Source organism: Argiope bruennichi, chromosome 3 (genome assembly GCF_947563725.1).
Source record: "Argiope bruennichi chromosome 3, qqArgBrue1.1, whole genome shotgun sequence".
Lineage (NCBI taxonomy): Eukaryota > Metazoa > Arthropoda > Arachnida > Araneae > Araneidae > Argiope > Argiope bruennichi.
The window spans coordinates 52,328,230-52,472,408 of record NC_079153.1 but is presented as its reverse complement, the minus strand read 5'-3'; the positions used below and the strand labels follow the sequence as shown (position 1 = coordinate 52,472,408).

The 144,179-nt window shown below is 27.8% G+C and overlaps 2 protein-coding genes across 5 annotated transcripts; one reads left to right on the top strand and one right to left on the bottom strand.

The window, feature by feature from the left end:
• Positions 1–36,640: 36,640 nt before the first annotated feature.
• Positions 36,641–73,519, top strand: LOC129963470 (uncharacterized). 2 transcript variants are annotated; one of them, XM_056077869.1, is made up of 14 exons: positions 36,641–36,860; positions 46,410–46,518; positions 60,024–60,293; positions 61,189–61,455; positions 62,536–62,648; positions 63,231–63,459; positions 65,008–65,202; positions 65,878–66,053; positions 67,066–67,199; positions 68,280–68,419; positions 69,726–69,807; positions 70,626–70,770; positions 70,857–71,022; positions 72,751–73,519. In XM_056077869.1, exons 2-14 carry the CDS (start codon positions 46,455–46,457, stop codon positions 72,909–72,911), a joined length of 2,142 nt encoding a protein of 713 aa, XP_055933844.1. In that variant the 5' UTR covers positions 36,641–36,860; positions 46,410–46,454; the 3' UTR covers positions 72,912–73,519. The 2 variants fall into 2 exon arrangements, with proteins under 2 accessions (XP_055933844.1, XP_055933843.1); XM_056077868.1 differs by having other exon boundaries at positions 68,259–68,419.
• Positions 73,520–77,800: 4,281 nt separating this feature from the next.
• On the bottom strand, positions 77,801–125,915 carry LOC129963184 (rab GTPase-activating protein 1-like). 3 transcript variants are annotated; one of them, XM_056077345.1, is made up of 26 exons: positions 125,831–125,915; positions 125,621–125,743; positions 100,118–100,385; positions 99,266–99,425; positions 97,884–98,082; positions 96,466–96,655; positions 95,435–95,605; positions 93,789–93,907; positions 93,625–93,691; positions 93,189–93,297; positions 91,592–91,758; positions 90,902–91,070; positions 89,573–89,817; positions 88,330–88,443; positions 88,157–88,231; positions 87,944–88,069; positions 86,287–86,430; positions 85,870–85,911; positions 85,557–85,685; positions 85,217–85,303; positions 84,298–84,408; positions 83,053–83,157; positions 80,887–80,970; positions 80,338–80,409; positions 79,085–79,282; positions 77,801–78,270 (listed from the first exon to the last, which is right to left on the bottom strand). In XM_056077345.1, the coding sequence occupies exons 3-26, from the start codon at positions 100,319–100,321 to the stop codon at positions 78,139–78,141; spliced, it is 3,219 nt and encodes a 1,072-aa protein (XP_055933320.1). In that variant the 5' UTR covers positions 100,322–100,385; positions 125,621–125,743; positions 125,831–125,915; the 3' UTR covers positions 77,801–78,138. The 3 variants fall into 3 exon arrangements, with proteins under 3 accessions (XP_055933320.1, XP_055933321.1, XP_055933322.1); XM_056077346.1 differs by lacking the exons at positions 125,621–125,743; positions 125,831–125,915 and adding an exon at positions 111,635–111,829; XM_056077347.1 differs by lacking the exons at positions 125,621–125,743; positions 125,831–125,915 and adding an exon at positions 111,447–111,559.
• Between the last annotated feature and the right edge of the window lie 18,264 nt (positions 125,916–144,179).

Sequence of the window (144,179 nt, the reverse complement as noted above, 5' to 3'; positions counted from 1 at the left end):
GCATGAATGCTTTCTCAAACAAAAAAAAGTAACCCTGAGGACACTCCGCTGTAACAGATTGGAAGTATTGTTATACGCTTTATACTATTCAATCCTCGGGCTCTGTGCTAAACTTTACTCAGTAGATTTGATCGATCAGCAGTGAAATACGTGTAACTCTGTCAGTAAAGGAGCATTATAAATGAAATTGAATTTAACAGCTACAAGGTTTTTATGCAAACTATTTTTCGGAAAATTTATTCTAGATAATGGAAAAGCAGCATTTATTAAGAGTAATGGGAAAAAACATGTTTGATCTGGATACATTCATTGTTGCTTATTCCTAACACTTTAGAGTTAATTTTGCTTGTGAAATTCTGTTGACAAACTTGGAAACTTTGCTTATCGGTTACGCATTGTACTTGGCTACTACTTGCATACTAACAATTATTTTTTAAATATGAATGCACATAGAATTCTAAAATATGATTCTATTTAGAAAATAATAATTCTTTAATTTATTGCTAAATTTTTAAAAATTATAATTTTTCTATACATAATGAATCAATAAACATGCTTTCATCAACAACGGTAGAAAATCTGAGTTATTTTAACGTTCTAATAATTTTTATTAGCCTAGTTGCTTAAAGTAAACTCCCACATTAAGGTATAATCAATTTATACAAAATCACTTTCTCTATAGTTGTGCAATTATCGAAATATTAAAGCACAATTAAGCAAGGTTTTTAATTTCTCTTATAAACAGAACGAACTGTTTGTTTATTCCAAATTTCCAGCTAAAAATTTTGAGAAGAAAATCATAATTGTTTTTTTATAACTATTCTACTTTGACAAGTATATAGTCCATACGATTTTGATCCTCTAGATAGCTCCAGAATCATGAAATAATCATAAAAATATATGTGTTGAATATTGCTATCAATACATATATTTGATATGAAAGAACTGGAGGTAGAATTATTCAGTAATTTTATATTAGAAGTCGTGGACGAAGTGTTTAAACGCCACAAGTGTCGCTGTCAGTGTAATTAATTGGTTATTGTTAATAACAACGTAGTTAATATCAATAATAATAGACTATTATTAATACTAGCTAGATTATTTACTTTATCTGTATCATATGTTAATATCTAGTAGCAAATAGGAACTTAATAATATTCACGGAAATCTATTGTATCCAAGAGGCATCATTGAAAAAGAACAATTTTGTCTAATGAACATATTCGTTTGGTTCAATTTAGAGTAATCCAAATATAATGTTTTCTAATGAATCCAGATTCACCAATGAGAATTGAATAAGGTGATTAAAAGATAAAATATTATCGTCAAGTGTGACTTGGGGCATTTTCCATCATACGTTTAATAGAGAATTCATTGCAACCTCCAGCATTTCTATGGAAATTATCCTTATGGTCCAAGAAAAGTGGAGTGAAAGGTTGTTGCTTCACATCTTTGACTTACTGTAGTGATATTACAGAGGTCTTTTATAGACATTCTTTGGCTTGGAGCAGTCACTTCTTTCTGTTTTCTTGTGTAAATTTGGCACACAGTTTCAACATCTAAACTTTAGATATGTATCAAATTTGAAACTAATTCCCTCAAGGGGTTAATCATCTGTCTGTTTGTACTTTCACAAGCGTATAAACACGATAATTCTAAAACACAGCAACTTAAAAATATCGAATTTTATAAGTGATTTTTGTGAATACAAATGTAGCTGTCTTTCAATGTTTGGTTTTAACCGATCTGAAAAAAAATGGCATCCAAAATACACAATCAATTTTCTTCTACTTATGAATTGATAATATCTCAGAAATTAATTGCCAAAGACCGCACTAAAAATTATTTCGTAACTATAGTTTGCCAATGTCATGAGATTAATACTGCAAAAATACGTTTAATACGGAATACGCGAAAAACATTTCAGTTAAAAGAGTTTTTAAAAGAATCTCCTGGTTTCATTTCATTTCTACCCATGAATCAAATTGCGTATGTATTTAAAAAGGATACCAAACTGAAAAGTATTAGATATTGAAAGCTTGATATGAATTCTATATTTCTTGGATTCATACCTCACAAAGAATTCCTTTGTTGTGATGGGCAGACATAAAAAAATCAACCTCTTCGAATCTGACAAGAAATGTGAAATTGTTGCGAATGAGGCAAAATTCAAGAAGCTTTCATCAATAATTCAAGAGAAAGCAATTGTAAACGACACAAAATAAACATTATTACCGAGAAAGTCACAGTTTTGGAACGACTGCCTGTTCGAAGTTTGGAAGTTTGGTAACAATTTAAATTACTAAAAAAAAATGTTTTTTTTCCTTGCAGAATGTGTGTGTTTTTAAATGAATTTTTTTTTTTTTTTTGCTAAAAAAATGCACAATTCTTCTATTAAAATATTATTCGTTTCCATTTTTTATACCGATATTTATTATAAATTATTCTTTTTACGTTCTCGTGAATGTAGAATAGAGAAAGTACAGTAATCGTCAAAAAATTTGTACTCGAGAGGTTTTGACTAATCTCCACGTTTTAGATATCCTTGATTTTGAAAAACACATTTTTGGAAAGTTTCCGTCTGTCTGTGACAAAGATAATTCAAAAATGCTCTAAAATAATCGGATGAAATTTGGTATACATTCTTCACACCAAATTTGTTAATTTCTATCAAATTTTCAGTAAAATCTGTTCAGAGGAAGTTTTCTTGTTCGGTTATTTGAATAAATTTTAACACTATAATTACAAAACGAAGAGATCTAGATGAATAAAATTCGGTATGCAGATTTAACATCTAAAGTGTAGATAGCTGCTAATTTTTGAGTCAAATCGAAACGAAATTTGGGAAAAGCGTTCTAAAACAGAAATTCTATTTTCGGATTTTATTAACCGTATGCCAGTGATTAATCACCAAAGAACTCGCCAAGGATGACACGATAGTTTCGTAAAAATGCTAAATTCACTCCAAAAGTTAATATATATGGTAAGTATTGTATTCCAGTGCCATGTAAGGTGTTCTCTGGAAGGACAAATTTTATTAGAGTATATGTGACAGAATTTTGGAATGACCACTCCCACTGGTTTCGAAATTTCTTCTTGGAATTTGATATCAAGAATTGAAAGATATTTGACATAAAAAACGAAGAATAACTTTGACATAAAGAATCAAAGGATATTTAAAATCCAGAATGAAGAATCATTTCAGAACATTTTGATCTCATCATCACTTGGACAGAGGCCTTTTCAATCTTTATTTCCTAAGAATCATCAAGAAATCGACTAATGTATATTTTTGATTATATCCTCAGAGTCACAAATTTGCTTAATAATTTTCAATTTTGTTTAAGATCGATAATGGCTATTTTTTAAATTAAATTCGTATTGTTCATTAAAAATCTAAATGAAAATAATGGTCTTAAATGGTCCTACTGCCAGTTTTACTTTCGTCATAAGATAAAATAGACACTCGATGATTATAGGAAAAGGTTTTAAAATTTTATATTTCACCAGAAATCAGTTATAATTTTACATATAAATGCTTATACATTTTCCTACTCTTATATTATTCATTAAGCACAGTTTGCTTATAGAACCCGATAGCGAATATTTATTAATCTGATAGAATATTTTACTACAACTCTGCATATTTACATTTTGATTATTTTATATATTAGTCTAGAATTATGAATCAAATGTAAAAAAAAATTAATACTATTATTCAAAACCCAGAGCGAAATTTTACGATAAGATAAAATCATTATTAAGATATGTTTTATGATATTTCAAGTGACTGATTATTCTAAATAAAACTTATTTCTTGAATACATTCACGAAAATTCAGATACTATCAGGCACCATAGTCCATGATAAATAAGGTAAGATAATCATTTGATTCGTGCTCCTCACCATTTACTATTGTTAGCCATTTTATCTAAACTAATTGTTAGCCATTGTATTGTTAACCATTTTATCTAAACTAATGTTCGTTGCATAGAAAACACTCGTCACATCCATTCTCTAAATATAAATAAACGAAGTTTAGCATGCAAATGAAGCACGATCATTACTCATTGAATATTAGCAATTAAGAGTGAAGACGAGTAAATATACCCTCTCGTTGGATGTAAGTACAGAGATAAAGAAATACATAAAATCTATTTATTTTATTTACATAAGGGGACAAGTATTATTAAAATCTTGACTGTATATGTCACAAATAAATATTTTAGTGCTCGTCATATTACAATTAGTGTAACTTAACGGTTTCTTAGTTTAATTTTTTTCCCGATCAATTTCATAAGCATCTTAAAAATACCAAGTCAGAAAATTACAGTCTATTTCATTCGAAATCGTAAACATTTCGCTTTTTAGAACTTACAAAAAGTCCAACGATTAATTTCGAGGGTTTTTTTTGTGTGTGTGTGTGTGTGTGATTTGACATTTACCGGGTCAAGCGCCTCTTAGCATTCAACATTACCAATCCAAAAGGACCATAGGTTATAAACACCTAAAACATCACCTAAAAATTGCCGATATAATTGTTTCTTACTTTCATCATCTTTAAAAACTATTTAAAGATTGTAAAAAAAAAACTAACTTTTTTAATATATACTCGAAGTAACTAAGACTTCTTTCAACGATGTCTACACTTTAACATACGTTATTTTTACTTCCCTAGCGATAAATCAATAAAAAATGAAAACCATTGCCAATCGAAGTCCCAACCATCTTGTCGAAATTTTGAAATGCTATGGATGATAGAGCTTGTGAATCTTGGCGTAAACTGCAAACGCCGAATAAAACCCGTGTATGAAACATCTTAGCATCTTAAGTGTAATAGCGCTTGGCGTTCTTGTAATCTAAAAATCGCCAAGTAAACTCAGGCGCTGTAAAAATAAACAATATGTTGCATATAGGGGGTTTCTGTTCTAAATGTGACTCAATAACTAATTTCTAAATCATTTGAAATAGACATATATCCTTACTTGGAAAAATGCTTTAAATGGTAATATGTTTGAATCAATAAATAGGATGCTAATTAAATAATGAAACATAAATTTTTAAAGCATTTCTCCAGTTCTATTAGTTATATTTAATTAATATTTTTGACATTAATTTTTTTAATCCACTCTTCTACAAATGAAACTGGCGCCTGAATATTGCTAATTTGCATGATTTTAGATCACTTGATTAGTCACTTCATGCAAATTCGATCCGTTGATTGACAGATCCTATTATCAGGAGCCCATTTAGAAACACAATTATAATTATTGAGTCGATAAATAGAAATTTATCGATAGAGAATAATTAAATATAAATTATTCATATTTTTTTCCATTAGGATGTCTGCCTCTAAAAGTTTAAAAATTATATACTACAGAGATTAGAATTGATATTCTGAATATTGAACTTCATGGATTCTGAGAAAGGAACTGAAAAAAGAAAAAAGAATTGCAAGAATATGAAGTAAAACGAAACAAAAAAAAATCATACTAGCCATTGGAAATATTAATTTTGCGTTTCGATGACTCTATAAATAAAAGCATTACAAAAGCCTCTACATTCTAGCATGAAGATTCTGTGCATTTCTCTGTCATTGTGCAAGAAACAACTGAAGAAGATCTTATTCTCATTAGATTGTTAACGTTGGTGTCATCACCAATGTTTAAATGAAAAATAGCACAGAATTTTGTTTTTACCAATCATGTATGTGTTCTAGAAACGTAATATAACACTACTCCATGCTTTTCCAGTTATAACCCGTAAAGATATTTACACTATGTCCTGGACATAAATCAGAAGAAAAATTATACTTTCTTCGGGAGGGAGATTATCTGTCTTTGTCCTCGCCAAACTTCCTATTTTCTGTGTAATCGTTTAACACACGAAATTTCCTGTCCACAGTTTAACTCTCAGCGACTCAAAGAAAAGTCACTAAAATATATCACAAACACTTCAAGCATAAAATTAAAAGCGAGACACTTTGATAATATATCTCCCTAGGTGTTTTGGAAAATGAAACACGCTTAAATACTTCTATATATACCTTATTAAAATTTTATTTTGATTTAAAAATGTTCCGTTTTTGATATCTCATAATAAATTACAATTCTGCCTAAATCCCCATCTAATTTTAATTAATTATAAAATGAAACAAACTTTTTAGTAAATATTAAGTGATTACTTAATGTATAACTTTTCGTGATTAAATGACGCAGGAGAAGTTTAATATTGTAAATATTTCTTTTCCGTAAATATTGGTTTGTATTTTTTTACATTACTACCCTATTTTATTAGATTTGATTGTTAAAATTTGATTGGGTACTTACCGGTTGTACCGACGATCAAAAAGCAACAAGAAAAAATTTCGCTAATTTGGTTATTTCAATCGTTAAACTATTTAGCATGTGATTTGATATTTATATTTATGCAATTGAATATATTTTTATTATTTGGCGAAATTTTTTGGTACTTTTTGATCGCCGTTAAAACCAAATTGTACCGTTGTAAATATGTATTTTCTATAAGTATTGTTTTTTTTTATGTTACTATCCTGTTTTATAAGACACGATTGTTAAATTTGATCGAATTTAATTTCATCTTGCATTATGATTCATAATAGCCTTTTTGAAATTTAAATAACATATGAGTTTTGGCGCACTATAATCCAAAAATGAACCACTCTAAGATGTAATAATTTGATGTCGTTTATTTTACCAGAACAATGTCTACTGAATAGTATCTTGACATTTCCAGATCCAATATTCATGATAATCACACATTGAGTTGATTCCACCAAAAAGAAAACTGAATTCGAAGATTCTTGTAAAAGAAAATATTTGCTCATAAAGAAAACTAAAAAAGATAGAAAAACTAGCCTTATATGATACACAAAACTACATTCCTCATTTAACTTTTTCGAATTTTTCTCGGAAAAGTTGGAGGGAGAGATAGGTATTCTTCTAAAATTCCCCTTATATTTAAATAATTTAATTGGAAACATGCTTAAGTGGTTGCTTTTCATATCAGAAGATGGATTAGTTCATGTATATAGAATAATCGAGATTTCAAAATAATTATGTAGTTTACCATAAATGAAAATTTAAGGATATATATTCCCCATTCTCGCTACGTATTCAGCCCTCTCTTTTGATGATGTAATTTTTAAGTAATACAATAGAAGCCATAATTTTAGAAGATAAGTAAATTCCGAACAAAATAGACTCCCATTTTAAGTGTCCATCAACAAGTCTTCTAACAAACAACAGCCAGTGAACTTGAAATACGTTTCATGGCATTGAGGAGGAAAAAACGAAGTTAGTTTATTACTTCCGTCAACCTTCATGTTTCTCAAGATTGAAGATGTGTGATTTATTCTTCCAAAAGTGCGACTAATTCAGTCATTGTCAAATAGCATCTTCGCATGGGCAATTTCTAGCCATGTGAGAAATAGAAATGAAATTGGTTTGAAGTGGGAAAAAAAGCATACAAAAATTCATTTCTTAGAATCAATATTTATCGTAGTGCATAGGGGTAACCGGAAACCTAGCAATTGCTTTTCATCTAAAATGTCATTCTATTATATCATGAACGAAATTCAAAAAAACAGTTGTAAGAAATCGTCGATGACAGAATTTTAAAAAAAGTAATAATCGTGGACACTTTAAATGTCAAACTTTTTTTCACTGTATGATCATTTGGACAGGTGAAGATGTGTTTGAATATGTGACTTTAAGAATTAATCTGCGAATTGCTCATTGCCAACTACAAATTAATGAGGTCGTATTATTTAGAAACTGAAAAATAGAAACTTGCTGTAAAAAATCTGAACAACTTTTTTTTCTTCGAAAAAGTATTATTTTTTATTGTCGCAAAAAATTGCATCATAATAAATGTAAAATCCTCCTAATCATTTAAGGAATTTTTCAGTTCTACATTTATTTATTTTTATTCGCATTGAAAATAATGAAATAGACATTTAAAATATTTTTCTTTTTAACAGAAATTGTCATTTGGTATGTTTGGAAGTTCAGAATATTTTTAATATGTTCGATTAAACATTATAGATATGGTTTGAGAAAAGAAGAAAAGCAAGGCAGAAAACTACCATTCTCGAAATATTAAATTGAAAATACTTTATCTCAGCTTTTAAGAGGGTAAATTTGACATTTTTTTATTCAATTCACTGTAGTCTATTTTTACTCTCAATTGTAAGGTATCCCAATCCTATATATATGTGCGTGTGTGCATGTGTGTGTGTGCGCATGTGTAATGTTCTTATTGTTGTCGTGTCTAAGGAAATGCAAAAAGTGAGGAAAGAAAGTCTCAGATATTGTCAAACATCCGGAGGACCACTGCTGCCAGCTTTGGCGCCTCATGACTGTAAAGAATCTCTTGAAGTGGATCCATCAGCGGTAATCAGCCAAACTTTAAGATATCTGCGGTAATAGATGGGCACACGAAGATCCATAGATAGAGGTTTGCCATTGTCTCAGAGATGTTGGAATTCTACCTGTTGGTCCGCGGGAAGTATCTTATTTCCCACCTACCAACTACTTTTTCTGTTTTTGGAATCGATTCGAATCATTGAGCTTTCATGGCTTCAATAAAGAAACCTTAAGCATTGGACTACGGACTATTTCCTTAAAATTACGTAGAATACAAACCATTAAGAAAATCCACGTTTGATTCATCAATGTTATACACACACGCACACACACACACACACACATATATATATATATATGTGTGTGTGTGTGTGTGTGTGTGTGTGTGTGTGTGTGTGTGTGTGTGTGTGTGTGTGTGTGTGTGTGTAATGATATTTTAACTCTAATTTCAATTTAATGAATTTCCAAGATTTTATCTTAATTTATCCCATAGTAACTTCATTCTAAAATATTCTCGTATTTCGTGATCCAATTCCACTTTCTCTACTTAATTCAAGAGAGCTTTGTAAAATTGCTGAATCGGCTAAAAGCCTAATTTTCCCACACTCCGCGTGAAGTGCTAGAAAAATGTCCAATAAGCACCTTTTTTAAAAGATCCCCGTGTTTCCTCTGCCTTGTCAATGCGTGTAGTAAAAATCCCTATCGAAATCTTAATAATATATTAGCACTGTAAAGAAATATTTTCCCTATCAAAATCTCAGGTTATATAAGAGCAGGGATAAAATGTTCGAGAGCCTTTTCCTCATTCCTCTCTGTATCGTTCTGTGTTGTGTGTGTGCTCATTGCTTGTACATAATGCCTGCTTCAAAATGAAATAAAACGACGGCACGAAATCGAAAGTCTTTTCACTGTCTTCAAAACTGCATCCTGCTTCGCATAAAATAAGGCTGACATATATATATTCTTCGTGGATTATTTTTTTCTTATCTAAGATTGCTTAACTTACAATAAATATTTCTATAATTATACTTATATTTCAATTTTTTTCGTTAATTTTAAACAGGAAGGTTTAAATTATTCCTTTTATTATTATAAAGTCCAGGGAATTATTCATTTCGAATCTCTGTTAAGTCAAGAAAAATTAAAACGCAAAAGAATTGTCTTCATTGAATAATTCATCACAATCAAATGAAAAGTGAAATCAATGGTTTCACATGTAATATGTTTGATCTTTTTTTTTCTGAAGATTCTGTAATTACCGTATCAGCTTTAGTCTATTGGAAGAAAAAAAAATTACTTTTTCTTGAAACATTCAAACAGAAATGCTCCCCTGTTTATTACATTCTTTTATTATCCAAAACGACTCAACCATACCACAAAAATAAATTAAATTTACACAATAGACTTGAAAAGGAATCAATGTTGGGCAAACTTTGGAAAAGAAATCAGAAAACCAATTTTCAGCATCGCTACTATCTTTATCCACAAAAAAACAGCACTATCATATCGAAATCATTTCCTAAAAACTTGTCCCCAGTTCACTCTAATTTGTTCTTTGCACGCTTCCAGTATTACCCAAAGAAAAAAAATGCCTTCGTCTATTGAGACGTGTCCAAAGCAATTTCAGTGAAGAGCGACCTCTTCCAAGTTCAGGTCCGCCCTTATAATACTAGAGGGACAAGCAGCAGCCCTTCATTGAACATTGTCTCCATGGACACAATAAAGAAGACAAGTTTCATTGCGATGGTCGAGGTTATCAACTTCCCTTGAAACAATGGGGGAGGAAATGGGTGGAAGAAAGTTTTCCTTTCCGAGGTGTGATTTCACCTTAAAATCGAACTTTTACCTTTTGGGTTCGAAAGTGAGTAAGATGTAGTCTTATGAGAACAATGACATTTTTTCTTGCTTGTTTGTGATGAGGAAGCTTGAATTGTTGTTGAGGTGAAGTGTAAGGCTACAGTTTGGGTAGTATGTCGTGATTTATATAGACCCAGATGTGATTGAAATGAATAAATTACTAGTGTGGGAGTTTGTTTCTAATAAATTAGATAACGGAAGTGGGAATAAATTTGAATTAACCCATTGTTTTATGTGGATTCAAAGATTAAATAAAATAATAGCATATGATAATATATATCAAAGAATATCAAAACTAATTAAAGCATAGTAATGTGTTTATAGCTACAAATTTTAACTCTCTCTCTCTCTCATATATATATATATATATATATATATATATATATATATATATATATATATATATATATATATATATATATATATATATATATATATATATATATATATATATATATATATATATATATATATATATATATATATATATTACGTTATTAATTATTGCTACACGCACTTTATAAAATTTGATATTCTTATTTGATATGATATTCTTAAAACTAAGAATATCATGTTTTAAAAAGATTGACTCTGTATAAAATAGTTCATAATTTTACTTAATTGGTTTGCTGTTAATTCACGCCACATCTGCATTCATTGTGCCTTATTAAAGTATGAAATTAATTTTTTTTAAACTGAAATCAAAATTGGGAAAAACGAAAAGGAACTTTCTATACGCAAAATGTGAAAACGATAATCAAATATTTTGACAAAAATGTCTCATAGATATAACGGACATTGACGTCCTTTTGCACGACCAATTTTTCTTGAGCAGTTTGTTTTACAGATGAAATTTTATTTGTTTCTCAAATAATAATAATGATTTGGTTTGGATTACAGCGAAGAGAAGACGGAAATTAAGAAAATCATCTATGATTTACTGGTACCAGGGGGGGAGGGGCACCTCGTAATTGAAGATGAGAAGCTTCCGGCATGGCGGTTGGTTCTCGCCACCCTTGTGGGTACACGAAAAAATGGGGGTCTGGCTCCTCCCATCGATGACGGGACATACTTCCCAAGGGAAGGGTTGTACCGTTAGGACTTAACCCTTAGAACTCCACCATAGTTCTTGCCAGTGTTGCTGTCGCGGCGGTCAAGTCATTCAAGTTTCTCCGTGTGCCTTCCCGCGGGTCGGAGTAGTCAGTTTATGATACTGCTTTTAGAATCACTGTATATAATAAATTTAGAAAGGTATGGTTTAGAAGGGTATGTTGCAATTTTCAGAAGGCTTAAATATATTGCATAAAGTTCGGATGAAATCTTGAAGTGAAATTAATGAACTTATTATAAATATTAAATAATAAAAAATTATTAGAAAAATATGACAACAATTTAAAAAATATTCGAAAATTGAATTCCAGTCGATTCATAGGCTGTCTTTCGCTATCAAAGCTCCTAAATCTACATTCTTTGATATTTTCAAACAGTAAAAGCAATTTAAAATGCATATCTTCAACTTTCGTGAAAAAAATGCATATCCTCTACTTTTGTGAAAAACGAGGCTTTAATTTCCTACATACGCAAATTGAGACATTAAAAAGTTAGGTATCAGTTGCTAATTACAGCTAATTACATACTAATTAAGACAGATCGCTAACTAATTATCTTTGCAATATATACTTCTGTAGCACATAGCAATACATTTTGTTAGGGCTTTTTAGTAACTGGCTGCAATATGTTGTGGAAGTTTCTGCATTCTTGGGCCAATATAATTTATCATTAAGGACGACACCACGTATTTAATAGGAAAATTTAAGAAAACAGGGTAGAAAAATTTTAAATCGTGGCAATTTATTTTACCATGTAACATTACCAACCCACTGATGCGTATTTCGAAGCCCTGTCCGTCATTTTTTAATCGAAATAATCACAGGCAAAGTCATTAACTGTAGATTGATCATTTCCGTTTTGCCTGTTTAGGAAACAGATTAATTGCTGTTTTTAGAATTCCAAAATTTCTTAAATCTCAATCACAGAAAGTTCTTATTCCCCCCTCCCCTATTCAAGTGCGAAACACTAAGATGTTCTATTTATTATATTTTCTAATTTAACTCGACTTATTTCATGTTTGTAAAGGTGAAATGTTTTGTTATCGATTTTAAAGGTACTTCTTATTGTAGGAGAGATATTAAATTTTGTACAATTGTGTATTGACGATGATAATATAGAAAACGCAATCATACAAAAATTTAAGTAGATACTTCAAAATTTGAGTTCCCAGTTAATCCATAAAATGTAACTAAATTTTTGTTTCTTTCCATTTCTAAATTTTAGATGCAGTTCATCTTCAGGCTTTTTAATATTTATGTTTTAACTCGGAACACCACTTTCAATTTCGTAATCAGTTTATTTTGCACAACACAAAACAGAAAATTTGATGAGGCTATTTACAGATAGATGATAGAAACGTATCAGAGTATTTACGGATGAAGTAGACTGAAATTGATCAAATGATCCGTACATCACAGAGATGAAAATAACGTAACGTAAAAGTTCCTTTCTTAAAGCAAACACAACATATTCTACTTAAATTAGTAAACTTGATTGCCAGATACCAAGCTGGAATAAGATGCAGCACAAATTCTAAAAGGAAAAATAAACAGGAAATATGAAACTTATTAGGAATGGCAACAAGTAATCTCCTTTGTCGATTAGCTGATTCGCTTAATCACCGCTCTCAAAAATTTAAATTAAATACTTTCTGTAGCTTGTCCTCTTAATAGGTTCTTCAGCAAAATATTTTTGAGCTTCCAATTTTGATAGTCATATAATTTATACTATTATAGAAGCCTAAGTGGTTCTGTTCATTGCATGTACTCTATAAAATTTGAACTTTAAATTGAAGGGGAAGTAATTAAACTTCAATTATGCTGGGTTTATACTTAGCCAGTTATAAGAAGGCCAGTAGCCAGCGCTGAAAAATGTTGTCCCGAAGAGACAACAATATACCGCTGTATTCTATTTTTTCCTTATTGCACATGCGTTTGCAGAATTTGGCGGGGGTTTTTTGGCGTGAAAAAAAATTGATCACTTATAGATTAATTCCGACATTTTTGTTGCAAAGTTGTGTGTGTGTGTTTTCATTTTATTTGCCTTCTTTTTCTATAGTTTACCAAATTTAGATGTATTGATCTTTTTTTTTTTTTTAATATTATCATGTTTCTTTGCGTAAATATCTATCATTTTAATACGATACACGGTGAAAAAGTGAAATGTAGGGACGCCAAAACGACAATTTGTAGTCACGCATGGAATGCCTAAAACTATCTTATGAAATTACGACAAGCATAAATCTGTCCCTTTCTACGCATGTGCTGCCTACTGGCTGTCTTGTAACTGGCCGAGTGTAAACCCGGCATTAAAATAAAAAAAATTTTTGCTAAAACCAAATATGTTATTTAAAAATATGAATACAGAAAATAGAATCGTTCAGTATTGAATTCTTATGCGCACTAAATATTTTTTAGTATGCAATTTCTCAAAGAAGTATTCAATAAAAATTTATCTGATTCATCATAAATTTCAATTTTAGTTGTACTTTCAAAAGGATTAAAATGATGTAAATAATTTTTTTTTGTTTCAATCAATAAATGTTGAAATTTTATAACACTCATTAGTCCTCAAGAATCATATTCAATGAAATATTCTTCACATTCCAACTTTTAAATAAATAAATAAAAACGTTTCTAATTTCTGGGGCCAATTGTGACAGAGTTATAAAGTCAATTTTATAATTTTAGGCCAATCAGCCTTGGGGAAGCTTCAGGCCTGATTAGCATATCTTCTTTGGAATAAAGAGGCCCAAAATCGAGAATTTTTCTAAGAGAGTAATATTCAATTTTTCATAACTCACAATGTTTTTAAAAGCTTCATTATTTTTGTTACGAGCGCCTTTGGCTAAAAACTAGTTTTAGCTTTAATCATACTAGAGCTGTAACTTGCTTTTAGAACTCTAAAGTCAGAATTAATTGCGCGCGAAACCAATGTATGTTTTTGTATATGACAACTATACAAAGCAAGCAACTAACTATATATATAGCATGTAAATAGAATTGTAGATTGGAGAGGGAGAATAAAATGGAGTCGGATTAACAACAAGTGGATTATTTCATATTACGAACCCACATGTTTGAATCTTATTAGCGGAGAAACGACTGAATGAAATGAAATTCAGGTAGAGTTTCAACAATTTTAGTATTTTCATATGTGAGACTTTTTGTTATTACATGTGCACATGGAAAAAATGTGATATATTTCTTAAATATGGCAGATCATCTTGATAATTTTTGCTGCAGTAATAAAATATTACTTAAAAACTGTCTAATTTTGTAGATATTCTGATTTTATTATAGAACTAATAACTTTTTAAAAGAATATAAATATAACCTGTATCATTTTAGTATTAAAATTCAGTATTTTAATTAAAATACTTTCATTTGCAGTATTAAACTGCTGGACAATTATTTTATTAATTTACATATTTATGTTGCATAACATCATGAACTAACACAAAGCAGAGAGTATATTTATGGTAATATTGATAATAATGTAGAATTAATATAAGTAAAACGATCAAGAAAATGTCATTTTTTAAATTTAAATGCATCCACCAAAAACGTAATGTATGTTTCTTTTATATTTTCTTTGGTAATCTCTATTTCTATTTAGATATGCTGGCAATGCAGTCAAATTTCTTTTACTTTGCTATAAAAGTATAAATTAAATTCAGCTTTTAATTTTGAATTTCAAGATATTTATGATCTTAACATTTTGGCTACTAACTACATAGACGTTCTTCTCACATTTTAAAATTATTTCCGTACTGGACCGGCTCATCAAATAAATAATAACTAACGGTTTCATAGCTTTTGTTGCTCTAAGAATTTGAGATTTGTTATGCGACATTTCCAAAGTTTCTTAATTTTATATTTCCATTTTTCTTTGTAAGAACTATGTTGATTTTGATTTATACAAATTAAAAACATTTCAATTTAATAAGATCATTCTTTTTTGTTTATTCTTAAAAATAAGTGTGGATTATTTATTTATTTATTTTGCGTTGAAGTGTGGCTTACAAATCAGTAGCCATAGAAAATTTCACATTCAAATATTTTGATTTTTTAAAAAAATGTTTTGCATTGTGTGTGTGTTTTTTGCTTTAATTTTTTATACACGAGATTATAAAACCAAATCTCTTGAAGGTGAGCCGGATTCAAATTTCTATCATTTTATTTATCATGGTCTTTTTAATAAAAAGCTGATAAATAAAAATTAAATTAAAATCAGTGAATAATTTTGGAAATTGGGGATGCGAAAGAGAAATTGGCGAAATTTACATTAAGAGCCCCTTTATGGTATAACTGTTACTGCTATGGGACAATATTTATTCGAAAATCATTGTAATGTATCCCAGCAGTGGAAAAAGGAGATATGTTTATATTTCATAATTTATCAATTAGCGCTGCTTATCTTTCCGCATTTCTTTGTTTACTGAATTTTTTTTTCTTCTGTATGTATGTGCTTGCTAGTTTTGATTTATTAATAAGCACTCGACCTTTTTCCCTATAAATATTCTTTAGGTATTGTACGTATATGAAAATGCTTTAATAACAATTAATAATAATCAAATTTAATGAATAACAAAATATTATTTTTTGGAACCATTTTGTTCCGGCCTTTGCTTTGAGAAAAAAATTTATCGCAATGAATGTTTTTTTTTCCTAAGTTATCTTCTTCATTCTTATAGCGAATGAAGTGAAAAACTTTAAAAAATAATCTACTGTTAAAGGGACCGTCAATTTAAATGCATCTTTAGGCGCAATAAATTCTATAGAGACTGTAAAAGTCTATTGCCTGCGTCTATCATCTATAACAAATATGATCACAAACTGGAAGAGATTCACACACATATAATTTCTGATCACTAAATTGTGTGTTAGGTTTTTCCAATTTTAGATTAAGATAAGTCGCCGTAGAATATATATATATATATATATATATATATATATATATATATATATATATATATATATATATATATATATATATACTAATACAAAGTACAAATGTTTAATAATGAAATATAAAAATATATTGCCAAAGAATAATATGTTATTTTGGGAAATGAGCCTAAATTGCACAAAAGAATTTTTAAAAAGTAAAGATTAATCAAATCAATATGAATATAATAAGCAAATATTGATAGAAATCAATAGACAAGAAAGAATTTAAAATATCAAATACAAGTAGTAAGAATTGAATTTCATTTAATCTGATTTAGTAAAATACTGAATAAAATTGAATTTTTCAATTATAAGAAAGCTTTAAAAATTATTAAATTTTAGCTATGCTTTGAATTAAAGTATGTTTGTTAAAAAATATATAAAGATAGATCGAATAACCTTCAATTATGAAGATTGTATGTGCTTTAGAATTTATTTCATGATTTACTTAAGATATCAGAGGATTATTCAATAAAAAAGTTCAATGCACTAAAATAAAAAATAAAAAATTTTAACGTCAAGTAAAGAGAGCAATAATACAACAATGTTTAAAACTGAACAAGCTTTAGAAAGTTTTCGTCATTGCTTAACTATGAAATTGAACATTAGCTTCAATTGATGCATTCAATCAAAAACTTCATTAAATGCATCTTTAAACAAAAACACTATTCAATATAAAGTAATTTTTTAAATAAAAAAAATCATTTAATATACCATGCTTTTAAAACGGATTAAAAAGTATAAAATAATTTCTCCTGGCCTCATACAGATTGTCCTGAAAATTTGTAGTTGTGAATTTTAAAAATTCCCCCCAATTAAATAACTGCAATTTTTTTCCAGTTCGTGCTACAGAGGTGTGCATTCTGTGTTGCATCACAGGGCGCCGAATCTATAGGGGTTTGCTTATATATGACACTGAATTCTATATATTCCGAAAAGCGTTATGAGAAACGTTAGAATAGTTGTAGAAGTTGTAGAATAAACGTTGAAGGATAGCATAAATGACACTGATTTTGTATTTATTTTATTTTGAATTTGCGGACTTCATTGTCTTACAAGTTAAAACAGAATGCCATCTACCCTTTTTAGCTCCATACGATTTTTTTTTAATTTTCTACTGCATTTTGAATATGAATTAGATGGCTCTATTTAAAATGAAACAAATGTAACAACATATGATTTAAACAAAGAAGAGTCTATCACAATAATTTCGCACAGGACATAGGGTACTTTAAAGTTGGTCCTAATTAGATGCATTGGCTTCTGTTTTTCTTTCTATCGTCGTTTTATACAGTAGGTCTCAAAATTCAGTATATACCAATCACTTTTCTTTAAGGTATAAAATTTTAATATAACCTTATCATTTAAACTTAATATTTCCAGAAATGTTAAAGTGTACATTAAAAACTATATTGGGGTCAAAATCAAATATAAAGTTTTCAAAATATTTTAATTATACAATTTTAATAATATAGTTAAATTTACATTTCAAGAAACACACAAAATCGAGTATAAATTTAAAGAATTTTTCAGTCAATCAAAGCTTTTTTTTAGTTGAAATTTTTCTTTAAAGCATTCTATAATTGCACTCGAAGTATATAAACGTAATAATATTTTTTTTACAAATGCAATTATTTTTTCACCATAAAAACTTTGTAAAGAATTCTAGGAGAGAAATACTGAGAATGTTGGTTGTTTTGTTATCAAATGGCAAATTTCTTGGGAAATTGCTTCATTGATTGAGAAAAGTCATAGTTGTGTCCAAAACATACTGCAGAAGTATCATAGAACTGGATGTATGACCAATATTCCAGAAAGATGATGTAAAGAGATTTTGAGCATTACAGTAAAGAGGAAAATTATACGTTCTGGAAAAAAAATTTCAAAGTAGAGTGCCCTAAACCTTGCATCCTCGATATTTTCAACAATTGTAAAAAAAATAAGTTGAAATGTAAGATGCGTTCTTCATAATGAAAAATTCGAACTTCAACACTAAAACCACTCATAAGTTGCATCAATAGAGAAAGAGACTCTGTTTTGCAAAGGAATATATTCCAAAGTCGTAATCATTCTCGAACAATGATATTTTCTCTGATGAAAGCAAATTTAATCTATAAGCTAGTGATAGACGATATAAAGTTTGGAGGAAAATTGAAAAAGAACTTAATCCTAAGAATATAATAAGGACGATTAAGTATGGGGGTGGATCCATCCTCATTTGGTGTTGTGAAATGGAATGAGAGAAGTTGTTTCCATTGCTGGCACTAATATATCTTGGCATTTTAAAAAATAACTTTAAAAAAATGCCGATAAATTTGAATTTGATCCAAAATGTATCTTTCACCAAGACAACGATCCTAAACATACTGCTAGAATTATAAAATTCTATTTGTTGTGTACCAAAACAATATCAACAGCTATACACCCCAATCTCCAGACTTAAAATGCTATAGAAAATTTATAGTCTTACTCGGAGGAATTCTTCCATGAACGTAAAGTGACAAGTAAAGAGGATCTCAAGAAAGTCATTTATGGAACATTGGGCTAAAATTGCAGTTGAAACAACCAAAAAAACCGGTCATATCATGCCCAAATGATTACAAGTTATGTAAATATTAATTTGCTTATTGCAACAAAATTAATGAAATTGTATATTTATTTTTGTGACATTCTTTTTTCCACTAAGTGTTATATTTTTATATAAAAGTAAATTTTGTTGCATAGTTTTTTTTCTTCACGTGTTAAATGGGAATGAGCACGAATATTATTAGAAAAAATATACAATTTCCTTAAAGCAAAATTTAGCCAGTTAAGTAAAAACATAATTTATATATTCAAGTGTATACGCAATTTTAGGATCTATTGTATACAGAGTGATCAAGAAATAACAGGATGTGCTCGGAGCCCTGTAGCATGTTATGTACTGGACGAAATATAACAAAATTTGGCCACCATACACATTAATGTATGCGGTTTTAAATTATCAAAAAAAAAAATAGTACCAAACACCGCTGATAGGGGAAATCCTGGCGCTGTGATCGAAAACTTTATTATGTAATTTGCTTATATGGGTACTTTGTGACATGACATCGAAGATAAAAGGAAGGGTTGCGGGAATTTAAGTCATTCTTGAAGAATTCGCCCATCGATTGCGTTGTCATTACGTGAACGCGCATTATCAGTCTAGCTGTTTTAGCAGCGGGAAAAAAATGCCAGTGCTGCTCTTCGTGAATACTGGTGGTTAAAACAGTTACCTAGAGGACCGATGACTATAACTAACTTGCGAAGAATGGCTGCAAGAGTTGAAGCAACATGAATTCTTGGTGTGCAACCAGGCCGAGGACGTAAAGATATCAAGCAGGAACAAGTTGAAGAAGTTGTAACAGCCGTTATGGATTAGGCGAGAGTTAATAAGCAGGGTACCAGCAATGCACGTTCAATATAACGATAAACAGATATCCTGCAGATTCTCAACGGTGCAGATATTGCGTAAGATCCTGAAATTTTATCTGCGTAAGATAACGCCCATTAATTGATGACACTGATCTGAATCTTGGCAATTTTTGGTTGTGGGGCGGTTTTGGTTCACTTGAAAGGCGTTGTGTATCAAGAAGATATTCTTGACATTCTTACTTTAAAAGATCAAATAACGTTTAACGTCAACGAATAAATGCCAATATGATGCGAGACACCGTCGAAAACCTCGTGTACCGCATGCAGTTATTGGATCAACAAGTTGGTGGTTACTTTGTATTGTAAGTTGCTATAATAAACGTTTTTCATTGGTATTTGGTGTGCTGCTATTTACTTTTTCCATTGGCAGTTATGCATTATTTTTTCTTCATACATTAAGCGCTTGCAACACCAGGATTTTCTCTATCGGTGTTTTTTGGTACTAATTTTTTTTCTTGATAAATCGAAACCGCATACTTTAATGTGTGTGATGGCCAAATTTTGTTATATTTCGTCCAGTACATAACACGCTAACAGGGCTCTGGACATTTCCTGTTATTTCTTGATCACCCTGTATATTTTGAAAGGAAAAAAAACTATCAAGATTCATTAATTAATTGAAAAGTTTTCATTAAACTTATAAATAAAGTATTTAGATATATCATTTATTTCGGCGCAGAAAATTTTCAACATTCAGTCGTATTAGGAGAATTTTAAAAGAATTATTTCCCTCAAAGCAGATAGATCATTACGCATGCCCCTGGTGCCTAAACCTCGAACCAAGCGGCAATCATAGAGATGAAATAACAATGAGCAACCACAATAAACAAGCAGCATTTCCAACGGTATTCAAACAATATGCGATGCACTTGAATGGTTAGAAACCTTTCGGTTTTAAATCAGTTCAATTTCTTACTCGATGCATTAATTACTTTCGCTTAGTTGAAAGACTAAAGTAAAAGTAATTGAATATCAGGTGAACTTTACGAGAGTTAACTGATGCTAATTACTCGAAAGTTAACGGTGTATAGTCTGTTTAAATAATGGAAAGTTCAAATTCAAGATTGTTTTTAATAACAATCTTCAAAAATGTATACAGAGTAAAAAAGTGCTATACCTGTTTCAAAGTTTTATAGTGATCAGCATCTATGCTCTAATTAATAAACTTAAAATAGTTATTAGGAGAAAATAATAATAATTTCAACAGAACAAAAGCATTTGCAAAAAAAAAAAAAAAACTATATGTTTAAGAATTGATTGTTGGGAACATTTATTTTTCAGACTGCAATTATTTTTTTTAATTTTTATTTTAGTTACAAAATAGAAATTTACTTTTCCCAATAAACTTAGAAGCATACCATAGTTATATAAATAGTTTTTGCACTTCAAGATCTGTAAATTTAATTTGTTTTTATTAGTAATTTTCCATCTTTCGCAGCGTTTGTAAAGGTTATTAAATGTGAACAATCTATAGTCACAGAAACTTAAAAATAACACTATGAATGGCTGCTGACAGTAGCTAGTGCTTTTAATATAATTCATATATTCTCACCGAAAATATAGGAGTATTTTAATTTTAATTAAATTTTTAAAGCATGACTTGATGAGTGTATTTGAGTGATTGTTCAACCAGTGGGAGTGGTCTTCGAGAAACTGTCTTGCATATTCTGTAATAAAAGTCTCATTACCCTTCTCCTGAACAAAATTGTAGATCTTGAGAAAAACCACGAATGTCTTACAGAGCATTATCAAACAATAATTACGAAATATAAATCTTTGACGTGAATTTAGCATTTTTACTAGCATTGTTGTAAGAATATATATTGGACATCTTCTTTCTGGCCGATTGAAATCAAAATTTTAAATGGAAGTACAGATGTAAAAACATGATTACGCATCTAATTTCACTTATTCAAATCGTTTCGTTTATTATTTTCAAATGCAGAAAGTACAGACCGACATATGCTCAACTCTGACAGATTTGGTTCAAAATTTATAAGAATCTACATTTTAGATGCTAAATTTGTGTACAAATGTTATATAGCCCTTTAAATTATGCATTTACCGAGTTTACTTGTATGCGAACAGCCAGACAAACGAACTTCCTCTAAATGGATTTCCATCAAAATTTCATTCAAATCTATACATTTTGGAGAAGAAACCATATATCAAATTTCATCCGTCTAGCTCAAAGCGTTTTTGAATTATGGTATTCACAGATAGACAGAAATAGTTCCAAAAATGTTTATTTATGTAGAACCCAGTGAGGTCTGAAAGTAGGAAATTCGTCGAAGCTTCGATTCTATATTTTTTGCAGAGTACAAAACTTTATACTTTGTTCAATAGAAAGTAAATAGAAATTCATAATAAATTATACCAAATATTATTTGCTTTTTATTATTTTTATACAATTTATTATTTTTACGTAATTTTTATAATAATCATTAAGAAAGATTGTCTGGAATGACATGATTTTGAACATATCTGCTCTATGTCTTTTTAAAGTGTAATCGTTTTTATTATTTTCTATCCTATTCTAAACGTTCTTGAATGTCATTTTCTCATCCATAATGTCTAAACATTTTCTTATTAAACGCTTATTATTGCTCTTGAAATACATCCAGCATTGATGTTAATAAAAATTTATTATTTCAGATTAAACTCTTATGCATAAAACACTTTTATTTTCTGAATATCTGTGCGATTTATTTCAAAATAAATTTAAAGTCGAGAAAATTATTCTGACATACTTTTTTGGAAAATTGAAATTGAATTGCAGTGAACTGTTCAAATCCTATAACTTTAAGCGAGCAATTCTTGTATATATATATATATATATATATATATATATATATATATAATATAACTTTATTTCGTGTATTTCGGAAATGGCTCTAACGATTTGAATCAAATTTTGTATTTAGATAAGGTTTTGCTTTTTAAGTTTATCTATATAGGTGTCTTTCCTGAAAAAACGTGATTTTACAACAGCAAACATGTTTTTATAATTAAATCCTAACATGCGGCTATACATGATCTGCTTGCGCCTGTCAGAGTTGAGTAGTGGTTAGGGCTTTCCATGCATAGGAAGAGAATCCGCGTCTACAAGAAGAAGATTCGATCCCGCTTCTGAAATTCAGTCAGATTTCGCTGATAACTTTTAACGAGCCATAGAACAAGGATTTCATTTACAATTTTTCAAAAAAAAATTTTAGTGGAGCTTGGTTTTTCAGGTATGAACTGTAAAACAAATACTGTAATATAAAGTATTGTTTCGAATAATATGTTAAACTAAGTAACAGCATGGATTTGGTAACCGCATAAAAGTTATATCGTAATGTTTTAGCAGTTATTTTTGATACAAACAACTTAAACTTTTTTTTCTTTTACATTTGAAGCATTTTTTTTTTCCATTTGGAAGGATAAGCCTACTTCTGACAACTTAAGAATTAACCTTTGGATCATGGTTAAAGTGGACACCATGCTTAAAATATTAGTGATCCTTAAACCCGTAATCATTTTTGACATTTAATGATAAAATAACTTTTATTGGAAAAGATGAAGCACTGCTTGATAAAACCACACCTGAATTTGTAATCGGAAGGGAAAAACACCTTCCCTATTCCTGACAACCAAAAAGCAGCCATTCTAATTTATTTTATTGCGCAGTTAGATATCCCTGAAAACTTAAAATTTCTGTTCTCAATCTTGTTCATTCCGTATATTTTTCAGGATATTCAAAAAATAACTTTGACCGATTAGATGAACACAAGATGATAATGAATACAATGTTTTATTGTTAGTTGAAGCGCAAGCTTTGATACAAACTTAAACATATTTTTCCCTTAGCATATTTTTTCATAGCAATGAATCATTTATTTTATCCTTATATCAAAGAGGGATATTAATCAAGGTTATTATTAATGTGGAACGACTTTTTTCAGATCATTGTCGTTCTGGGACATCTTGTTAAATAGGAAAACCTTAAAATTGCAAAAATATTTGAATATCATTTGAGAATAAGTCTTGGCTTTAAGAGAGGATACGCACCGGAAGGACAAACAGTGACAAAAGAGTACTATCAACAAGTTCTACGCAGACTTAGAGAAGCAGCTCGGCGCTTAAGACCAAACATCTAGATGACGAAAAATTGGTTATTGTATCATGACAATGTCCCGGCTCATTCGTAAAACCTGATCCAGACTTTATTGGTGAACCACGGAATTCAAGTTGTCTCTCAACTTTAATATTTTCCAGATATGGCTCCTAGCGACTTCTGGTTGTTTCCGAAATTGAAAATGCCGCTAAAAGGATCCCGTTTTGAAAGTAAAGAATGCAGAACACGACAACAGTGATGACCGCTATTCCAAAAAAAGTCTTCTGGACGTGCTTTCGGCCGTGGAAGGATCGGTGGGTTAAGTGTGTGAAGGCTCAAGGGGCATACTTTGAAGATGATTAGGATCCCAATTACGTCACGTAAGTAATGTATTTTTCCTGGCCAAAGGTCAGATACTTTTTAGATAGCACTCGTATTTCTCAGCTTAATAGGTAATAGCATTGCAGTCTCATTTGGTGTGCAAATCAATATTTTTTTCTGAGCATCGACTACTTAAAATATACTTTTTGCACAGTTTTTCCTGCCCGCATTGTTTCGTGTCAAATTTTTAAATTGTCTCTTTTTTGCTTTTTGGTAAATCACAACCCTGAAAACATAAAGACTTCTTTTTCAAAATATGCGATCTGATAGCCTTTTTCTGGACTTAAAAGTCTGCATCGCAATTTCAATGATAAAAGAGCTTCAAATAACATTTAAAGGTGTACTGATTTCCATTCCTTTTCTACTACTTTTCAGAGAATTTGCGCTTAGAAAAAGATCGTTTAGAAAAAAAATCACAGTAGTTCATAGGTGAAATGGAAAGAACTTTACAAGAATAATTTGGAAACGTACGTATTCATTACATGAGTCAGTTTTCATTTTTAGTGGTATTTTTCGAAGCTTGATTTATAGGTATGTCTTGATGAAATTTAATTCTATGAAATTCATTGGGTTAAAGAAATAAAATTTCTTCTGTAAATACAAAACTTAAAAATTTCTCCTGATAGTATGCTCTATTAACACTTTTTTTCTTTTGTCTCCTGTTCTAATTTTTAATTTTCCATTAAAGAGCAACCCTACAAAATAAAAAATACCTTATTTAAATGTTCTTTGCATTGATGGAACCAGTTTATACATTCCTGCCCTTCATTTTCGTTTGTAAATAGACCTGTTTTTAATGCAGTGATTTAGGCAAACCCATGATTCATCAAGGATCCCAATATATTTTTATTTATCCCCTATTAAAGGATCTTGACGCAGAATTCTGCAAACTGTTCTGCCTTCAACTACATATTTTGAGCAAAAGTAAGTGAATATTATGTCTTTTAGCTTCATAAAGTTGTAAATTTTAGTATATTCATTTATTGTTACTGCAGATGCATTCAACGATGTCAAAATTAATGCTTAACAATTCGTCCCTTTTAGATTAATAATGTTGTTTATTTTGCACTTAGAAATTTTAATAGCACGATTTCCAAAGATTTTAAAACATGAAATAAGAATATTTCATTTTGGAAAACTCAAACACATATCCCTCTGTCTACAGTTAGCTTATATATGACATTTTAAAAGAAGAATAAATTTCAAAGTAGCAAACGATATTTTTTATTTCAAATAATAAACTGATGCCAGAAATTTTTATTCCAAAACATTTACTTTCCTGAAGTTCTTTATCGAAGTTGTATTAAAAATATGCAAGTATCTTCTGTTGTTCTTTGTAATAAAATATTTATTTTTATTATATCCCTGTCGAACTTTGGGCTTTTCTTTTCCAGTCTAAAAGTGAGTTAGATATTTTATTGAGTTGTTGAAATTAAATTCTCGTTGAGTTGTGCAAAATAGTGCAGACAGTTTATTGATGTGAATTTAAAAGCAATGCCCATTTGAAGGCAATATTTCATATCAATATTTTTCAATATATTCATATAAATATATTTTTTGTTCATCATTTCTGGTATTTTATATAAAAGTATTATTAGATTTGGTGGGTTTAAAAAGATATACAGTGGCTCAAAAAATTGAGAGTACACCTTACGTTTACTTGATAAATCCGACTTTCAATTTAAATAACACATTAACGGGAAGTGCAAACTCGTTTTTATTTTCACACATAACAAATGGTTTCATTTAGAGTAAAAATAAAGAAAAATCAACGAAAAATTTCTAAATTGAAAAGTTTCAGAAGCATTTTAAATAAACATACGCAGAATTTTGCCTCAAAAAATTGAGAATACACCAATGAAATTTCTGTAATATCACGCATAGAAACAAAGTGTCACTATTAAATTGCATGTCTTTTGGCTCTTATAATGGCCTCTAAACGTCATGGTACCGATTCGACCCCTTTTTGGTGGTATCTGAGGATATTTTATCCCATTCTTCTTGCACCACTTGTTTTAAATGGGTTTTGTTTCTAATTTTGTATTTTTTTAACCACTTTTTCGAGTATCCCCCACGAATATTCAATGGATTGATGTCAGGGTACTGTGGTGGTGTGTGTAACTGTTGTTTACAATGAAAAAGGCATCATACTTTGACGTTACGTGCATTTTGTTTGGGGTCGCTGTCCTGCTGGAAAATGGAATTTCCATCTAAACTCAAATTTTTAACATTTTCCTTTAGATTACTGCTACCATATGGTTCATCCAACTTGTTGCAGAAACTTTTCAAATCATAGGCAGAAGTGAAAGCGCTGAAATTGTGCGAAATGCCATTAGACAAGCTAGATATAAAAGTAGTTTGTAAATATAGTAGTTTGCAAAAATTCATCCATTGATGACCAATAACCTTTGGAAGAAATCTATATTTAGTAATGAAAGAAACCTCAACATTTTTGGCAGTGACAACCATCTTACTGTATGAAGAAAGCCCAATACTGCTTTGGATCCAAAAAGGTACGTTCTACAGTTCAACATGATGGTGACTCCGTGATGATTTAAGGTTACATGGCTTCATCCGGGGTACTAAATTTAATTTTTATAGATGGAATTATAAATGATACGGTTTACTTGGATATACTTCGCAGCAATCTAAAAGAAAGTGCTAAAAATTTGGGTTTAGATGGAAATTTCATTTTCCAGTAAGACAACGACCCCAAACAGAATACACGTAACTTCAAAATATGGTGTCTTTTTCTTTGTAAATAGCAGTTACACACACCACCACAGTACCTCGACATCAATGCCATTGAATATTTGTGGGCCATACCCGAAAAAGGGGTTCAAAAACACAAAATTAGAAACAAAACCCATTTTAAACAAGTGGTGTAAGAAGAATGGAGTAAAATATCTTCAAATACCTCCGAAAATTGGTCAAATCGGTACCATGACGTTTAGAGGCCATTATAAGAGCCAAAAGACATGCAATTTAATAGTGACAATTTATTTCTATGCGTGATATTGCAAAAATTTCATTGGTGTATTCTCAATTTTTTGAGGCAAAATTCTGCGTATGTTTATTTAAAAGGCTTCTGAAAATTTTCAATTTAGAAATTTTTCGTTGATTTTTCTTTACTTTTACTCTAAATGAAACCATTTGTTATGTGTGAAAATAAAATCATGTTTGCACTTCCCGGTAATGTATTATTTATGTTGGAAGTCGGATTTATGAAGTAAAAGTAAGGTGTACTCTCAATTTTTTGAGCCACTGTATATGCACATTATTTGATACATATAATTCAGCATTATAAAGCATTTACTCTTAAGACTTACTAATAGTCAGCGCAAATGCAATGTTTTGCTGGAATGCTCTTCAGGTGTTTCGAAAAAGTGTTTTGTTTAATTTTGCTCAGGTATATTAATATTCCGTTTGAAGTAATTCAAGGTCTAGATTGGATGAAATAACTCGTGTTATGGCAACATTTTTACTAGAATGAATTAACTGACTATTGGTAGTATATTTAAGGGGATGTATATGGAATTTTTCTACATAATTAATTAAATCGTTTCACATTTAAAATTCTAGATTTAATTGTTATATTTTGCCTATTAGTGAAATAAATTGAGAAAATAGTGGTAGCAGCATGTTTCTCCTAAATTAGGTCAAGTTCTCGTAGATGAGGTTAAATTTATATACATTATCTTTATAACACAAATATTAAAGTCTTACACATTCATTCAGTTACAATGTACAATATTTTAATTTTCTTAGATTTAATTTGAAGTTAATTATTTTAAAGTAAATTGAGTATGGTATCACAGAAATCAGGAAAAATATTTCATCTACTAAAACCTTATTATTTTATAGATTTTTTATTAGTTGAGAAAATGGAATTTTGACAACAGCAATTATAGAAGAACTTTTATCATAGTTTTAGGTTAATAATTATTTTTAGGCATTTTTTTCATTCTTTTATTTTCCAAGAACTCTTATCAGTTTAATTTGTTAGGCTATAAATAAACATTATGTTCAGAAATGCTCTCCCACGGTTTTCTGGAACACTCACACAATCTGGTGCTTTTTGTATAAAACTTAGAAATACAGCTAAATGAAATCCAGTAAGTATTTTTAGTTATTCTCTTCGCTGGATTATTTTTAAAATTTAGCAAGTATTTAAATGTTTGATATCAAGACCACATTTCATTTGTCCAGCTTATTGAGTTTTTTTCGTATAGACAGACTAGCAGATTGTTAAGTCTTTGACAAATTTAATCTAAAAGTTTCTGGAAATTTAAAGAAAGATATCCCAGATTATATCTGGCTAGGCTGTTGCGTTTTTAGGTAATCATCTTAACAAATTAATGAAACACTTATATTACAAGAATATTCATTCTTGTAATGAATATTCTTTGGCATGAACAGCAGAATGCAGAGAGCCGGTCCTGTACCTGGGATAATCTGCTGGTATGCTGACTGGCCAAGTTAGCTTAGAGTCTCCGTTGGGATTTATAATCTCTAACCAATCAATGGAGAAAAGCATTTCTTCCACTTGCCCGGTCTCCTCACGTAATATTAAGGTGTACGTACACACTAGAAGATTTTTTTTTTAATTTTAACTTTAAAAATCCAGTTTTTTCACAGTAGGTCATTAATATATGTTTAAACCCATTTCAAGGAGAAAAAACCATATTACACTCATTATTAATTAATTAAATAACATTTAAGGAGCTAATTAGCATATTTTTTTAAACATGTTATCTTAAATTGTAATTTGTATAGACACGCAATTCTAGTTGGAAATTATGCCTAATATTAGTCTTCATGTTGTCTGCCTCAAACAAATTATAAAAATATATAGTTTTTTTTAACAATATTTTCATCAACGATGAATAGAAAAAGCGAGATTTTTTCTGTCATTTTAACTTTTAAATAGCTATTAAAAATTTATTTCTATAAATATAACTTTGATTGAAGCACAAAACATTCGCTATTTCATACAGATTATTTTGATATATAAATAATTGTATTTGGTTAATTTCTTGTAGAGTTATGATTGTTTGAATGAAGCAACATAATGGGAAAATGTCATTCTTCATAAAATGAGTTTAAAAATCACCGAAACTAGAGTTTTTAGTGAAAGTACCTGAAGAAAAATAATTATAAATTGAGAAATATCCCGAATATTGACAACACCTTGGTATCGTTTGAAACCTAAAAAAATCAAAAAACATTTTGAAGCAATAAAAAAATATTCGATATTTTGAACGATTTTCGAAGTTTCAAGTGTGTACGTACACCTTAAGAAAAGCAGTCAAATAACTAACTACCTGTTGCAATTATTATCAATATAATAAGAATGAAAGTGGGAAAAAATGTATTCTGAAATATTAAAGTATTCTGAAAAAAAAGTATATAAGTGAATTCTGATGACGTTTGTCAAGGATAAAAATGAATATAAGAAAAAAAAATTATGTCTTATCTGGGTCATTAGGCCACCTGTAGGTGGGGACCTAGGAGATTTTACCTTTTATTATTATTATTTATTTATTGCATCGACGAACCCATCACGAGGCCCTAACAGATGGAGATTCCTTAAAATCCTAAGGTCAACAGTTACCAAAGGAAGAACACTATATGCTTTGACATAAAACGTAACGAGATAAATGATAATAATTATCTCGTACATTATCTCGTAACGAGATAAATGATAAGACAGCCATACTATATACAAAAGTGCTATCACTATAATTAATAGTTAATTAACATCTGATACCATGCCATTTGAAGACAAATAAAGCTTTTATTCGAGGACTGACTTTCATGCTGCCCAGAGTGAATGGTTAAAATAACTAAGGATTTTACTTAATTTATTCCAGTTCATTGTGTCAATAATGATCAACATTTAAAGCAACTTTCTTCCGATATTTAATAACTGTTTTAGAAATTTTTACAATACTGTTTAGAAATTTTTACAATAACTGTTTTAGAAATTTCAAAAACAAATTAATTAGTTTTTGAAATTAACTTATTTTTCTATTTCAATCACATTTAATATTACAGATGGCAATATTAAAAAGGACTAAATTTACTTGATTGTAGAAAGCTATACCATTATATATATCCGAAATATTTACCAAAGTCTGCAATCATTTGTTTCTTTAATGTAATAAATGTAAGATGATTTTTCGAATAAATTAATTCCAGTTTTACCTCACATCTTGGTAGATCTTACTAACAACCCTTGTTCAATTTAATCTAAGATAATTTATTCTATCGAAATTTTCCTATCAATTCGACTTTTCTTAATCGCCTGTACACGCTTAATTTTTGAGACGCTCTTTACTGTACAATTCTGCCAAAATCGAGTTTAAAAAAAAACGATGGTAATTTTTAAACTCTGAATAAAACTCTTCTTTTTAACGCAAATTAATCTTTTAAGAGAAAGATTATAAAAAAAGAATAACAGAAAGATTTCTTTTTTAATAAAAATTGATAATTAATCGTATTAATAATTTTTTACCATTTTCACGCAGTCCGTGACCCAGCAGATAAGTGCTACGCTGCATAAGCATCAAGTTCTAGAATCGATTTTCGCATTTGAACTTTATTTTTGTCCCCCCCTACGTTATTATAAAAACAAATATATCATTGTAATACAAATTATTTACAATAAATAATTAATTTCGGTCAAAACATCAACTAATTATTTTCATAATCTCAGTCCTAAAAATGGGTCTTTGTTAATAAAGTGAAATATGCAGAAAATATTATTCCTGAATTTTGTATGCTCGATTTTTTTCTGAATTATTTGCAAAGTGTGTTTCACTCATTGCTATAATTGGAGTCCTAATCATGGGTCGCACAAGCTATGAAAATGAAGCGTATCGATGAGGAAATGAATATCTAATACAGAATAAATTATTCCGAACAACTCACATCAGCCTTTTCATCCCTAAAAACATATCTCTTGATTTGTACATATCAGTACATGCCAAATCATTCTGAATATTATCACTTCACCGAATGACCTAGGTTATAAACTATTATTTCACATTCTTTAATAACAGTCGTGTATTCCTAAATACATTTCGTGTCAAAATACATCGCGCGTTATTCGCGATGCTGACGTGCGAATTCTCGTCAGCGCTGTTTTAAGCACGTCAATCTTTTAAACAGCATTTTATTCAGCTGACAATGAACCTTTTGTTTGGCAGATCATGGGAATCGGAGTTAATCGTACTCTGACTGTGTGACTTGAAACGCTTTTGGGAAAAAAGTCATTCGTTTAAAGGAATGAAAGTTAAAAACTAAATTGCTAAAACTACAGAAGTTAAAAATAAATTTTAGCTTATATTGTACAGAAAATTCCATTCTATTGATTTTCTTCTTCTTTCCCTCCAATTGTATCTTTAATCATCTGAGTAAATGGAGTTGATCGTTTGAAAGAAATTTATATTTCTGTTAGAAAAATTCGTTTTATTTTCATTTAATATTTTTTTTTACAATGTAATGAAATTGGCATTTGTAACATCTCTAGCTTGCTATTTTACATCAGAATGCATTATTTAAAAACTATTCTTCAAATATTTTTTTATTTTCAAAAAAGAATTTTTTCCTGGATGTATGAAGAATGAATTTGAAAAGGAAAAGTTTTATTTTTTAAAAGTGGATTTACTTTTATCAATTAACGAAATCACCTAATAACTTTAATAAATTTTGTAGCGGAATAAAAATTATTTTTGCGTGATAATATTATAGTTAAAAACGCAAAAACTTGCTTCATTTTTAATTAACTAAAATTTTGAGGGAAAATTTATGCTACTGTTCCAAGTAGCATATTTTTGTCCTCCAATATATATATTTTTTTATCAAATTTGATAATTTTGATCAAAACATTTGTACTACAGACCACAAATTATTCTCTCTCATAATTTATAATATTTTATAAGCACAGACACAATTTCATTTTCATTATTAGGTGCTATTTACAAACTGTAACGAAAAAAACCAGATAGAAATGCTTTCAAGGGAATACTTTATTATGGTAAAAAGTATGAAATATAATTAAATACAATTAAAGTACGCTCAATTTCAAATTCTAAAGTTTAGCTGCAAACTTACCAAAATATTTATGCAGCGCTAATGGGTGTTTTGTCTGCAAGAATCATTATTTTTACGGTTTTATTTTGTCTATTTTTTAGTAAATAAAAATTGCATTTCCTTTTATAGTTCCAGTTTAAAAAGACATTTCTATATTTTTTGTTCTTTAATTTTACTTATTTTATTTTATACTTTTTTAATAGAATATTAATGTGAGAAGTCATTGCTCCGACAAAAAACACATGGATCAATCAAAACAGTAAAATATTTTTATAATCAATAATTTCATAAAAAAAATAACTATTGACTATTTTTGTGAAGAATAATCCAATGAACTTTTAGGTACATAAATGTAACAAGTACATATTATTAAGTCATAATTGCATGTTTAAGGCCCCTTACTAATAAATAAAAATCGCTGAAAAGTTTTTCGTTTTGACATGAGGAAATTTTTGCATTTCAACGGAATTCGCATATCCGCTGTTATCATATTGCGAATAACCGGCAGTTCATTTTGCTCAATACTGTACATAAAATAGCTTCCTCAAACCATCACTGCCATTCGAAAGGATTTTTGAAGAACTTTGGCAAAATGTGGAACTTTTAAGGCAGGGATTCACTGTCTGCTGAAAGAATTCAATTAAGAATATGATCTTATCAATGACTTTAATTAGATTCAATAAAAAGTTTATCAATAATAATAATTTGATTTTTAATTAAATTTAAAAAACACATTACGGATACTTACTGAAAACTGCCCAAATATAAAACAGACTATTTATGGTATAGATTATTTATTATACTATTTTTATGAGTTATGGTAGAACGCGATAAGCAAAATATTTGGACTGAGACATGCACTAATTAGTCTTACTGTTAATTGTCCTGATCATGTTCGTTGGCAACTTTCGATGATTCTAGCACGAATCACTTCATTAATTTAAATAAAACTTCACTACATGATCTAACGCTACACTACTAAAAACGTTTCTAATTTCAATTAAAGAAAGTATATATATCTTTATAAAACTTCTTTTTACTATTCAGTATGAAACATAAAGGAATTTTATTTATGTTGGTTTTTTTTTTCTTTTCAATGATTGTGATATTTCATTCCTTTTTATTCTATTATTATCCATATTTATTCCATTAAATTAAGGTATCGAATTTTTAAAACAGAGATTTGCATCTGAAACTTACATACCAGATAATATCCTAAATACTATTTTAAAGTAAAAAATAATAAAGATTATCATCCAGTTTAAAATTTTATATTACCAATAACTGATTATAGTTTGATGAAAATTTATTTTGAAATGTTTATTTTTTTTTAAATATGCTGTTGAATTGGATTTATAATATTTTTTTCTTTTTTTTTCATTTTTAAAATTAAAATCAAAAGCTCTCATTTTCTAGCATTTTCTTATTTTTTTTTAACATTCTTGATATATTTTCTAAAATTTAACATCAAATTAATTTTATTTGAACCTTTTTGATTCATTGAGCGTTGTGCAAGAAAAATCTAGGTAATCATTCGTTAGTAATTGTCAAAATATTTTCTTCGAACAAATCGGCGTTATTTTCTTTTTTGCAATGTGTCTTCTAGTTCTACTTTATGATTTTATATACTGCGGTATTTAGGCAATTTTATTATTACACGCATAAATTTATAATTATTGAATCTTATATCATCTTATTGAATCTTATAACATAAACATCTTATTTCTTTTATATCTACTGTAGATTCTCAATTACCCTGTTTAATATGGCGGTTTGACTACAATTTATTGTTCGGCAGAATAATAATTAAAAAAATTAGAAAGGCCGGAGTTTTATAAATGCTCACTTCCTACCCCCTACTAACCGGAGTGCCCCCCCCCTTTATGGCCGCGGTGGCCTGGTGGTAAGGTCTTGTCTTCTGAACCGGTGAGTTTCAGATTTGGGACCCGATTCCACCAAAGAATCGTCATATAAGAGGGTCTGGTACAAGTTAATTCCATCCTATCCAAACGTCCTCCCACTGGTGTGGTGGGGAAGTTTGGAGGGGGATTGCTAAATCAAATGTCGCTCTCGTCATCTGACAGCGGTTCAAAATTACGAGGTCCGTCCCAGCTCTAATTTTGCCGTAGTGTAGTTAAATACCTCTAGTGTTGCTTTAAAACGGGACATTAATATAATTAAACTAAATTAATCCTATCCCACCATATCACCTAACACTTTTTCAATTTCAAAACAATCTCCCTGTCATATTTTCAGCCCTTTTTGTACAAGCAGTTCATTATAAATGGTTCTCATGAACTACATGTTTTTAAATTTTATAATATAAGGAAGAAATCCAAGAAAAAAATATTGTATGCATTTTAAAATTAATTTAATAATGTGTAACTATTCTAGAAAGAATCATCTGTACAGCACAGTATCACTGGTGTAGTAACCGGAGTGCAAGGAGAGGTATATACTTTCTTCTGGTTCCAATCTTTAGGGCGTTATAAAAACAAAACATTAGTGCGTTTCAATAACTCTTTTTAAAAAATCAGGGGGCGAAAATATTATACCATGAAGCGAGGAGCCATTTTCTTCTATTATGTCACTAAAGATGATCTTTGTGGAACATATGAAAAAAAAATCATATATTCCAAACACATCCTACCTTCATTAAAGCTACTGTGCAATATGATAAATAAGAGTATATTTTTTTAAATAAAATAAGAGTAAAATGTAGACTTAAGACTCAAAAAAAATTTTACTAAAACATATAAATAATGCTCACACTAATTTCAAATTATCCCTAAACTATACCCGATAGTTCAAAGATCAGTTAATCTTGAACTGAACAGTCATCTATTGTATTTTAATTATTCTAAGTGTTGAAAAAAATAAAATTTATCGAATTGTTGAAGCTATTAATGAAATTTGAGATTGGATCGAATCGGAAGAAGGTTTAAGTTTCAGGTCTAGCTTATGTCGAATGTTGTTAAGAATTGTCGAAAATAAATATTACATTTCAATGACTTTTTAAATAAATCAGGGAGGGAAAATATTATATCATGCACTGGGAGGGGGGGTCATTTATTTGAATTATGTCACTAAAGACGATACACGAGGAACGGATGAAAAATTTATATTATATTCCGGACACAACTTACCTTCAATAAAGCTACTTCACAATATGAAAACGTATTTTTAAAAATAAATAAAACACTAAAAAAAATGTAGACTTAAAACTAAAAAAAAAAATTACTAAAACTTATAAATAATGCTTTAATTAATTACAAACTATTCCTTAACTAAATCGGATAGTTTGAAGGCGAGTTAATCGTGAATGGGATAGTCGTCTATTGTATTTAAATCTTTCTTATATCGGAAAAATAAAATTTATCACATTGTTGGAACTATTTTTGAAATTTGAGATTGGATCGAATTGAAAGTAGGTTCAGATTAATCTAAATACGAAGTTTATCTCATGATCAATGATTTTGAGAATTGTCGAAAATAAATATTATGTTTCAATTACTTTGTTAATACGTTTTAATAACTTTTTTTTAAAACTCAGGGGGTGAATATAATATACCATGAACAGGGGGAGGGACATTTTCTTGCACCATGTCACTATAGATGATCTTTGTGGAAAGGATGAAAAAAAGAATACTATTCTGGACACAACTTACCCTAATTATGCTGCTACATAATATGATTACGTATATTTTTAAAATAAATAAAATACTAGAGTAAAACGTAAATTTAAGACTCCAAAAAATTACTAAAATATATAAAGAATGCTTACACTCATTTCAAATGATCCCTTAACTTTACCGGGTAGTTGAAAAGCCAGTTTGTCATGAGCCGGGTAGTCATCTATTGTATTTAAATTTTTTTCTATATGGAGAAATAATAAAATTGATTGGATTGTTAAAATTTGAGATTAGATTGATTTGAAAGTAGGTTTTAGATTCATATCAATCCTTACTATGAAGTCTACCTCATGTCGAATTCTGTTGAGAATTGTCGAAAAGAAATATAGCATCACAGTTTTGAAAACTCCCATTTCCACATCTGTATAGCAGACAAACTAACCACCCCAATGAGAAACCACCTTGCCCCTGCGTGTACGCTTTCTTCCTAGAGCTCGCTGGGTGTCGGCAGGCGGTCACGCTGCCGTGAGGGCAAATAGAGCGCCAAGTGAACCGGTACACCCGATATGCCATCCTCGGCACAAGGGGATGGAAGATGCACCGCTCATTTCACGCTTGGTCCGCTCCCCCTATAAAAGGCACTGAGTCCTCCTCTCGACTCCTTACTCACTTCCTTCAACCCGCTCGGTCAAGTTCAAGATCCAACTCCGCATCTTCTCCCTTCGAGGACTTTGAGCGGCAGTCTCTGCAAAGAGACTGAATTTTGTGTACCGAAGAAGTGCTCTTCTCTCTGTGAAACCATTCTTGGACTTATAAATACCTTTATTGATTTTGGACTTTGATATTTGCTTTATTCCAAGAGGCAAAACTGCCACCGTGGGCTTGCTATTTGAAGGTGAGATGCGTTTTATACTTTTGCTTAATGTATGATGCATTGGTTCTTGAATACTCTCTAAAAGGTATTGAACACTTTTCGCTTGGAATTTTTTTTTCATTCTAAAAAAGGATACGGAATGCTCTTTTTTGTTGGAAGTATTGCCATCAAGCTATAAATCTTTATGGAAAGAGAGATGAAATAAGAATAAAATTTAGCTGAATAATTTATGAGAAAAAATTTTTATCGTGTCCTTGGTTTGAAAGATTTCTCGGTGAAGTGCATGAATCTTTTCGATTCTTAAAGCAGACATGTTTAATTTTCAAAAGTATATAAAAAATGCTCTTTTAAAAAGTTATTTTTGGTACTAAAAGAAAAATATATATATATACAAACTTATAAATAAGAGTAGTTATTTCTTGCTTATAGTCTTGTAAAAAAAATTATAAATGGAGATTTTTTTAATTATCACTAGAATTACAATATTATCCATATAGTTTCCATTAATCGAGGACAAAATTATAGAATGATTCGAGAATAAAATTTAAGATTCGAGGATGGATCAAATCCTAATTTGAGACTGAGATTTGAGAACATAAATTCGAGAATAAAATTTAAAAAAAAATCAATTTAAAAATATTTTTTAAAAAACACTTGTTTATAACTGAAAATGATGATGAAAAATAATTAAAAATTATTCACCAAAAGAGCTTAAGTATCTCGCTTAATTGAATTATTTTATGTTCACAATTATTTTACTGACAGAACTTAACAAATTCTTTGATATTAGCCTTATTCTATTTTTATAGAACTCTTCTACTACAAGCCTTATTCTATTTTTATAGAACTCTACTACTTCCAAATAATACTACACAAACAAAAACTACTGTTTAAAATATTATTTTAGATCCAAGATATGATGAATTTCATCCATAATATAATCTTTCCGACATCTTCTTAATTTCTGCAAATTTTTGTACTTTAATGTAAAAGTAAAACTGGCAGCAAATGTATAAATTTCGTAATGTGAATATTTAATTAATAACTCCCGCGATTCACATCATACTTTCTTTTCATCTGCAACTTCCTAATTGTTCCAAACTTTTCTATTTTAATGAATTTTTAGTATCTTTGTTTAAAAAAAGCTCTTGAGAGAAGTTTTTTTTAATATTGAATTATGCAAAATTTCTATTAATTAGCATGCAATTTATAAAATTGGAACTATAGAACTGTCGATAGATTGTTACAGATATAATCTTTTTTACCGTCGCAGTTTAATCTGTTGATGTAATATAATCTGTTATAAACTTTATATCATAAATAAGATTTTATATTGTAGCGGTTATATTTCGGTGATTTTTTTCGTATCTATGAATGGTCTACTTCAACAAAAATGCATTTCATACATTTTATTACCATTGAATTACTACTAATTATACCGATTTCTGTCTTTACAACTGAAATTTTAATAGATGTGTATTAATGGTACCTTGAAATATAAAAATAGAAACTTAATTCAAACTTTTTTTTGAAATTTTTCAGTCGTAAGTTAGAACAGTATGGAATTTATTATTGGAAGAATAAAGACAAATGCTATTTTATGTCATAGCAAAAAGAAATCTCATTAATGCGTAAAAAGTCAAAATAAATGTTAAAACATAGAATAGAAGACAAAATAATATTGAAAATCTAATCTATGGTATAACTTATTTTTTTAAAAATCTATTATTCGTTGGCCATTTTCTGAAAAAATATACATCTAAAGAAAATTCCTCTTTTTCTTTGATTATCTTATAAAATGAAATACATAAATATTGATATGTATGTCTTTGTGTTGTTATGCAATATTAAATGGGCAAAATAATCAACACAAACTTCAAAGCTATCTAATATTGAGTCTCTGATCACTTGTTTTGTGAGAATAATTTTTTCAAGAAAAGTACGAATAAGTAAAAAAAAAAAAAAATACCATATGTAAGAAAAAAAATATTTTTTTTTAATATTTTGGGAATTTATTTTGAAATTTTCGAAATATCACAAGCTTAAAAAATTCAAACCAGCCTCAGTATGTTATTATACATTATTTTCAATGTTATATAATAGAATGGAAAATTTATATTAAAAAGTACTTCAAAATTTTTATTTCAGAGAATTTTTTTCTTGTTTTATAAATATATTTTTTTTCAATCCATCTTTACTAATTCATTTTTCTTAAAAAGTTAGTAGGTAAAAATTCATGCTTAATTTTTAATTTTGTTGTAAAAATAGATTTTATTTCCTTTTTAATATCTTTAATTATTAATAATTGAAAATGATTAGAAATTTTGTATTTTTTATTATTAATGCTGGAATTGTGAAAAATAGTATTTATATATTTTTTTGTATCTAAAATTATGCAAAAGTATTGATAAATAATCGATTTATGTGCATTAATGTAAAAATTAATTTTATTAATTTTAAATGCTTGAAAAGGTCATCGTATGTCCTTTTTCATGCAAAATTCTCTTCACAAACAATTTTAAAATTTTATTCTTCCTACTTTGTGGTAAAAAAAGATATATTATATATGTATATTATAAATTGTATAAATATTATAAATGTATAAACTTCTTGTATATTTATATATGGAATTTGAAATATATATGTATATTATAAATTGAATTTGAAAATTTTACATAATATTGTCGTAAATATAGTATAGCTATACGTATTTAATTATAAAATGTAAAAGATGAATTCTAGTAGACATTTTAGTATTAAATCATATAAATATTAATTTATCCATAATTTTTTTTAAATGTAGAGAAAAACTATTAGAAATATATTAAATAAAAACTAACTAGATATCTAACTTTATAGTGAACAAATTCATACAACAAACAAAGTACTTTATTATAATTTTTTTATAAAATTTGAATTGATGGATAATTAATACATTCACTAAAAAATTAATTTTGTCATGGAAAAAAAGATGATAATTGAATTAAAATATTTTCCTAAATAAAATTTTCCTCGCGTTTAATTTGTTTCTATAAATTATACCTGCCAAGCGCACTTAGTTCCGAACAAAAGGTCACCACCTTCAAAATCCCTGAACTGTGCAACAGGAAAAAAAATATTAAATACTCAACAGTAGTTTATTTCCGTATTTCGCTGTTCCTTTAATCTTCGATGAAGCTTGAATTAAAAAATAAGATATCCCGAAAGCAATACTACACTCGCGTTTAATGGCATGCTCAATCAAGCCTAAATTAAAAAAAATACCTGAGGCATATTTATTTATATCACAAATTAGTTCCTAGTAAAACAACCTTAAATTTATTAATGGAAAGAACGATACTTTCATGTTATTTTAATTCTCGCTGCATAAACAATTTTTAAACAAATTTGCTACTTATATTACCCTATCTAATAGCACTTCCGTTAACTAATAGTTAGTAGCTTAAGTTAATTTTTATTCTTAAGAAAACTGTTATTACAGTTATAGTAACAAGTTAGGAACAGAATGAACAAATTTGTAGCCGCTCTTGTAATACTAACTATATTGATTATGATGACATCAGTGACAGTGCCCTCTGATGCCCTGTGGTGCAATGACTCAGTTCAGATTTAGCAATGGCGTGTGTTGCATTCTTTAATCCATGCTTTTACGTATACATATATCTGAAAATTATTCTAAATTGTTATACGTAAATTGTCTATGTGTAACGTAACCTATAAAAAAATAATTGTTACACTAATTTGGACAATTTACGGAGACCATTAACGGTCCCACGAATTTAGTTTTTATTATCTTGAATATGAACCTCAAAACATAAATTTGAAAAACAACTACTTTCTTAAAATACAGGGAAAATTTCAAATGCTGCATGTCTTGTAAGCAGGTTCGTTAAAATAATGGCTTTCTTAATATTATTTCTAAATTAAAATTTCAAAACAAAAACAGCAGAGATTCAATAAAGTAGACTATCTTATTTTTTGAGATTTTAAAATCTACACATTTCAGAAACTAGACAATTAACATTTGCAAACACCCGATAGATAAAATTACTATTTTCAAATTCTGATAAAACTTTAAAGAACCGATTTTTAAAACATTCCAGTTGGTTTAGAAATGAAGCATGCAAACTTCTACTAAAAAGCTGACCACCCTTTCTATTACTGTTCTATTCTTACATTCGACATCTCCTTTTTTGGTGAGGATGTGATGTCATTAAGAATCGAATCTAGAATGACACGATTTTCTAATCACCTTATTGGTATTTTTATACATTTTTAATAATTTGGCATGCTTGATGAGATTTGACACAAAAATGAAGTTTTATATCGATTTTTCCTCCGATTCTGGTAGTAATAGAATTCTGAAATTTTGTACACTTATATATTCTTGATGATAATACGCTATTTTTACATTTTCAGAACTTAATTACCAGTTATTTCTTAATTCAATTTATTTTGATTTCAAACATTTGATGCTTCTTAATAGTTAGAGAAAAAAATGAATTCAAAAACATAAAATTATTTTTAATACAGAGTTAAAAATTTAAAGTTTTAAACATAATTAAAGTTTAAAAATTAGAATTAAAAAAATCAAACTAAAGGACATCCATATTATTTCTATACCAAACAGTTAAAACCATAACTCATAATTCTAGCATCTCTACACAATATCACTCGTTTCCTAAGTTGCAAACAAATGGACCGAATTCTACCAATTATACGTCATTGGATTATGCTATCATGTTAAAGAACATCCGAGAAGATAAGAGCCATTAAACACCGTTCGGTCACGTCATCCTTTGTGGTGTCCTTCCTTCAGACAAAGGGAGAAAGGAGAGGTCCTTTGCTTCCGGAAGGAAGAGTCTCGCATTGTGACTTCGGTCGAATGGCATTGCACCTATTGACCCATTACGACAAACGAACGAGTTGGTTTTGGCCTACAGACTCGGAAAATGCTATTTACGATCCACTTATTTTAGTCCACTCACACACTTTTGGACGATCTCTTGTCTTTTTTTAGCTTTTTATGGCTCTTTAAAGCGCAAACTGTTTAGTGCTGCCCCATAGAGTACTCATTGAGCTTTGGAATTCTTCGTCCGTGTTAAGTTTGGACATCTGTTGCCTACTCATATGATAAGTAAAGTAATTGGAACAGTTAACTGTAACCTTTAGGCAACCCATTCTAGACTTCCCATCGAAAAAAATTTATAAAATGATAAATACTTTTGTGAATCGGTTGTGAGAAAAGCTAGTGAATATTTTAGTCATTAATCGTAGTCATATGTCTTCTGATTGAGTGTAAGGTCATCCTTTGTGAATTCACGCCCTTTAAAAGACTATTATCTTCCTTATTTTTAACTGTTTAAATGACCGATTGTTTAGTGCTGCACATAGAGTATTCATAGAGTTTTGGAATTCCTGAGAGAAAATCGGTTGTTAGAAAAGCGAGTGAATGTATTTTTCACTCGCCAATACATTCACTCAAGGTATTAATCAGTGTAATATATGTTCTGATTGAGTGTAAAGTCATTTTTGTCAAAATACAAGCTTTTAAAATGTCATCTTTTGATCTTTTTTTTAAAAACTATTAAGGCTCTTTAAAAGATGGATTGATTAGGGTTATCTTATAGAGTGATCAATTAGCTTTGGAATTCCTGGATTATGATAAGTTTGGACATTTGCTGCCTACCCAGATACACAGTAATTGGAGCAGTCAACTGCATTTCTTATGCAAGCTTTTCATCAAAAAATCATAAAAAGAAATATACTTTTTTTGTGAATCGGTTGTAAGGAAAGCGAATGAATATTTTAGCCATTAATCGGAATTATACATCTTCTCATTGAGTGTAAGGTTATTTTTTTGTCAATTCACACCCTTTAAAAGATGATTATCTTTTGGTCTTTGTTTTTAACTGTTACGGTTCTTTAAATGGCAAATTGATTATTGCTTCCCCATAGAATGATCACCGAGTTTTGGAATTCCTGGACGTGTTTTGACATTTGTTGACTACTCAGATACAAAGTAATCGAAGCAGTCAATGGTATCCATTATGCAGGTCATTCTAGACTTTCCATCGAAAAAAATCCAAAAAGGATAAATATCTTTTTTTGAATTGGTTTCGAGAAAAACGAGTGAATATATTGTCCATTAATTGGAGTCATACATCTTCTGATTGAGTGTAAAGTCATTTTTATCAAATCACACGCTTTTAAAAAATTATCTTTGATTATCTTAAAGGATAGATTGATTAGTGTTGTCTTATAGAGTGATCAATTAGCTTTAGAATTCCTGGACCATGTAAAGTGTATACATTCTTTAAGTACACAGAAAATATACAAATTTATTTGAGCAGTCACCTGTATCTCTTAGGCAGGCTATTCTAGACTTTTTTAAAAATCATAAAAGGATAAATACTTTTTGTAAATCTGCTGCATGAAAAGCTAAGGAATGTATTGATCATTTATCAGTGCTAAATATCTTCTGATCGAATGAAAGGTTCATTTTCATTCACCTATACACATCCCCCGTCTTTTTCTTTTTAAAAAACTGTTACGGTTCTTTAAAGATTAAATTGATTAATGTTGCCTCATAAAATGATCAATGAACTTTGGAATTATTGAACCGTGTTAAGCTTGGACATTCTTTAAATATACAAAAAATATATAAAGTAATTATAATTGTATATATTCATTGTATCTCTTAGGCAAGCCATTCTAGATTTTTTTTTCCACCATAAAAATTATAAAAGAATGAATATACTTTTGCAAATTGTCTGTGTAAAAGCAAACATATTGATTCGCCATTTTGTCAGTTAAAAATATTTTCTAATCTAATTTAAGATTATTCTATATTTAGGATTAATCTAAAACATCCATAATATATATAATTCTAAACCATTTCAGAAAAAACTCGGAAAAAATTAATTTATAACCTTGTTTAACTTACAGCTGTGATTTATTCCAAATTGAACTGTTAGAAATTCTTTACCTCTAACTAATTGAAGTAAATCAAACATTTTCAAGTGCCAGATCTGATTCCTGGCAACAAATGGAGGAAAAACAATGAAATACTATCTCAATAAAACCAAATTACATGTAAAAAAAGAGATATTTTGTCATCGACTTTTACGTTTTTAAAATTCTAACAATTTTATGGTTCTATATAAAAAAAAATTTCTTTTATTATTTAAAAAATTATCTCTCTATGTATTTTAAAACCATAACTTGAAGGAAGCAAAATTTGGAAATTATTTAATTCTTATACCTTAACACCAAACCTCTCCTCCATCTTAGCTTATGTGATTTATATCCGGTTTGGTCGAGATGAAGTTGAACTTTTAAAAAATTAAGCTAAGTGACATATAAATGCAAAGATAAAAATGACATACTGTTTGAAGTTCAATAATGGTATGAAAAGTACATATTTATATGAGAATGAAACGTATGAGACTGTACTATATTTTAAGCAAAAGGAATAAACATTTAGTTAAATTTAAAATGTAGGGATAAGAGAGAAGGGATAATCCATTAAATTATCTGTGAATAACTAAAGTGGAGGTTTAAATATGCAGAATATATGAAATAAAAGATCAATAAAACGTGTTGCACAGCGTGTGATCTTGGACAACAAAACAGCATTTTATACATATATATAAATCTGAAAATAAAATTAAAAAAAAGAAATATGCCCAAGAACAAGATATAAAATATAAAAATACATTAAATAGTATTTCGGTATAATGAATTAAAGAAAGAAAGTAAAACAATTGATTGTATATGAAATTCAAGCGCCTTAGAAATATAAATCGCTTATAAAGTTAAATACAAAAGAAATAAAAAGCAAGCTTGTATTAATTATCAAATTTCAGTTAAAGTTAGATTAATTATTGAGCAATTATCCAAATAGAAAATAAACGTTGAACTGAAATATGTAAATAAAAAAACATTTTTAGATATAAAATGTAAAAAAAGAGAAGGCCTTTGTTTATATTAAATGCACGATATCATACAATGTCGAAAATACAAATACGAAATTTTAAAAAAAAAAATTCTTATTCTTAGAAGATTATATTGAAATTCAAAACAATCAGGAACTAATTATTCGTATCGTAACGAATATCAATTAGATACTGTTGAATTTAAATGGTGCTGTCTTTTGAATTATTATACTATGCAAATTAAAAACAACCGGAAACTCTGAGTTAATATTCATTCTGAATATAAAATTATAGATATGATATGATATGATAACTCAACTCACTACCAGTTTCAACTTAAATTCTTAGAAATAAGACTATTAGAGATTCATACTAATTTTACTCTACTTTTGTAAACTCATCTCCCCCCCCCCCACATTGAATCATAAGAAACTTCGTCAACCAGATCGATTGACCCAAGGTTATGCACTGCAGCTTATCGATACAGAACATCGGTATTGGATTTTTTTTTTAAAGTTTGATTTTCAAGAAAAACTAAAATTCAATGAAACAAGATATTTATTCAAGAGAAGGTGAGGTAATTTAGGTTATGAAAGCATTAACAAAAAAGTGGAAATGTATAAATAACGCCTTAGTTATTCTAGCGTTACGTACTTAACGACATCTGTTATCTTCATTTAAGGTCAATGTTAAAAAAAATCAATGAAAACACGTTGGATGTTCATTTTTATAATTTTTAAAATGATTTTCCCTATTGGATTGGGTTTAATATAAGATAATAATTCTGTTTATTAATTATTAAAAGCTATAATAACTTATATGAATTAAACATTCGTATCTAATTAAACATTCATGCCTAAATTAAACATTCATATTGATTAGATTTGCAGACGATGTTTATTCTCTTAAGAATACATTTTTAATTCTTTAAGAATAAATTTTGGGAATTAAACATTCTTATATTTAATTCCTCAAAATCTCTGGACAACATAAGACTTTCACGCCTTTATGATTCAAAATCAAATGGAGAGAAAATAAAAAAAAAAGATAATAATACTGTCAACTTAAAAGTGTTCGATAGTTATTACATTTAGATGCTTATAAGTAGTAAATTATATTTTAAATACATTTGCAAGAAAATCTAAATTGTTTTTTTATATAAAGATAAATTCATATTTCAATGGTATCTTGCTTTTTCATGAAAACTCTAATATCAAATATATTTTTTCTTCCTCAATAAAAATTTAATAATTCATGATAATATTTATCAACTTTTTTCCTTTCTGAAATTATTGCAGAAATGTAACAGATATTCTTCCTAGAAAATATGCAATTGTTTCTTTAGACTTATTTCCTTTTATAAAGAAACTTGGGGTTTTTTTTCGTCGACTTGCTCACTTTACCTCATTTACTGCGAAATATTTACATATTTCTATAGTTTTATCTTGGTTGAAAAAAAAATGCATTGCCTGCTGAAACTTAAAATACTAATTTTTGAATGATTTTTAAAAGAGGGAAATCTACTGAACAATTATAATATTATTCATGGATATTGAAGTATATCATTATTTTATATTTATGTATACAGGTATTTTATAAACATTTAAACATTAAAAAAAAAATTTCCTTCCAGAAATTTTTTACCCGCTATACCATCGCATCTAGTCACTGTTGAAGAATGGGAAGTTTCAGACCTCTACTGATATGTTTGGCTTTATATCTAGCTGCAAATCTTTGCCAAGGTAAGTTCCTTCTTTCCTCATTCTTTAAAAACACCATTATTATTCTCTCTTAGTCCTACACCGGCTCTTGCACTGGCACTTAAAAAATATTTAATCTGTACTTTTCCATCTTTCTACGATAAAAAAAAACTCGCATTCAATAACATTTTACGTGAAATTTATGCATGATTGGCTGATGGTAAAGAGTAAGAAAGTAGAGCCTCATCAGATAAGTAAGAAAACCTTGACTTTGACAATAAAGCTCCACCTTTTCTAGAAGCAATTGGCGAGCTTCAACAATAGAAGGCCGAAGGTACTATTCTTACAGTATCTGATTGAGTTGGCGGTTTTAAACAGGCACCGTTATGGCTGGCTTAAAAAATAACGAATAAGCAACCGTCTTCACACAAAGTGCAAATTATCCAGGTCATACACTTATCTTCCCTATTTCCAATTTAAATTTTTAGATTTTTGATAAAGTCGGACGTCGCATAAACATAACATGCCTCTTTTTGCCTTAACGGATCGCCTCTGTGCTTTCAGTACCGTAGTTAATTGAGATGAACTCGAATCGGTAACGGAAATGTTCTGTTGGTAATGACCAGAAACAATGGGGGAGTGTCGGTTATTATTACTATGAACCTGTGCAGACGAACTTTAGATTCTGTTGGGAGAGTTCTTTGTCTCGTTCCAATGATTCTCGATTTTTGGTTTATGAGTTAGCGATTGTAAATTGGCGAAGGAAAGGAATTTTTATTTTTTATTTTTTTTATGACTCAAGGTCACGGTGACTATCCCTTTGTGACCTAAAATTAAAAGTTTCGCCCTTGTATTGTTTCACTTCTTCTCTTCCTTTTATTATTAACCTATCAAAAATCCTTCTCTAGATATAACGACGATAATAAAATTAAACAAAATTTATTTGCCTAACGGTCAACTATAAAAATTTTTGTAGGGAATAATGTTATAAAGCTTTTTAAGCTCATATTATCAAATAAATTTTTATTTTTCTTCGTGATATTGTTTTAATTGCATCGTTAGGTTTTTGACGAATGAATGCTAAATAATACAATTACTTAAAATAAAATAACTATATGTCATAAATTATCTATATGAGAAATAAGGGAATTAATTTACAGAAAAAAATGCAAAAAATGTTCTAAATAGAAATTATTTTTCGGAAAGTTAAAATCAAAATATATAAATTAATTATATTACTTTTAAAAGTGAATAAGAAATTAATCATAATTCAAAAATTATAATATTCTATACAAATTGCAATTTTGTTTAAAAAAAAATGGAATGGAATTTTTTGCTTTTTAAGAAGTTAGAGTTGCTGAAATTTCTATTTGGTATTCTGATGGGCTGAGATATAAATTTTCTTGATTCAATTTGTACATTTATCTGCAAAATAATGCGGTAATTTTGTCAAATTATACCCCTTTACTTATGACAATTTATCCGATATTCATATTTAAAGATGCCAGAACATTCATTCAGCCTTCAGATTGGGCTGCCAAAATGTTCTATTACATGCCTAAAAGTAAATACGCCTCGATTTTATGCTTTTATTTACAAAAGGGGATATGTTCTATCTTCGATGTAAGTATTATATTCCGACGCTTTTGTAAATAAACCTATTTACTTCAATAACCCCAGTAGCACGCTTATATTATACAATATTATACAATATTCGCAATATTTTATAATATTGTTGAATATTTAATAATATAATAAAATATCTTACAATATTACTTAACATTATGGGCTCCCTGCGAAATAAATCCAAATTCTTTGAAATTTCCTCTATGAAATTGCAAGCAACATTATAAAGAATTAAAATAAAAAAATTAAAATCTTTAACTTCTTTGCATTTATATTAAACTTTGAAAACTATCATTAAAGAAAAGTAACTTAAACTTTCCAAACCAATTTCCTCACAAATTTCTGTCCGCCTTCTAAATGTGTATCAAAAATACACCGAAAATAATTCTTCCAGTCACACTGTCGGTTCGAACACTACTATTAGCTATGGAAAATTTATGATCTTTTACTTTTTCAGGCAAGCAATTTGCTTTGATAAGCGGTTGTAATAGTGAGGGAGGCAGGATTTCTTTCTCTTCATTTGGAGATAATGGACCTCTGGCCTACTACTGGAGCGTTTAGTTCTGCAGAGGTCATTTCCTGTTAAATTCTACGGTACCATCAAATGAATGGAACACCTTCGTAGGCGGTAATTCTACGATGCAGAACCGTTGACATCCAAGGTTACTGTAAATTACTAGACGGTTTTCTATTGGGATGGCATGTTTGCAGTACAATTTCGGGTTGCAAGAGGAAGGGAACTTTACTTTACTTTCGATGTTATTACTAATAATTATCTTAGAGGTGATATTCGCTTTGTAAAACGAAACACAATTGTGAACATTATTTTTGTTCTTGATTTCGGAAGTATTAAATGTATTTCTTTTAACGGTCTTGCCTGCTGAATTTTAGCGGGTTTAATAACGACTTCAGATAAGCAAAAAGTAAAAACTTAAACAATAATATTTTTTAATGTATTTTGCTGTATTTTTTTAATTTCCGTTCAATTTAGTTATTTTAAATAGTATTTATCGCATTTTTTTAGTATCTGGAAACTGAAAATCCTTTTTGTCTATCTTTTTTAATATTCAGACTTATTATAAACTTATATAACTATAACATATCGACTTAATATAACTATCCTTTATTATTTTAAATAACTTCTTTTGGCAACTATCATTTGTTTATACAATGAGTTCCATAAGAAACAGAAAGGATTTTTTTAAACAAAACATTTTTTAGTAATAATTTTTTTTAAATATTAGTGGTTTCTTTGTTTTTTTAGTAAATCATATGAATTTATTTTTTATGAGAAATTCTTCCTTATAATTAATTTAACGATTATCTAGTAATAATAATAATCTAATAATTAAAAATTCAAATGAAAGACTTTTTTTCAAAAAACCAACTGAAACCTGAAACTAACAAAACTGATGTCTAAAGGGAAAAATTAATTCCTTAATATAATTTACTAACTCACACACCCTCAGGAAAAACAATATTTTTGGTTGCTTATCGAAATAAATCTCCTAGAATTAAATGCTGCTTGTCTGAAGAAAACATATTTCTTATGTTTAAAATATATAATAAATAAAAAAAATAAAAAAATGCTGCTAATGTCTGAATAAACAATATTTAGATTTCTTTTTTCAAAACAGAATATAAACTCTACTAAAATAATAAATTTCAACTGAATAAACAATAACATTAAGCTGAAAACGTAGTCGTATATTTATTTACGTTTTTTTTTTTCTTCTATCCTAACGGAAAATAATTACAGTTTGTAGATAGTTATATGTCTGAAAATATTTTCGAACAAAAATAATAATTTCGATAACGCAGTTTTAAAAGGTTAAACATCGCATTATATAAAAAATAAACTACGATTATTACATCCAAGTCATTAAAATTTCTTTAAAATATATAGTTATTTGTTTTCAAATATCTTCTTTGCGGTCTAGAGACTTTACTACAAGGTATAGCTGAAAAACCTGAATGTTAAATCTTTTACGCCAAATTGTAATCGTTTGCAAATCTGTCTAATCTCCTCTGATGCCAGATAAAAATGTCGCTTTACCGCGATATTCTCTACGCTTGCGGATTTCCGCGTGTTGTTGTTTGTAATATTCTGTCATTACACAATTTTTTTTTCTTCTTTTTTAATGGAAGCAGCTAGAACATTTGCTTTCTGTTTAGGAAGAAATGATTACTATAACAATTGTTTCTCTCTTCTTTTTTTCACGGTCTTGCTTTCTTTTAACAGCATAATAAAAAAAAGCTCGTTTAGATTTTTTTTTTAAACTGCCTTTTTCTTTTCTTTCTTTTAAAAGGGGGATTTATAATAATTTTTAAAAAGTTGTGAAGATAAATCTGGTTTTCAATAAAACTAAGTAGCGGGTTAAAATTAGTTCTAATAACGGACAAAAAAGAAAACTTTTTGAAATTACATTGATTTGAAAACAAGCCATAATGAACTCGATTTGTTTGAATAAAATTATTTATTCCATGGATGAAATCAGATTTTTAATCCTCTAATGAAAGAACTTGTAATCGTTTTTCTTTATTTTTTATAAAAATTTATGAGCTGGTTTTTAAGGTCAACGAACTGGCAGTAGACACAATAGGGAAAATATAAAGGTAAATTTCGATACGGTGATTTCAAATTCATTAAATGACTTTGAAAAAGGCATCACCTTATAGACTGGAATACTAGTAATTATCTCATATAACTCTAGCATAATAATAGTTTTAAAGTTTCTTTGATTAGGTGGAGCGATGTATTTTAATGCTGATAATTTTATACCCAACAATGCACAATGTAAGCGTTCATATGTTACAAAACATTTGTATACATATAAAATGCTAATGTACATGGCATAGAAATTCTTATTATATATTGTCGAATGGCAACATTCGAATGTAAACAAATCACCATATTAAAGTTTCTGACTGCTTCTTTGAGCAATTTTGTTACTGCACTTAATAAAATGTTTTGCATAACTAATCAATAAAACCGTAAAATGTTATTGGAAATGTTAGGAGGAGAACTTCCAATCAGTCAGAGAAAAGAAAATATAATTGAACCAAACTGCTAGAAATAGGCTTCAAACAGAAGGTATAATGAGAAAATAAGTTGATGCTAATATCTTCCTAAACTATTATATCACAAAAAATTGATTTTTGCATTATCTTAAAATTAAAATCTTTTTTATGGTATTAATTTCAATTTCGAATTTTTTTAAAAAATTTCCATTTATCTTTTTTAGAAATTTTATTTGATACACAACATGTAATAATGTTTTGAAGTTATGAAGAAATTCAAACTCGTCCATCAAAACATTCAATTGTATATTTTTTCCAGGGTTAAAATTAAAATTTAAAAAAAATATTTTCTTTGAATATTAACTTCCAAATAGTATTCTTCCTTCTTCTTTTATTTCTTTGCGTATATACTTTTTAATATGCACGTGCGGTAAATTTGAAACAAATTTATTTAATAAAATTCATGCTTTTCAGTCTCTTCAAATAACAAGTGAAATTTTTAAAAAATGCATTTCATTTGAACAATTTAACAATAATCTGAGTGAACAAACCACTTGGCAAGGTAGCTAGTTTCTTTATATTCGATCATTTGACATATGCAACCATTAAAGAATAAATAAGATTGTCGCTGAAAATTTTAATTTACTAAAATTGGTGATTTGATAAGTATTTATGCATAATGATAGCTTCGAACAACATAAAAAAAAACATCGCATTATTTGACATTGTTATTAGATAGCAGATTTATGAAATTAATTCTTCTTAGAGCATTTTCTTTCATGGCTTTACATTCGAGTCCAAGGACATTTCACACACTTATAGAAAAATAGCAGAAGCCTGTAACGAATCAGTTTGTTGTAAATGTGAAATTGAATGTGATTGCGTGATTTTATGTGATTCCGTTTGTGAATTATTCTGTTTATATGCATGTCAAAGTACAGACAGTCAAATGATCAATAATTGGACAGACCTGGTTCAAAATTTTATAAATATCTTGTTTTAGGTACCAAATTTGGATACGAAATTTTACATATCCAGCTTTTTATATTTAGCAGTTATATTGTTCTCCGCTCGAACAGGTAGACAAATAAAATTCCTGCTTATGGAGTTCCTTCATAATTTGGCAGAAATCCGCAAATTTGGTGTAAAAGCCTCATATCAAATTCCATCCATCTTGACCAAATCTTTTTTTGAGTTACCGGATTCACAATAAAACAGGCAGATAGCCATAATGCCCAAAAGGAGTTTTTTTTGGATTCAGGATGAACTAAAATGTTTAGATTTATCAAAATCTCGGGTTTTAAATTTTTAGGGATTCCAATTTTTTCTCTATACTTCATATACGAACAAGTAAAAAATGACAACAGTATGTGATTCCAACGATATCAGATAGAACGAGATAGATTATATGACGTTCAACTATAGAGCTTCGCATAGGTCATACTCATTTTACTCACAAACATTTACTTCATTCAGTCACAGCTCCAATTTGTACAAAATGTAATGCTATAATTTCAGTTCGGCATATACTATGTGAATGCCCTAAATACCGCTTTCTAAGAGCAAAATATTTCGGCAGTGATTATCCAAATTTGACAGATATAATTGGCGAACCTTTCCATATTAATGTATTTTCATTTTTACTTGACATTAATTTCATGCATAATATCTAAAATTCTATTTTCACCTTGTTATTTTAACTTTACATCCCTTTACTGAAATGAGTTTATTTTTTTGAATTTTAAGTTAATTCGAGTTTGGCACAGCTTGGCCAGTATTGGCCCTTGCGCCATAAAAAAACAATCAAATCAACTATAGAATCTTTGACGCAAGGAAATAAGAAAATCGCAGTTTCCTTTGATACTTTAAAAGACTTTCTTCGCCTTGTGGATGTCCTCATTGCAAAATTTTTATATCTAATAATCATACTGAGATTTTGCATTTCAAAAAGCCTTCTATGAAAATTTTCAAAAATGAGAACGATATATCCTTGCAGTATACGATCATTTCATAGAGTTCTATGATCGATTTTGTGATGAAAATCTGAAAACACACCATACCCATAATGATAGTCGCACCCGCATCATTAGATTCGTCTATCAAGGAAACACGTAGTATTGAAAAACGTGACCTTTTTCGAGGTCTCTGAGGATCTTCTTCAGTTAGGCATGGCTTCACGAACACCGATTAACATTTCATAGCTTTTGTTTCACACCATTGACTTTACACGATCGCAAAAAAGCTCCAATATCTGCCGGTTCAATGCCCACACAACATTAGCGGAATGGAGCCCTTGAAATTTACAGGAAACAATTGCTTTTGTTGGAATCAGTTCCTGATCGTAAGCCCGAGCATATCGTGAAATGATGGTTATTGGGGGCCATTGTTTCGGCTTATTCTAATCTGAATGTTTTGGTGAAATGATAATTATCTTTTTTGTATCGTTTATTATAATTTGTGAGGAAGTAGTCTTCCTAGTGTACAATTTTAGAGTCTCGGGAGGAAAGAGAAGTAGCAGTTTCACTGGAAATCATATCATATATCACATTTCTATTTCTTCAATTGTATATTGCATGAAAATGCTCGTTTAGTCTGAAACATAGCGATGTTTTCTTCTTCATCCAAACGACATTAAAATCATAGAGTTTTTTTGCAATCTACAATTTTTCATTCATTTTTCCTACACACAAATGAATGAAAAATTCTATATAAAAACAGATAGAGGAAATGGATTTTCAAGGCTCAATTTTTTCCCCTGAAAGTAATATATAATATTTGCTATTCTAAAAAAATAATCATAATTTTAATGAATGTCGTATGAAATCGTAACTTTTTTTCATTTGCCTTTGATACAAGACAGTGAGATCGTAAAATAATTTTATTTCATTTTGATACTTATATTGTCTATGAATAAAGCATAAAATAATATTGTATCGAAAATTCTTGGCAATCCTAAAATTTTAAAAATAATAATTTTTAAGGATAACTTTACATGAGAAATAAACTTCCGTTATGACTGTAACTATATCATAAAAAAAACTCAACATTATATCGTAAAGAAACTTACATTTAAAATGATGCAAAAAATATTCATAATCAGCGATTGTGTTATCACTTCTCTTATTTTAATAATTGGGCACTTTCGGTGTGAATGATAAAATCGAGTGAAGAAAATTTTAATGAAGAAAATCGAGTTGAAGTTCTCCACTTTACCACTTGGCTTCAAAATTTGAAATAAATTTGCAATTTTTGTGTTGAGACAAGATATAAAATGTAATTTTTTTAAAGTTTGTTTCGTATTATTTTCTGATATAATAAATATATAAGGAGGAAGTTTTTATAAAAAAATATATATATAAAGCGAAAAAAATATTTTTTTAAATATTTAAAGAGAAAGTTTTTTGAAATACATAAAAATAAAGTTTTTTTTTCTTTGAAATATATATATAAAGTTTTTTTTAGAAACATATAGAGCAAATTTTTTTCTTGAAGGATATAAAGAGAAAGTTTTTTTTTTAATATACAAAGAGAAAAAAATATATAAGAGAAAGTTTTTTTTTTTTCTACTTCGTCAAAAATTCAAACTTGAGATTTTCCAAGTTTCAGACGTCTCCGAATTCAAAAGGCACGTTTTTGAAATTACATCTGTCTGCCTGTCTGCCAACATGATAGTTAAAAAATACTTTGATATAAATTGGTGAAATTTGGCTTGTGATGATGACACCAAATTTGTAGGTTTTGAATGAAATTCATTCACAGGAAATCTGACTGTCTGGCTGTTCGAGTAACAATACCCACGTAACTATAAAACGCAAACAATTTACAGATAAAACTTCGTACCTTTCCTTCCCTTTAGATTTAGCATCTAAAGGGAAGGTTTATATCAAATTTTAAACCAAATTCATCAAGGGGTTGACTGTCTTTTAGTCTTGCTTTCCCATATATGCAAACGTTATTACTCAAAAACGCAGGGATTTAGATAAATCAAATTTGATAAACAGATTTAATATATAAAGATTAAGTCATTTTAAAATTTTGAACCAAATCTGCTAAAGTCTGCAGTCTAGCAGTCTGTACTCACGCCTACATACTCAAGACTCAACGACTTGGGTAAATGAAATTAGGTACACAGTTTTAATATCTAAAATGTGTATCCATATAAAATTGTGAATCGAATCCGTCGAAGAGTTGACCATCTGTCGATCTGTATTTTCGTATGCATTTAATTGCAATAACTCAAAATTGAAACTTTTAAACAAATGAAATCTAATTCGCGATTTTTTCATTAAAATGGTAGTTGTATATCAAATTTTGATTTCAATAAATTAATAAAACAACATCTCAATGCATACTGGCTAGATGCATACAAAAAGCTCATATATGGACCTGTGAAAATGAAATTTTGAGCATTAGTGGCGCACGCTCTAGGTCCACAGGATTTACGGGAAGAAAGAGGAGTAGCACTTCTAATAGACAGATAATAAGTAGTAAACTTTTGGTGAGGTAACAATTTTTGATTTAATTATCTCGTTCAAAAACATTTGGATAGAACGACCGACAAACATTCACCTAGTTCATAGATTTCATCATCAATTTAATACATGTTTGCAATTCTGAAGACAAAATAATACGCTAAATTCTATTTTTTGGCTCCTTACATTTTTAAGTTATCGTGTTCACGTACAGTTGGATGAACAGATTGACAGACTTTTCATTGACAGATTTTGTTCAAAATTTGAAAATACCATTTATCAGATTTCATTCTTTTAGCTCATATTCCGTTTGTTATCGTATTCACAGATATGCAAACAATTCCGTTCATCTGTTTTTAGGATTCGGTATGATCTGATATGTGAAAAATGGATCAAAAGTTGAATTGTGAAGATTACCATTTTTTCTCTTAGTAAAATTTTGTATACAAGAAAATAACGATTAGTTACCATTCTTAAAATAATTCGTTTAGAACATCAGATTTCTTATCGTATTCACAGATATGCAAACAATTCCGTTCACCTGTTTTTAGGATTCAGTGCGATCTGATATGTGAAAAATGGATCAAAAGTTGAATTGTGAAGATTACCATTTTTTCTCTTAGTAAAATTTTGTATACAAGAAAATAACGATTAGTTACCATTCTTAAAATATTTCGTTTAGAACATCAGATTACTTACACATACGTATTTAAGAGATAGTGGATTAATAAGTTATTTATTTTCCACGATTTATCCTTATTATTTATATACTATTCTTAATAAGGATAGATAAGCAAATTAAACAAGAATATGCAAAATAAAATGATAATAAGTGAAATTTTTTTAAAAATATATTTTATTAAAATATTAAACCATTTTATTTTCTAATAGTAAGAGCTATTTTCACGGCCAATTTAGAAGGATTTACTTAAATTTTATATGAACTATTCTCACATGTATAAATATAAATTCTTTATAAAACATTTCAAATCCCACTTTACAGTTTGAAATTATAATTTTTCGTTTGTTTCTGAAGCGTTGCGCTCATTTTTCTGACATAAAAAGGAATTATTTAAATTAGAAAGATGAGTAAGAGGATGAAAGAAGAGATTAGTTAAGACAATGAAATACTCTTAAAATATTTTATTCAACCAAAGAATTCTTGATCTTCCGTAAGTTTCATTATTAAAAATAAACATTTATCGAATCATAAATTAACTGATTTTACTGATAGGACTAATTTTAAATTGATTTTCAAGGATGCAATGAGTCATCATCAACTTTGTAGGAAGTTAAGAAGTTAACTTTTCGCATACTAGTTCTTTTTTCTCTACGTAATATTCACAGAATATCGAATATTTTCTTTCAGGTGAAACACAAAACTTGCAAAATATACTTGCATATTTTATCCAAAAGAATTATATCTTTCATAACGACTCAGTACTGTCCATTAAGCTCACATGTTATACATTAACTGTGCCACACCAATTTAATTTTAGAATCCATCACACATTTTATAAAATCAGAAAAAAAGAATAGAAATGTCATACGCCCTCACGAGAAACGAAACTGTTTTAAAATTATTCTGTTGCAAGCCTTCTACCACTATGGCACTCTCGAATCCCCTTTCTGAAAAATTAAAACCGTATTTTTAGATGATAAATGTGTTTAGTTAAAAGGATTAAAATAACATTCATAAAATATGGAGATGAAAATCTATAAATAATTTTAATTCTTTTTCTTTGATAAATTTTAATTTAGAATTTATTGTCAAAATAAGTTTCATCTACATCAATTGCTTAAATCAGGAGTTAAGAAAAGCACTTCTTGTTGAAATTTTCAATTCAAAATTTATTTTCTAAATTCATCCGATTTCAAAATTTTGAATAATTTTAATTGCGTTGTAATAAAAGTTAATATACTTCATTTTTTACTTTAGAACTTGGATATTGCAATCTGCAATAAAACCAAACATCGTCTTAAATATTCCAAATCTCAAGAACACAAACTTCAAACCTCTTTCAATATATTCTGTTATCTTTTAATTTCGCATAGAGCTGTTGCTCCGGATTTTTCTCACAGAAATACAAAAGCAGTTAAATTCAAAATGTCCATCATTTTCAAACTCTTGCATTTGGGTTGCGACCCATAGCTGAAATATAGATGGCCTATAACTCTGTATTAATTGAGCCTCAAAGCTTTATGCAGGAAATTTTCAACCTTAGGAGCTTTAGCATCACATCAATAAGAGCATAACACAGTTAGTTCTTCATGAACTTGTGGTAATTTTTGAATCCGCCATCCAGCACATACTTAAGTATTTTTACAACAGGAAACTAGTGACCGAAACATTGCCTGCAGAATTATTAAATCTCATAAGTCGGAATACATCAGCGATAATCAGCCAACATATCCCGTTGTTTCTAATCTCGTACAGGACTGATGCCAGAACATTTTCTCACAGAAATGGGATTACAGACTAAGATGCTCTATTGATAATCATCATAAAATGCCTTTTTCACACGTGCTGCAAAAAGGTTACGTTTTGTAGCAACCGCTACAATAGCTATTAAGGTTTATGCTCTTTTAATACTTCGTGGATTTTTGCCTGCTGGCGTTCTTTCCGACACAGTGGGTGAGCAGCGAACACGTGTCTGGGATGTTCCCACTACAAAATGTAACAGGTGGCTGGAAGGCATCGAGATAGCCTTTAGATCGTAATGACTTTATTTCAAGCGAAAGATACGTCCACTCGTCTGATTATTGTTATTCAATGCGTAACCTTTAACAGCATCGTTGAAGGGAGAGAGATTTCTGACATTTGAATGTAGTTCATAGTTTCAAAACCGATCTTTGATATCAGTGGCGGTTTCTTGTGTTTACTGACCTGTTCAGATGATTATAGAGTCATTTTTCCCAGATGCGGACAAATAAATTTCATAAGTAGGTATATTCTAGCGCTTTCCTATTAAAATATGTGTAAGAAGAATGTGAACTGATGCGTTGGTTAAACTTTTAATTATAAAATCAAATAGTTCTCTTAAATTCAGTTTTGATCACCTTGACGTACATTTTTAGCAGTAGAAAGTATGGAAGACTTTCTGTGATTGAAAATTCGATTTAATAATTCGATTTAGCAATATTAAAAAATTATGAATTTCGGAAATTCTGTTGTATTTTAGAAAACTCTAAAACAAACTCATATCTTAATTGATAAAATTTAAATTATTTGCATATTTCGATAACTAAATCATAACTAAATTGAAAAAACTTGAATTCGATGAAGATTTCTTTTTATAATACAGTTATTCAACCTATCGCAATAAAATCTATAAAGCAGACCTAAAAGATTGAAATGGTTCAATTAAATGAATTCAATTTTACTTTGGTCTGTTTCTCACGTTTAAAGGTTTGACCAATGTCCTGATAAAACAAAACCTTTTTCTCCAAAATCTTAATACTGCGTAAACATCTAAGAAAGAAAGATGATAAAACCAATTTAATCAAATGTTTTATTTTAGAAATGTTAAATTGCTTCCGATTGAATAACTTTAAAAAAAAACGATAGATCTACATTGAAAAGAAATTTGTAATTCGTAAATTCTGCGAACAATTTTGTCATTTATGTTTTTATGTTCGTGGAATTTTAAGACAGATCAAAATCAATCAAATTTGTAACTAAATAAAGACCAATTATAACTCTCTGAATGTTATAAAACCTAAATAACTTTTGTCTAACGTACATTGTATTTAAAATTTTGACTGCAATGTTATAATTGTGCATAAACTAACAGATATTTAATGAAAGTAATTTTTAAAAAATAAACTTTTATTAATGCACAAAAATTATTTTTAATTCACTTATTTCTTACTTTGAAAGTTTTAATATAATAAACGGTATCAAAAATGTTCTGAAATCCAGAAATCATTTTTTTTTGTCAAATTCACAACCAGCTGAAGTATCTATTTAAATACATCTATTGGCTTATTATTAAGTTCTGAAATATTAAAATAGTTTATTGCCATCAAGAACACACAAATGTTCAAATTTTTAAAATTCCAGTACATCAAGAAGTGAGGGAAAAATCGAATACGAAATTTTATAAATGTGAAATAGGTCAAGTTAATTTAAAAAGTGCAAACGAATTCATGTTAATAAGAAAACTAAATATTATCTACCATTTAAAAACTCTTACCATTAAATATTTTGTAATAATATTTTGCTTAATCTTAAATTTTATATATAATATGTTTGCCCTTGTTCTTTCATTTCAAATCAGATTATTCACCTATTAAATATAGTTCAAAACTCATTACACTCAAGTCAAGCAAACTGATGTTCCCAGTTTTTTTAACACTAAAAACTTTTTACCGATTATTGTTCAAATAGTAGATGTCGTTTAAATTGACATTCCTTTCACTTCACAGGCAAAGTGACGTTTGAGAAGTTGACGAATCAAGACTATTCCGGCACTGTGTATTATACTGTATGGAACGTATCTCTGTATGAATGTCTGGGCTGGTGCAGGGATGAATCGGAATGTGCTGCTGCCGCCTTCAGTTTTGTCGTCAATCCACTGACACCCAACCAAGAGACCACCTGCCAACTTCAGAACGAGACTCAGGCCAATAGGCCAACAGCCATGTCTCAAAGAAGCGTCAACACGTATTTTATGGTGAAGTTGCATTTACGTACAGGTAAGCATGAACAGCAAAGTTTTAAATTTGGCTTCCAAAATTCATGATTAATATGTTCATATATTAAGTCAGATAATTTTCTTTTACAATAAGAATAATAGTAAATATTTAGTCACTAGTTTGTTGCAAGGTAGGTATTTTCAAATTAGAAAGGACGTGAAGTTTTTTAAAATTTTATTTTCGTTTAAATTTAAATATTTTATTGAAAGAATCAAAAATTTCATGTAGCTGTTTTCATAGTACCTTTAATCGTACATAATTTTAGCAGACTTGGCCCATACCCAATAGCATAGATGCTTTATATCCCCCAGTATTGTCTAATATTCAAAATATTGCATGATATCGTGGAGATATCCCTATGAGCACAAAATACTGAAAAATATAGTCGCAATACCTCAAGATATTTTTTGGCAATCAGAATATAGAACAATATTATGAAAATATCGTATATCTTGTGCTAACAGGGAATCATAAAATATCTTGTTCTAATAAAAATAAATAAATTGAAAACTTGACCATGTATTATCATCAAGTTTTTAACACAAACATAAAAATAGTTGATGGAATGACCAATGGATGCTGAATATTTTCATGAAAACATCCATTCACTTGAAGCTGATTTTTATTCACTCTATTTGAATAGTTAATCAAAGGCAATTAAATGAAAAGCAGAAAACTTCTTATAAATTCCTATCTTTAAAATCGAACATTGTCGAAAAGATTATAGCGCTTTGCTTTTAAATTGTTTACATATTATTGTAAAGTTTCTGATCACTTCTATATGAAATGCTCGAAATCAAAGTTAGACACCTGTAGAGTGTTTATTATTTTCTTTTAAGTTCCCTTATTGAATCAACAAACATTTCTTGACTGTTTCTCTGTTTGCGTATTGCAGACAGCGTCTGCAACCGGCTGTGGTCGTTCGAGCGTGTTCCCAACCAGAGCTTGCGAGGCCTCGAGAATGCCATCATCTTCACTTCCAACAAAGAGGCCTGCCTATCGGCCTGCCTGGCTGAGGTCAGATTCGTTTGCAGATCGGTCGAGTTCAATTACGTCACTAAGGAATGCAGGCTCAGCGAATTTGACAGGAGGTCTCCAGGGGTGTATGTCCACATGGTGGAGTCACAAGGCGTGGATTATTTCGAGAACGCCTGTTTGCAACGTAAGTCAGTCCACCTTCTTTGTTTTCACAGGGATTCACACAGAGACATGAGTCAAATAATACTTAAGATCATGTATGTAAAATATCATGTTTGTCTTTTATTTTAAACCAACATTAATAAGTTTTTTCTTTAAAAAACGCTTTAAAACACAAAAATGTGATCAAATTCAATAAACGGTATTTGAAAAAAAGGGAATAGGAGTATGAATATAAGTATTGGTATCAGACGCATCTTTTAATAATTTTTTCGTGTAAAAAAATGATACGGAAAATGAACTTAATTTTCTTTATTCATTACAATAATTTATCTGTGAAATATCTTCAAAAGAAAGAATTAGAATAAAAGCAATTTTCTTATAGCTGTATTCTTTTATTTTTATTTTATTGCCATTAAGTTATTAAATTCGGAATAATTCAAATATATAAATATCTGCATTTAAACAAGATCTTCTCAGATTTATTCACTTAAATTCCATACCAATTATAAAAAAAGGGAAACTGGCAACATTATTTAAAATATGTATAGGAACAAGACTCTTTATAACTTCATTGTGTGGTAGATGAAAATAATAAACGAGTTTCAAGAACAGTTATTTAATTATTTTCTAAATTCCACATTTCACAAGACAAAACAAACACGAACACGAAAAACATACGACTCTCACTAAAATACAATCTAATAATGATCGCAAGAAGGATCACGGGAAATATACCTTGATGTTAATAAAGGGACGCCATCTGTTGCATCAAAAGGGAAGGTAGTAAATGTAACCGCTACAACTAATATTTTATCAATGCAAATTCTTTCTTTATTTTTTTTAAATCTAGCGGTTTCTCAAATGTTTCTTAAATTCTGTATCAAAATATATTCACAGAATTATATGTAGCAAATTTTCTATAAATTCTAATACAAAATTCAAATACAGGTTGAACACAAATACGTATATTAGTATAAAATAGTTCATGCAAATTCGAATTAACTCTTTAATATTCTCCAAGTCTGATTGCTATAAAATTACTCCATAAAAAGAATTACATTATAATTTCCCCAATAATTTAATTATTTTTATTGCCTTTCAGCTGATAAGGTATGCCGTGGGCCAAAGAATTATGGATATGCACCAGTAAATTTACCTCAAACATCACTCACGTATTACATTGACCTGAACTACTATCTGGATAAACAAATTCTGGTATGATTTTTATTGCCATTTTTTATTACTGTTGTGCATGACACTTGATCAATAATAAATTTTTTCAAAACAATTTAAAACAAAAACAAAATTAATTCAATTCAATTCAATTTCAAAACAATTTAAAACAAACAAATTTTCAAACAATTCTTGAAGAGTACCAGTTTAGCTGGACTTAAAGAATCGTTAAAGAACGATTCTTTTTTAACGTGACCCACAATTTTTGCAATGTATTTTTCGTGAAATGATAATAATACGATATATTTAAATAAGGAGTTTACATTTGATAGTTCTCTGAATTTTCTGAAGAGCATATTTTTCAAACAAATTAACAACTTTTGCCTCATCATTTAATATAAATTTACAAACCTTAATTTGGGGATAGTATTTTTGTTCAAAGGCAAAGAGATTTTAGGAATATTAGATTATAAATTGCTCAGAAATTAATTTAATTTTCTACTAACTCTTAGTTTCGTATTACATTTTTTTTTGAAAGTGTAAATTGTAAGATGCTGCAGTAAACATAATATGTATTGAAATTCATATTTAATACGGAGTATTCACATCCCACCCTTCCAACAGGTTAACACCCGCCAAGAATGCCTTCAACAGTGCTCCCTGGAGCGAGAATTCGTCTGCCGTTCAGTACTGTTTCGTGCGGAACCGAGAACGAAGAAAGCCATCTGCAAACTGTTCCATCTCGACCACATCATGTTTCCTGACGGTGCAGAAACTTTTGCAACGCCCAACCCGTTCCCTCTTTTAGACACTGGAGACAGCACAGGAGTGTATCTGGAAGCTATCTGCGCAAGTAAGATAAATTATTCAAGAGATACACTTTCCGATTTTATTAATCAGTCATTCAGTTTTAAAAACAGCCGCAGATAAGATGTTTTTTAAGGAAAATATAGAATGATTAAAATGTGGGGAAAGGCAACGACAGCATTAATATTAAAATATATTTATTATGATTACAGGGACAAAACATTACTGAACCAATATAAAAAGATAAATTGTGAGCGTCTCACAGTCGAACTCTCTTCTGCCAATTTAGGCACGAAATCATCATGTGATCAATGACGCAACATGATGCCATACAGAATATGAGAACTATTAGCAGCTCCCACATTAATTAAAATATTCCAGCTCAAAGCACTGTCAAGAAAAAAGAAGAAATTTTAAAGAAGTAGTCTTAAGATACATCGCATAAAAATGGCAATGGTTTTTGTGACATAACTTTTTAACTTGTTTGTTTTTCATGGAACTAATATACAAGTTGTTATACTAAATAAAAATGGAGGGAATTAATTTGTTTAAATGCAAACTTTTTTCAACTGGCAGCTGTAACAGTGAAGAAATGTTACAATTTGTGATAAAATTCGATTAGCATAACATTTTACCTAAATGCGATTTCTTTAAAGTTAAAAAAAGCAGAAACCTAAAAAAGTTAAAGAGACGAAATTGCATATGAAATCTCAGCTTCTTCAATCTAATAACAATCTATTTATAAAGAATTCAATTTATAATCATTCATATTTTTTGAGGTTTATATCTAATCAATTACGCAAAATAAATGAGTTTTTAAAGATAAACTTTGTATCCAACAAATAAATATTCAACGAAACAAAATAATAGCAGAGATTCATTTCTCAAATTTCAGAAGATGGAAATATGTTCAAAAAGAATAATAAAAATAAAATCAGAAAAATCATTATAAGAATTCTGGAGAGGGCGAAATTGAGAAAAATCATATTAATAGAAATGTGCTTTAAAAAACGAGGCAGCACATATTTATAAAAAAAAATTATCACAAATCAATTTATCAAATTTGTATCGATTTTATGAAAATAAAATTTAAGTTGCGCACTTTAATAAAATAATTAATTGTTAAAACTACGCATAAGAAGAACTGCAGTTGCCATATGAAAGTGTAGAAATATTCCTTAGAGAAATGGAGTGCATCTATGTCATTAAATAGTAGATATCGAAGTAAAAGTTTTTAAAAAACTAATTTAAGCAATGATTTTTTGTTAAATATTTATCCTGATATTTAAAGACTTTTATCAAATGTCATAAATTTCTATTTCAAACAAATTCTACTTCGGTTCTATAAATTTACTTTTAAAAAAAGGTAGATTTTAAAATTGAGTAAGATCTAATATTGCAGAAAAATGACAACAAAATAAGTTTTATAATTTAATTCTATAGAATTTAATTTAAATAGTTTTAATATTTTTAAATCACTTAAAGTATTTAGTATATAAGAATTAAAAGAACATTTACATTGTTTGATTCATGAGTTTTAAATATTGATTTATTATTTGAAGCCCTTAAAAAATAAATTACCATTGTATTGCAGATGACACTTCAAAGCGCAATAAGCCTTCTAAGGGTAACATCAATTTAAGCATGAACCAACAGCAACAACAGCAACAGCAGCAGCAACAACAACAACAACAGTCAGCTCAGTCTCAGTCTCAGTCTCCGACAACAGTACCTTTCTTCCCCAACACACAAGATCCTTCCTGCGATGTTTACGGAGTCTGCTATGATGGTAAGGCATACATATGTAAAATCTTTGAATGTACTAGCATATATGTCTAAGATTATATTTCAGAACCTAACCAAACTTTTAAAAAATGGAAAAGAATCGAGAAACTTCCAGAAATTTCATGATATTTTATTACCATAATTTAGAATTTTCGACTTTTTATTTGTAGAAACCTATATTTTTAAAATTTTAAAATATGTGGAAAATATTAATGTTTTATAATTTGTGTAAAAAGTAAATTTAATGTTCCGCTTTCACATTTCAAAAGAATTAAACTTTATTTTATACGTATTTTTACCTAGTATAACGATGTTTAAATGAAAATTCACACTGAAATTGTTACTGATAATAATCAACTAAATTTAATAAATGTCTTATAACAAAAATTATACTTTTAACATTTTAAATTTGGTTCTATTGAAAAAATAAATAATAATAGTGAAGAACTTAGCAGTCTTAAAAATAAACAGATTATGTTGGAATAGAACGAATCAAAACTTTAAAAAAATAATAATAATAATTGAAACCATTTTTTAATTATTGCTTATTAACTTCTGTTTTTCAATAAAATGGTTATCCATGTATTGTTATATGCCATGTACAGTTTAAAAAAGCCATGGTCAAAATGCTCTTTAAGCACATTACTTTTTAATACACTTGGGTGAATCTTTCTTGCAGTTTCCATCCAATGTACTGATTCCAAAATCATCGTTTACGTGAAGACCAATCGCCACTTCCATGGTCGTATCTACGCCTTGGGAAGAAGTGAAACTTGCCATGCCAACGTTCTCAATAGCAACCAGTTCAGACTGGATCTTTCATTGAGTGGCCAGGATTGCAACACACAGTCTATGGTTAGTTTTATTATTATTAACATAAGAAGCATAATATCGAAGTAAATCAAATTAATTATTGCATTATAGAAGATAATGCAATTTATTTCTACAGTATTTTTCGTGTTAATATCGTTTGCAGATTTTTTTTTTTTACAATAATGGTTTTTGAAAAATTATATAGCTTAATACTTTAGCAGTTTGTATACTAAGCACTTCTAAAATATTTTTATATTTATCTAAAAGTCTTTTAACAAATTTTAAAAATTTCACATTAGAATAAAACCGCATATTGAATTCTTATATAAGAATGATTTGTTTAAAACTTTTCAATGATTCTGATTTGTAGAAGCTACTATTTAATCAATTATAGCGATATTTGCTAGATATATATAGTTCAAATTTTATTCGAGTTAAATTGTAAAAAGAGTTTTAAAAATTATTCTACTCATAAACAGTGATAATAATTAAATCATTCAAGTCATTTAGAGTGCTAACAATTAAAAGAAATTACGAATTACATTATGACATCATATTATAATTAGTAATAAATATACGAATTTTTGTTATAAATGTATGCATAAATCAAGCAAAATTTTCGCTGATGAATGCTGTTGAAAAAATTATACTTACAATTAAGAAGGTTTTGAGTTTTAATAGGCACGTCATTTAGTGTTAAGACATTTACTAAAAATTAAAATATTTATGTAATATACTCGGATTTTTTTAGAAAACAAATAAAAACACTTTAAATTGATTCCTAATTTGTGTGTGTGCTTTTTAAATCCATCTTCATTAACTTAATAAAAATGAATATTTTTTTACAGGTATTGATATTACGATAATGATTTCTAATAAATTCTATAAGATTTTGTCATTCATAAAAAAAAATCGTTAATTCATGCAAGCTGAATCTCATGCTATTTTAAAGAAATGAAACTAAAATATAATTTAATGCATTATTTTTGCTATGAATATATTTAGGTCCATAGAAAAAATGTACAGTCATTATATTCTATATTTTCCTCTTCAGGGTGGAGTGTACACCAATACTGTAGTCCTTCAACACCATAATGTAGTGATGACTCGAACCGACAAAGTATACAATGTTCGATGTACTTACGAAGTAACTTCTAGAAATATCTCTTTTGGAATGATGCCTATTAGGTGAGAAGTAATGAAATGTTTATAAAATGTTCAGTTATAAAAGTTGCTAATATATTATCTTCTTGTATATAAAAATATTATTTATAACAAATTATCTTTTAAAATAATTTCTCAGTTGTTTTTTTTTAATCCGCACATAAAAATAAATGTAATTTATTTAAAAAATATAATTATAACAAGAGTTTACTTTTTTAATATTTTTGTTCAAATTATTTTACTAAAATATTAAATAACATTTAAAAAAATCGAGATTCAAATGCATTGATACGGAAAATAAATACCTAAATGATTTAATATATCAATAAAAAAATTGCTACAAAATAACACTAACAAAAAAAATCGTGCATCAAGTACTTGCTTACATGCAATACATAATAAAACTCAAGACAATGAAGGAATGCTTAACTCTTTTGATTTCATGAAACAAAAAATGGATTTCATTTTATTTTGTTTCTATGGAAACGAATTTAAATATGCTTAACGATAAAAATAGCGACACGGATGTCACCATTTTTAGAAGAAACGTATCGAAAACGCGTTACTCCTGAAAATGACATGTACATACTTGCAAATAGATTGATCAGAAAACACATAATTCATATACAATAGAGAAAAACAATATCTTTCTTTAAGGTGGCATGCTTTTCCCGGTATCCCTTACTTCTATTGCGCTCACGTGTTTTATTTTGTTTTATTTCATAATTTTTAGCAAGCATCTCCAAATGAAACCTCACTATTTGTATTATTATGATTACGTCTATATTTAAACTGGATTAATAATATTGTAGAAAACAAGGTAATTTTAATGAATCTGCTGTGAGACTACATGATTGTATCATCATTTCGAATGTATTTCATCTTTTAAGCAACTGCTCCAACATGATAAAATCTAAGACGGTGCGCTGTAGACCACAACAGTAATAAAAGCCATTCCTTCCAATATGCTGTAAATATTTATCATTGAATCAGATATTATGCTGTCCCACATTTTTTAAAAATATTTTTTTCTATACGAATCAATTCACATTCGACCAAAACAAATGCATGAATGCCTTAAAGTCCCTTCATGATTCTTGCCAGGGATCCGGATACCATGCAAGTCACCGCATCCCCCGAAGCACCCCTACCGAAGATCGTCATCCTCGGCATCGAAGGAAGAGAAGCCAACACCGTCAGGATTGGAGACAAACTCACCTTCAGAATAGAAATTCCAGAAGGAAGTAAGACGAAATTCTTATTCATTGCTTCTTGGGCACAAAAATCGTATAGGGAAGTGAGAAATTTTCATATGAAGTAGACATGTTTGATATTGGAATACTAGAACTTCATCGTTTTGTTGCACAACCAAAGTCACTGAAAAATAACTAAATTAAGATTAAAGTAAAGCTATTATCGTTCGTATTCGATGATTGATACATTTACAAAGAATTGCATTTAGAATTACTAATTATCTCTTATGGGAATGTTATGTCCTAGCGTTCAAATGAATGTTGAACAAAGTAGTCATACTAGGAGAATAACTTCTTTGTTCTTGATTGTATGTAACAAACTGAAGCCATCTAGCTAACAGAATTGCATAAAAGTTGCTGTATAAAGTTTAATTTTGCAGCACGCTGCTTTTTCAAAGGTTTTGTATTTTGACAAGTCATCAAAAAATGCAGTAAGAAAAAATTTGCAATTTAATAATTTTAAGGGAAATGCAAATTTTTTCTGCTTTTTAGATTTATTATTATACCTATAACATTCTGTGATTATTGTTTAATTTGAAAAAAAAAGTCGACATTGAAGTTTAAATGAATTTTGACTCTAATTATGAAATTTTCAAAATTGCTATATAATAAATATATTTGCTCCGAAATCTTTGGTAAACAAGATAAATTTTGAAACAGTTTGATTATCATGAGTCCTTGAATCTTGGACTTGGCTGGATATGCGACACCAAGTGGGATAAAATTACACATTGAGATAAAAATAATAAGCTAAGAATTAAAAGCAAAAGTTATTTATCAGTTTCAAAAAAAAAAAAGTCATCTGTTGACATCCACTTTAATGTGCTCCTTGAATGAGTCGACAATATGATAACCCAAACAAACAGCGAAACAGTTCTTCTATCAATCGTATTGTTGATTTCTTTACTAATTTTTTACCCTGTTAAGTTGCGACCCGTTATTTTGGCGAGTTGGCATTATTGGCATTCATGGCAATGTGAAGAAGCACATTAAAGTAGATTTCAGTCACATTACCTCCTTATTATTAATTATTGCTTGCATTTCTCATATAGCTTAAAGCTATAGCTCACACTATAATTCCTATGAAAAATTAAAGCGACATAAAAGAGTATCGATAATATTGTTGTTCGTTAGTAAATATAATAAATTAACAAAAGCATCTAAGGATAAAAAAGTTAATATACAATAAAAGAATTTATACAAATGTGATAATAAACATTAAATGTAATATTTCCAATAGTCTTTTAATATTATAGATGTCACATATGGTGGTTAATGTATTTCATTTTTTTCACAGCTCCTTACGGAATCTTCGCTCGAAGTTGCGTCGCCATGGCCAAAGATGCAAGAAGTGTTTTCGAGGTTATTGACGACAGAGGGTAACGACTCTTTGTTCAAAGATTATTAAGCACTCGTTCTTTAAAATACAAATTATTTTACAAATACAAGCTTGTAAATAACAACAAGTAATGATATTTTTTTCGACTGATGGTTTTCGGAAAAATTCATTAAATAAGAATTATGTCCTTTTAGATGCATAGTTTCCATTTACTAAAGCACACTTTTAGTGACCTGAATTTCTTTAGTTTAATTATAAAAAGAATTCTATTAAGCTGTCTGATACATGGATGGTATTGAAAAATTTAACTCATTTACTCGGAATAAAGGAATAATTCTACACAAATGCTATAAATTAATTAAAAATTAAATTTTTGAATTCAATTGAGAAAGGAACGTTAATCGGGAAAAAAGGACAGATAATAATTTTCCATGAGATTCAGAAAACATAGAGATAACTAATATTTAAATGATTAAATAAAAGCAGAAAATTTAAAATAATTGCTTAAATTGATATGTCTTGACATAAACATTTCAAAAACACAATGAAAAATGTTCAATGTAGCATTGAAATATTTTTCAAAAACGGAGGTATTAAAATAGAAAATACTACTAGTTAAAAGAAATATTGTTTTAATTTTTTCAAACATTTCATAATTTAAATAAATATTTAAAAAAAAATAATGAATAAATTATGTATTTCGGGAACAAATATTTTTAAAATAAATAATGAGATTTTTTATTAATTTGTATTCCGGCTTTATAGCAGGTTTATCTGCAATTACTTAAAGCGAGCGTAATATAGTTCTATAATTAATTGTATTCCTTTTATAAGCTGCATTCACACATTTCATTCCAGCTGTCCAGTCGATGCCAACATCTTCCCCCGTTTTCGTGAAATCGGTAGCTCTCTGGAAAGCAGCTACGAAGCTTTCCGTTTCACAGAATCCTACGGAGTGATATTTCAGTGCAACGTCAAGTACTGCATAGGAAAATGCGAACCTGTAAGTCACATAATGAAAAAAGTTATATTCCTCTTTAAAGAGGTTGGTCTGAAAAGTAACTGAAATCGATGTTATTATTTATTCAGGTGAACTGCGGTATCGGCATGGAGAAAACTAGCTCCTGGGGTCGTAAGAGGAGATCGCAACCCATCGAGAAAGAAGATAGCGAGATGACACTCAGTCACGAAATATTGGTACTTGACTTCGGCGACGAGTCTGTCAGTTCCATGAGAGACGTGAACTCTGTCAACGGTAATTGTTTGTTTTAATTAAATATCTTGTATGAATACCTCATTATCATTCATAAACAAATTATTCAGATGAAATCTCCTTCAGATGAACCTAATTATAATCACTATTTAGGAGTAATCACTATTTGAGAATAGCTCCTGATATTTTTGGAATAAAAAGAGCTGCGTCATGATAATGTAATATAATTGAATACAAAGTACCGTTATGTACTTAATTCAAATTCGCATATAATAATGAAGCTTGGGAAATTATATTTCTAGTTATTCGAAGCAAGATGATTGAAATTATTACTCTAAGCAAGAAACCACTGGTGATTTTTGCTTTTCACAGAAATTTCATACTTGTGAATTAACAGCAGGCCAATGATCAATCACCATAAAAAAAATTACCGGCGATTTCGGGATGAATGTTCACCAACAGCTTGCAATAAATCCTAACGTTCGCCGGTACATGTAAGAACGAAAATGTCCACAATGCCAGGAGAAACTTAGGTCGATACCAATTTCATCTTGACTTTAAAAAAATGAAAATAAAAGCAAAAAAAATTATTTGGATATATTTATATTAATATAAACTAAATCATTTTTAAAAATTCTGGATAATTCTTAAATAGTTTTAAGTTTTAGAACGAATTAGTATTCAATAAAATCAATTCGAAATATTTTTTAATTAAAATCAAATTCATTAAAATTTTATTCAAAATATTTAATTAATTTATGAAGGAATTTATAAGAATGTTCCAAGTAAATGTCATAAAAAAGGGCTCAAGAGCTTGAACATGATCTTTCCAATACCTTTCTACAAAATTTTTAAAATTTCCAAATGGATTACTCAGAAAATTATTCTTTAGATGCAGAAACCCTTACTTATATTTTGTACTTCATCTAGAACTTTTTCCTTTAATGAAAAGCAAATTGACATATAATAAATGTTTTTTTTTTTTTTTTGTTTTTTTTTTTTTTGTAAAGGTATAAACATAAAATCAAATGATTAAAATATCCAATATAGCCAAATTGAACCTTATTACACAAAAACTGAAATATTGTGTTTCTCCTTAGATTAAGAATTTGTGTAGCAGTTATTTTATTCGGAATTAAATAAAAGTTTCATGATGATGTCGTGTCCGCGTTACCACGGAAAGGGGGTGCAATAGCTTCTGAGGATAAAGACCACCCGAGGGCAGAAGTCTGAATTCTAGCTCATATGAAGATGAAACTCGCACATTCGCTTGCACAACCCCTTTTTACAGGGGGGGGGGCACATTCACACACCTCACAAATAGAACACAGATGAAGAACAACCATGCCCGAACAGGGATTCGAACCCGGGACGTCCAGATCACGGGGAAGTTTCATCTAAACTAAATTATATGGAAGCGATCTCGAAGCAAAATTTTGTGATGTATTTCTTTTCTCAAAACATTACAGAAGAAATTTAGTGCTCAAATACTAATGTTTTTAAAATTAATTATTGCATTACAAGTAGCCCATCCTGCAACAGATTCGTAGCTTCATGTTAACATGGCAAGTTGCATTCATTAAAATGATGTCAATTTCCCAAGTACATACAGCTTCAAGAGAATATTTTGCAATAATTAAAAAGTGGGGAGGGGTAATTTTTGATCTTTAGTAATTTTTTTTTCTTTTTTTCATTTCTTTCAGAATATTATCCAGAATAGCATTAAAATAAATACAATACAATGAATTTCCCTTCCTTTTATTTTTTCAGAAAGTACACACTACAAAGAATCCGTTCTGATGATGGATACCTGCGCTTCCAAGACATCACTAATGGCTCTTAGTGTGACAAGTGCACTGCTCCTAGTTTTCTACATTTGCACAGTGGCCTACTTCGTGGCGCAGAGGAGGGTCACTAAAGAATTCCGATAAACTACAGAGTCTTTCAATTTAGTATTAATTAGAACCTAGGCAAAGACACAAAAAAACTGGCTCCTTTTTTTTCTATCCTGTACAACATTCATGGCCAATCCTTTGATGCTGATACGTGCAACAGCAGGTCATACACATAAAATTGTTTTTAAATTATTTTATACGAAACCAAAGCATATTTCTTGTGATATATAATACGTTAATTTTTTATTTTTTCTATCCATGGATTACTTTTATAATTCGAAAAATTTAAGGTAACTAATGAATATGAAAAAAAAATATCTATTTCATATATTTATACATTATTTTCAACTTTTAGGCCGTTATTCACATTCAGCATATTCAAAGGCATTTGTCATTATATTTATTACATCATCAGCTTTCATATTTCATATTTATTTATTTATTCTTGTGAATGTTTTGTGTTTCTGTGTAATTTGTATTTGATGTGCAATTTTTTCTGACTGAGGGTATGGAGTGGAGGTTCAATGGTTCCTCAATGCATATATCTGTACATATTGTACCAGATACTTTTTTATATCACAAAACTTGGTATTTTTTCATAAATTATTTATATTTTTTGTAAATAAATGAAAAATAAAAATGGCAATTTGTACCCAAGTTTTTTTTTAAATTATTTTTTATTTTATCAACAAAAATTTTCTAAATTGCAAGATCCATGCCACATACATAATTTATTTCTTCAGTACAATAACAAATTTATCGCAAGTTAAAGAATTTTTGATGCTGATATAATAATTAAAATCTTAGTAATAATCAATATAAAAGATTTATGAAAACATTTTTTTTTTCTTATGCAATAGCTAATGCGTTAAACATTTTTTAGTGAAGTCAAGGAGTTTAATCTTGAAAAAAGAGTTTAAGTTCGTGTACAACATGAAGGCTTGTAATAATGAATAGTACTGATTAACTACATTTAATATAGTAGTTAATTCGTTAAACATTTCAATTTCTTTCAATTATTTCTTATAAGGATAGGAATAAAAATGTTCCAAAGCAATATATTTTATCAAATGTAGATAAAAAAATTAGCATCCTGCTTTTACAGTGCACATGCATTTTTTTTACCATGCAAAAAGAAAAGATAAATGAAGCTGTATATGATAGATTGTAATTAAAATAATTAATTGAAATATATCATTACTAATAATTGTGAACTAATAACTGTGTAAATCCAAACAATTTTAAAAAGCATTTCATATTTTAGATTTCAAAAATAATAATGATTAAAAATTGAAAGAGTGACAAAAGAGTGCTAATTCAGTTGGATAGTTACTTCTCATTTTAGAGCAATGAATTGAGCATGATTTAAATCCGATCTGCTACAAATTTATTAAATTAACATCTTTTATATTAACCAATTAACTGCTTTTAATGAGTATACTTGTCATGGAAAAATACAACATTTTGCATTGATGAGTTTATTTGTTAAGAGTAATAAACAGGGACAATTTGCAGTTTGAATTACGATTTTAGTAAAACCTCAAACATATTCGTAAATTGAAAGATGTTTAAAATATTCTGAGGCCAAGTCGAAATCAAAGGAACAAATGAAAGATTATTAATAATTATCATAAAAAAAACCTGCATATAATATGAATTGTTTTCTTAAATATTCTGCTGTATTGTGTTAGTCACCCCAGAAGCAATTAAGCAACCATAAATTGTTTGAGACTATTCAATAAATGGCAGCCTGGTGATAAAATCCGGGATGAGGATTCTTTTAAACATGTTTTCAAGAGGTGGCATTTTTTATGGTTCATATGCAAAAAATGTATGTTTAAGTAAATAAATAAATGTTATTATTAAAATAAAAAAATAAAAGTCATTTCATTACAACATAATTTCATACTACGAAAACTCTGTATTTGACAAATATATTCATCATCGCTTAATTTTTGCGACATAATTTAGATATGCATTTTCCGAAGAAATTGATACAGTTAACTGATTAATAAATTTATTCTTTTAAAAATACAAAACTATATGTTTTAACTATTTTCCTTCCATGAAAAAATTTTTCTTCCATCAAAAATTAGCCACTCTAGTGTAAAATATAAAAGTAATAGAATTTACATTGTACATATATTAATTTTATTACTAGATAATTTTATGAAATCCTATCCATTGCACCTTATGAAAAATAAATATTATTTGAATTAGTTGAAAAACCTGAACTCTTTATTTTTCTAATAGGTCTTACTTATAAGACAAAAAAATCTATTTGTAATTTAAAAAAATTTTTTTTAATTCTAATACCTAGTGATAGCAAAAGTTTTTAGATAAAGTTTATAAAATTCTAATAAATCCACAATTTTTGAATCTTAAATCTAATAATCATATATATATATACATTGATAAAAATTTCAGGAAAGATTTATTATTTGTTTATTGCAATGTTATGTTTGTTCATTACATATTTAATCTGTCACAAAATTTAAAAATTTATCTCAAAAAATTAATAACATGACTTATTTCACATTTCCCAAAATATACGAAATAGCATAAAAAAATCCTGTAGTTTTGAACTATGATCAAATTGCAGAAAAATGGGTTGCTAGTGAAAAGATAAACAAATACTGGCATCCATTTTGCTTTATTTAAGACAGCAATCTTGAAATAGTATTTGAGCCTTGATAGCTTTCGTGGTTAAAAGTTTAAAAGTGTATAATTAAAAACTCGTTGTTACTTTTACTTTTCTCCTTCGTTTCCTCTTCTCGTTGTTACGTTTCTCCTTCACAATTTTATAAAAATATATTTAAACAAAGAGCTCTTCAAATAAAAGCGGTTTGTTTTATTTTCAATCAATATATCATATTATATATCATTTTTAAGAAATAAAAATAGTTTAAAAAGATATTTAAAACTTAGCAGCATCAAACAGATGTTATACTGATTTTTCAAAAATGCTCAAGCTTTCATCACAATTGTATGTTTCATTCATTTTATTATCTTTATTTCTATATGGCTTTCAAGCTACAGTCATAAAGTCATAAGAAATGCAAAATCATTTTAATTTGTTAAATTCTATTTTTCAAAATAGTTTAATTTTCCTGTAGTTATCAGTCAAAACATTTTTCTTCTGGATTTGATTTATAATTATTTCTTAATTATTAGTTAGATAAATCTAGAAGTCACACAGGTGCTGTTTTAGATATGTCTAGTAAATTTATAATGTGATCAAATAAAACGTGAACTTCAAACCTAAATTTCCCAAACCATGAAAAACAGATGCCCTTCTAGTCCTTATATTAGGCTCATGTTTAAAGCAGATTACTGATGGAATTCAGTCACAAAACCACAATCCTTTGGTTGTGAATTCATTGTAATCAGAGTGAAGATATATTTCATCATTTGGTAAGTTACATAAATAAGAAACTATATGAAGTTTTTATTCTAATTGCCTAAATGTTCAAATCATATCAATATTCAAGCATTTCAGCAGCTTTTATTACGTTTTATGTTTTTCTCTCTGAATGCGAGGATCATTAGTTAAACTTTCATTAGTTATTCATTAGTTAAACTTCTTTATTTTGAAATAAAATAACTATTAAATAGATTCTTTAAATAATTCTCATGAAACCATTCCTTTTAAGAACAATTTTAATGGATTTCATACAAAATAAAAGACAAATGTCATTTGCTTACCTATTTTTCTCAGAAAATTCATCATTATGGAGGTGAAAAGAATTACATATTGCCACTTTCTCAAATAAATACTAAGCAAATATTCATTTTTTGAAAATATTTAACAAATATTTTCTTTTTTAAGTAGGGCTAGTAAAACTTTAAAAATAGAATAAGTTACGTTTTTCTTCCTTTCATGATTTCAAGTGGATATTCGAAACAGCAAGAAAGAAGTTTTCTTTTTATTTCAAATATTCATATTCCTCATCTTTTAGACAATGACTTAAAACTTAATTTTGTGTTTAAAATAAGCCAGTTTTGGATGAATTTATGTTAATGGGAGTCAACTACTAACTAAAAATTTTTTTCAAATATATAATTTTCATGAAAAATAGCAGAAAAATACTAATGCTTAGTTTTAAAAACAACTCTTTATAACATTGTAAGTAATCTATTGAACAATAAAGTAAGGTTACTTCCATTGCACAAAGTTAATTTTTAACACTTGGGTACATCTTACAAAGGTAAAGTCCACATTGAATAGTAATTGATTCTGAAATACATGACTATGTCTATTTATTCTGCCTTTTGAATAAAATTAAATTTATTTTTAAGGTGTATGAATCTTTAAGGATGCATGCTTTGAAACAAATTTCATTCATTTAAAATTTCAGTATCAGACATGAAATAAGCTAAGAACAAAAAAGTTAAACTTCATAAAATAATGAATAGTGCCAAACATAAAAACCAACAAGGAAAATAAGTATGACTAACTTACCAACAAGGTAATAAGTATAAATATAAATAAGAATGTATACAAAAAGTACTTGTAATATTTAAAATATTGTAAAAATATTACATAAAAATGAATTAAAAAAATTAAAAGAATAATAAAATTCGATTTAAAAAATGATGAAATTCCTGTTTCTGCAGAAATAAATGTGCCATATCTACACTATTTATTCTTCAAGAATCAGCCTCTATGCAATTATTTTATGATAATCAATTCTTAAATTAATGAGTCAATATTCAGAGCCACTTAATATGTTTATCAGAATAATGAGCATAATAAAAGATTAAATTATTAATAATTTAAATCAATTGTTATGTTCTCACAACAGAATTATTGGATACAAAATATATATGTCCTATGACTAAGAATCAATTCTATTGTAAGACAACTGAAATTTTTTAAATGAAAGGTCAAGAATACATTTTTGTAAATAAAACAAACAAATAAATATGTCAATGGATTTTCATTTATTTGCTTTCGAGTGAGTACAAAAGCTATGGTTATGGAAATTTACAAACCTCATTGTAGTTATAATTGATTAAAATGTGTTTACACGATATACACAATATACTTACATAAATAATGAACAAATATGTATATTTATATATATATCCATAAAACTGTACAAAGTTTTTTTACATAGATGTAGAAGAAACTTAGTGCTGGAATTTAACTTTTTTCTGACTACAAAAGCAATAAAAAAAGTAAATATCAGTGGTCCCTAAAGTGAAACTACACTATTTATAGGGAAAGGAACCTTCAGTTACTTCTATAACCTTGAACACTTCAACTGGAATCCTTCGAGCCAGGATTATCTTTCTTGGTAGCATCGCGAATAGAGGAGAATGTTTTCTGGAACCATGTGTTTTTAGACATCTGTAATTCATTCACAGCTGCATTCAGTTGATGGGTAAGATCCTAGAAGACAAATAATTGTGGATAAAAAAAATTAAGTATTTGTCAGTAGACACAATTAACAGCATGCGATTCGCACATGATTTGATATATATATATATATATATATATATATATGCACTTGAAATATTTTTATAATTTGTTGATTTTTTGGGGGGCACTTTTAATTCGCAATTAAAATTGACAACTACCAAAAATTTTATGTTTTGGATGCGTTCGTGGATTGAATGAATATTAGCAAAGACTGCACAAACAAAAATTTATTTATTGTAGTTATTTGTAAAAAACTTATATAGTTAATAGAGCAAAAATAATTCAGTCTACAACAGACTACAACAATTCAAATTAGTTCATCTTTAGAGCAGAGAAAAAACTCAAGCTATTATGCGACAATTCACCTGAGATTCTCAGTGAAATGCAGCAGCTTCATAGCAATCAAAACACTGATTATAGCATGCCATATTTATTCCGTGAAACCACAACAGCAACTATACTATCAGCGACTGTAAACTTTTGTATACTCTCGGACAATTCAAGAATTTTGAGAAAAGAGAAAAAATTTCGTTACACCGAGTCACTTAAAATATTGTCAGGTTGTATCGCAAAATCACCAAAAATGTGACCAAATTTGGCTCCAAAATTTCAATTAAAAAAATTCGTAACATTATACATCATAATAACAATTTGCAATTGAAAACAAATAACAGATTAAAAGAAATCGGCAAAAAAAAAAAACATTCATGCACAAATTAAACCAGATATTTAGAAATTCAATAAAAATATTAACAGGGGTATTATAAGGATATGTATAACTTACTTGATTTTTACATTCAGATTCAACAAGAGCCAACTTTGTTCGGGCGAGCTCCAATTCTAGTTCTCTAGCTTGGGATTCTGCCGCATTGGCATCAGTGTTTGTATTTGAGAGAGATTCCAAATGAGATTTACTGTTTGCAAGATTAGGAATAATAGTGTCCATATACTTGGAGCAGTAGTCACATGCTGAAGTTCTAGTCTGAAATTATGAAGATAAAAAAATTTTTAACAAATGTTAAAGCTATTTAAAAAAATTTCTAAAACAAGTAATATGACTAGAAAAAATAATTAAAAAAATTATTAAAGATTAACATATGCACTATACCATGTCCAAAAATATTTCATTCATAGTAAGACTACGAAAATAAAAAAAGTGAATAAAAATTTCAACTGAAAAATATCAGAAAATATTTTATGAATCTTCCATATCTATTCTTTTGCAATATGAATCCCTTAGCATATGTAACAAATTCATATAGTAAAAGAGGCAAGATTCAAATAGTACTTTGATTATTTTAATATGCTTTTACAAGAAAGAAAAGATATTGAAAAAAAAAAAACAGTTCTTCCTTAATACTTATCCTATTTCTATACCTAATCTAATATTTGTTTTTCACTCAATGTCATCACTTGTAGTAAGAAAGGCAATGAATACACTTTCATAGACTTTTTACTAATAAGCCTTAACTGAAAAAAAAAAGAAAAGAATTTTACATCATATTTTCACACTAACGATAATCACAGTGGTTTGGCATATGATCTCTCTTGTCACTATGTCATGATGTCATGACTAGAAAAATTGAATTTTTTAGAAAATTAGTAGCTTTAAGTTAATATATGTGCTTTATCTCATCCAAATTTAATAAGTTCATAGTTTGATGTGAATAAAGAGTATCTTCTAATTTGCTGAGCAATGTCACACAACTTTAGATGACTACTAATACTTAATTCCCCATATTCATTTCAAATTAAATTATTAAAATTGATTGCATCATAGCATGTAATCACTCTGATGAAAATGCTTTTTATCATTTTTGTAAAGAAATGCAAAATTTAATTAACTACATTTCCATAGTAAAATAGGCAAATATAAAAAAAAAGCTTTTTTAAAAAAAATGAAAAAAATATATATTACAATTACAGTAATAAAATAATTACATCGCAAACTTCGGTAAGAATGAAAGCAAATATTCAAAAATTCAATAAATAATTGAATTCAAAATAACGAATTTTTTCAAATATAAAACAAAATACCTTTATTAGCTCTAGAACTTGTTTGGAAGCTAACTGCTCTTTCTCTAATCTGCAATTCAGTTGCTTGCAAATCTATAGAATTGAAAACAAGAACAAAAAAAGTTTATCCTTTGCAAGAAAAAGAAGTAAAAAAAAATTTTTAACAATTATATAAACTTTTTTTGAGTGTGTGTGTGTGAGAGAGAGAGAGAGAAAGAGGGAAGGGCTTCGTATTACAAATAATCTGAATACAAAACATGAATAAAGTAACAAATTGTCTTTTTTTAAATTAGAAATTTTTATTTACTGTAAACACAATGCATAAATGTTGTAGCATTTCAACCTTCTAAATTTAGAGAATAACCTTTTAAAAGAATTGTAAAAACTTTAAAATGAACTCTTAATATGCCGCCAATGGTTATTTAATGACATGCAACTGTGAAAATCTTCACAATTACGTTTGCTTATTTTTGTAAATTATTGATAATCATGGTGATTTATAAAGTAGTAAAACTATATATGCTAAAATGGCATAAAACTTAAGATATAAAGAAATCATGCACATAATACCTGTTTATACTGAGAAATGATGGTTTCATTTTTAAGATTTTCAGCTTCTGACCTCTGTAATTCTCTTCTGCACATTTCTTTTAACTTTAGAAAAGAAAAATAAATAAATGAACAGTAATAGGATATAAAATCAATTAAGCATGAATAGTATTTCATAAACAAATAATAAAATAAATACTAAAAAAATTTCAAATTTTTACATCCTCTAAATATAGATAAACAACTGAATATCCGACATTCAACTTGCTTATTAATATTTCTTCATTATTTTTAATTCAGTAAGAGCAAGTTAATTTGACATGCATTCTTTTTAGTTTCTTATTCTTCATATCAATCATTTTTTTATCTTATTTTATCTCATTCTATTTTTATGCTTTCAAATCTGCTTTTCAGCTAAAGATTCTGCTGATATGTTGCTAGTGTTTATCTTCTTATTCAAATTTAAAAACAAAACAGGAGGTCATTTCGAAAATTTAAATACACAGAGCTGCATTCTGATCTTCAATTATTTTTAGAGCATTTATTATACGAGTTACATTATAATCTTTCACACAATAAATTTTTCGATTAAATTCATTATTCATGCAATATATAAATTTATTATTCATTTATGATAAAGTCAATGAACGAACTAAAGTAACCAAAATTTATCAGATTCAATTTATTGCAAGAAAGAATATCTAAGTGATTAATAACAAGATTTGCTTCACAATTTAATAACAAAATAACAAGAATAAATCAATCCTTAGGATTCTCATTTGGAGATCAATAGCCATAAATATATTGAGAAAAATACATAAATTTTAAAAACAAAAACTAATGAAAACTGCTGAAGTTAAACTGTATATTAGATTACATCATAGTCCTAAAACAAGTAAAAATATATTTAGCCAAATGTTTTGAAAAATTCTTCAGACCTACAACAGTACTTTCAATACATTTTTTATACTTGTCCCAGTAGTTCCTAGCTCTATGAAAAGCCTTCATGACATCTTAGATCATATCTTTCCATAAGTTAACACATATCAACTCATAACTTTCATTACAAATCTAAGATAAATTCTAACAACTAATCCAGAGGTTAATTTTAAAAAGAGGTAAATTCTGAACGTTCCACTGACCCTCACTGAAGTTAGAAATGTCACTGATAAGCATTTTCCCATTTTAAAGAATTTGAAACTGTTTCTCACAACAGTAAACTTTTATTTAAATCACATACATTTCAAATTTTTTTTAAATATAAATTCAATTAAATAAGGAAGTGCAAAATTCCATGAATCAATCAAATGAGAAAAATTAATATGCATGAAGTTTCTAAAATTAAAGTACAAATTTTAAGAAAAGGGCCGACATATAGAGTGTCATTTTGACAACAGAGCATGGGATTGCAAACACAGAGCATCACTGCTATCAGAAATTCTTTATCAAATAATTGCAGGACAATAATATAAAATATTTTGTCTATATACAAATCTCTAATAATCATACTATCCAAGAAAACAAATTTACTTTCAAGAATAATGAGAACTGAAGTTGCAATTATAGCAACAAATTTTTAAAACATTTTATCTTTTTTTTTTATTGAAATGCAATTTTCACTTTTAATATATATAACATTACAGTGTCACTTGAAGCATGAAAAGGCCAGTGCTAGGCAGAAATTAAGAAAAAAGTGAAAACAACTAGTAAGTAGTACATACTTACAGAAAAATAAGTTATTTATTACATTTCATCAATCTCCCTCCCATATTTAAAATATCCTCAGTTAAAAAAGTGGGTATCATATATCAATAAAACTTTTTTTAACAATCACAGACAAGGGGCATTCATGTAGCAGCCTACATTTTCAATTGCAACCTTATGCTCTATTATAAATATGACATGATTCGGTATGCTTGTTCCTTATTCCTATGATTTTAGGAACAATTTTCATACATCTGCTAACTCAAAGCAAAGTTATAAAAAATAAAGATACAATTTGTTTGTAATGGCGATAAAAAAAAGCCAAGAAAATTGTTTGCCAAAATTTAAAAATATAATAAAGTATCAAGTTATATAATCACATGCTATATAGATTGACAACTGAAACCGAAAAACTGGCGGAATTTTTCTTCATCCTTTTTGGTCGCCGTTGTAAACCAACAAGCACCAAAAAGTTTTACAAACCTGGGAAACTTCTAAAGAAAGTCTTTTCTTTTCTTCTTCCAGTTCATTTATAGTAATGGTAGCTGCCTGCAATTCCTTTGCTTGAGATTCAACTTTTTCTTCCGACTAAAAATATACATAACATGATAAATTATAAGTTGATTAAGAATAATAATGACATGAAAACCACTACTATATTAAAAAGGCAATTATATCAGTAGTAGTAATGAAAGAATAAACCTCCACCAATAGAATGTGCTTCCAGAAATTTCTAACTAAAATCAAAAGTCAGACTGCTGTTTCAGATGTACCCAGAAAGTAATGATACTTCAGGCAGAAAAATCTCCAAAAACCACAAACTGAAAAGATGAGAGCCTATTTTTTTTTAAATTTTAGTGTTAGTACCTTAAGGATGAAAACAGGATGACTTTCTCTGGAATACATAATCCGGCTGATTGCCACCGAGAATTTTTCTCTCTTTGCAGTAACCCATGTGGTTTTCTAATTGAGAGCAGAATTAAGTTGAAGAATGTTGATATTTTCACTCAAAGAAATATTAATATAATGCCCTAAGCCTATGTGATTTGGAATTGAATATTTAATTCACTCTAACTATTATTTATAAGTGAAGCACTATTTATATGCAGGTAAAGCTTTAAGAAAATATTAGCTTTAGTATGTTAAATATAAAGAAGCTGCACGCAATAAAAATAAAGCAAGAACAATAGTCACATGTAAATGAATAACAAAGCATTGCTTCAAGATTTTTTTTATTTATTTATTTGAATTAAAAACTGGGAATTTCCAAATAATATTCTCTTCTACTAGAATATTTTCTTAAAAATATAATTTTATTTAACTCCAAAATTTCTCACAAAAGAAAAAAAAACTTTATTTATTAATAATAATAAAATGCTAGCAACTAAGTAAATGTTTCATTATGAAAAATTAAAGATAATAAAAATAACACCAGATAAATATAAAAATTAACAATTTGCTGACAACAATATATAAATGAATAGTAATAAATAAATGTATAAGAAGACTTGACAAATTAATACATATTTTGTCCAACAATTATGCTTTAATCCAATTTTCACTATTAAAATCATTATTTATAATATTAGTTAATTTCTCTTCTCTTTTCACATTTTCTTCATCTTAAAAGAGTCTAAATCTGTATTTCATTTCATATTGTATATCAATTGCTGTTGATCAAAAAAAAGAGAAGAAAAATAAAACTGAACAGGCAAGGAAAATACTTACTTTGATTAGCTCATTTCGAAGTTGCAGTTTAATATTAATGAGATCATGTGCAAGATCATCATTTTCTCTATCCAACTGCAAATTAGTCTCCAAAAGTTTTTTATTTTCTTTCTGAAAAGCAATTCCTTTTATAATAATGTACTATCAAATTATTTGCTAAATAATAATCATACCAAAAAATATTTTTACTGATAACGACTTTGAAAAAATTAAATTATGGAGCGGAAATATTACACAGAAAAATGTGAATGAATGAAATGCAAATACTTACAAATGGATACTGATTTAGTAATTTATAAAAGGCATCAATAAAAATTTTAGTAAATTTGTCTTTTAACATACATTGTTTCTTATCAAATCTCTATACAAATACAATTTCTTATCTGTAATCAATCATTCATCAAAAAAAAAAAGCAAGAAAAATAAATATTTATTGCAAAAGCTTCATTATTTATTTTTAACTTTGGTATCTTTCTGACAAGGCTTGGGACTTTTCTGTATTAAATAATATTACATTTTGGTGATAAATTATTTCATCACATAACAAATCGGATATTTTAACAGAAAGTATTAGTAAAAATGTGCAAAAAATATATTTATTGTAGAATTACCTTAAAATGCATTGCATTTAAAGCATTGCATTGCAGAATTATTTTAAACTGTTAATCAAATTATTATAGATCAAACTGCTTAAGCTAACCTAAACTTAGCCAAGTGTTTTAGTAATAACTATTATTATTAATCAAACTAATATTGCTTCAGTAAAAAAATTGTTGGAATATAAAAAATTTGATTTCCTTTGATTTTCTTAAAAATTGCATGAAATAACTTTAAAATAAAAATGGGAAATTCCAATGCAGTTTTTTTAGATAATTTCAATTATGCGAATGATTATAAAATAATTATGGCTTTATTTTACCTGAAGCGTTTTTATTGGATCTTCTTGAAGCTGTTCTTGTGCTTTAAAGATTGCATATTCTTTCTCATACTTCTTTAGTTTCTTAACCTAAAACACAAACAATTAAAATAAATTGACATATTTTAAAATATGATAGTTAAATATAAGGCACTAGCAACTCATCATTTTCATAAATAAAAATGTATGAACATATTACTTATATTAACACAAAATTAAGGAGATATCCAATAGCATAATAATGGTAATTGATACATTTTCTTCCACATTAAAAATCTTTTAAAAATACTGTTAAAACAATTTTGGATAAAACTTATTAGAATACAAATAAAAAAATGCTTACTTTTATTTTGATAGCACTCTGAATCAAAAGCTTTGCAGATTCTTCACTTCGATACTTTTTGGGCAAAGAGACCCTAAAATGCTTTAATACACCCTCAAAATCTAAAGCTAATAATTCCTTCTGTGACATCTAAAATATAAATAAAAGCATTGATAAATTTCCATATTCATGTATAAAATGCAACCACTGAATGAAAAAGAATAATAAACATAAAATAAGAATCAGCAAATATAGCAAAAGATTTTTTTTTTTATTCATAAGTAATTGATAAATACTGAAAATGAAACCTGCCATTAAAAAGCAAAGAACTTACCATCAATAAAGCTATTGCAACTTGAAAAATAACATCCATACCCTAAAGAGAAAAGAAAAAAAAAATGTATTAAAAATACTTATGAATGTTCTCAAACTAAAAATGCTTTTAAAATTTATATACACCAGAAAGCTTAATTAGACATAATAGCCAAAGATGCATTTCATTTCCTTTTAAAAATTGCAAAATTAATTATTATTTTGATTAATTACTAGTTATTTTAAATTAAGTTATTCCTTTTATGTTGCATTAGAAATGTAAAAAAAAAGGGATAAAAAAGCATGTGTTTCGTTTTAAAATAACTGAAATGATAACAGAATATATGAATAATGATAACAGAAAATATGAAATTAATTTTTTAATCTAATTATTTAAAATAAAATTTCACATATAATTTATAATCAATTGTGCACTAACATCTAGCAGAAACAAATCGATGATATAAAAAACAGTAATGAGAGGGAACTTTGCTGTAAAAAGGGTCAAGAACCACTGAGATGCAAACATATGAACTTCAATTCCAAGATCATCAAAATGAGAAACCAGTCCAGGCATCTGGTCCTGCAAAATTAAAATTTTACATTAATTACTCATTAAATCAAAAATATTCTTCACTTTATTTATTATTTTTAATATAATTCATTTTTAATATTATACTTTATTTATTAATATTATTCACTTTATCCATTTAATTTTTCATTTTCCTACTTCCAAGTCAATTTTTGTAACATCAGGAATCAGATAAAATATATAATCAGAAAAAGCTTTTATGGACATATAATTTTTCTGCAAAAAACATGTATATAAGTATTACAAATTTGATTCAATATACTTGGGAAACTTCAATAAATGAATCAGATGCATACATAATAATGATAATATAGAATAAATTAATAATTAGTGTCAATAATACTGATAATTGATGTTTTTTTCTCTAAATAATGTTGAATTTAATAACTATGCAAACAGTACAGATACTAATACTCCAAATTAATACATAAGGATTATCCAGCTAAGAATCCAAAGTTTAAGAAGCCCTAATGCAAATGTGTAAAATTTATAAGCTGAAAAATCGATAAACTGAGCTGAAGATTTTCTTTGTTTAAAAAAATAACAATTTTCAACATATCTTTATATATCTATAATTTTTCTCAAAATTAGGAATAAAAATGTTTAACATTTTAATAATTAATTTTTTATATGACTAAATGCAAAAAGATGGCTTTTATACTAGTTCTGATTTAGAAAGATATGACAATTAAAATACATTAGATAAAAATTAGGATTCAGGACTACCTACAGCAATATTTAACATCCTTAACAAATGCAATGTTTATTCTATTTAATAAATTTTTTCAAAAGTAATACTACAAAAAATCTACTACCATGAATATTTTCAAAATAATTCACAACATAATATAAAAGCAATACCAATTTCAGTTTAATTATATATAAAATTAAACCAGTTTTTCACAATATATCATGCCATGCCAGTATAAGGGATGGGACTCCATTTCATTATGTATATATATTAGTCCATTCTTTCAAGAGCATGCTTCATTCAAATCTTCTCAATGAAATTCTCATTTCTTCTTATATTACATCCAAATTCTTGTACTCCACATTTTAAATCAAGAAAATGGTCGGAAGCAAATTATAAATAATTGGTTATCCACCATGCCTAATTAGAATTGGACAACCAAAATAAAAGTCTGGTTAGAATTGGAAGGCTTGCATAGTGTCATGCAAATCCTATTTCAGGTATTAAAAAAAAATTATTATTGATTAGAGAGTCATCACTCCATTAATGAGGCATTGAGTGATTGTGAACATTCATCTTAAGATTTAATTCTAAACATTTTTTACACATATTGTGCACAGGAAGTAAAAAGATTATCCGTTTAATTGTCAGAAAATTAATTTTATAAAGAATAAAATATTTTGACAGTTGTATCCTAAATTCGGTACTAATTACATGGTTCAAATAATTAAAATACAATTTTTAATAATTAATATATATAAAATTTTCTTATTTTAATGATAAAGAACATTGGTTTTGTTATGAATAACTTACCTCCATTAATTTTCGAAGTTGAAAAAATTTTAAATGCAATTCTTCGAAAGCATTTCTAAACATGTCTCGAATATGATAATCAAACATGATTTTCATTAAAACACCAAAAGCTTCTTCTTCTGGCATCTAAAATAATATGTGAAAATTTATTTTCATAGTAATATCAAAATGCAATAATCAAAATCAATAGATTTAAAAATTTTATTTACTTACATGTAATAAAAGAGCTGCAACAAGAAAAGATAATCCTTGGCAATAACCAATTTCAGGATCATACAATGAATATGCCTTTAAAAAATTATAGAAAATTACTTTAAAGTATTCTCATATTTAATAAATAATTTGATGATAATTACTACAATAAATATTTCTTAAAAAAGCTTTACCTTGCATATCTTAAAAAGAGATTCTTGACCAGTACCATTTCTCTCATTAAAGAGTTCATTAGCAGGAAATGTTCTGTAGATATCTCTTTGGATAATACTTTCATAAGTGCTATCCTGTGAGAAAAACATTTTTTAAGTAAATGTGAAACAAATTTATTATAAGAATTATATTGAAACAATTACATCAACAAATATTTAATAAATTTGATTCCACTATGTAAAAAAATACATAACTTTAACAAAAAGAAAAGGAATGAACAGCATAAAATTTTAAAATTAAAACCCAAAGTGTTTACTGGTAAAATTCAGTTTAAAAAATAAAACTTCAGTATTACCCTACTTTTATGTTTCTGTTGTTAATGTCGTTTTTTTTCTTTCTTTGTATCTTTTTAGAATTCCTACATTCACACTGCATTGTATCAATTTAGACTTATGCTTATGAAATTTTATGTTTCTTTCCACTTATGCCATACTAAGAAATACAATGGTATAATAACCAACCAGAAAAGCTTTGAATAAGCATGGGTTTCTGTGCAGAGATGGTGCAGCGAACACATTTCAATAATACTTTTATGAAATCATAATATTGCTTCCTGTGCAGTTATTTTCATTTCAAGAAAAGAGTTTTATAGACATCTCTACTGAATGCCAGGTCAATTAATAGGTCAATTCGGCAAAAAAAATAAATGATACAGAATATCCCAAAATTTTGGCACAATCATAATTAGGATCAAGAATACAATATCATATTAGAAATTTCTTTGCCCTGTCATGGAAACAGTAAAAAAAAAGTTAAATAAAAAAAAAACCAAGAAGTTGGTTGAGTTCAAGAAAGCAGTAGAGCAGAGTCCCTAATGCTTTCTTAATGCTTTTTGAAGTTGCTGTTGCTTAATAACAACTTTCTGCTGTTTACTGCAAGTACTTTTCTTGTGTGCATTTCAGCTGTATTTTGCTACTGTATTCATGGAAAAGAAAGCATTTCATACTTCACTGCTGAACTTTTCATAGTATGTTCCTATGAGTTGTACTGTACTACCATTTACACTATAATTCCTGTTTTCATTTAAAAAGTGTAAAAGTGGGAAAACTGTATATGTTTATAAAATTATTTTTATAGAATATGTATCTGACTTTTAGAATAAATTGTAAGTAGTTTCTGAAATAAATAACTAGTGAATTAAAGGCATATAAAATAATGAAGTACACTCGAGAATATATCTGGCTGCATCTAAACATTACTTACCTTATTTACGAGAGACTTATAAGTCTCAATAATTTCCTTTTGGTCATGACAACCAGCAAGTAGTTGCCAAACTTCTCCACGTAAAGCTTCTGGAATCCCCCTTCGCACAAGACTAGTTAAATGTTTAGGTCTTTGTGTTAGATTTTGTCTCCACTTTAAAAGAACAGCTGACCAACCTTCAAGTTGAGTTTCTGTACAATCTTTGCTAACTTCACCAGTCCCACTTAAAAGAGGCTCATCATTATCTAAAATAAAAAAATATTTTTAATAAATTAAAACATTATTGCTATTTATAATGAGAAGCAATTATGTTTCGTGCATTTTATTGTCTTTCTAAATAAATTTCAATAATTTAAAAAAAATTAATATGAAAATTCCATGCCTAACACTTAAAAACAATCACCTATTTTTACGACTGACATTTTATTTTTGAATTCATAAAATATTTTTTTCTCCCCTATTTTCCCCCATTCTTTTACTAATAATGTTTTTAATAACAATGCTTCATCTTTTAAAATTGATTATAATCTTTTTTTAATATCTTTTCAATTTACCTTTTACTATTTATGACATCTTAGTTGAAAATTCACTTTTATAATCCCATATTCTCCCTTAATAAAGACGTCATTTCAAACTATAATTATGGTAAAACAAAATGCTGAATGATATTTTAAATCAAGGTTCTTTTCAGAATATAACTTAAAATATTTAGATAGATGATAGATCTAACGATGAGCTGTGTTAAAGATTATGGCAAATAAGAAAAACTATATTAAGGCATTTGTTTTAAAATATAACATTAATTTTAATTCAAATTAAAATCTGTCAAAATTTAAATTTTTAATTAAAATCTGTTCATGGAATAAAACTAAAAACAATTAGGCATTGAAAAGGATATATGAATGATTACAATTAAATACCATGCAATATACAATGCATTAAATACCATAATTTACTTCAAAATTGCAAGTAGGTTGAAATGCACTTTTCTGCAATTAAAAATGATAAATCAACAAATGGTGGAATTTAAATATTATATACTTAAGGCATTCAAGGCTAAACAATTGGTTAAACCAGGTCTTACATTTAAAATGTCCTTATTAAAACAACAATTATAAGAAAGTGGAAGTTCTGAGAAAAATAAATATTAATAGATAAGCCTTGAGTGACCAATCCTTGAAAGGTTTCAAATGGCATGATATCTGCAGTTTAGATTTAAAAAAATATTTAGAAATTCATTGATGAGTTGAATGGATAAAAACTATCTCATGGATGAATAATAAATGAAATTAAATATGAAATTAAAAATACAGAATTAAACTTTGTTACCTGACACAGAGTCAGGATCATCAGGACTAGATGGTGTTGGCACATTGGTAGATTTTGAAGCTGTATTTGAAAAATCAAGATTCATAGAAGCTTTTTTATTTTGTAGTTTGGTCGAGCTTGTAACACCAACAACTTGCAAAGTGTAATCACCAGTCATGTCTAAATCAATCTAAACAATTTAAAGGCAACATTACTTCCTAATGTTATGGCCATTGTTCTTCTACATAAGCACATCTTGAAATGACACAAGAAGCATGCAAACTTTGCAGATATTTTTAATTAAACAGACTAAAAATTGCAATCCAGACAAAATGATAACTATCTTTCAAAAACATGCAAAATAGGCATTTTTTATACTCTATTTTGTAATATAATTAATTCCTGATAAAATTATTTAATGGGAAAATTTATTATAAATATAAAATTATAATTATAAAAATAATTTTAATAATATAACTATAACAAAAACTTTAATAACTCAAAAAAGTAGGAAAAAAAACTATTTCATTTCAACTAAATAATCTACTAAATAAATCAACTAATAATCTACTAAATAAATCAACTAATAATCTAAAAACTAAAATTAAACTAAATAAAACTTCAGTGAAAATTATTGCATATACAAAAATACTATATATTACTTTTTCTTATATAGTTTTGGAGCAAAAAAAAAAAAAAAATTATACTGACCTCTCTAACTCTTAAATAAAACTGTTCATATAATGTCCTTTTAGAAAAATACCAAAATCGTTCAGTCGGTGGGAATATCTTGGCTTTAGTTTCAATCACAAACCTCACAGGTTCTTGGATACCACTAATCACAAGATCAGCAGCAACAGTCATGTAGACACGAGTATCTGAAATAAAGAGTGATCAGAGAAAAGAATAAATCAGATTAGATGAATATAAATTATTTTATAATTTAGAGGATATGGAAATAAACTTTTAATTAAGAAATGCTTTCAACTTTAATAATTAGGCATTAAGAAACAATAATAAATGTAAAAATAAAATAAAAAATTACAAATTTTTATTATTTTATTTGACTGTTTAAATCTTCCAAATATTTTAAAACAGCTCTCATATTTTTGATAAATTTACAAATAAGAAAGAAATGAAATTTAAGTCAAAACATAAGCAGAACAAAAACTAAGCCTTGTCTCAAGAGAAAAAAAAATTAAATAACTTCTTTGTAATACATTTTTAATATTTAAAAAGGAAAAAAAAAAAGTTAAGTTCTACTCTAATCATTGATTGGAAATAGTTTAACACCTGGAATAATTTACAAGATAGATATATCAATCTAAAAAATACTTCTGTTGAAGCCAAAAGATTAAAATATGTATTTTCATCCTTCAAGATTAGAGAAAACTTATAAAAGCAATGTTATTTTGTAGAAAAAGAAGAAAATTTCTGAGCTTTCTTAATTTTCCTAATAAATGAGTCATTTACATTTTTCATGAAACATAAATTATAATTTAGGTACATTTATTATTCGTAGTTATTATTACAAATTAAGAGTTTCGATAAAAAGGTACTTTTTTTTTTCAACTGCATTATATAAGCACTTGAAAATAAATATGAATGCATGAAAGTGCATATACATTCATATAAATAAGCACTTTCCTAAAAAATGGTTCTTCAACAAGTATAGTCACTAAATAAAATCTATGAATAGGTATATAATTTTTTAAAATATTGCAGATCTTATTTTGCCACCAAAATTTTTCTTATAATAATTTTTTTATTTATTATAAGAAAAATATTTTTAAAAGATAATTTCTCAGCAATTTAGCTTTAAAAAAGTATTATAAATTTTCTTGAACGCATCCATGATGATATATACAAATAAATAGTTAATTTTTTACAAAGTGGTTATTTGAGACATGGTTCTTATTTAACTATTGTAACACAGTGCCTTAAGTTTCTTTGAAAATATTTGAAAATAACCTATCAAGTATAAATTCAAAATATCAAACATTTATAATATTAAGACTAACATTACTTTTAAAAAATATTTTCACCTTTAACATTAACTCACAGTATACTTTAAATCCTTTTGGCTTAAAATCCTTCTGAAATTAATATAAATAAATTCTGATATTTCTCATAAAGAAGAAAATTATATCTTGTTTTAAGATTTAATTAGAATTCTAAGAAAATATTCCATTGAAAGAGCACTTCAGAAACAATAATTAAAATGATAGATCTCATATTAAATTGACAATCTTGGATGCAATCCAAGAAGATTAATTTTAGATTAAAAATTCATGAATTGCTTGCTTACCTTTTGGGGTCTCTTTATTTAAAATTTCAAAAGCAGGTTCATTTGGATCCCATAGTCCTGTAATGACATAAGGAACTTTTTCTCCAGCTGCTGGCTTAGTGAAGGACATCTATGAAATATTCAACAACAACACAATTGATGTAAGCAATTGCAAAGAATAAAATTTATTTTTAAAAAACCTCTCAATTGCAAATTCACTTAAATTATAAAAAAATATTTCATAATATAATGAAATTCATATTAAAATATTTTATGTGATATCTGTAACAAATGGAAAATAAAGTAAATATTGAAATAAAAACTGAAGTGATAATATTTCAAAGAGTATTTAAAACAGTAACAGTAATGAATGGAGAAAAGAATAAAAATGAAACTTTAAATTAATAATACTTTAATGCATGATTTAAATTTATTATAAATTGGAGTTAGAACTCACCATTTCAATCAACTGCATATCACTATTTCGTATATTTCTACCAGGTGATATGAGAAGTCCAAAACATCTGTAAACAAACATTCGATACAATTTAAATGCTTTTATATAATAAATCATACAGTAAAAAAAAATTGTTTAAATATTAAAAATTGCAATAAACTTACCTGTCAATAATAAGTTCTTTATTATCAGAAATTTGTTGTACTGTCAAAACTACGCTTTTTTCTAATTTGCAGCGCAATTTAAAATAATCTTTATCTTTGGGACAAGAAGCATATCCTCCCTACATAGGAAAAAGAAAAGCTTGAGAGTTAACACTATAAAAGATTCATCTATTTTTAGCAATATTTTCAGAATTATGTTTCTAGAAGTTATACTTTACTTTGAAAGGAATTTAAATCAATATCAACTGAAAATTTATTATATATGTGTATGTTTATATAAATATAGCAATTCTCATACATAGATCAGCATTCAATGTATAAAATTATAATTATGATTATTAAGAGTTCAATATTATGAAAATATACTAACTGCAATTTAATCCTCTAAATCGAAAATGGTACATATATATTAATGTGTACAAGTATAATATGCACATCACTATGTTATTTAGTGTTATCAACTTTTCAACTTCTGATCAAATTAAAATAAAAATTCGGCACACTTTATATTGAAATTTTTAAAAAAAAATCCTTCACATATAAATGAAATCCTCCACCACTTAAAAAAAACACTCTTAAATTAACATGTACAATCAATTTTTTTGACAATTCAAATGTTGATACAAAATGAAGGTGAGTAAAAGGCAAAATTGAAGAATGTTTAATTGTTAAAGAATGTTCTTAAGATAATAAAATGAAATTAAGGTTTTCAAATTTTTTTCCATATTTACCTGCAGCTTAAAATAAATGAAATAAAAATATAATAAGATATTTTAATGTAAACTAAATCAAATTATAAAATTTCTTTTTAAAAGTTCATATCATTTTATCTAAAATAAATTAGTGATTAAACATACTTCTGATTCAGTTATAAGTTTTACATTTTGACTCTCAAAATTGGTTAATGTATTTTGTAAGTGTTATAATTTATACATAAGTTTTGTACTTTTTTTTTTTTGTATACAAAAAAAATATTGCACTTTAAGTACAAGTAGAGTTAAATCACTTCATGAACATTCAAACATATTTAGAATGAGAAATTATTTCTCAACCAATTGTAGATTATGCACTACACTAAAGCATATTTTTTAGCAAAACAATAATAAACAACAATCCAATTCCATCATACAGGATATTCAATCCAAAATATATATTGTGAAAGACCTTGAATAATAACTATAATATATGAGGAAAATTTTGGAATCTGAAACAAGCTGTCATATTCATTTTTTCTTAAGTATTTATAAATCTTATTTTTTATCTAGTTAATTAGTCATCATCATTATTATTTCCTACATAAGAAAAAAACGCTTGAGCCTTCTTAACATTAATACCTGGTCACTGCTTGAATTAATGTATGCATTAAACAATTCTTTATCACTACAAATGAAAAAATCTTTATTTCAATTCAATTATTAAAAGAGTAAACAGCAGATATAACTTTTATATTACAATTAAGATAATTTTTTAAAAGATTTAATGATGCTTGGGTAAGGAATTTTTACCAAATTTAAAATATTTTTTATAATATCAAATATTTTATATGAATCGGTAACTTTTTTTTTTTTTTTGCGATATTTGCCACAAATATTCTTATATTGTCATAAAATGTTGAGAAAAAGCCCTTTATCAAATCTGAAACTAACCTTTGTATCATCTTCTCTGAATTCTAAAGTTCCTTCAAAGACATAAGTTATTATATTTTTGTTTATATATTCTGGGTTACTTTTCTCCATACCATATGAATCAGATTTTGGTAATGGCAGTCTAGGCACCTTTTTCATTGCAGTTGCAAAACACTGCATGATTTTAGGAACCTGGGGAAAGAATAAAAAAGTAAACATTTATATAAATCACACAAAACAATTCTTTTCAATACTTAGAAATATAAATTTCAAAAGCAGAACTAAATTTCTCGTAAAACATAGAAGTACACAAAAATAATCTAAATTTTAAATAGTAAACAAAGAAAAAAAAGCATGTTTTTGAAAACTGACAACTCAATAAAACTTGCTGTGATATTTTGATTCCCATGAAATTAAACAATTCTATTATAGAATCCAACTGTTTAGAAATTTAAATTAATTGGAATTCATCTGGTGTTTCATCTCAACATTTTTTTCACTTGTTACTTAGATCTTTAGTTTTTCAATATGTACAAAAAAAAATTTTTTTTTTTTTTTTTTTTTTTTTGGCAATACTAAGAATAGCAAAATATTTTGTTATATTTACAATCTTTTTCAAATAATTCTTTATTTATTAGAATAACACTTTAGATATTTTAAACATCTTCAATAGATACATGTTTTATAAGAGAAATGTTAGTAGAAAATGTCATGAAAGACTGTGGAAATTGCCATGCTGTGCAACTATTCAATAAATTATATATAAAATCCCACAAAATAGATCTACAAAGGAATTTTTTAATCCAAAAACTTCACATGTAATTTTTATAAGAAATTATATTTAACAGACAGCAAAGAATCTAAGTGACCAGAATTCTTTATGATATTACCTACATAATAGATAAAAGTAAATATATATATTCACACAAATCTGAAAATTTTAAATAAAATTTAAAAGATTTTAAATAAAATTTAAAAGATTCAGATTATATGCAAGTCACACTGAATGTGAGAAATCAAAAATAATACCGATATTTAAAATGTTAACTTACTGCCTCTGGAATTTCACAACGGAATACATGACATTGGAAGATGGTTGAATCTGGTATTGTGCCTTGACTGCATTTATGGACCAGAGTTAAACAACTGGCATCCTTTGAGCCAGGCTCTCCAGACATATGCGCAACAATCTGAGAAATGGGGAAACTTGCGATTTCGTTTGAAGAGCTAGGCTCATATAGTCTAAAATTATAAAATTTGAAAATCATTTTTTAAAGTAGTAGTTATTGTAATAAATAAATTTAATAAATATTGAGCACTGCATAATATTGGATAAATTGCAATTAATGCTTAAAAAATAGTTGCAATATTTTTAAAAAGTGATAATCAATAAAAAAAAAAAGTATATTTAAACACATTCGTTTCACTAAATACAATTTTTCAAAATATATTCTAGTGATGAGATTTTTACAATATAAATATTATTCTAGATTTACATTATTTATCTATTATTCATCTGATTTAATTACACTTTCAATTGATTCTCTTCAAATAAGTAAATAAATAATAATTTAGCTACAATAACCATAAAAGAAGAATTTTATTTTTTTAAATTTAATATTTGTATCAACATTAAAAAATAAGTAAATAATAAAAAATGAATAAAAGTGGAATATTTTAAATAAGGTATAAAATAAAATTACTTAGAAAACAAACTTTTTACATATTCATTATTATCAATTTGACACTTGTTGCCATATGAACATTTTTTCCCCATATTTAGAACCAAGGTTAATAATGATCACCACTGTTATTACAATAAAAAAGCTAAAGTCATATGGTCTATTCATTTAGAAATTGACAAGTAAGTGATCTGACAATTATACATGATACATAAGAGAAACTAAAATTCTGGTTATTAAACACATTATAAAAAGGGCAATGAATATACATTTAATGTTCTCTTTTCCTTTTTTTTTTTTCAATTTAATATAAGTGAAGTTAATATATTTCTTATGACTTATTTAAAATAATATAGAACTTCCAAATTTATTAAACAACTGCATTTGCAATCCCACATTTCTACAACAATAACAATGTCCAGAGGTTAAACTTTTGATATCAAGAACTCTATCAGCTCATCACATATTGGTATCAAAAATAAAAAATAAATAAATAATGCATTATATAAAAGTTATATAATGCATTTCAACGCATTATATAACTTTATATAATTCATGCATCAAAATCAATGCATAATATAAAATTTTAAAATAATGTCAAAATACTGAAACAGATAATTCTTTCTTATTTAAAAAAAAAAAAAAAAAAAAACTGAAGATTAACATCTCAACAGCTTATTCTTCCCTACTTTTAACCTATAATATACTGATATTTATATTTAAAACATGGTTAAAAATGTAATAATAATGCAATAAGTTTCCTATATTAAAAGAAAAGTATTACTTACATAATGTAACCTTCTGAATTCACGGGTAAAGAAAGAGATATATGCAGAGCTTTAGCTGATTGTTCATTTAAAACAGACATATTTTTATGTATATCCACTTCATTTCGTGGATCACTGATAACTGCACTGCCCAAATAAATGATTCGGTCAAACACCGTATATTCTCCATCAGCAAGGCTGATAGATATTGACATTAAATCTGAAAACAAAACAATATTATAACTTCTTTTTTACATTTTTATGCCAAAAATATTTATAAAAATTATAATTTTACATAAAAAATAATGACACATAGTAATAATGTTTAAAGCTAGCTTCCTTTAATTTGGCTTCATTTAATATAGCTTCAATATATTTTTAAATGGCAAAAAATAAATAAAATATAATAAATATTACAACAAATTTACAGAGAATTTAAGAACATCTAAGAAGTAGCAGAGCAGGAATATGCCTATTAAATGTTTATAAACAACATAGAAAACTTAATGGTCTAGATAAGCCTTGACCATTTCCTCTTGCAATTTTATCATCTCAAGTAAGATTACTTCCCTTTTAGCTGAAAAAAAAAACTCCACACATAGTTTCTTCCAATGAGCACCAATGACTTTCACATTGACAGATCATATTTAACAAGCAAAAGTGAAAATTAAGTTTATTGAAATTAGAGATTTTTTTTTAATGATAAGTATTAAATCAGCAATAGACAAAAAATAGATTGTGATTCATTTTATTTTCATACTGATCAGTCCTGCTATTTGATTTTAATTTGTAATTACAATTCTGTGTGCGTGTGTGCGCACACATACGAAAACATTTTCACTACACTGCATTACTGAATATATTTATATTCTACAGAAATTATGAAGCAAGGATCATTCAAACTGAAAATACTGGAAGATGCAATTACATCCTTCTCAATGTAAAGAGAACTATCTATTGCTAAGGACTTTCCAATAAAATTTTTTTGGATAACCCATGGAAGTTAAGGAATCAAAACCACTGGTGAAATCGATTATTTAAAAAAAAAAAAAAAAAAAGCATGCCTACAGAGTAATTATTGTTTTTCCAATTCATTAATTAACTATTAAGCATAATTAATATAGAGAAGAAAATTTGTGTAGATGAACAAATATTTTAAATAGCGACTAAAAAGAAACCCGCCTTAGAAAATGGCAATGGTAATAATGCAGGCTAAATTATAACATACTGTCTTTTTATTTTATTTTTCATTTTAAAATCAGTATCAACATTCAGTATGAAATTTGGAGAAAAATAAATGTGTACAAAACTTTTCAACATTTTTTAAAAATTTAAGTAAAAAAAGGTCAGTAATGTACAATAAAAATATGTATAATATTAAGTAAACAATAAGTAAATTTTACCTTCATCTAAAGGACTTGGTGAAGTAGTATACATTATCATATTTTGTTCCAACGAATCTGCTCGCTCAGATCGTGGTGTTTCAGCAGCCACCATATTAACTTTATCTTTAGCCGTGCATTCTTTCACTGTCTGATCATGGGAGGCTAAATCAGCTCCATTCTTTAAAAAAACATGCACTTAAAATATAGTAAGTGTTACACATTATAGAATGCATTTGGGTCATTTTTAAAAGATTCTAAAATCCTAATTTTAAATACAGTGCATAAAATCTGGCTACAGCAGTTAAAAAGTTTTTTAATTAAGATCATTATCTATACTTCAATTTATAGAATGTAAATAATGCAATAAAAACAATGATTAAACATTAATAACTTTTATTGACGAAAATTAATAGAAGTTCCTTCAAAAATAACAAATATTTTTGAAAACAATAGCAATCTACCAAATAGTCCGAAATTCAATAGCATATAGTTGTGCTGACATGAATTTTGCCTTGTAAAAAAAGTTTTATAACTGACTGTTCAAATAATAGAACAATATTCAGATTCTACTTTCTTTACATGCGATGAAGTTAAATATAAATTACTTTAAAAATAGAGTCCTGGCAAATTATTAGAAATTCTTTCTGTAAACTACAGTAGAAGTCCATAATACATACATTTTATTGTATTTAAATTTAAACCGTTTTTGCAAAATAGACTTCACAATACATATTTTAAAATAAGGGAGGGATGTATAGAAAGACGTCCTTCACTACAAAATTATCAACAACAAAGAATATGTTAGAATTGAATACATTTTTTTGAAAACCAAAGCCTAGTCTTACACTCAAAAAAAAAAAAAATCATTACCGGTATATCTGCAGATTTTGCACCAGGCGAAATGTCCAGCATGTTGCCCTCAATATCTTGCAGTACTTCTTTCAGACACTCTTTTAATTCTTCTTCGCTTGCATTCCCTACAATGTGCAGTTTGGGTTCAGTGGAAGCACCAATTAACTCAAATTCTTCACTTGTAGGTAGAGAATCTGAACTTCGGGTGACATCATCATCCATTGTTTTAATCTTTACCTAGCATGCTGTACATTCAACTCCATGAGGCTGCATTGTAAATGACCCACTGCAAAAAACAACAAAAAATACAACTCATATAAGATTTTATTTAAAAAAAAGAGGATAAAAAAATCATATGAAATATTTTAACCTATTAACACAAAATGCCCAACAACATGGTTACTATATCTACGATATTGGGCGGTATTCAGAAAGTTGGATAATATCGAGGAGATATGGTACAATATCTTGTGCTAATAAGGAAGTTCTTTTTCCCGCTGGCCCAATGCAGATTTACTGAAAGGCAGTGACAAGCATGCATAATTATTGTTGCTGCTGTGAGAGCTAAAATAAATTTCAGTATACCTCAACTAGAAGTTATAACGGCTAATTGGAACAGTTAAATTCTTTCCATTAAATAATCGATTCCTGAACACGCATATTGTGGTCTGGTAAATTGTTTCGGTATTTTAACCAGCCTCCCCCCCCCCTCTTTTTTCTTTAATAATTAGCATTTTTGCTTTTACATATGAAAAAGAATTGGAACCTTAAAAAAATGACCTTGAGATATTGACGAATTTCTACACCAGAATCGTTTCGGATCTCCCTGAGATCTAAGAAATTACCTTTGGAACTATATCTATTTAAGAATACGATTAGTTCGAAGGTGCAGCTAAATGGATGACAGAAAACAAGCATACAATTTTATTGCTAAGATTGTGAATCTGCAATAAATGTTCACCAAATTTATTAGAGATTGATTGCATTTCATCCATATGTGAACTCTATACTTCAAAAACAAAAAGAGCCAGGTTAATGAAATTTCGTATATGATCTTGATACCATAATTATAGATTTGTATCAAATTTTGGACCCAAATGGGAATATATATACCCGAATCTTGTCACTATACTAAACTTAACAAGAAACAATCTACATTGAGTTCAGATATCAAGGACAGAACACTCCAGTTGCTAAACAATAATATTTAAATAAAAAATTTTAAAACTTTAACCCCTTGAAAAAAAAATCAGAACAAAATGAGGCATTGGAATACTGCTGAAAGTAACTGATAATGATGAAGAAAGATGATTAGAACTACTTGTAATACAATCTAACTTATTTGCTTGTTGTGAAATTCCTCTTGTGGAAATCAAATCAAATAAATTCAATTTCAAAAATTCTAATCACTAAACGTCTTCTGACAAATCAGAATCGTATGATTTGCGATTAATTCGAAATGTTAACAAAGAAATATGGCACATCATAGCAAGTAAATGGATTAAGAATGACAGAAAAAGTATAATTGGATCGAGAGGGATTTTATATTCAACATACAGTGGCTCAAAAAATTGAGAGTACACCTTACTTTTACTTGATAAATGCGAATTTCAATATAAATAACACATTACCGGGAAGTGCAAACATATTTTTATTTTTACACATAACAAATGGTTTAATTTAAAGTAAAAATAAAGAAAAATCAACGAAAAATCTTTAAATTGAAAAGTTTCAGAAGCATTTTAAATAAACATATGCAGAATTTTGTCTCAAAAAATTAAGAATACAGCAGTAAAATTTTTGAAATATCACGCATAGGAACAAAGTGTCACTGTTAAATTGCATGTCTTTTCTCTCTCATAATGGCCTCTAAACGTCATGGTTCCAATTCGACCAATTTTTGCTGGCATCTGAAGATAGTTTACCCTATTCTTCTTGCACCACTTGTTTTAAATGGGTTTTGTTTCTAATTTTGTATTTTTAAACCACTTTTTTGAGTGTGGCCCACGAATATTCAATGGCATTGATGTCAGGGTACTGTGTTGGTGTGTGTAACTGCTGTTTACAATGAAAAAGACACCATATTTTGAAGTTACGTGCATTCAGTTTGGGGTCGTTGTCCTGCTGGAAAATAGAATATCCATCTAAACCCAAATTTTTAACACTTTCCTTTAGATTGCTGCTACCATATGGTTCATCCAACTTGTTGCAGAAACTTTTCAAATCATTGGCAGAAGTGTAAGTGCTGAAACTGTGCTAAATGCCATTATACAAGCTGGATATAAAAGTCGCATTCTTAGAAAGAAACCGTTCATCAGCTCTCAAATTCAGAAAAAGCCTTTGAAGTTTGCAAAAACTCATCAATTGAAGACCAATAACCTTTGGAAGAAAGCTATGCTTAGTAATAAAAGAAAACTCAACATTTTTGGCTGTGACAGCCATCGTACTGTATGGAGAAAACCTGATACTGCTTTGGATCCAAAAAATTTACGTCCTACAGTTAAACATGATGGTGAATCCGTCATGATTTGAGGTTACATGGATTCATTCGGAGTAGAAAATTTAATTTTTATAGATGGCATTATAAAGGATATGGTTTACTTGGATATACTTCTCAGCAATCTGAAGGAAAGTGCTAAAAATTTGGGTTTAGATGAAAATTTCATTTTCGAGTAGGACAATGACCCCAAACAGAATACATGTAATTTCAAAATATGGTGTCTTTTTCATTGTAAATAGCAGTTACACACACCAACACAGTACCCCGACATCAATGCCATTGAATATTCGTGGGCCATACTAGAAAAAGTTGTTCAAAAATACAAAATTAAAAACAAAACCCATTTAAAACAAGTGGGACAAGAAGAATGGGGTAAAATATCTTCAGATACCACCAAAAATGGGTCGAATCGTACCATGACGTTTAGAGGCCATTATGAGAGCCTAAAGACATGCAATTTAATCGTGACACTTTGTTTCTATACGTGGTATTGCAAAAATTTCATTGGTGTATTCTCAATTTTTTGAGGCAAAATTCTGCGTAGGTTTATTTAAAATACTTCTGAAACTTTTCAATTTAGAAGTTTTTTGTTGATTTTTCTTTATTTTTACTCTAAATTAAACCATTTGTTATGTGTAAAAATAAAAACATGTTTGCACTTCCCGGTAATGTGTTATTTATATTGAAATTCGCATTTATCAAGTAAAAGTAAGGTGTACTCTCAATTTTTTGAGCCACTGTATATGGAATGAAGCACCAAAAATAAAATTGAAAATTAAGAAATCATTCTCTTTTGAATGGCATTAGTGGCAAAATTACGAGAAAATTAACCATCCATTGCATATTTTTAAACCAAAATAAAATCTGGCAGATGATGCTTTTTTTTAGTTAAATTTTATAACTGAATTTAGGAATCTGAATGTATTATTGTAATAATTTGAAATAATTAATCGGAAAAAATAAAGCTATGTTGCAAGACGATCAATCAACAATATACATTTTTACACTTTTATTTTGGAGAAAGCAAAAGGCTATATCATTTTAATACAATACTAGCTGGTATCCAGCGCGTTACTGCCGCAGAAGAAATAATTTTGGAAATATCGAAATTTGAAATAGTTATTTTATTTAATTAGGAATGATAGAATGATATTTATTTTCTTGTCGACAATGAATACATTCACTGAAACTGAAAGACATATAAAGAAGTATAAATAATATTTATTCTAATTTTTTAACTTTATTATACAAGTATACTTTAGGGTAGAGAATATTTTTCCCCCGCCTTCAGCAAAAGCAAATAAATTTCTTCTTGGCTTTCCGACTTGTGAGCATCTAGCATACAACTGGCCACGTGAGAACACTAAATGCAAAACAATAAGCTGGCTAAGTTTTATCCCAATCGGATGAACGGAACGGTGGCGCATAAAATACGAACAAAATAAAATTCATTTTTATATATTAGATAATGCTACAAAACCTTGGAGGGCATCAAAACACACAAGCTTGGTTGCTTTGCAGTAATATCTAAAAATGAGCTTGAAATAGGATAGTTAATCAGTATTCCAACCTTCAAGAAAGAATTGTTGGCATTCGATATTACGTCGCACCATATTCTTTGATAAAAGACAAATTAATACAAAACCAAATCTTATTTCAGAGAAAATGCAATAGAAGCAAATATTCCTTTTCGATGAAACAGAACAAAAGCAATAAAATCATAACAAGATCATACAAGCATAGAATGTATACAAATGAACACAAAATAGATGTATAGGTACGGAAATAATGTTCAGTCATAAATTATTTAAAAAATGAAATTACATCAAAAGAAAAGAATTCCACTTGCGTAGCGGTTAAAGAAGATTAAAATGAAAGAAAAAGAAACAGACTTGTGGTACATGTTTCACAGGAGCAATGAATTGATAGCGTTGATCTGTCACAAAAGTGTATTAAATTGGTTTGTTGACTTTTCACGGAAAGATAGTGAGAAAGAACAGTTCTTATGGCGCAATATCAATCTCATCACAGACTTCTTAGAATTACACACATGAAATGTGTTAGTGATTAGGAAAGTAAAGAATGGTTAATGAAATAAAATAATAAAATTTGTACTTCATTAGTTAAGACGTTGCTACTCTCTGCGATTGAAACGATTGTTACAGCAATAACGGAAACTTCACTGGAATGAATTCGAAGTAATTTTTCTTTTAATTGTTTCACAATTTATAAAAACAAAAGGCACTTTTCTTAATCTTATTTTATTAATTTATGCACATAATTTTTTATTTCAATAAATTCTTCAAAAATGTACGAAAATCAATGAAAAGATGTGGCAAAGAATAAAAAATGAATAATCGAGACATATCTAAAAAAAATCTAAAAATTTAAAAAGAAGTGCATATGAAATACCTCATTCTGATTAGTCGGTTGTATTTTTATAGTAAAAATGTCAGATTTGGTTGACGCTATTGCAAAAATCAATTTGTAAATTTTTAAGTCAAATAAAATATACAGAATAACACTCCTGCAAAAAAAAAAAAAAAAATTCGACCCTTTGTTCTGAAACATCATAGCATAATAATGATTCAGGTTTGATTCATCCATTTTTATAAGACACTATTTCAAAACTAAGATTGTGTCTATTTATATTGAAAAAAGCACACAAAATGACATCTATGGGAGGAAAAAAAAAAAAAGGAAAAGTAGATTAGAATATCCAGTGCAAAATATTATAGCGTGATAATATTTTGGATTTGTCGTTTTTTTTAATTATATAGAAGCGACAATGTCTGCATAAAAATGCAATTAATATCATAGCAATTGTCACGAATACAAATCCAATAGCAATGAAAAGTACTGCTGAAAATTGTAAGGAAAAATATTTTTATAAATTTATCAAAATTAGAAAAAAAAAATTGTTACACAAATAAATTTGGTATCATATAAATGACTTGAATTTCAGAGTGGTGTAAAAAATACATTCGCACGAAAACCTGTTATGAAGTTATTGAAGAAAAATTTTAAAGTTCAATTAATTTTTAATCAAAAATCGAATTACATCATATTTTGAATTCCCATATAATAGTTTCAATATGGGATCAACTTTAAATAATTTCAATACGGTCAACATTAAAATGCTCATGACATAATGAAAACTAAAGGCCCGATCAAATCTTCGAACATCCAACCCATAGAACTGAAGCTGAACCTATATTATTTCAAGAACCTATTAGTTGTCCAATTACTTTTGACAAAAATAAAATTCCTTTTGTCAGAAACTTTCTTTTGTCCAATAATAATGAGTTTTCAAACTAAGAAATAAATTTAAATGTAAATAAACATATTTGGTAAAAGCAAATTTCAGTTTATTCGAATATAACAATAAAACCAAAGAAGTGTCAAATTCGCAATTTCTTAAAATCATTTTTTATTTAATTTAAGCTTGCTTCATGTTTCAACTAAATATAAATCAGGAATCTTGTAGCTGATATTACACACACATTTTCATGAACAAGAATTTAAAAATTTCATTCATTTATATGTGCGTTACAACTATTTTCAGATCGTGGTTATCAATTGGCGGGTAAATTTAAATAAATTTTGAACCCAATAATAAGCAAAATTTCGGTATTCCGTAGTATTTAAAATAAAGAATTATACCTTAAAGAGTGAAAAAGAAAATTACAATCAAAATTCTATACTTTTAGAACACTAATAAAAGCATGATTTGAAAACATGATTCTATTTAATTTATTTTTGCTGCTTTACAGTTTAAAATATACTGGGGTTTATTAAAATCAGATTAAATGGGGGAAAGATAAAAAAAGAAGTTGAATATCTGCATTTTAAAAAATTTAAGACACATTTTCAATTAAATTAAATAGTTAATTATTTTAAAAAGAGCATTCGGAATATATTAAATGAATGTTCCATTTCCATACCTATAAAAAAAAAGACAGCAAATCACAAACACGAATTATTTTAAATGTAAGACCGAAAATAATTGGAATATTACCAGTTATTTTCTCTTTCGAAATAATTACGAACATTGCAGCATCGCCATCTTCAATAACACCGTGATAAAATGAAGTGAAAAATCTCTTACTTTTAAATCCAAACGATCAAAAGGTCGCAGAATACAAAAGTTATATATATATCAGGTATCCAACGTGATAACTACAGCAAGGGTTTTTGACTTTCATTTTTCAGTTTGCCATAAAGCTACATAAAATCAACCAGCTCTAAAAAAAACTTAATAAAAGGAATCTGAGATTATTTATAACTTAATAGATTTTTTCCATGATAAAAGTCTATTTTGAAAGGACAAAAAAAACAGGATATTTACGAGAAATTGACGAGAGAGTTCTTCCATATCTTGCATCATATTTAATGCATTTCTTTTATGTCAATTTTATCATTCTTTGGAAGTTTGCATCTACACACATATAGTTCACACATGCCGAAACAATGGCAAAAAAAAATAGATAAAAGTTTTTTTGCTCAACGAAGATAAGATGAAAGCAAAAGAGTACAAGATCAATGAAACTTTAAGGTTACCTTCTTTTTTCTTTTTTTTTCTTTTTTTTTTTTAACTTGAAACCGATTAGAATGATTTTCTTTTGTAAATTTTGATATCACTTTTTTTTTGTTAGCGTCAACGTTTTATATATATATATACACATACAAATAGATAGATAGATTTCTGAATCTATTTCATATTTTCGTAAACGAAATATACAAAAAAAAAAAAAAATATGCAAACATTTTTATTAAACGAAGAATACTGCATACGAAACAAACATTAAACGCGAAGTATGCAAATATTTTTATTTCGGGTGTCTTCCTGTGCCTTTCCGGCCTCGCAGAAGTTGCGAAGTGTATTTCTAAAAATACTATATATGATAAGACACGAAATAAAATTAGAATGATAAAATTAATGAAATAAACTATAACAAATAAAAAATGAATATATTATTGAATTCTTGGAGGTACAAAATAATATAGACAATATAAGCGATTATCCGAAGTGATGCTAAATGATATAAAAAGTATGGATAACACATTTATTACTTCTTACTGGTTTTTTTTTATATATGCCGTGATATACATCAATGAAAACTCATTTTCAAGAATAATATATCCATAACCGTTTGATAGATTTTGCACACTAGGCCTCCGATGTGAAAAGCCCTTAGCGAAGAAGAGAAAATTATATAACGGTCTGTTTAATTAGTAAATGTAAAAGCGACACACAAGATAATGCGATGAACTTTCTTTATTCTTCTTATTATCAACATCGTGAAAAAGTCACTCGAGGAGACACTTCGAGAAAATTTCGGTAAAATCAGGCTTACATTCTTGGTTAATACAACAGTAAGAACTTGCATATTTTCTCTAACCTATATTCGCTTATCAAAGTTTGCAACATTAAACTAAGAGTTATAAAATTAAAAGTGTGACTAAAACATGTTAATTATTAAACTATTACTTAAAAAAATAAATCCTTATATTATTTATTCATAATTAAAACGAGTTTTTATGAAATATATTTTAAATTCTGACAGCTATCGGAAGTTACATGAATCAAACTAATTAATACTATTTTCCGTTCATCATTTTTTTTACAATTACAAGCTTTTATAGTAATGCAATAGCTTATAATAGTTCATCGTCATACTTGCATTTACTAGACATCGGCTATAATCATAGTTTGATAATGTAATACCAACCGAACATATGAAATATTAACTGAGAGGCTACTTCTATTAGAATGCTCTTTAAAAAAAATGGAGAGATTTACCTGAATTCACTATTCAAATACATTAATCCAGGTATTGAAAATATGTTTGGAGAAATAAGAATGATACTCCTAGCAGAATGAAATGCAGTTAAATATCACGATATGAAGGGTTAACGTGACGAACAGAATAATAGTGAAGTTTACTATATCCCTTTTAACTTCAATGGATTTCAGTATTCGAAGAAAATATGAACAATGTATAAGGTCCAAGTCAGCGAATTCAGATAAGCAACTGAAAGAGAATGAATATAAATACTTAGTGATGTTTTTTATTCCATCATTCGGCATTGTCAGCAATGCCTAAGCACCGACCAACGATTCTAACATTTCTAATAACTGCTAAAATTCTATTTATATAAAATATGAAAACTTGACGAGTAAATAACTATTAAATAACAATCAGAAATAAAGTGTTTAGACATTTTTAGAACACCCTTTATTTTGTAAAAAGTTCAGCACGGCATTTTTCATTACATTTGCTAAGCTAATAGCACATGGTCTAGAAAGTGCATCAATAGAATCAACAAATATTTAAAGGCAAATTTAAATTTTCAATATAAACATGCAGGGTAATCGGGAATCTCTTTTTGAAACTTTTAAGTTGAAAACGGCGTCTCGTATAGAGAAGCAAGTAACATGCACCTATAATAAAGTGACTATGCCCAATATATTGAGGCAGTTACAGCGCCCCAAGGTGGAAACAAGGAAGTCACAAAAATTATTCAAAATATAAAGGAGATTAAATATCGGAATGTTCATAATTTTAACCGCTAATACTCCGACAAATTTATAGATAACACCACGAGACTTTTTCTTACATTTTTATTATTGTATAGCGAATATTTTTCTGATTGGACATTTTGACCGATCTTCTTTAATTTTTGTAACTTTCTTAATTCGCCATTAGGGCACTGTAACCTATTTCAATAAATTCAGCATAATTTTAATATGGGTATATGTTATTCCCCAGTCTATAAGAGGCACTGTTTTAAATTTAAAGGGCTTAAAAGAATGCGCTCGCGCGCGCTTTGTGTGTGTGTGTGTGTGTGTGTGTGTGTGCGTGCGTGCGTGCGTGCGTATGCGCGATAAATTTTTTTTAATTTAAAAAAGAACATCACTCTATATTTAATTCGTTAGTTTTATTAAGTAAATAATTAACTGTAAATTTAACGCCCCGAGATCTAATTTGAATGCTCTAACTCTTCGAGAATTCCCCTTGTTGGAAACGACTGTTGAATTTTGTTGAGATAAAAAAAAAAAAAAAAAAAAAAAAAAACCTGCTAACAGATGCCCGTTTTGGCGTGACTTTTTTTTTTTATGCCCCTGATTACCAATGAGTATTATGGCCTGATACCTTTCAAAATTGATCCGTAATCTAATCACTGAAGATTAAATAAAGGAAATTCAATTCGTTACCAATGACTTTTTAGTAACGGTGTAGCCACGACTACATTATTCTCACATATTTAAGTAATGCTTTATTTTAAAGTTCCCCAAGAGATACGAAGCAGTGGAATCACAAAAAAAGTATTAAAAATATAATCAGTAAAATATCGTTGATTAAAACCCTCTTAAAGAATAATTTGAATAACAAATATATTCAGTATAAATTTTTTTTCAAAATAAAAATTTCATAAAGAATTTTTTATAGCAGTTACTAAATTATTTTTTTTATGTTAATCTCTTTCAAAAGCAAAGTTTAAGTGGATTCGGAGAAGCAATGTCAGATTTGTTGAGGGTAAAAACAATTTAAATAGCTCATGATAAATTATAATTTCTTTTTAAAAAAATTCCGCCACGATTAACTAATTTAATGGAAAATTAGCTGCAAAAGGGTTTAAATAAATACTCTGATAATTTCCATTTCTACATGTTGTATATAGTCAATAATTATTTAGATATCGAGGGAAGGAAGACAGTTTTAAGAAAGAAAAAAAAAATGGAGCAGAAAAAAATAAGCAATAGGTTATATCCGCATTGAATTGATTGGAACATTAACATTTAAAGGTCCGTGAGGAGGTCGGTGGGGGGGGGGATAATTTTTTTTTTAATTGTAGAACATTTTTATAATGTAAATGCAATTTGAAAATAATTTTAAAGAAAATTAAACATTGATTTCAATTACTAGAAATTCAATAAACTAAGAGATTTCTATCAACTTATACCACCATTTAGCATAATAAACAGTTTGAAAAAAACGAAACACTTAACTAAAGTTTAGTAGCTTTCCGAGTTTTCCAGTTTGGCATGTTTATTCTGAACAATATTTATATTTATATAACAATATTTAGTCTCACATGGAAGCCTAACGAAAAATAAAACAATAAGCCCATGCGATATTTGTAATTACAATTAATAATACTTTCAGTCTCAAACTTTTTGTAATTGAATATAAGAGTCAGATACATATGCGAATGGGTTAACTTAGGCAATCATAAAAGAAAAAAAAAAAAAAAAAGAAAAAAAAAAGAACATTCTAGAAAGAGCAATGAACTCGGTAAACTAACGGTTTCTAGAAAAGGTTAGCATGTCAACCATTTGAGAACGCATAGCTTCCTCTTTTATTCTGCCAGAAAAAAGAAACGCCACAATAACCATTTTCCATTAAGGTTATCGTTTTGCTCGCTTCTGTACGCACAAACAATCGGCGCTGAATTTACCAAAATGGCGATCAGAAATTATGGAGATCAAACTAACTGACTTTCATCAAGAATTAATTTTAATAATAAATCTTAATAATCCATCTACACAGACTGAAAGATACATCATTCTGAAAACAAATAGATTTCGGATGTTATAAAATAAAAAAAAATCCAAATTAAATTCTTTGAATTCGTAATTTGATGACTCTGAAGTTCTAAAATGAATTTTTGCATGTAAAAGAGAATAATTATGTGAATAATAGCAAATAGGAATTCAAAAAAACTGAATTTTATAAAACATGATTGAAATCATTCGCACTTATTTCAATTATGATATAAAATAAAAACAATATATATAAAAATCAAGAGAAAAAAATATATGATAAACAACGCTCATCTTACTTGAAATTTTCAACCTCAGATTTTTATTCCGTTGTATTATTATACTAATAATAATCGATACGTGAGTAACTATAGATGAATTATGTAATTTTGAATAATTACCACAAGACAAAGGCAATCACTCTATAAGACCTTATCCCGATTTCTACAAATGCACTCAAAATTCAGAACAAAACAGACCTACATACAGTGATATGGAGCTTTGGTTAATTAAATCCAGATTCAAACCCGTGATGCTTCAGCTTGATGTCAAGATTCTCTAATAGATCACAATGATTTTGGCACAATAAAAAATCCGGGAATCACTTCAAAAATACTACCTAGAATTACCAACATTCTACAAACAAACAATTTCCTGGTTCGACACTCATTAGGAAACCACCGTAAGAGAAAAATCTAGTGTTTGGTATATGATTCACTTCGAGGCGAGGCCTCTACTCGAGGATTTACATCATTAGAGACAGTTAAAAGAACTGGTGTGCAATACTGGGATGTGTCGATTACTAAAATAAACTCACTGTGCAAGTGAGCTGTGAAAATCACATGATAATAGACTATTACAGCAATTGTAATTTCAACCGAGTGAGTCAAGTGCGATTACATTTCAAGTTAAGTTTTCGTTTCATAACACAACTTGTTAACTTGTACATACAAAAAAAAAAAAATTGTACATTTAACTTGTACATACATTGTATGTACATTTAACTTATACATACAAAAAAAAATGTCCAGACTTTTAAAGAAACATGATTGTATCATTCATATAAAATTATTCAACTAAATGAAGAGATTCATTCAAATAAATAATTTTAGCTTTACCAAAGCTATAATTATTCAACTGAAAATGCAAGGAATATATATTAACAGCAAGACACAAAATAATAACAAATATGTAAATAAAATACACAATTTAGAATCAATACCAGTTTAAAATTAAAACGATCGATTGCAACTTTAAGACATTTATTTTAACCTATATTTCAAATGCATTAAGTGAGAATATAAAAGGTAATTTTAAAAAAATTGAAAATAAAACTTCTAATTTTTATTAAATTTTAGAATTTTAACATACTTAACTTTCGATTTGGCATGAAAATCATTCCATATAATTTCATTTAAATTAAATTATTTATTCTACAATTCAAAGTAAGATCAACTTCTGGAGAATTAAAAATATTCGTCAGCAATTATGTTTTAAGATCTCTGGTCTAACAAAAATTACCAAGATATTGAGTCACGTGGGATTTATTTTGATACGAGATAATAATTAGTGGCATTTTAAACGTTTTATAATACCTGAAAATATTATTACTCTATTCTGGAAACAGAAATACATAAAAGAGTATTCTTTCTAAATATCACCTAATATTTCAACATAAAAAAAAAATCGATTCTGGTCCAATCCATTCAATAACAATTTCTTAACAGGGAAAAGAATATCCTGTTCATTGACAGTGAAAATGTGTTTAAAATTTGCTAAGGATTTTATTTTTTCATCTTAAAAACGAAAAACAGGAAAATAGAAGACGCTCTCGAAACAAAATGGGATGATGATGACAACTATGATGACGAGTACACATCCCTCATTTCCAAATAGCCAACTTAGACTAGATTTAATAGCTCGTATACCTGATTTTCTGTTTAATTTGTTTAATAAGATGAATGAATGTCTTGTTTGAAAATTTATGAAGCTATTCTGGGGAGGCTCCTCGTAACTGCAATCAAATGACAAGGACAACATTTGATAAAATCTATCAGCACCAATTCGAACTGCTTCATCATACATGCTGCAGAATATTTCATTCTAGCAAATTTAACGTACGCCAAACTCACGAATCTTTCTTAGATTAGGGCCTGGAATACACAATCCTCTTGTTCCAAAAACTAGACTACATCATCAGATCAATGCCAACTGCCACGATTCTTAGATCACAATGTTCAGGTTCTGCCTATATCCAGTGGGCGTTTATTACCATATAGATCACGTGTATCATGCTTCGTGTTCATGTTGTTTTAATAAAATTCAAAAAAGTCTATTAAATGCAAAGTAGTTAGTGTGGTTGTAGCTTAGTTTAAAGTTTTAGTGATTAACCTTTGAGGCATAGTGACTTCGTTTACCTAGCTTTTTACATTTTCTTGGCCGTTAATGCAGCTAAGATTTACCGCAGTGGTATCAACTGAAGCCATCCTCTAACGTATGCAAATGAATGAAAAAGTTAATAAATTGTCATTTCATTTCCTTATTGCGTATTTGATATAATTTAATCAACTTCCACCAAAAAAAGTCGGTAATTTTATGTCCTATGCCTCAAAAGGTTAAAGATTCCAATAAGAAAATGCACATCTTGATTCGAGGCAATTCATCACCTTTCGTCAGACGAGAAACATTTGTTAGAGTAAATGTATATGAAGACAAAATAAATTATTCAAATCAGAATTCTTTTATCATTTTTTTCCTTCTTGATGCACTCGTAGAATTAACGGAAACACCACAGTGACAACTCAATAAAACACCACAGATGTCAATTTTGTAAATAAACACAGATTGCGTCAATCCACAGTTACGTCAAGATTAACATCACTCCAGCTAATAACCGAATGAATGGAGGATGAAGGGACAAACAGAGAAAAACAAATAGATATAAACAAAAACACGTTTTCCTGTTTGATAACAATACACATGTCTACAATTACAAGAGCGATATCTTCTCACGTTTGAGATTTCACACAATTAATGTTTCTAGAATGGTTGGATGAATAACCTTTGTTATGACAATGGCAAGATGCAATTAACAAGCACGCACAAGAATTACACTTCGATTGCATACGTATTTTTTAATAATAACTTTAAAGAATTTATTTTTCTATCTTTTTTAGTAATTAAAGAATGTCATCATATTCCTTTGTATAAATTACAGCAGGGATGAAATTTCCAACGGTTTTTCCAATGACGAGAGCAATGTTTGTTTTCAGATATATTTTGCAAATATAATGATTGGTTCTACCAACAGGAGTGCGCTAGAGTGCGCCTGACAGGGAAGCATAATCCTCCCGACGGGGGAGGGGGGGACACGACCTGCTCTACGAAAAAAGGGATAAAATAATGACTTTTTTTAATTTCCATCAGAATTTTATTTACCTTCAAATTTGCTGAATAGACCACTGAATGAATGGAATATAAAAATAACGTCGAAATTTTTACAGAATTTTTTTCTTTGTAGATTATTATTCTATTTATACACATTTCATAGGAAATAATTACCCTCAACCAATGACAAAATTAGTCTCAAATCACGTAATTCCGCTTCCTTAAATATAATTATTTCAAATTTAACTCGGGTTTAAAAAATCATAAAAACAGGATCCGACAGTCAAATTATATATCTTTGAATTCAATTTCGATAATGTGTTATTTTTATTTCTCAGAAACTAAAAACACATTTCAATATTTTTCTTACTGCATTCATCATATGGGTTTTTCATGTAAGGATATTAGAGCAAATAATTTATATTCAAATGTGAGAAAAGCAATTAATTTTAATATTTTTAAATAAAAGTGCAGCTTTGCGTCCAATCCAGGTATTCAATGGCAGGTTTAACATAACAAAAAGGGACTTTTAAAATATAATAAATAAATATGATAAAATAGACACAATCATTAAAAGGGAAAATTTGCAATATATTACTGGAAAAATATGAAACCACCTCAAAGTAATAACTTGTAATATATGGGAGAAATTGAAAAAAAATGAAACATAATTTCTACCAATAATAAAAGGGAATGTGCGTTTGATGTTATTGGAATTGGAACAATCACATCAGGATTGCTATACTTTACAGGGTAAAATTGTGCACCTTGGAGCGATTTTTTTACAAATTTAAAATTTGAAATTAAATTTAAAGAGTTTTTATACATACATATATATATAATTAAAGTAGATAAGAAAAGGGAGATCAACGTCGTGATGCTCAAAATGTTTTAGGATATAATAACAATAGTGGTAAGGGTAAATGGATTTATGAAGTTTTGAAAATAAATAAAACATAAAACAATCTTTAGATATTAGATCGCCCCATACTCACTCCTTATTTTACGCGCCCGCATATATTCTACAAACTTTAGTCATTAAATCTCTAAAGATCACTAGGTGTGCATTTCATTCACCCTACATAAAACTACATGACATTTTATTGTATGTTAGCAAAAGCAATTTATCAGCCACATTCCTAACAAAACAAATAAAACTATTCATTATGATGAATGAATTTTAGATTTCGTTTGCACTTTGGATATATACATTATATTGGTAAAAGGATCCTGAGACCGCGTGATTCAGCAATTCAAATATCCAAATATAAACTCAGACAATTGAAAATTCAAGTCACAATGCAGGTGTGTATAATTTTTTTTTTTTTTTTTTTTTTTTTTTTTCATTATACTGCTACATTTTCAAGGTCGAGAATCAAATTAATGCGCGACGTGGAAGGTTAGTTGATACAATGAAAATAAAATCACGGAAAAATTAGCTACTAAAATAACAGAATTCGAGGCTTTTGATCTATGTGGGAGAACAGGTAGTAAAGATTTATTTTAAAAATGCTAAATAAAAGTTAACGATTTTATAGAGTTATTTTCAAAAGTACATCAAAGTTTTCAATTAGAATAACAGTTTAAATTAGATTTAATTTTTTATTGACTGATTTATAAAAGAAATTCATTTCACATACTTATTAATAATTTTTATTCATATAAGTAGAATAAACAGGAGTAAGAATATTTATATAGAAAGTTAGTTCAGTTCAATAAAATTTTCAAAATCTAACAAAAACAACCAAGTTATTAAATTAAAAATTTCCTAAAATTTATTTTATGAAATCACGTCATCTTAAAAAATATTTCGACAATTAAAATGCCTTTATTTAATAAAGAAAAATAGCAAATATAAACAGTTTAATTACCATACTCTAAAACTGAAAACGATTATTCCATGATATTACTCTTAATTCATGACTCAATAAATATTTTACCATAAAATTGAATCAATGGAAAATGTAAAAATCAATGAGACAGCTTTTTATTTTATTTTTAAAGAAAGATAACGATTAATTTTTATAACTATAAATTATTTCGTTAGTTAATGTTAATTATAAGAAAACTAAACGTCTACTGAAAGTAAAAATAGCAATTATTACAAAAATATTTGTTTCCATGATATACCAGAATAAATTTATATAAAATATAACAACTAAGGTCATTATTATAATTCTGGCAATCAAATCAAATTTCAAAAATAAAATAAAATGTTTTCTAAAATTATATTCGTCGTAACAGATTTTAATTTAAAAAATGCTAAGCTGAAAATAACTTACGCCACCTAATCTGCAAAAAATAGGGATAAAGGAAATTTTAATTCTACGAATTCTTCTGTCATTTTCATGATGTTTGAAATTATTCATAAAGTTAAGAAAATTTGCTATCCATTCATTCTGTGGAAGTAATAAAAGTTTTCACGCATAAAATCGAATTCTAAATTATCGGCTACTTTACCGATGTTAACACTTTATTTTATATATGTGTGTATGTGCAAAAAAATTGATTTCAAAAAATGCACGATTTTTTTTGTGTGTGATTAATACAAGTGCTAATAAAAGAATTTATCTATTACGATATCGCAAATAACGGGCTTTCAAAAGTTATATCTACTTTAATTATAACACTGTTTCAAAATCAGAAAAAATAAAACTGGGCAAAACATGGATCAATATAATGGCGAAGAAGCATCGTTAGCAGATACAAGTCAAGTTTAGAGATTTTCTATTTCTAGTAATCTTTTTCGATGTCATGAAAATAAAATATTATAAAAACTAAATATTTAAAAGGAATATTTTTTATGCAAATGTTTAACATTTTTAACTCGAAAAAAAATCAATAAAAAAAGGGGCGCATTTCCAAAAGATTAAAAAATAAACAATATATCAACTAAACATTATGTAATCTTAAAGAAGGAAATAAACAGATGCTATAATTAAAGTTGTTACAAAGTTAATAAGTTTTAAAAAAATTTTCAACCGAGTTTCAAACTTCTTTTAACTAGTTTCTTTTGTACATTAGTTGATGTTCCAAGGATGAATGACAAGATTCATTGGAATCTTGGCATTTTACCAACCTGCTTTCAAATTGTTGCAAATATTTCTTTAAAATAATTGCACATCTCGGTTGCGAACAATTCAGTTACGCAAATTTTCAGGCACCTACATGAAACAAACTGATCTGTTTATTAAAGATACCAAAATCAGAATTTAAATAAAGAGAAGTAAACATGCATAAAATAGAGAAATAAAAAGAATAAAAATGAAGAATCTCCCTTTATTTCTCCTCTTAAGGAAAGTTACAAGAAAAAAATCTAACAAAGAAAACTTAAAAATACTGACAAAATTAATTATTATTAACCAAAATATAAAAGAAGAATTAAGCAAGTAATCTTCTTCGACGAATACAAAGAGCTTCATTTAAGTTCCACCTTTTTAAGAAGTTTTTTTCATTAAATTGTTTCAATGTAAAATGTTATTGAAAAGGAACAAGAAAAAAAAATTTTAAATCATTTTGCTATGCTAAATCAAATCGTCATTATATTTTTAATTTGAAATAAGTCACTAATTATATACTTTGCGTTTTAAATATTGACAGAATTGAAAAATTATAGCATTTTATTTATTTTGATAAAGCAGCAATCAAAATAAATTGCATAAAACTATGAACATAAAATTGGAAAACGAAAGAAAATTTAAAACGTTTTCTCTAATTTTTCTTATACTCCATAAGTGAAATATTATACTATAGAAATATGATTTATTTTGAAATGACATGTCAAATGTACAATGTTTACATAAGTTACATTAAGAGCTTCATTTTGCAATTAAGAATTTAAAATTTTATTTACATTTCAAATAAGAATTTACAGTTTAGAATCCGAAAGAATTTTACAAATTCTTTCAAACAGATACACATGCTAAAAAACTTCCCGTTTTATAAATTCGTATTATTTTCTTTTTCAATAATTATCTTCGAACTTTTTTAAAACATTATACCATATATGATAAAATATTGTTTTAGTTTTTCGCTCAACAGAGCTTAATATAACTCTTAGAACAAAAGAAAAAAAATTATTTAAATTATAATATTTTACAGTAATAAAAAAAATCTATATTCATTTAGATAAGTTTATAATTCTAAGAATTTTCTAATCATTTCATTTTTAGAATGAATTTTTTATTGATATCCTTCTTCCAATTGTAACCCACATAAATGCAATTAATTAATAAACGTTTTTTTTTTAATTCTTGGTTTAATTATAACGCTGACATGAGTTCATTATTATGCGATTGGTTTTAATGAAGCCAAGAAAATTATATATTTCAACACCATATAGTTTTAATCAATTCCTATAAAAATATTTTAGACAAGCAACATTTTGATTGATGCATATAAAAGAACAATAAATAAATACCCTTCCAGAAAAGAACAATAGCAAAGGTTTTCGCGAATTTTATTTCCCAGCATGATTGGTGACCCATTTTCTGAATATTTTTCCAAGATGACATAAATATGAAGTTAATGCGGTTACTGAAAAAAAAAAATACAGAGAAAAAAAAAAGAAATAATTTTAATTATGAAGTTCTTTTCTTTCATAAGAAGACAATGTAATGGATGGTAAAATAAAAACAAGCATAAAGAATGACAAATTTTTTTTCAAGTGCGATTTTTTTTAAATTATTATTATTATTCAGCTGTTATTGTGGATAAGGATATCCAAACAAGATGCATGAATATAGTGAATAAGATAAGATAATAGATTTTTATTATTACAAAAATATATTAAATTACTTCTAATATTTTTCATGCTATGGCAACAGCATTAAAAATGATCAGGTAACTCATTCGATTAAAACTCTACAAATTTTACATTCCATTTTCAAGCTGCTGAATACATAATAATTGCATGGTAGTAATTATGCAAAATTTGTAAGATGTTACATTCATTTGTTCTTGTCATTTCAACAAAAATAGATGTTTATAAAATAAAAATTGTTTAGTTTAATTAGTTTAAAAAATTGCATCAGTAAGAACTGAAATGAGGGGGAGGGGGGAAGCCCTAAGCAAGTGTTTTCATACATTAACACTTTTAAATATGAGCACATATTTATGAATAGAAAAGAAAGTTTGATTTTTTTTACTGGTGAAATTAAAATTTTTAAATAAAAGCGCTAAATAAATTTTAGTTGAATACTTTCGAACTGAATGCCAAAATTCTTTTAACTATACAAAAAGAAAGATATTACACAAGAAGCTTTGAATCAGTTTTCCTATTTCGTAAATTTATTTGCTCAGGTTGGTTTGCTTTTTTTATCAATCCAATCTTCTGAAAGCTAAAGAAATTAATAATAAGTATATGTCTTTCCAACATTAGATTCTGAATTTATATCCTATCTTTAAAATTGTTTTTGATTATACATTAAAATATAAAAATTCCTAAGTTATTATGAATTTAGCGATTTCGGGCCTTTGGGCTGCAGAAGTGAAGTCATTAGTGAAACCCTTTCAAACTAAACAATTAAATTTACCACATATTAAACATTCACACTTGTTTTTATCTCAAATTCTTACAATTTGCATTTTATAAAACTGACATTTTTTTTTAATCCAAACATTTGAGATATAAGCAGGCAATATATATATATATTGCATCTAAAACTTTTGGAATTGTTTTTATAATGTTGATGTAATTAAAAAGCACATTACAAGCGATTGCACTAAAAATGAGACATAAGAAATTAATAGCATCATGAAATTATTACAAACAATTTAAATTTGATTTTTTTTTTTTGTATTTATTTAATAGTACTGAATTTGTGGCAAAAAAATAAAAAACAATGAATATTCAAAATATAGAAAAAATGTTGTAACATTAAAAAATGAAGATAGAAATTTCCGTTAAAGAAACAGACCCTTTACAACGCATGCAAAATAAATGAATATTATTTTATTAGTAAAATGATATTATTATAACTCATATACATGCTTTCAAAAAATTCGCATACATGTAAAATGTAAGTTGACAAATTTTTGCAGTTGGAAATTATTCATAAATTCTGAAAAATACATTCTTTTTAGTCTTTTTTCTTCTTTATTATTTTCTTTTTTTTTTCCTTAAGATCTTATCCAAATTAATGTTTAAGATTAAGTGATAAGTTCCACTAGTTCAAAGAATAACTTTCACTTCACATCAGTATTATTTAAACTGAAATAATAGTTTTTAATTTTACAGAGCAAAAATATACCAAAAAAAAAAAAAATGTTTTGAAGAACAATTTGAAGATATTAGGTTCGAGGAGAAAAATTCCATGAAATACAAAATGTAAAGATTTAAATCGGAGAAAAGAATCCGTTTTTTAAGAGGGGGGAGGCATTCTTTAAATGAGGAAAAGGTACATGGGCAGTTGATAATAATTAGATGTACAGGAAATTATCTTGATGCGCACAACCCAGTGCGTTTTAATTCTGTTAGGAAATAATTAAGATTAAAAAAAGCTGCTCAGAAACTGAGTTGAGTTGGCACATCTTTTTTCAAATAATGGAGAATGATCGAAATAATTTTCTAAAATGGTAAGAGGCTGGTTTGGAGGGTTAGATATAAGATAATTAGCAGGAAAATACTGCCAAAGTTCATTGCGAATCTGAAACAATTTTTGAAAAAGTTAGAAATATCTTTCATAAAATCCAAAATAGGTTTAAATTTAAGATCGTTAACTAAGATCAAGATTCTGAAATAGCATGAGGCATTTACAATTCGCATTAACAGCTAACTTTCGTATTCACTTCATAAAATAGGGAAAAAAACTTTTGTTTCGAAGTTCGTAACATTAATATTGCCGCTCTTAAGACTGTATAAATGCAGCATAACTGTTGCCGCATTTTATATCAATCTTTTAAAGTCAGCATTTAGAGTATCGAATTTTGCCATACGTGAACAAATCACGCAACGGTATTATAAAATCGAACATAAAAGAAAGTTACCGAACACCTGTAAACAAAGCCGATTGCGCAGCAATACGGAAGATTGAGGATCTGAAAGTTTAGATGAAAATCAGATTAGGTTTCCCCAGACGGAATAAACTACGCATAACAGCCTGTGAAAACGACCTTAACAAAGGTAGAGAACGTGGAACATCAACAAAGAGATAAAAGCGCGAAGTCCAGAATCGTTTGAATTATGCACATTCGTAATCCATGAAAAGAACAGAAGCGATGCAGAAAATTATACCTTCTGAAGACAGAACTGCATGTTCGGAAAGGGTGGAAACCGGTAGTTCGGCTAAGGAATGTTATGACGCCCTCGAATGAAAGCACATTGCAAAAATTCAGAAAATAATTCGAAACACAAATATTCTAAGTTTTCGAATTATTTTTTATAACTTTATGATGGACAACAGCAAAATTTAACTGCAAGTTAAATTTGTTTAAGTAGTTTTGAAACATGATATATATATCAAGTACAAAAACTAATTTTAGAATTGAAATTTCCATATAACTGAAGAATTCAAATTATTTCATAAAACATTTGACATAACAGCATGAGTAATAAGGAAATAAGTTTGACATGTTTGGAATCATGTTTTTGTCACGGAAGTTTATAAAGTTAAAATTTAAAAAAAAAATGAAATTTTCATAAAGCTATATTTTACGGGTAGGTAACAAATAATTTCTGCACATCAGAAAATATTGAAATTTATAGGGAAAGGAGTAATGATAATAATAAACAGAAAAGTCAAATACTTGGTGCTTCTACAGACTATTTGTAAACCAAATATATTAATAACTCAAGAAATTATTTTATTTAAAAAAATAAATACTTTCACATGAAAAAAATGAAGAAAAAGTAACTTTCACACAGGAAAAAAAAATTATGAATTTCCACATCAGAAATTTTTGATGTAATTAAATCTTTTGCAATTCTAATATAGACAATATGCATCATTAAACCTGTACTGGATAGAAAAATGGATCAATTTCCAAAAAAAATTATGAATTTCCACATCAGAAATTTTTGATGTAATTAAATCTTTTTGCAATTCTAATACAGACAATATGCATCATTAAACCTGTACTGGATAGAAAAATGGATCAATTTCCCCATCTAACATTTTGAAATTGTAGCATCTATTACTATGTATTTTAAACTATGAAAGCAATAAAGGAAAGGAGTGTCAAAGCTCTTGCCTTGTATAATAGGTTTTTATGAACAATAAGATTTTTCTCTTTTTTTGGGGGGAGGGGGCTACTATAAGAGCCAATTTTAATTCGGAACAAAATATAACTTTTTTTCGATCAATATTCAGTGGCATATTCTTGCATATTAAAGAAATTGATATCATCATTCTTTGAGAAGAACCCAAGAGCATTTTCCCCATAAGAAAAATATTTAAAAGTAAGTTAAGAGCAACAAAAATATTAGTCTAAACCATTCATTATATCTTCTTTAATCATTTGTATCCTATTTGCATAATATAACTTTTTTTTTTATTCAGAGTAAACTGATAAAATAAAAATCAGATGAATTTATAAATCAGAATTTTTTTCAATGGAATTCTAAATATTCTTTTTAATTTATAAAAGTTGATTAGAAATAAATATGTCACACAGTTAGTGAAATTCCTTGATTGAATTCAAAATATTCTTTATACCTTCCACATCAAAAAAACATTTTGCAACATTTGATGTTCAATACATTGATTTTCAAGACAAACATAAAAGTTTTAATGTTAAAAGCAATTTAAAAGATTCTTGTGCCATTAATATATGGTACAAACTTTAGCATCAAGTTTGTTTGTTTTTTTTTGCTGAAGAACAATTACAAAGTTTTATATTAATGAGCTAAAATGAACTATAATATTTAAGAGATTGATTGCATTTTAGATATATCTAAGCAAAATCTTAATAAGTTGTCACAAATAAAAATATACTGCAGCTATTTTATTTATTTATTTATTTTCTTATACAGAAGAATAATTTTCAAATATTTTTTCTAAATCAGTCACTACAGGAGGCAATGCATAATTAAGCCTCGAAACGGCAAAGCCAACTTTTTCCATTTTCCATATTCAGTTATGAACCAATAGATTGGTAAGCATATTTTCATAAAATTCTACAGATAAGAAATTCATAGATTTCATGAAATTCTATAAACATTTTTAAATTTACAGATACCAGGTAAAATACAACAATGTTGGTTTATGCAATTTAGAAGAAAAATTTTCAGGTCTTCAAACGAAAAGAATGGGGAAAGGGGAATGAATCACTAGATTGAAAATAACGTCTTTAATTATTCACATTTTAAGAAAGCTTTTGCTCAAGTTAAAACTATTTGATTAATCTTTTTTCTCTTCTACAGAGATCTCGGAGTTATATGAATAAGAATCTCATTTACAAAATCATGTACATAATAAGACATAAACAAGAAATTGAGTTCAATTGTAAAATATATTATTATGGAAAACTTATTCAAAAATATTATATCAATAAAATACTGCAATGCTTATATAATTTTTAAATTTAATATAATAATATAATTATAAATATTGTATTATATTAAAAAACAAAAGAAAGGAGCATTCTTCCCATTAAGGAAAAAAATTCAATAATTTTTTTAAGCTATCAAGATTTTGACGAATGCACGTTAAAACATTTAAATAAAAATCTTATAATTTATAAAAAACAAATATGGTTTAAAATCTAATTATATCATAAACTTATAATTATATAAATAAATTTATCTTCCAATTCAGCCTCACTAAAACTAAATCAAAAAAACATGCAATACTTTTTTACAGAAAAAAAAACAAATAATATTTTTATATTTCTAAAAAAAAAAAAATGTCTTATATAATTTACAATTATTTTCAAAAATATATAAACAGAAAAATTACATATACATTACAAAAAAGTTCTGATTTACTAATAAATTAAATTTTAACAATTTTGTCAACTGTAAATATTTGTTAAAAATGTTTTAAGAAATTTTTCTCATGGACCTTCAACATTCATTGTTTTCAACAATTGTTAGAAGCAATTGATTATATGATAAAATCAAGCAAATAGTTTAAATGTTTATACGGTATTATGCACCATATCAATCAAAATTGAAATCAGTATTTATAAAGTAAAAAGATTTCACTTTTCAAATGATCATACATAAGGCTTAAATTATAATTTGTATAACTGAAAGCATGGGATAAGACAATAAAAAAGAAGCCTGACAAAATTGTTTAAAAAGTGGCAATGTGAAAAAAAAGAAATAAGATCTTTTTAATTATTCAGTATTGAACATTGTAAAAAAAAAAAAAAAAAATTTAGTTCTTGAGAAGAATGATTATATAAAGAATTCAAATTAAGAAAAAAAAATAAACAAGTTTTCCTTTTAGCGAGAAATTTCAATACAAATAATGCAACTTTTATGCAAAAATAACTCTTGATGATTTAACATTTAAATGTTGATTAACAAACAAATAAATTTTTGCAAAACTCGGCTTTTCAATTCATGTTATTTATTCAAATATTAAACATTTCATAATAATTAAAATGTAATGATTAGCACAACATAAAATTTCATAAAGCACATTTGAACAATACTAAAATAAGTTATAAAATATTTCAATAATATATTTTACTATAATAATCCATTTATTTTTAAACAAAAAGTGTAAAATATCTTATTTTAATAAAAACATTAATTGAGAAAAGTTCCATACTTTATAATTTTACAAACAAAATTTTGGTTTTAATTTTACCCTCATGTTCTTTGCAAACATGGAATTTCATTCTAAGAAAATATTTTTGGGTAAAAAATAAGCACGCAATCAGTTCCGAAATTTAGTCAAGTAAACATATAATAATTCAATAACTTTATTTCATATCTACTAGAAAAGAAAAAGATACAAAACTAGAAAAGATGACATTTTTGTTAAACAAAGAGGCTATTAACTGATTGGTTTGGATATGCGGCCGGTTTTGGCATCTTTCTAAAGACTTTATCTGAGGAATCATAAATATTACATATTTTTATTATTTATTCGAATAAAAACCACCAGAATGAATTCAAGTTAAAAGATCAACTTACCACACATCTTCATGAGATCTTATACTTAACCCCTATGTCAGTAATCAATAATGTCTAAAATATCTGGTAAGACACTGAATACGAAACCAGGAAACAGGTTTCAAGTTTACTGTAGTGTAGCACCTTCAAATAATTGAAATATGGCAAATTAGAATGGAGTTTTCAGAAAATTCAATTTTCTGAAAGATACAAAGAACACAACTATCGCACCTTATATCAGTATGAAAATTTTAATCAACTAACGTCCATGACCCTAAACTATTTCTGCTAAACAACAACATAGCTTAAGTATTGCCATTCATAGTTTGAAAGAACACGGTAAGCGTCATGTTCTAAGCGTGCATAAAAAAGAGAAGAAAGCTAATTTGGAAATTTGGGCTTCCAATATTAATTTTTTAGACTATAATTCAAAAGAAAAGATTGCTCAAGCACATATATTAATTAAAATATATGAATTTTACGATCTCAGAATCAATTTAAAATGCATTTTTACAAAATGAATTGATTCTGAGATATTCGTGCATAATATAAAAAAAAATGTTTTCAACAATCAACATTTGAACATTACTAATCGTTATTCAAGTCGTATAATTTTATATTAAAATTTTAATGAGACTTATGCGGGTTTTCTTTATAATATTGTGAGATCCTTATTTCCATAACGATAGTATATACTTCCCAAACGAAATTTCAATACCAGTTTTAAGAAGGAAAAAAAGAAAGAAATGAAAATAAAATGTACTATCAAAGTGCGGATAAATTATTTGAAAAGATTGGAGGACACCTACAAGTAAACAGATAATAGATAGAAATCAAATTATAGACCAATGTCTAATGTCTTCGGCATCTTACTATGAAATAAGAGTTACTTTATAAGCTTATCGCTATAGCTTTACTTTAAAATGCAAACAATTTAAAATGCAATTTTTTTAGAAATACAAATAAATAATAATGATATGATTACTTTAAAATGCAAATTTTGAATCCGTTCCTCATCATAGTTCAACTGCCACAAGCAAGTTTAGCCCAGTAGCTTTTGGAGATGATGATTATTATTTGCCGTCAAAGCCCTTTGAATTAATAATAAAGGAGAAAATGTGTGTGTGTGTGTGTGTGTGTGTGTGTGTGTGTGTGTGTGTGTGTGTGTGTGTGTGTGTGTGTGTGTGTGTGAGTGTGTGTGTGTGTGTGTGTGTGCGTGCGTGCGTGTGTGTGTGTGCGTGTGTGTGTGTGCGTGTGTGTGTGTGTGTTCTATAGGCCAGACTGTTTGACCTATAGCTAATAAAGCTGGTGCATATTTTCCTTCGATGGTAAAAATGTACTACTCGAAAGAATGCTTAAAATTTCCAATAACAATTTTAATAGTTTGGCGTTTCTTCTAGATAAATTAGGAAAATATTACAGCATAAATATGATTTTTACATTATCTAAAAGTTTAAAAAATTATTTTTTTCAATGATATCAATTTTTTTGCTGCGAAATTTTTTTTTAACCATTTTTTAAAAAAATCTTTTAAACGTGTTTTACAATACATTTCATTGTTGAAAAAAAGCAAAAATCGTTTCCTTTATTATTACTAGTATCTCATCCTGGATCCCTCCCCCTTACCTCATTGATGATAATCAAGAATATAAAATATTTTATTTATTTTTTCCCACAGAGAAAGAGATGTGATATTTCCTATTGAGTGAGTTTCGGTTTAAAATATGGTTTTAATAAAGTTTTTAAAACTTTATAGTTCTTAGATTTAAGGTTCAACCTTAGACTTTAAATATACACATCATTGTTTTGAGAAAATCTTAATCTTTAAAAGATTACTATTGACAAATAATCTCTTTTACAATTTTTTTAAGACTACTTAAATTATTCTGCAAAGTTTAGGTAAATCATTTTCGTACAACAATGCTTACTCTCATTTTCATTATAAAAACTAAAATATGAACAATGTCGTATCTTTTTCTATTCAAAAAGCTATCTCAAAGTATTAAAAAAAATGTCTAAAATTAGTGTCAGATCCCAACATAAGATATTCGATGGCAAAAGCGTGTTTGACTTGTCATTGACCGTATTCACTGCTAGACTGTCGGAAAAAGAACATAAGTCTGAAATCTGCCTCTTTTTAGTTAAAAGAAAATAAGTGGAGACACCTTTTAGAATTAAAAACTCTTTTTTTTTTTTTTTTTTTTTTTTTGATTAAGAGAATTTTGTTTCTCTTAGGAAAGAAAATTATGTATAAAACTACGAAAAACTAAGGAATAATAATCCGTCATAAAAGAAAAATAGTGAAATTTTGTTATATATTATTTATTCTGATAATAAATTTATGTTGAAACTATACTACTATACAGAAAAAAAAAACAGATAAATAATATTATCAGTACAATGGAAAAAATACACATAAGTATTTTTGTCAGTAACTGACTTTTCCATTGTTATCAGTTGCTGATTCTCCAAATAACTATTTTCAACGGGAGAATTATTATTTTTTTTTCGTGTTATAGAATCAACGACTTGTCGTTCGTTACATAAATTTTATCTTGCTTCCCTATCAACTAGATCTAATCTAATCCGAAATTTATTTATAATGAAAATTATTTCCGCATTAGCCTATCTTTTTACTACGATAAAGAAAAGATTGATTTGATAATATTTACTAAGTCAACGTTTTTGAAATTTTTAGTCGGCTTCCAAAACAAGAATTATCTTGCACTATAAACATATGCTGCACAGATGCTCTCTTCACAGAAATGCTGAAACTTATGAGATCCAATCAGATTTAACAATTGATATAAAATCACCTTTTACAGTCTTAGAAGCATTACGCTTCCTCCATCTTCCATGTTTAAGAGAAATTTGAACAAACATCGCTATACTATAATGCATTGCATAAGGGACAAATCCTCTACACAGCTTGCCAGTTCCTCCTACTAAACCAATTTCAAAAATTTTAATTTTATATTAAAACTCATCATCTTTAGACAGGCTATGAACTTTACTCCACCCTCACTGTTCTCTATTTCCCAGAGAAATAATAATAAAAAAAAAAATCTACTACACTGAATATTCTCTTCAGAGTAAAAGTTCTAGGTAGAACAAAATTCCCCAAACACGACACCATTATGCCGATGTAGAAAATTTTCATTCACAAGAATGCTCATGCCCCCTAAATACATTATGAATGCTCGTGTACTCACTTTCGAGAAATACTATGAAATAAAACCGTGACAAAGCCCTTAACCCTTAAAACTGGATTCATTTCGACAATTTCCGTCACCAGTTAGTTGTCTATTTTGAAATATAATTAGCAAATCAAAATACTCTATCATTTTTCTACCTGTTTAATTTAAAATAACTCTTTCTTTTTTTTGTAATAAATTATAGTTCTTCAAAAAGGATTGACGTGATTAAGTTAACCTTATTATTACTAGCTATATCAATATTATTGATATTGTTATGTCGATCGGTTTTTATGAAATACCTCTTATCAAAAAAAAAAAAAAAAAAAAAAACATGCTTTAAATTATGAATGAGTAATAATGATGGAGCTTTCTGAAATGTAAAATGGCGATGGAATGTGGGAATTTTCTTGTAAAATGGCGAAATAAATCTGAGAAATCATCATAGTTTTTAAGTTGGACTTGGAACTCTTATTTCGCATATATCTCGAACACGAAGAGGAAGAAAACATTTGATAACGTATTTAAATGTCATGAGCTTTCATATGAAATAAAATTTGGTGAAATCTGTGCAGTAACTAAGAGACTCTGCCGTGTTTTTTTTTTTTTTTTTTTTTTTTTCACACAGAGAATGCACGGTGAAGTAATTGTTTGTAATTTTATCCAAAAGTGGGATTGGTGGCGGACAAGCGACTATTGATGACATATCTAAATATCTTTAATTTTCATACGAAATAAAAATTAGCGAAATCTATTCACTGGTTATGACTGAAGAATTAGTTCTTTGGTTTTGATAGCTATTTTAAATATTTAGAATTTGATTGGAAACTGGTCGCTGAAGATGACTATTGGTAAATTATTTTAATAAGAAGACCCAAGCAAAATGTTCGCACATTTAACTACCCCCATTCGTCCAAGAAATTATTTAGTCTTTCATTGGATTTTGAAATTAAATACTCAGTAAAATATTTACACAAAACAGCAAGGATAATTTATTGATGTGAACACATTTACAATTGTAATTCCTCTCTATGTACATTACTCAATATCATAATACAATCATCTTGAATTTTTACTCTCTCACATAGAAAGTATAGAGAAAGTATTGTAATAGTCAAAAAAAAAAAAATCTATTTTGAGATTTTGACTAATTTCTACATTTCAAACACCCTTTAGTTCAAAAAACTAATTTTTAAAATTATGTCTGCTACGAGTCTGTCAACAAGAACATGATAATTCAAATATTCGTTTTGAGTTAGAGGAATTAAATTTGGTGCAAGGACTTCAGAACAACTTTGCAGATTCCTTTAATATTATAAATTTTTAATGGAATAAATTAAAATCTACCTTGATGCATTTCCAATACACCAAATTAATTTAATAACAGAAGTGTATAATTTGCAGAAACGAAAACTAATCTGATAAATAATTAGAGTAGTACGTTACATTGCAAGTTCGGTGGCACTCATGATTCGCGAATCAAACGCATTTTAATCTCTAATGAACAAAAAAAGAAATAAAATCATCAGGAATAATTTCGCCAGAACTTACTTGCATGCTCTTTAATAAAACTGTCATCCCTTTCCACCCGCATAAAATTGTGGGCCTTGGATAAGGCCGTGAGTACTTTGCATGGCATTGACGAACTATAATTACGAAATATCTTTGGTGTGAATCAAGCATTTTAATTGATAAAAGTGCTCCAACTTACGCAATTAATCCCTGGCTTGCGGTTAGTGAAAAATAACCAAAAAATCGAATTTAGTTTGAACGTGTTTTTATTTTTTATTTATTTTTTTTTTCTCCTGGCCGAGTGAAACCAAATTTTGGTACAGAATTACAAGTGTAGTCATGGGATAACATGAAATCCTATGAAATGAATAACTATCTTTAAATAACATTCTAATTGTTATTCATTTAAATCCGTACTTTTTTGAGTTATTGCGATTACGTGTATGCGAAAGTAGAGACCTACGGACGGTCAACAATTCAGCAGAATTTTTCAAAGTTTGATACGCATCTAATTTTAGATACTAAACCTGTGCACCAAATCTCATTTATCTAGCTCTTTAAGTTCTATCGCTCTTAAGCTCATTGTACTTGGACAACTGGACGGACAGACTTCTTCTGAATGAATTTCTTTCACAATTTTAAAGAAATCTATAAATTTGATGATAAGTTCAAATACAAATTTCATCCATGTTCCTCAAAGCGTCTTTGAGTTATCGAACTGATATAAATTCAAAACCGTGTTTTTGGGACTCTGTCTGTAATGTGGAAATTCCTCAAAATTTCAAGTTTGAATTCTTTGACGTTTGTACTTTTTTTCTCTTTGTATGTATACATGGAAGCAAAAAAATATATTTTGCAAAAAAAGGGCCTCTTTTTTCGAATTAATGAAATTTAAGTTTGTTTCTTCTTATTCATTCAGTTTTAACATTTTGTTTAAATATAAAGCAATTTTGTCAAAGAAGTACAGCATTTTTCTGAATCTAATGGAAATTCTTTAGATTTATTTCGTTTCCCATTGCAGAAAACGAAAAAAAGTGCAAAAAAAAGCATATACATGTTGAATGTAAAATAGTGCAAAATGTATAGCGACAAAGAATAAGTGCATATGCTTAAAACATCAGTATGAAAATATATAACGTAATAAAATTCACCAGTAAATTATCACATATATTTCAGAAAAATTAAAAATAAAATTAAACAAAATGATAGTATACAATTGCAACCTAAAATGCAAAATTAACAAAAAGAATAATTAGAAAGATTATGTGTAAAATAATGCCTTTATTACTACTGAATTAACTCAGTTACATTTTTATGAACAACTGAGACAATAGTAAAGTTCGTTTGTATACAAGTTTAGATATAAAGTAGGGGTGACGTCAAAAAAAATGTATCTGGTCAATAAAATTACATTCTTATCTATTTCTGATATCTGGAAAGTCATATAGTAAGAATAAAGGCATTCTCTTCAAAAAAAGCAAATGAACCCTTTTGGATTTGGAGAGATATCCTATTTTATATTCTGGGTTAATATTAATGCCTTAGCGGCAAATTTCGGTTTTAAGTTAAAGAAAATAATATCTTGAGATCAATTTTAAGGTCTTCATATATAAATCTATTTCAAAAAAATATACTTCTCCTTGATGTACAACTAAATCTTAAAAACATAGAGAAAAACGCAAGTTTTATAGCAAATTTAACGTAGCCGACCATTACAGATTATTGTGATTTGAACTTCAAAACATTTTTGTATTAGATGGAAATGATAATAAAAGTATTATTGAAACATAGGTGAACAAATTTATGATATGCAATCAGATAGCCATTGTATAGAGGTATCTTTTTTTAGCCATTGTATTTTTTTTTTTTTTTTTTTTTTTTTGTAGGGTAGCCATTGTATTTTTGAATGTATGTCCATTGTATGAATGTGAAATTTCTAAATCAGTAATGTTTATAAAACGCTAATGGGAATTTTTTCTCTTTGGCGTTTTTCTTCTTCTTCTTCTTTTTTTTTCTTTGATAATGGCAACAGTACTATTTTTCCTTGGTCTCTTCTACATCTTAATCCAAGCCTAATGATTTTTAAATTTTTTTACTATCTTCTTCACGTGTTGAAATTACTGGTGTAAACTACAAAAAAAAAATGACACATAAGGATTAGTTTTCTTACTTTCTAGAAATGTTGCGCATGAGGAAATTTGCTCTATCAGAGAAATATCTGTGCTAAAATTTAATTTTTGAATCCTTTTTTAATCTTTCTCGGTCCATTGATTTTATTAGAGTGCTGGTAGATGAGTTTAAAAATGCACAATTTTTCCTTCGTTTCAGTTAGTTTACGATTAATGTAATTTGATACGTTCATAATTTTCATATCTGTTTCGCGTTCACGTTCATTCCCATTTTTTTCTCTGTACTTCTTCGGGCTATAACTTCTTACGACCCTGCCCTTTATTAGTGAGACAGGAGAATCGGGTACCAAGTGGACATTCGCGCCAAGTTGAAACTTTTTGTTGGCGAGAAGAGTCGCCAAGTGTGATAATCTTCTTTATCATTTCTAGTAACCCCATAAGCGAAAATAACTGATGCCGTGAACGCCCGTGCATAAATCGCCCGTGCATTTTGAGGCTTCAAAAAACCCCAAAGCAAAACAACATCACGTTCTCATAAGATAATAATTTCTGAAGAATAGTGAATTATTGAATATTAGTTGTATCTTCGTTTCAGACTCATATAGGTTATTCTCCACTTCTTCACTTATTTAATGCGCTCATTTCTGTTTCAAAATGAATTTTCGATTTTTTTTCCCCAGAATTAAAATAATTTAAAAGTGAATGCTGTTTCCTCTTATGCATTGTTAAACTGAAAAAATTAAGAAAAAGATTCAAGTAAATTTTAAATTGTAAACATTTAAACATAATGATTTGGGCTTAATCGACCTCGATTTTTTGACCATTGTTTATGTACGAAAGTGGAGAGTAGAAACTACCGCTCTCGGACGATTCAATTCCGCAAAAGAGGGATACGCTGAGGGTGGCACTTTCTGAAGATCTATTTTATTCGCTCATAAATCACTGTCTGGAAGAAAAGACTGCACACAGTAATTCTTTCTCAAGAAACTGTTGGAGTTGGGGGTGGAAGGTGAAACATTTTTTATAGACATGCACACCTCCCTCTTCTTTTACAAACTCTAACCCAGAGGCCCTTTTTCAGAAACAGCAAAGACTTTCGTTACATTTCTCAGAAATGAATTTAGATAAAAGAAAAACGCTTGGGACGTGCACCGCCTTATCATATATATATATATATATATATATATATATATATATATATATATATATATTATTTTCTTGTATATGAAATATACAAAGAAAAAGTATTGTTATTGTTAAAAAAAAAAAAAAAATGGAATTTGGGATTTTCATAATTTTTTACGTTTCAGAATGACCTTTGTCTTTCTGTCTGTCCAGGTTCAAGTGAACACTATATTGCAAACCGAGAAGGCCTAGATAAACCAAATTTGATACACACTATCAGCAGCAAAAATATAGATCTGCATGAAGATTTGAATTAAATCTATTAATGTATTTATCATGTGTTGATTTTTACTGCCGTATACATGTGCGATGACTAAAAAAAAAGTAGGGATAAAATAAATAAAATTTGTAGGATGTTATCTTGTTACTAAAATTCTAGATCTATATCAATTTTAATTTTAATCTGTCGAAAAAAATATTCAAAATGCATATTCGTTCTTTCTTTTTAATCTTTTTTCACTATACTATGAAGCTTAAATTTTTATACGCAGAGCTTTGAAATAAAAATTCTGAGCGCTCGTGGCCAATTTCATAATTTTATGCGAGGGGATAACACATTTAGTTTCGGTGATTCCCTTTGTTTTCACTGCCCCTTAAAAAAAACTTTTGTGGTTGCTTGCTTCATTGCAAACTTCTTTCACTTCTTGCAGTAGCATTAGTAATGATATTAAGCTTGTGTTTACACAAAAATTATAAATCTATACAATTATAAAAAACACCAAATAAATGTCAGAAAAAAGAGTGACAATATAATTTATCTATTAACATAAAATAATTCTCTCTATTTCGATAAAACAGCATATATATGATAAAAAAAAAACATAATTTTAAACCAAAGAATGTCTTTATTGCACTTTTATTTCATTATTTTTATTTTAGAAAAAATATATCAAATATTGACTAAGTAACAGTCTGCTTGTAAAATGGCTGAGAGAAGGTAATTTAAATATGAAAATATCACAAACAAAAATCTTAAATTTTTAAATCAATAGAAATATTTACAAAATATTGATTTCGATTCATTAAACGATATGTCTCTCTTTTTTTACAAGCGTTATATATATTCTAAATTCAAAGTAATTAGAAAAACAAAAGCAAAAAGTGTTATTCTTGAGAGAAAAAAAAAAGTTGTTCCTCTTTAAAGTAAAAATTACGACACCTCTACTTTCCCATGCCCTCTAGCTATCAAAAATAGCTTAATCGATTTCTTTAGCAATCGATTATTTCACGTATTATTTTTGTCAGCTTTTAGTGAATTGGGTGTTCCGTAAAAGTATTCATCATGAAACTGTTAATCAAAGTCATATTATGGTATAATATGGATACATTAATAGGTATTAAGTTTTATTATCTTATATATTAAGATCACTGGGAAAACTATACAATCATTGCAAAATTCCCCTTCAATATTTAATAATTTACGCATTTTAAAATTTTAAAAGTCCGGAAAGACTATTTTGGGAGTTTGTCTTTCTCTCTGGCAGTTATAAAACTAATAAACTATATGGATGAAATCTGGTATGCAGTTCTTATTATTTATTCTCTGTATGCAGCGCTTTATGGATGAAATTTGGTATCAGATTTCGGTCAACTTTGTTGATGGAAAGAAATACTTTTCCTAAATAAGTACTCGAATTTTTGAAATTTTCAAAGAGGTTTAAAATAAAAACAAACAAAAAAAAAATACTTGTGTGTTACCTTTGACATTCTACGTAAATTTATGTATGTATTTAGCTATTGCGCTTATTTACACATCGTTACTCATTACTTCTTGAAAATAGTAAATAGTATTTATTTGTATGCTAGCCATCGTAGCTAGAACAAAAAACAATCACTTTAAAATTATGAAATCACGGAAAAACGTCACATTTTCAATTAGGCTTACTTCAATTAAACTAGATTACATTTTCTGCAGTCAAACTAGATTCTCTTAGTTGTCACCACACATATTTTACATTTATTACATACACAAATTACTATACTGTTTAAACAAAGAATCAGCTGTTTGCATCCTTTGCTGTCTCGCCATCTTATTATATTCCATAACATGCATTGAACAAAAAAAAAAAAAAAAAAAAGATCGTGTGATCTATATTAAAATTAAAATTGTACTTATACATTTGGCTGGTAAAACTATGGTAGATAATGCCAACTTTTTTCGCCAATACCAGCCAAATCTTACTAAAATATCGCCATCTTGGAGTAGGATTTTTCTATCCTAAATCAGTATTTCAAAATTTTCAGTTACAATATTTTACGAGATGTAAACGTAGAAATATTCTTGTTTGGAAATGGTACTGTTTACTTTAGTCTCGCCCTTTTATGCATCTAAATGCACTTGAATATTCGAAATTTATAAGTAAAAATACCACAAATTCCTATGGAAATAAAATATATATAACATGTAATGAATGATCAAAAGAAAGCCGGAATATATATCTTGTATATAGTTGTATTTTCAATATGCTTGCTTAAAATATATAAAATATTATAATATTAAATTATAACTTAAGGTGATTTCAAAAAGAATTAATAAAATAAAAGCTCTTACCGCAATTTTTCTGCTAATTTTAACCATCTATTGAAAGAACGCTTTCTAAACTTATTCATTTTAAACTCAAACATTCTAAGAATATAGGACATTAAATCTTTCTGTTTATTCCACAAGTTATTGAAAAGTCTTCATGCAATGGCAGAGAATTAGTTATATTTTGCCCATTGTGTTCAATGCTTTTTTAGTAGGTCACAGAACCAAGGAAAATGAAATAAACTCTAAGAAATCACTTCACTTGTCTCCATGAAGTTGATCTTACGTTCAAAATTTTGTGTTTGCTACCTCCATAAGGTTCCATTTAAAGAGAGTCATTTTCTAATTGCGTTTCATTCACAGATTCAAAGATATGCATGTAATGGTAGAGAACTGTATTTCGCTCATTGTACTCATTACTTATCAATTACATCTAAAAATGAACTAGCATGTATATTTTCCTTTCATTTGAGTCATTCTAATCAAACGGAATTTCTTTCATAATACATCAGGAAAAGGAAGGTAGCTGTTCAAAACAAATTGTGCGGAACAATAATTTTCCTAAAATATGAAAATGAGGTTTTTCAAAGTATATTATTTTTGTATTTATTAATAACATTTTATACGTATTCAGTGTACTTGCGAATAAATAAATAGTTATTTCGAAAGATTTGTCATAAAATATTTACAGCATTCTAATCAGGACCCAATACCTAATTTCTAAACCATTAGAGAGACATGTAGTTTTAGTTGGAGAAAGGAAATAAATAATATAAATAATTATGTTTTATAATATTTGAGTCAATAAGTAAAATACCGAAAACTTTTTATATAATCATTGGTCCTATTTATCATATTTTATAAATTATTAAAGATACACTAACATTTTTAAAAAATTAAGCAAATTCCCCATTGTTTTTATCAAATATTCTTTAAGAAAGGCGTTGTTCCTCCACTTCACCACAAAAATATGTGGACATTGAGTATGGCTGCAAACGCTATTGGTACTCAAGATTTATTTTTCAGTGCTCCGCGGATGAGAGCTTTGTACTTCGTAGAATAGTAAGAAAAACAGAATATGCATTTGGAGTAGTAATAAGATTTAATCGCTTCTTAATTATCGCGTTTACATACATGAAAATCTATAATCCAACAGACCGCCAATCTTTAGACAGATTTGATACAAAATTACAAAAAAAATATTCACACCAGATGATAAATTATGCATAACTGTCTCTAGTTAGAAAATATTGAAATATATAAAGTCTTTGTATCTATACATAAGAATTTCTCTGTATAGAAATTTCTATATATAGAATTTTTGTGCAGGAATTTTCATGTTTGATATATAGATATTTGACTTTATGCTACCTTGGCTGTTCATAAAAGTCTGTTTATTAAAATATATGAATGCATTAGCGAAAAAATAACAGCTATTGAATAAAGCATTATGTATTTAACTTGTTTCCTGTATTTGGCCAATTTAAACTGATGTATTACTGTTTGAGAATAAATGCTAAATAACCCTTGTATTTTTTTTTCTCTAAATTCCCAAATTAATGTTAATTTCTGTTATTAAAACTTTTTTATCCATTTTGCTATATAATTCCTTTACTGCGATTTTTCTTAGAATTAGTAATTCAGTGCGATTAATTATTGTAATTACAAAAGGTTTTAAAAGCTGTCGTGGAATACTACTTATCTTTACCAGATCTTTATTGAATTTAATACTCACATCTTTACTAAAATAATGAAATGAATGATGATATCTTTATTGAGATTAAAGTTGTTTTGTAATGTTTATAGTTTAGAACAACTTCTAATTTAGATAAATATTTAAATTCAAAAGAAGTTTTAAAACATTTAGAATTAACAGGTAATAAGAAGTAAACAACTGAAATTTTGGTAGCACATATGTATTGTACAATATATTATGGTACTAAACAGTATTCATAATATCGTATAATATTATTGAATATTGAATAATATATCATAATATCTCACAATATTGCACAACAAAAGGAAAAATAATTTTTAAAAAATAGCAGATGAATTTTATTTTAAAAATGATAAATATGGTTCCCTAATTAAAAAAAAAATATTCACAAAAATTTAATAGAACAGGTAAGCGATAAATGAAAAATAGTTATTGCATATGTTCTTAGTTTTTATATTATTGTACATCTGTTGAAATTTCTATTTCTGTTATGCTGAATTTTCTTTAAATCTGCAAAACTAGTGATCGAATTTTAAATTTTAGTTTCTGTTAATTAAGGCAGTTAATTAATCATAAGGCGCATAATTAATCATTTGCATTACACTAATTTAATACTAATTTATTTGCAATAAATAAACTTTTTTTATCTCCAAGTAATTGATATTTTTTTATTTTATCCATAAAGTATTATTTGTTATCATATTTAGCTAAACAAAGAGCATACGTGAGCTAAGAGCAGAAATCACTAAAAATTACCATAATTTAACTAATCATCATGTTATCAACTGTTTTTGTAATCTACACGTTAATTTCTTTTTTTAAAAAAATATAAGTTCAGGTTCAAGTTTCATATTTCTCTAATTTTCGAACCAAAAATATAAATGCGCCCTAATAAAAATTAAGTTTTATATACCACCTGTGCCCACTGAATAAAAATGAAGGTTGGTCAATCCAAATATGGCAACACCTGACTGTCAAACGATTTCATTTCTACCTCTGCGTGACGTCACAGTGGAAACGACCGAAACATCCCACATTTCCAATCGAAACTCGTAACCTCTGACCTTGGGTAATGTTGCAATCGCATTGACAAGAGGTACTTCTTCTTTAGCATTCCTACCAAATGTGAATTTGATAACGGAATTACAAATACGTAAAATGTTTTTTAAATATTTGGATACAATAAATCAAAACAGAATAACCGAAATTAAAAATCGCAACAATCAATTTTAAAAAATCATAATGTTTTCTCACAGAACGTAATAGTTTAAAATAATATTTTTGAAGGAAATAATACATAAAATATGTTATTTCTAATAATATCTACTTAATATTCTACTTAAAATTAGTACCTAAATATTCTACTTAAATTTTAAATATACAGTTTCGTATAGTTGAAAGTAAAATATTTTTTATAAAAATTTAAGCTATATAAGTTATTAAGATAGTTGTTTATCAGCTGTTCCTAAGTTCCTGATTTCAAAACATATAAAACCGAAACAGATTTTTCTTAGGAGATCGCATAATAAAAATGCTTCCTTTAAATTTATCAATATTTAAAAATATCTCATCGCATTCTTTATGAAATACAATTGCTTATACCATAAACACGAAGATTTAATTTTACTAAATCGACAAATCGACTTAATTTTCGTCTAAGAAAAATTTTATTTTAAAAATTTCAAAAAAATTATTTAATCTATTTGTATGACAAAACATTTTATTTCCGCAATAAAAAGGAAATTATGCATACATGAAGATGTATAATCAAATTCGAAAAATTTTCAAAAACATTTCAAATTAAAAAAAAAAACAATTTTCTTTATAGAAATTTAGAGATATTTTTTTTTAATGTAGCAAAAGGCAACAGAGAAATTAGTTCTGTTTTCTCCTCAAATTCTCTACTTTATTAGAAGAGGAGAAGATATTATTTACTACGAATTGCTGTTAGAAATTTTAACATACTAAATATTTCTCTACAAAATAAGAGATTTAATCAACAACAACAGAAAATAAAGCTTAAAATTTATTATACCGGAAACGCTATTAATATCAATATGTGAGTTGGGATTTTTCTTTACTCCATTCAGAATTGTTTATTTCCTTTTGTGATTTTCATTTGCTTTATTTATTAATTTGAATACGCCGCTTTGTTTTGAAGGAAATACGGAAAAAGTAACTAAAAATAGAACAGCTGACACCTCTAGATTAAACAATTTTTACCCGTTAGAAATTTTGATTTAAAAAAACGTTCAATATAACGTTAATTTCAAAAGAAAAACAATTAAAAGTTTTTTTTTTCTTGCTGAAACTGCAATTTTTATCTGAACTATCTGCCATTAACAGAGAAAATAAACATAAGCATATTTTATATTTTAAAAAAATAACACGAATTCCCGAAAATTTTATACGCATGGCGGCTGTAACAGCTTGGCGAGAAAGTCTTGGGTCCGGGATAAGAAATTTTTAGTTTAAAATTTGATCCATCGTGTATGACACTTGGCATAAGCTAACTAACGTAATATCCTGATTACAATTTTAACAAGCATTATTCAAATACTATTCGACTGATGTAAGATTCAGTAATGAATTCCCTGTGAGCGATTATTAAAAATATCGCTGGGTTTCTTACAAATTAAATACAAATGCTGGTCAGTTTCTTCAGAATGTCCTCCAAGAAAGCATCTTACCTCCCTATATTGGAGGCAAGTCAAAATTCTTCAGATGATATAGGCGCCCCAAAGTCTCTTGACCAGTAGAGGATGCATTTACGGATTTCCAACTAGGCAGCTGCCTAGTGCTGCCAGGTTGAGAGGGGGCCGCAAATAAGTCGATTTAAAACTTTAGTTTCCACGTTGCTAACTAAATATGTAAAAAAATATAGATTCCATAAATGACGAAATAGTAGGATAATAGTAACAGTTTAACAGGTGTAATTGCTTTAATACCTTTAATACTAATGGAGCCTTTAAAGTAAAGTGTAGTTTAATAGAATAAAATCTTAAATTGGTTAATTTTGTTGCAATCAATTCTATATATACCAAAATTTAAAAGAAAGATGATTAAAGATAATTCTCACCTGTATTTCGAAACATAGCAGAATGATAAGGTTTTATTCTTGATTCATCAATTTTTATTTTATTTTTAAACTTGGGAGGGGCTAGGGGTGATCAATTATATAGTAACAAAAGAAGATAATCAAGAAATGTATTTAATTTATCTTAACGCAAGTGAGTATGCATACATAAATAAAACAATGAATAGCATTATTGTAAAGCATTCTTTAAAACATTTTTTTTAAAATTCATTGAAATTAGAAAAAAAAATTGATATCATTAAAAAGCTTATCATTTTTTAGCTGAATTTAAATGTAGTGCGAAAATGATTTTTGTATACTAATATGCTTGAAGTTACTAACAAAAATTTTTAAGTTTTTATTAATTTTTATTAAAATTTTAATTAAGACTATAAACATCCCATTCCTATAGAGCAACTGTGCCCTACGAAGTAACAACTTCTCAAATTCGGTATTTCTTAGTCCTTAGAACATTTACAATTATGTTTATCACACATATTGTATGGCACTGTTTATAGTTAAAATGTCAGTCAGAAAACACTATCATATTTAAATGTTAAAAAAAATGTTTAAATTTTAAATTTTTTTTTCATATTTTGGGAAAATTAGCATTTTTTTACTGAGACCATTTTGATATATTCTCTTGTAAATGCCAAATTAGTTATTTTATTTAGTTAATATTATATTAAAATTTTAAATTCTAAAAAATAAACGAAACTTAAAATGAGAAGCTTATGTTCATTTCTGTGTCATGTGAACATTCGGAAAATTCATTTTCTTAGTACCGAATAATTTCGATAATTTAGTCGTATTTCTGATATCGTTGATATCTGAGAAGTTGCTCGTTACTTCTTATAAAGCTAACTTTTATTAAATATAATCAGCAATTTTATTCTAAATTTTTTTTGAGAAATTGCAGACATCGAAGGAGACAGACTTGAATTACCATCTGTTCTTTTGACCTGAACTTTTCACTCATTTTCTTGTTCCCTTTCCTGTTACATGGAATTTTCAGAAATAATTATAATATTTCATTCTATCTTAAATTATTATCGATTGACTTTATACGAATCAAGCAAACTTTTTTTTCAAAAGAAGATATTTTTTTAAAATTATTTTCTATTGATTTTATACGAATCATGTTAACTTTCTTTCAAAAGAGGATATTTTTCCCTAAACATTCGTCTTCACACTTTATCTATTTTATCCTTTTTAAGAGCAACAGAAATTCCTCCAATTTTAACGAAACTGTTGATAGAAAGCGTCGCAGTCGTGTGCAGCTGTGTTGGCTCTGGTTTAGGGTTACCAGCCGTCCGTCGCAGAGCACAGACATTTCATCGAACGGCAATGAGTCACCAGCCCATGCATCTCGCGTCACCGGAAGATTTCCCGCTTATGGTTATAAACGGCTTTCCTCACTTAACAGATGAATCACTGATTGAAAGCCAGACGTAGAGGCGGCCAGAGGATATTTATAAACAAAATGAAGAAGACTTAGAAAAGCAGCTTTCTTACCCATATAATTTTCTTTTTTTAAAAAACGAAAGAAGATTCTTCTATGGAGAAGAAAGACTTACACATCCTAACATTTGCTGATAACTTCCATTATTTTTAACGATTTCATTTCTAATATAACACAGAGAAAGTATCATAATCCTCAAACAGAAATCTGGAAAAAAGATTGTAATGAATCTTCCCTTCTACATTAGATTTCCTTGTTCCGCAAAAAATATTTTTACATTTGCATCTTTAGTTATAAATGCAACAATTCAAAAGTGGAATAAAATGGGACATTTGACCTTTACGTAAAAGCATAGATATAGTTTGAAATTTTAGACTAAGTCCCTCAACGGAAAGTGCGTCTACCTGTCGATATGTGAGACTGTATGGAACGACTCGAATGGGTGAAATTTTGCCTAAATGTGTAACTATCGATATGTGAAACAGTATCTCATACACACAGCAGAATGGACGAAAAATTTTACATGGAAATTTTACACAAATGTTTAACTGTCGATATGAGAAATATCTTAATAACACAATGAATTGAATGCATAAAATTTTGCATGAATGTCTAATTGTCGATAGGGAAAAGGATATTCGAAATACGCAATGAAATGAATGAAATTTTCCATGAATATCTAAATGTCGATATGTAAAATGATATATACACAGCAGAAAGAACGGATAACATTTCGTATGAATGCCTAACTATCGATATGTAAAACGAAATTTGAAGAATGTAGAATTGAATGCATGAAGTTTTGCCTAAATGTCGACATGTTAAATGATATCTCATTTACTCAATAAATCGGACGCACGATATAAGAACGATATCTCATGTACACAGCTGATTGGATGCATGAAATTTTGCATGAATTGTCGATACTTGAAATGATATTTCAAAAATACAATGAAATAAACGCATGGAATTTTGCATGAATGTCTAACTGTCGATATGTAAAACAAGATCATAGAATTGAATGTAAATCAAGAACCTAGAATTGAATGCATGAAATTTTGCCTAAATGTCTAATTGTTAATATATGAAATATGTCAAGAGAATAAAACAATATCTCAAAAACTCTTCTAATTGGGCGCATGAAATCTTGCTTGAATAGACAACCAAATTCATCGATGGATTGATTAACTACTCAATGACGGAATTTTGGGATCGTAGAAGACAAAAGTATTATGAAGCCCTTTCATTTGATAATGAAAGGGGCAAAAGTATTATGAAACCCTTTCATTTGATAAGCTATTATTGGATTGTGGTCTCCTCTTTCTGTACGTGAGGTTGACGTCAAATTGACTCGCCTCCGTATAGGAAGGACATACGCGATACACGCACAGACATCTTCTGTTTGGTGAAGCCGTACCGAAGTGCCCCAAATGTGGTGTGGATTTTACTGTGAAACATCTTTTAATTGAGTGTCCTGTTTTTAACTCCCTACGTATTCGCTTTTTTCATTCAACTTCATTGACTCTTAAGGACTTGGTGGGTGAAAAACCCCACCCAAATATCTTTAAATTTTTAAAAGCTATTGGACTTTATACTTGTATTTAGTGTAACTAATACCTGTTTCATCTCAGTCATCGTGCCCACCGTGATCAACAATGATTTGATACCATATTTTTTGGATTTAAATTGTTGAGGTGTTTTTTTTCTTTCTTTTTTTTTAATTCTGAAATTTTATTGATGCATTGTCACATTTTACAAATTTTAAGTTCTGAGTTTAT

What these genes read in the sequence shown, in the direction of transcription:
- LOC129963470 (XM_056077868.1), top strand. Translation starts at nt 46,455, where the DNA reads ATGGGAAGTTTCAGACCTCTACTGATATGTTTGGCTTTATATCTAGCT. An exon ending in ATTGCAACACACAGTCTATG is followed by an intron (nt 66,054 to 67,065) that starts GTTAGTTTTATT and finishes TTTCCTCTTCAG; the next exon opens with GGTGGAGTGTACACCAATAC. An exon ending in TTTGGAATGATGCCTATTAG is followed by an intron (nt 67,200 to 68,258) that starts GTGAGAAGTAAT and finishes AATGCCTTAAAG; the next exon opens with TCCCTTCATGATTCTTGCCA.
- LOC129963184 (XM_056077345.1), bottom strand. Translation starts at nt 100,321, where the DNA reads ATGGATGATGATGTCACCCGAAGTTCAGATTCTCTACCTACAAGTGAA. An exon ending in ATAAGTCTCTCGTAAATAAG is followed by an intron (nt 88,444 to 89,572) that starts GTAAGTAATGTT and finishes TTTTTCTCACAG; the next exon opens with GATAGCACTTATGAAAGTAT. An exon ending in CTCTTTTTAAGATATGCAAG is followed by an intron (nt 88,232 to 88,329) that starts GTAAAGCTTTTT and finishes AATTTTTTAAAG; the next exon opens with GCATATTCATTGTATGATCC.